Source organism: Stylophora pistillata, chromosome 3 (genome assembly GCF_964205215.1).
Source record: "Stylophora pistillata chromosome 3, jaStyPist1.2, whole genome shotgun sequence".
In the NCBI taxonomy this organism is placed as follows: Eukaryota; Metazoa; Cnidaria; class Anthozoa; order Scleractinia; family Pocilloporidae; genus Stylophora; species Stylophora pistillata.
This window is the reverse complement of record NC_142521.1, coordinates 31,890,204-31,991,210: the sequence shown is the minus strand read 5'-3', so window position 1 is coordinate 31,991,210 and position 101,007 is coordinate 31,890,204. Positions and strand designations below refer to the sequence as shown.

The 101,007-nt window shown below is 38.2% G+C and overlaps 4 protein-coding genes across 11 annotated transcripts in view; all 4 read left to right on the top strand.

The window, feature by feature from the left end:
* The first annotated feature begins 3,553 nt into the window (after positions 1-3,553).
* Positions 3,554-70,320, top strand: LOC111329602 (uncharacterized). Of its 3 annotated transcripts, XM_088754286.1 has the most exons (21): positions 3,554-4,391; positions 12,891-13,625; positions 25,260-25,445; positions 25,934-26,011; positions 29,671-29,748; positions 30,298-30,390; positions 30,838-30,888; positions 31,438-31,530; positions 34,940-35,063; positions 40,614-40,978; positions 42,806-43,020; positions 43,943-44,235; positions 50,353-50,703; positions 53,696-53,846; positions 54,100-54,124; positions 55,132-55,194; positions 60,168-60,263; positions 60,915-60,977; positions 66,165-66,260; positions 67,567-67,662; positions 68,043-70,320. In XM_088754286.1, exons 2-21 carry the CDS (start codon positions 12,905-12,907, stop codon positions 68,324-68,326), a joined length of 3,522 nt encoding a protein of 1,173 aa, XP_088610412.1. In that variant the 5' UTR covers positions 3,554-4,391; positions 12,891-12,904; the 3' UTR covers positions 68,327-70,320. The 3 variants fall into 3 exon arrangements, with proteins under 3 accessions (XP_088610412.1, XP_088610413.1, XP_088610414.1); XM_088754287.1 differs by lacking the exon at positions 30,838-30,888 and having other exon boundaries at positions 3,555-4,391; positions 60,915-60,978; positions 66,154-66,260; XM_088754288.1 differs by lacking the exons at positions 29,671-29,748; positions 30,298-30,390; positions 30,838-30,888 and having other exon boundaries at positions 3,557-4,391; positions 60,915-60,978; positions 66,154-66,260.
* Positions 70,321-78,609: 8,289 nt separating this feature from the next.
* Positions 78,610-90,749, top strand: LOC148735656 (death domain-containing ATP nucleosidase-like). 4 transcript variants are annotated; one of them, XM_088754297.1, is made up of 6 exons: positions 78,613-78,750; positions 84,313-84,463; positions 85,685-86,375; positions 87,829-88,119; positions 88,644-88,694; positions 89,440-90,749. In XM_088754297.1, exons 3-6 carry the CDS (start codon positions 85,697-85,699, stop codon positions 89,721-89,723), a joined length of 1,305 nt encoding a protein of 434 aa, XP_088610423.1. In that variant the 5' UTR covers positions 78,613-78,750; positions 84,313-84,463; positions 85,685-85,696; the 3' UTR covers positions 89,724-90,749. The 4 variants fall into 4 exon arrangements, with proteins under 4 accessions (XP_088610424.1, XP_088610422.1, XP_088610425.1 ...); XM_088754298.1 differs by lacking the exon at positions 84,313-84,463 and having other exon boundaries at positions 78,610-78,750; positions 87,934-88,119; XM_088754296.1 differs by lacking the exon at positions 84,313-84,463 and having other exon boundaries at positions 78,610-78,750.
* A 1,205-nt stretch (positions 90,750-91,954) lies between these two features.
* LOC148735655 (cleavage and polyadenylation specificity factor subunit 3-like) lies at positions 91,955-98,057 on the top strand. 3 transcript variants are annotated; one of them, XM_088754307.1, is made up of 6 exons: positions 91,955-92,030; positions 92,422-92,485; positions 93,463-93,560; positions 94,552-94,597; positions 95,216-95,268; positions 95,684-98,057. In XM_088754307.1, exons 2-6 carry the CDS (start codon positions 92,483-92,485, stop codon positions 95,787-95,789), a joined length of 306 nt encoding a protein of 101 aa, XP_088610433.1. In that variant the 5' UTR covers positions 91,955-92,030; positions 92,422-92,482; the 3' UTR covers positions 95,790-98,057. The 3 variants fall into 3 exon arrangements, with proteins under 3 accessions (XP_088610433.1, XP_088610434.1, XP_088610435.1); XM_088754309.1 differs by lacking the exon at positions 91,955-92,030 and adding an exon at positions 93,769-93,899 and having other exon boundaries at positions 92,444-92,485; XM_088754308.1 differs by lacking the exon at positions 91,955-92,030 and having other exon boundaries at positions 92,436-92,485; positions 93,463-93,899.
* Positions 98,058-100,658: 2,601 nt separating this feature from the next.
* LOC148735653 (death domain-containing ATP nucleosidase-like) overlaps positions 100,659-101,007 on the top strand; it is a 24,786-nt gene continuing 24,437 nt past the window's right edge. The window contains exon 1 of the mRNA XM_088754303.1: positions 100,659-101,007. This exon is cut by the window's right edge and continues 50 nt beyond it. The gene's annotated coding sequence lies outside the window, so the exon portion shown is untranslated.

Below are 101,007 nucleotides of genomic sequence, written 5' to 3'. Positions count from 1 at the left end.
AAAAAAATAAAAGCAAACACTACATGAAAAGCAAAGAGAAAGGGAGAGGCATGAGGCAAATATCACTCGCATTCGCCTGTCACTCGCCCTCTCCCCCCCCCCCCCCTCAGTAAGGTTTCTTTCCTTTAAAGATAATACCTTCTTGACTTAATTATTTTTAAAATGTATGGAACGCCATAACTGTCTTATGATATTTTGTTTTCTTATCCGTGGTTCTTTTCTTATCATCTTCGGTGCTTGTATCATGATATTCGGTGCTCTGGTTGCTATAATCGGTGCCACTCACCTTATACTCGCCTCTTTATCCAAGGTGCTCGGTACTTTCCGCATTATACCTGGTGTGAAAGCCATTATGCTCACTGCTAACCGCTTTATACTCGGTGCTTGGATCAATTTTAGCGGTGCAGCTTTCTTGATATACGGTGGCTAGTTTGTCATGTTCTGTGCTTTTTCCATAGTCAGTTTGCCCCTGATTTGAGGTCAGTTTAGCATCTGGTTTGCTGCGAACATCTTGCTACTCGGTGCAAACAACTTGCTACTCGGTGCTCAGCGATTCGGTTCATAGAGCATTATATTCGGTGCCTTTGCAACATGGTATTCGCTGAGCCAGTATATCTGGTCATCTAAACTACTCCAAAGCACATGCTCACATCGTATTCGTAAGACTGGTCCCCAGAGCCCACCGTTGAAATTGATCACGTGGTCACCGAGCGGCTACGGTCAGTGAACATGTACGATACATGACGTACAGACCGATAACGCGTCAAGAGCAATTTCTTCCCGCATTCGTATAAACCGTAACCTTACAGCTCATTTTTATCTATTAAATTTATGGATCAAATACCTCGAGAACTGAATTTGGGAACTCTAGTTGACAGATATAATGATGACAAAGTGGAAGTTGACACCGTAATTTCAGCTTCAGACAGCGAGTTAGCTGGACTTGGTGTTTGTACCATCGGCGAACGTATATGCCTTCGCAGTCTTTACAAGGCAAGGAAGCAGGCACCCGTGCCCTTCTGCCACATCCTAATATAGGGGCGAAGAGGTGAATATTTAAAGCGCAACAAAAAAATTATCGAAAAATCTGTCTCGAATGATTGTTTTGTTGTATTTGAGGTACCAGGATGAGGAGCACTCGATGAAATCTCTATTTCCAAATTGTTTCAGACACACGCTCTTTTGATCACTCCTCTAACCCATGTTGAAATGCACCTTACCTATTTTCATTCAAAGTTTTCCCTCCCGTGAAGTGGCAAATCTCATTGTACAGTAGTACAGCACTGGATTGGTAGACTGACAGCCCGAGTTCGAGGCCCAGCAGCCGCGAGTACCTAACTGAAATTTTCTCTTATCCCCCCTTTTTTTTCTACTTTTCCGTTCTCCTGCTTATACTTTACAGCTATTACCTAATTTTCTTTCTCCGAAGAAACTACTGTTGAACTTCCATGTATCAGCCTTTGGGCGAGAATCGATGTTTGCTTTGAGATTTCATCTGTTTTGTGTATCGATCGATCATCTACTTTGCTGCTTTTGAAAAATATCTGTTTTCTGTTGCTTTCAAGTTGTCTCCTTATTTTCTTTGTGAAAATACCCTGTACACTACTTACTTATCTGATTTAAAGTACCGTAATCTGCTTTATATATTACTGACCTGATTTGCATATTAAAAAAAAAATTGCGAGCACCCACAGAACCTGTGCCTAAGTTTGATTTTGGGTTAAGTCTAAAAGCAACTCGCTATTCCAATACCACACCCCTTACCCTCGACTCTAGAAACCCTCTAACTCCGTTTGCCATGCTTATTTCCTGCCTAGGCCTGCACTGAATATAGCTACAGTTGCTTTTAGACTTTCCACTTTGGCCCCTAACATCTGTCTTGTATCACTCGATTCTTTAAATGATACACAGGGATTACTGACTTTCAGGCCTCATGACATCATATTAGCAATTTCTGAGATAGGAAAGCCTTCTTCCAAATAACATTCAAGCACTGACTTTGGAACATCAAAAGCAGGAAGTCCGAGAGCACTTGGAAAGTTCATTGGTTATTCCGCACCAAACGTTACACAGGCTATTCTTAAAGTCATTATGTCGCACCGATTTTGTAGGCCAAGTTCCTTGAGTTCATGCAAGGGCAGTTTACAAACAATGTCAGGCGATATTTTTTATTCTTCAAACCGATCTAACAAACCGTCCATTTTCAATTTTCTCAACACCGAAGACATAGTTAACATAGTCGACATTTTGTGATTGTTGTATATACGTCATGTTCACTGACCGCAGATATCACCAATTCTCGTCCCAGAGCCGCTCGCTGACCACATGATCAATCGAAACGGTGGGCTCTGGGGACCAGTCTCACGAATACGATGCGAGCATGTGCTTTGGAGTAGTTTAGGTGACCAGATATACTGGCTCAGCGAATACCATGTTGCGAATGCACCGAATATAATGCTCTATGAACCGAATCGCTGAGCACCGAGCAGCAAGTTGTTTGCTCTGAGTAGCCAGATGTTCGCACCAAACCAGATGCTACACTGACCACAAATCAAGTGCAAACTGACTATGAATGAATGAATGAATGAATAACTTTATTAACGTGTCAATCGTACTAGTTTTTACAAGTAAAACTAATTGGTGACACCTATTACTTAGACTAAACTAATAATTATAATAAAAATAAGAAGAAAAACTATATACAAACAATATAAAATTGATAAAATTAAGTTTTACATAACTCACAATTTTCACAATTATTTTTCGATATAACATTTGATAGGTCAAGGACTCTGACTTGATTTTTAAATGCAGTTAGAGAGTCAGCCATTTTGATTGATTTGTGGAGCTTCGACCAAATATAAGGTCCTATGTACCTTACGCTATGTCTTCCGAATGTAACCGTGTTGTATCTTGGTAAGGAGAAATCGTCTGCATTCCTAAGATTGTACCTACTTATGCCGCAACTAAAAAGTTCAGAAATATATGGTGGGACTAAATTAGTTTTAACTTTATACATAAATATAGCCATGTCCTGGAGTCTGCAATTTCATAACGTTGGAAGTCTTGCTTTATATAGAAGTGCTTCATAAGTGCTAGCCCTGTTACAGTAAATAGCCCTCATTGCACGCTCCTGCAGCCTTTCAAGCTTTCTCTCGTCTGACGAGCGACAATGGTGCCATGCTATATGAAAATATGTAACTTGGGGTAAAATAAAAGCTTTAAAATAAAAGCTTTTTCCATTTAAAATGGAAAAAGCACAGAGCATAACAAACTAGCCACCGAATATAAAGAAAGCTGCACCGCTAAAACTGATCCAAGCACCGAGTATAAAGCGGTTAGCAGTGAGTATAATGGCTTTCACACCGGGTATGATGTGGAAAGTACCGAGTACCTTGGATAAAGAGGTGAGTATAAGGTGACTGGCACCGATTATAGCAACCAGAGCACTGAATATCATGATACATGCACCGAAGATGATAAGAAAAGCACCACGGATAAGAAAACAAAATATCATAAGACAGTTATGGCGTTCCATAAAAATATATCGCAATTTGTCAGGTAGGTCGTCTTTCTATTTGTTTACTACCTCAGTCATAAATTCGATCCCTCTCGACAAGAGGATTCCTGTGTGACGTCACATTTTAATTATGTTTCGACATCTGTTCACTCGAAACACTTCCGGTCTTTTGGACCTTTTAAAAACTATTTTTTTTTTTTTTTTTATGGTTTATGAGAGGTTTTCAAATTTTCTCTGTCCCGCTTTTATCATTTTTAACGCAGTCCTGAAACACTAAATCTCAAGGTTCCTTCATGAAGTGCATTGACACTTCTTAAAAGTAATACTGCAGCCTCCCTGATTGGTTTCAAAAACCGTTCAGCATTCATAACTAGGCAAAAATATCCCGACGAGGCCAACAAGGATTTATGGTATATGCAAGAATATAGCGCTCAAATTAAAAGCTTTTTCTGGCCTCGTTGTCATGCTATTGCGAAAAACTTATGTAAAACTATAAAGCGTTACCTCCGGCTAAACTCCATCACGTTATCTATGAACGGAACTTCATTCCCTAAATGCAAAAGAATAATTGTGATACGCAATAAATTGGAAATGAACATATATTTATCCATCGATAAAGCTTTAATGCTTTGGAGAATGTAACTTGAAGCCGCCATGAATCAATTTTGGAATGACCTAAGGTATACATGATAACGCTAATCTGATAAATTATTCACATATACACTTGCAAGTCTGAAACGAAGCTTTCTGAGAAGTGAGCAACTTCACGAGTAATTTCCTTCGATACGCGAACTACGTACAGAGTATTTTCCTAGTATGTCCAACGATCTTGGTTGAGTACGGACATTTTCCTTGTAAAGAGAAAGTGAAGGTAAGTAGAGAAAGGGATATATTTTTATCGTAGACAAAACGGAAGACGCAAGCGCCAGATCTTACCCCTTTGATGTAATTCGTACCGAGACAAAGGGGGTTCATCAATTTCTGAGTAAGAAATATATCATAGATAAGCATCCAAGAGGGAAAACCGTTGTTTAGAACCTCTCAATCCAATTTTCTTAAATTAAAACACATGAATGACTTAAACAATGGTGGATGCTGTGAGCATGGAATCATGCATTTACCCGTTTGACTTGGTTTCCCATCATTCGTATTACTCCTCGATAATCCATGTACTCGATCGATTCCTTTCTGACCGGGTTAAAATGACGAATAATTTTCAAGTTTTAATTCGACTAAGATATCCAGATCAGCATCTTTAGAAAAGTCTGTAGCTAAAGCGGTGATAATTGACGCATGACCAAACGCAAACAAAATACATTAAGACGTCTTTAGCAAAACATAACTGAAACTGCCCGGTAAAGTTATTCTGAATTTTAAAGCGAGAGAATAAAATCTTCTTTACGAGGCAGAATTATATCGATGCACCACCTAACCGTGCTTCAATTGTAAGGATCTCAAAAGATCCTGTCTGATATTTCCAATTTCGACTTTTGTTCATGTTTTTTGAAGACTGAAAGTTACGTGCAGTATTTTTAGTATAAGCGAAAGCGCCAAGCATTACTCGTTCGATGTGATTTGCACTTAAGCAAAGGGATTTTTGTTGATTCCCGAGTCACAACTATGTCTTAGATGGACACCCAAGAGCGTACGCCGTTGATTTCATGGCTTAATTACAAACATTCATTCCCATTTTTTTAAATGTACGCTACACATAGATGATTTGAACAATAGGCGATATTATTTTAAGCCGTGGAAATTGACTATCAGTGGTGATTCGATCATAAGAACCAAGAAAGATCATAAATATGATCTCTGGTTAACGCTCTGAATTTTTTCTGGTAATTTACGCAGGTTTATCTATTTATTTTGTCTCTGCGAGTTGACGCCAAACCTATTGTTTTCGAACAGTTCTAACTTGTCTTCGGTTCTCACCATACAGAGATAAATTTATCTTACGATTTACTCTGGTAATACCTGCTTTAACCATAGGGCTTTCAGTTATCGTTATAAATGTAACTTTTTAAAGCTGTCGTAATTATGGTCTCTTTTCCTGAGAGGGTTTTGAGGCATCTCTGTATTTGTTTATATTTCATGCAGCATGTAGGGGGTGCATATTACATGTAATGCAAATTTCGTTGACTTCAAATTTCAGTTGGAGAAATTTTGTCATTTCGTGGAGCAGTGTGCAGTCGAGTGGCTAGCATTTATTGTCGATTTATATCATCACTTCATCTTTATCATTTTGCAAGTCAACTAACTTTCCTGTGTGGTTGTGTAGTCTTGATGTAGATCCGAGCGTTGTGATTGGTTCTTACTTGGTACGTATTTTGCCTGAAGAGTGTTTCCACGGACACTGTCATAAGTGGCCCTATTCAAAAAATCTGCAGGTGAATTTTCTTAACAAGAAAAATTGCATATATTTAAGAACTTATAGATACTTTTCTCGTCAAGTTAGATGTAGAAGTCGAACTTTTCTCGAGTTAAATGTAGAACTCGATAAGGTGAGCCAGTGGTTATTTGCTAACAAATTATCTTTGAATATTGAAAAAACTAGCTTTGTAGTATTCCATTCTCCACAACGAAGAATAGCTCATAAGTTGAACCTTAGTATCTCCAATATGTCTGTTAAATCTGATAGTCAAGTTAAATACTTAGGACTCATTTTTTATTCTAATTTGAACTTGAAACCATTTCTACACGAATTGAGCAAGAAGATTTCAATAGGTATTGGAGTATTATCTAAAATTAGATCTTATGTAAACAGAAACATATTACTCCAATTATATTATTCACTTATTTACCCCTTCCTCACCTACGGTTTATCAACTTGGGGCAATACTTATAGTTCTACCCTCAGACCTTTGATAATTCTTCAAAAGAGAGCAATACGTACTATAACTTTCTCGGTACCAGATGAACACTCTGAGCCTCTATTTAAGGAATTAGAGATACTTTTAAAAGTTTACTGATCTTGTTACCCTCCACGATGCACTCCTTATGTATCACTATCACCATAACCTTCTTCCATCTTCCTTTGAAAATGCTTTTCAAACAGTAGCATCCATGCATTCATACAATACCAGGCTCGCTTCTAAATCAACCTATTACATTAATACCATGTAAACAAACTATGGTAAATTCAACTTTCGCTTTGCAGCTGTAAAGGTTTGGAATCACCTTGATGAAAGCATTAAACACCTCCCCCTTAAAACGTTTAAAAACAAAGTCAAGTTTAACATCTTACAATCTTGCTGTTTATGAGTCATCTGGTACATATTTACTCATTTATTCTCTTATTTATTTATTTATTCTTTATTTTTTTCTATTTTTTTTAACTATTAACTCCTTTGCTCTGGCTTTAGTGCCAACCTACCTCTTATACTTAAACATTACTTAGTTTTACTCAGCTCGATTAGCATTTTAGTTATTCTGAGTAAATGTTACTTATCCTGTATTACTAGATTACGTTATGAACTAAGTTTAAATCTTATTCTTGGTGATAAAACTTGTTGTTATCAAAAAGTGTCTCCTTTTTTAGGAGAAATAAAGATATATATCCCATTCGATAGAAAATTTTGAATTTGCAACGCTTTTGAAAATAATATGTTTAAATAATACTCGGGAATTCGTGGCAGGAGGGATCGAACGAAGCGAGGTTCGTAGTCAAACGACCGATAATTAGTATGAAATTCTAAACTATCAAAATAGTATAGTTAACTGCGTTTTATAAGACAAACAGTTTAGTCCAAGAAAAAAGAATCAAGATGGAATTTGAATTTGTTACCTCTCAACTCCCAAAGGAAAGAGAATTTTAGAAGCGGTGCACCTACGTGTACCGTCATATGATGAATCAATACATAACAGTAGAGATTGCTCAGCTAACAGCTTTACTCCTTACTGCCTTATATACCTGCATTACAGTAGTTTTGAGCGAGTGATCAAACCAACTATAACAAGCTCTGTGCATACATGTCTTGTAGAATGATCCATCAATACCTAAAAGTATGGATTATAAATCCTGAGTGAAAGGTCTTTTCCTAATTGGTATATACCTTCATCACAGTAGTGTAGAGCAAGGGAAAATTATCATTACATGCACTGCACCCCCATGTAATGTAAAATAATCAACCAATGCCTTACACTAAGAATTCCTGTGCTAAAATCTTTGCTCCTTACTTGTAAGTAACTTTATCTAATGAGGGTGACACATGACAGTACTAATTAACTGATGACACAGTAGTCCTCAAATAAAACAAAACAAAAATATATATAATTATATAATAAACAGAAATCCAAATATATAAAATTAATAGGTCCATTTAAAAATGTAGAAAATGTCAAATGAAAAAAGGTATGTCCACAATAGTTGAATAAGAAAATTTAAGAATTATCATTCAATCTTTATATAATCTATAAGCCACTATTGATGAAGGATGCCAAGACATAAAAGTCATATGAACAGCAAATACCAAGTATGTTCAAACATATTAGATATCTATAATCAAATCATTTGGAAAACATTAAATCAACTTTCTGTTTACTTAGGATGTCCTTTTTTAGTGATGCTTTGAAACTATGCACATCTTTAGATTCTACAGGTGTATTTTTTAGGTAAGGAATTCCGTCCCCTAATTGAATGCATAGTAAAATGAATTACAGCCATCCTCAGTAATATTCTTATAATATCAGGCACCTTAGATTTAAATTGCTAAATCTAGTGTTCCTATTATGAATATCTGAGTTTGTTTTCAAAATATCGTTCAAGTATTTAGTAGTGTTCTTCTGTATTCTCTTATAAACCAGTGTGTATCATTTGTTGATGTATGAGTCTTGGCAGAATGGGATCCAAATTAGTAATTATCAAACTGGCATATACCTTCATCACAGTAGTGCAGATTTAACATCTAGAAGCACTGCATCTACTGCGCATGTACTGTAAATTGATCACTTTGAGTTGAAATTAATCAGCAAAAATGACTTCACTCCTAACTGGCATATCCCTTGCTCACAGTAGTGTAGAGCAAGGGAAGAAAGTAATCATTACATGTACTGCATCTTCATGAACGGTAGATGATCAAACAATACCAAACATTGAGGATTTTACAACAAAAAGTTCCATTCCAAATTTATACATCTTCTTCACGACAGTGAAGAGCAAGGGAAAAAAGTTAATCATTACAAGTTGTGCACCTACAAGCACTGTAAAATAATCAATCAATGCGTTACAGTACGAATTCCTTAGTTAAAAGCTTTACTCCTAACTAGAAAATATTTTCAGATCACAGTAGTGCAAAGCAAGAAAAAAATTATACAACTAGAACCACTGTACTTTAAATCAAGCAAATCTGAGCCTAACAATAAAGATTAATTAGCAAAAACACTTGACCACAGGGTAGAGCAAGAGAAAAAACTAATTCTTAGAAGAGGGCAGCCATATGTACTGTAAAATAATCAATCAGTATCTTACGTTATTATATGACTGTGTCTCACAAAGACTGGGAAATACCGAATTCACAAATTTGATTGGCTGAAATCAATATTGAAAGCGGTCTAGATTTTCCCATCTAGACCAACATCTAGACCGCTCTAGAAAAAAAGGTACAAAGAATATAAAAAATTGGCATACAAGACACAGCCATATAATAAACATCTTATTAACCGAGCTGGGTCGGTCTGTATGGGAGAATCTTGACCTCGGTCACTGGTACAGACCTCACTGCATTTGGTCCATACTGGCGACCTCTGTCAAGATTCTCCCATACAGACTTCCTGCTCGGTTAACAAGAACTAAGTAAGGATTCCTCAGCTACAAAGCTTCCCTCCTTATTGGCATATTATTCCTTCATCACAGTAGTGTGGGACAAGGGAAAAACAACCAGTAGATGCAGTGCACCTACACCAATCAATCATATAGAGATTCCTTAGCTAAAACTGCTAACTTGAGCATTATATCTTCATCTCCATGGCTTAATGGACAAATACAACCATAAGAAGCATTGCACCTTCATTTGCTGTTTACAATGATCACCTACTGCTTAAGTAGGGATTTCTCGTCACAAAAAACTTGACTCTTAACTGGTAAATACCTACATCACAGTATTGTTGAGCATGGCAAAAATTAATTGTTAGGATATTTTCACCTACATTTTATGTAAAATGATCAATCAGTGTCGATTCCTCAGCTAAAAGCTTCACTCCTAACTGGCATATACCTTGATCAGGGTAGTTAGCCCAAGAAAAAAAACTTTTCATTAGAAGCATGGAACCTACGTGTACTATAGAATCATTAATCAATGCTGATGATTTCTTAGCAGAAAGCCATACTCCTAACTAGCATACAACACGATAACAGTAGTGTAAAGCAAGGGAAAACATTGATCACAGTAGAAGCATGGCACAAGCCTGTACTGGAAAATGATCAATCTGAGCCCAGCAGCAAGGATACCTCAGAAAAAAAAAGCTTCATTTATGAAAGTTGTATAGAGTAAGGGGAAAAATTAATCACTAGAAGCACTTCACCAACATGTACTGTAAATAATCACTCAATGCTTAACAGTAAGGATTTCTCAGCAAAATGTTTCACTCACTTACTGGCCTATGCCTTGATCACAGTAGTGTAGAGCAAGGGAAAGAATCACTAGGAGCATAATGCATACATATGCATGTACTGAAACATGGTTTGTAAATCTGAGCCTAACAGTAAGGATTCATCAGAAAAATGCTTCACTCACTTACTGGCCTATGCCTTGATCACAGTAGTGTAGAGCAAGGGAAAGAATCACTAGGAGCATAATGCATACATATGCATGTACTGAAACATGATTTGTAAATCTGAGCCTAACAGTAAGGATTCATCAGAAAAAGAAGTTTTACTCCCACCTGACATATATCTTTAGCTGACCACAATAGTGTAGAGCAAAGGAAAAAATTAATCATTGGATACACTGCACCTAGATGTACTGTAAATGATCAATCAATGCCCACAGATTCATCTGAGCAAAAAGGCCCGGGGCTTCACTACTAATAAGTATCTACCCTGGTCACAGTCAAGTGTAGAGCAGGGGAAAACTGAATCATCAGAGGCCCTGTCCCCAGTCGTGTGCTTTGAATTGCACAGCAAAAAGGTTCACTCCTAACTGGCAAATACCTTGATCACGATAGTGTAAAGCAGGGTAAAGAAGAAATTGCATTTGAATTAAATCGATCAATGACTAAAAGTAACCAGCAATGTTTAAAAGTAAGAATATCTCAACAAAATACTTCACTCCAAGCTGGCAAATACCTCGATCACTTAAAGTATAAGCATGAATTCTTTATTGCATACTTGCTAAATAAGATCAGAAATGTTTAGGTTGTGGCTTACCAATAACATCGAAGCTGAATCGACTGTCCCCGCCAGGAAGCCAGAGGCGCAAATTATGAACACAAGGGAATTGAATGTCCACACAATGACCCTCTTTTGTAGAAAATTAAGTCGCTAAGACTGTTGAAAAGCACTCAAATTCCTTTTCTACATTTTCCGTTCGTCCGTTAGTTCGTTAGTTTAAACCTCCCACCCAAACATTCTAACATGCGCACTGATAGAATGAGCTCTCAAAGATATCTGGGACTAAACAATGTTGGTAACCAGGTTTTTTCAACTGGAGGAAAAAAATTACATGGAGCAAATGCACTTCCCTTGATTTCGTCCAATGATGTTCTTTCACAAGATTCTTAGTTAATCTTGATTTCTTCGAAATCCGTAAAGCAGAAAGAACTTTAATACCGCTGCTGTCAAGAAAAACATCCACCAAAAGCAAACTGACGAATTTCATAAGTAACACGTAGGCTGTCGACTCAAATACAAATTACTTGATATTCTCCCCGTGCATGGTTTCCAATCTAAATCCGCAAGACTCTAACCGTGTTTTAACCTCCTATTTTGTGAAAGATCTGGCGGGCTTCTCCATGTTAAGGTGATCGGTACCAGTTCCGCTTTTTGTTTTAATCCTGGCAGTGTAAACTCGCTTACAGAAAATCGACCGCCGCCCAGTTAGCCCAATGGATAGTGCGCTGGACTGTTGTGCGGGAGGTCGAGGGTTCGAGCCCCGGCCGGACCAACACTCAAGGTCTTAAAATAATTGAGAAGAGTTTTCTACCTTCCTATAACATCAAGAAATGGTTAGATATTATAGTGTTCTCGGATAGGGACGAATAAATGGAGGTCCCGTCTCCTGCAGGGTTGGGGTCAATTTCCCACACACAAGATTACTGTGTGATGGATGTCCTCCCCTGGGGTGGGATGGTGGGATGTACAGACCCCCATTTTAACCAGCTTCAAGCTGAATTGGGCTGGCCTGTCTAAATGTCGTAAATACGTACATACATACATACATATAATCAGCTTTAACTGAGGAAATCTTGCTTCGATCATACCACAACTGAACAAAAGGCAGGGTGGCAACCTTGACTTTATTCATTTTCATTGGACAACCTTTCGAGGCCAACTGTCTTTTCAATTTCTAGAAGTTTGTTTATATAAAAGTACCATTCATTACGGCAAAGCTCTACAGAATTCTACATATTTTACTTGAGTTCGAAAAACGGTCCATTGAAAGTGGCTGCGACAACCCAAAATCTGGAAATGTCTCTCCCATTTTGCGAAGTTATTACACAACTTTCCATTAAAATGTTTCTTGCAATGTTGATATCCTTTTTTCAGCTGGATTCTTGTTGTTAGTTATGTAACCCTATCTAAATGTAATGAAACAGGAGCTTTAAAACCACCAATGGAACATAAAATCAAAACAAAACTCTAATTGGTTCAAATTTGTATAGATAATCGCATGGGGACGAGTAAAATTAAGGATTAATATCACGCGTGTTTTCGGAAGTTGCTGAAATTTCCCGAGTCGCGCAGCGACGAGGGCAATTCTGCAACTTCCGAAAACACAAGTGATATTAATACTTAATTTTACGAGGAACCATGTGATTACTTGTTTATAATATAAGGGGCAAAATGTTTTCTTACTGATCTCGCCCAAAACGGGACGCCCTTGTTACAAAACAAACAGAAATTTCTTTACCTTGGCAGCCGTTGCTAAGCGATTTTCAGCCAATCATTTTCAAGTAATTTTGCCCGGGCAATTACAAAAATTAAGAAAAAATGCCCTCTGTCTTGACCAATCACAATTCAGTAATTTTTCCCCTTATATGATAAATGGCATGATCGTTCGCAAGCCCGGCAATCAGCTGTCGAGTTATTTGGATCCAGACAGCCTAAGGCTGATTAGTGTTCATTCTGGGTATTGAATATCAATCTCTCTGGGTATTGAATATCGATCTCTCTGGGTATTGAATATCAATCTCATTTATTATATAATTATTCCAGGGAACTTGCAAAACATGGCAGCAGCTATCACCGTTGAAAGTGAGAATCAAACAATAAGCAAAAGAGAACCACCAGAGGTACATGTTAAAGTGCTAGAACTTGAAAATCTCCCAAGCTTGTCAAAACCTTGGAAAGACATCAGAAACCAATATCAACCGGTCGATGTTCTGCTGCTGACAGTGAAGGACTGTGAGTTCCTAAGCTGTCTTTCCTATCTTAACGAAGGTTTTGTGAAGAGTAATCCCCCAACTCTTGGCACTGTTTACTTTGGAAATATCGGTGACGACGAGGTAGTGAAGGTTGCAGTGATGAAATGCGACATGGGTTCTAGCACTCCCGGAGGTTCCCTGGTTGTTGTCCCGAAAGCAGTCCGCAGCTTAAGGCCCAAAGCTGTGTTTAATGTGGGTTTTTGTGCTAGTTTGAACGAGGAGAAAGCAAAGCTAGGTGATGTGGTCGTGTGTTCAAAGTTAATAACCTACGCCTTCATAACACGTACCGGAAATAGGATCAAGGAGCGACGCGTTAAGGTTCCTTTAAAAAGGGATCTGGCGAATCTTGTCAAAAATATTGGAGATGGATGGAAACCACCTTTAAAAAACTCAACTGGTCAAAAGGTGGAACTACGCAAAGATGGTGTATTTTTGAGTGATCCTGAGGTGGTAAATAACAGAAAACGACGTGCTGAACTGATCAAACGATACCCAGAAGCCACAGCAATTGAAATGGAAGGGGAAGGTAATAAACGGTAGAACTACGTATTTAAGATTATTCATATCTGAACCGGGTCCTGTTTGGCCATGTGTCTTTCTGTCCGTCTGCCTGTAATGTCTGTTGGTCTGTTTTTCTATCTGTTACACTGTGAGGATACATTTGACTGCTGAATTAAGTTTAGGTTTACCATCATTCAATTTCCACTTTGTAAATTCATTTGACTACAATACAATACAATGTTATTTGTATAGCGCTAAAATCCACTAATAATACTATTGTCCAAAGCGCTTGTAAAACAAAATAATAGTATAATGATAAATAAAAAATAATATATTGATATAAAATACTGATTGAAATGATTCAAATTCTATCCTAACTATTCTCAATATAATATATATTAAAAATAATATATTGATATAAAACACTAACATGATTAAAAATGTGTCCTAACTATTGTTAATTTTTAACAATTATTCCACTCGCGCTTGTTGGATATGAGATGATAGATAGCCAACGAGGCGCGTAGCGCCGAGTTGGCCATAATCATCTCATATCCAACAAGCGCGAGTGGAATAATTGTTTTATTAAAAACGTTGAATTAAATTATTAATTTTATTAAGTTTTTAGCTCCTTTTTAATTTTAAGCTGACGCGTACGCTTACCATATTTCTAGATAAAAAGTCTTGAATTACGTTATCCAATGATCCAGTTTTTAATAAATAAATAAATAAACAAATATATATATATACATATAATTATAACAAGCTGGTTCGAGAGTTCAGAGGTAGTTCATCGTTTTATTACGACAGCTCTGTTTCGTACGGTCGAAAATGACCACACTGATCAGGTAATTTCAACGATTGACCGTTAACTTACAATGACTGGCTATAAAAGCTGGAATACGGTTGCTTGAAAGGTTAGCTTGAAAGGTTTGTTATTGTCCTTCAGTGTCCCTATGTGTTTTAGATAATTCAGTTTCGTGTCTCTTGTTTTGGGGTCGGAAGGAAGCTGTGTGGTTTCTGTACCGTTCTTTAAAGTTTGTCACGAGTCCCACGTATGAATCTGTTGACGTTTCAGTTGTGATTGTTGCTTGGTAGATTACGTTTGATGTGAGGCATTTTTGAAGGACAATAACAAACCTTTCAAGCCAACGTGGAAAATCATCAAACAATGCAAACCGTACAACAACATTACTAAGAAAAGTAATTTATGTCTTTTTGAAAAATTCACGATCATATGTAAAAAGAACTTTGCAGTCTAAAGAAGCGAAATCAGCTAGCAAGTTCATGCCCCCATAGAAACAGATACCTCCTTAAAAACTTCATAATAAAGTAACAATCTCCAAAATTATACATACCAGCCACATGACTTATATGGAAAAGTAGCGTTGTTTTTATATCTCCTAGCAACCGTATTTCAGCTTTTATAGCCAGTCATTGTAAGTTAACGGTCAATCGTTGAAATTACCTGATCAGTGTGGTCATTTTCGACCATACGAAACAGAGCTGTCGTAATAAAACGATGAACTACCTCTGAAGTCTCGAACCAGTTTGTTATAATTATCAATACTCTTCTAAGAGTTGAGCGCTCTTCGAATTACATTCAAATCAAGTTCAAGAATATATATATATATATATATATATAAAGTGTGACTTGATTTTCGTAGAACAGTGCTCAATACATAGAAGAAGAGCGAAGTATATATTGTGGGAGGAAAAAGACAAGTAAACTACAAGTTCATCCCTACAAGCCTGTTTCGTGGTCGTCCATTCATCATCAGGGGATTAGATCCTCATCACCTTAGTTGTGATTTGAGCACTCGCGCATGGCAACGTGTCTGCATTTGGTCCCACAAGTGTAGCGCCCAGGCAATGGTCTGGGCGTGCACTGTGCCTGCACTGCACTGATGAGACCCACATAGGTCGAAACAGTGTGCACTGTCTGCAGTTAGATAGCTCTCGCTTGGCTTTGCCTTTTGGCTACCTTGCGATTGAGCACTCTACACTGGGGTTGCCATGCACTTAGCCTTCGGGCGAAGCTCATCACCTTAATTGTGATTTGAGCACTCGCGCATGGCAACGTGTCTGCACTTGGTCCCACAAGTGTAGCGCCCAGGCAATGGTTTATTCCAGAGCTTGGCCCAGTGCCTGCACTGCACTGATGAGACCCACATAGGTCGAAACAGTGTGCACTGTCTGCAGTTAGATAGCTCTCGCTTGGCTTTGCCTTTTGGCTACCTTGCGATTGAGCGCTGTACACTGGGGTTGCCATGCACTTAGCCTTCGGGCGAAGCTCATCACCTTAGTTGTGATTTGAGCACTCGCGCATGGCAACGTGTCTGCACTTGGTCCCACAAGTGTAGCGCCCAGGCAATGGTTTATTCCAGAGCTTGGCCCAGTGCCTGCACTGCACTGATAAGACCCACATAGGTCGAAACAGTGTGCACTGTCTGCAGTTATATATATATATATTATATAACTGCAGACAGTTTTTTTTAAGTTTTGAAAAGGATTTATTTTCAATAATTCCCTAATTACAGAATAAAAGTGCAGACAGCACATGGGCTTGGCCCTAACTAAATACTAGTACGCAAAAGTACCGAAGATAAAGTTTATATAGCTAAAGGGAGTCGTATTTAAACTAGAATAATTCTTAGCTGCAAGTAAAGATAATTCTAAGTTGAACTAATAAAGAAAGCCGTAAATTTCTAAGAATAATGATATAAATAAAGATAGTCTTATATTAATACAACTCCTAAGATAGTTCTAAGCTACAAATAAATGTAATTCAAATAAGGCAAACATTCATCTAACTAAGGAAAGATATAACTAGGGATAATTTCAAGAAACCTAAAAGGACCTAACCTACTATTAAACAATCAATCTATTTATTAAATTGGTTAATAAATCAACTATTAATTATTTACACGAGAAATTTGATAGTAGTATTGCCTACTTGACACAGTGCTGGAGCTTCCCACAAACTTTTCAAGTCAGATAAACTGAGACGAAAGTGGTCACAGAGAATTCTCTTATTGATATCATTGAGAATATAACGGATTATACCCTCATGATTTTCCTTTGCATTGCGAAAAGTAGCATTATTACGAAACTTCCAAATGCCATACAAGATCGTTTTGATCAGAAAACGGGCCGGTCGCGCATTTTTTGGGCTGGCTAGAGCCCTCTGAAAAAAGAAAACAGAAGTACAAGAGGGGAAGAAATTACCAAGGAGAGAAGAGATCACAGCAGAAAAATACCACCACACTTGTTTAGCACGGGAACAATTAAGAAAACAGTGATCAATTGTTTCTTTTCGAGGGCAGTAGGCATATTTATCAGAATCAATATAGCCCGAATGTTTTAGGGAATCGCGGACTTTAATGACCCGAAGGACAATTAACCACAACACATCATTCGTGTAGTTTTCAGAAAAGTCATCTCGAACGAATTTCCAGAGATTGTCAAGTTTGAAATCGATAGGAAGAAAGGGGAATCAATAACTGTGAAGAATCGGGGAAGCAGAATTCTCTCTTAACAGGGCCTGATAGCATTTCTTAGAGGTAAAATCAAAGTCTTGCCACTCTTTGCGGGACAGAATCCCGCGAAGAGTGGTAAGCGCCGAAAAAAATTTCTCGTAATATGGTGTGGAGTCATGTGAACTCGGAGTGGAATGGTCGCGAAGAGAATGCCACTCCGGCCGAAAAGAAGAAAGCCTGAATTCTAGTAAGTATTTGGCTAGGTAAAAGGACTTTGATTCGGGGTTAGAGAGATTAGACACGAGAGAGGCAAGCTTTAAGGAATCACCTTTGATTTGTAAATTGAAAATTCCGAGGCCACCTTTGTTCAAAGGCTAGTGGCAGGTCATTCAACTTACCGTCTCAATACGAGAGCCCCAAACAAAAGGCCAAATTAGCGAATTTACTTTACAAATAACTCATCGAGGAACGCCGCACAGAACCGAAGACAGATAGAGTAGTTTACTGATTTCTAAGACATTGACTAAAGAGATTTGCCAACGAGCGAGAGTGAACGAGATTTGCAGAGATTGAGATGTTTTTCCAACTTCTCAAGTTCTAGTTGCCAATTATCCACTTCAGTATCATTGCCGAAAAAAAACTCCTAAGATTTTCATTTTGGTCAACCACCTGAGGCCATATGGTTGATCGCTCCGTGTACGCCACGCACCCAACCACATGGCCTCCGTTTTGGCGACATTAAGGCGCGCTCCAGAACCATAAATATTAATGGTATCAAAGAGAGATGCCAACGAACGAGTAGACTTAACAATACAGGTCGTATCATCAGCATAAACCCCAACTTTATATCTTATTCCGCGTGCACCGGGTAAGAGAAAGCCTTGTATGGCGGGATTGTTTCGAATTTTACAGGCGAGAGTTTCAACATATAAAATATACAACAAAGGGGACAGGGAATCCCCCTGTCTCACTCCGCGAGACAAAGGTATCGCTTCAGTTAACCATTCATTAACGATGACTTGCATCTTAGCATCATCATATAGTGCGCTAACCCAGTGGCAAAATAATGAACCAAAACCAAAACGGTTTAAGAGATTTAATAAAAAGGTGCGATTAACCCGATCGAAGGCTTTCTCTTGATCGAGGCTGAGTAAATTGCCGGTTTCGTTAGTGCGCTCAATATAGGCTAAAATATCCCGCAATAGGTGTAGGTTTGACGTAATTTTCCGACCGGACACAGAACAGGTTTGATCAGGATCAACGATAAACTGTAAAACTTTAGAATGGCGAGAGAACGAGACTTGGAACATATCTTATAATCGACATTTAGTAAGGAGATTGGTGTCCAATTTATTAAGATCTTTGCGATCCCCTTTCTTGAAATGACTCGAGTATTACTGGTTTTCATAGACTCGCACATCTCTCCAGCTTGGGAGCATGCATTGAATACCTGGCACAGATATGGACCCAAACGGTCCCAGAACTTCGTGTAAAGCTCGACCGAAAGGCCATCAGGGCCGGGAGCTTTGTTTGTGCTCATTTTATTCAGAGCAACAGTAATTTCCTCGAGCGTCAAGTCACCTTCGCAAGAGGATGCCTGATCGGACGTGAGTTGACGAGACAAAGAAAATAAAAGATCGGATTGCATCGCGACATCTACCGGCTCTTCGGAAAAGAGTCGAGAGTAAAAATCTACGTGCGCTTTCGCAATTTCCTCCTGAGAGAAGACCTCATTGCCGTCTGAATCGTACACTGAAGAGATGTGTGATCTAGACCTTTGCGCCTTACTTCGCTGTAAATTAAAGAGATATCGGTTGGGGCGTTCGCCCTCTTCTAACCATTTGGCACGACTACGAATCATAATTCCTTCTGCCTTTTTGGTACGGAGAGCTTTCAGGCGACTTTCCGCATTGGATATAGAATCGGAGACGGTTGTGTCACCATTAACTAGAAGTTGCCGAAGTCGAATTAATTTATAGGTTAAGAAAACTTTATCTCTATGTAACCGTTTCCGTTTCTTACGTGAAAAGGAGATCTCTTCTTCCTTTACGGATCGTTTTAGAAATTTCCACCAATCCTGGATGCAAACGAAAGCATGTAAGAAACGTATGTCATGATCGATTAAATTGTCTATAGCAATGCAGAAATCTTTGTCTTTCAAAAGGGAGTTGTTAAAATTCCATACACCAGGACCACGTTTCATGCTACTGGGAAAGTCAAAAACAAGGGAGACAAAGTCATGATCAGAAAATGAACAAGGAAAGATTTCACACTTCGTCTCAGGGGAGAGCAAATTCTTAGAGACGAGAAATTTATCGAGTCTGCTCGCAATTGTTGAGGTGGAATTGAACCACGTAAATTGCCTTTGATTAGGGTGTTATTTACGCCATACATCGATGAGAGTGAAAACACTTTTCAATGACTCATAATCTTTATGAATAGATGTTGCCCCCAAATTTGTCTAGAGCGTTATCATAACAGTTAAAATCCTCGCCAACGATAGTCGCCGAGGATGGAATAAAAAAGTCACGTAGAGAGTCGAAAAGAACTTTTCGTTCAGATGGATTGGTGGGAGTGTAAATATTTACCAAGCTCAGATCAACATCGTTGATCCTGATCAAGATACTGACGATAAGACCGTGCGAGTCTTTCTTCCAAGATATGACTTCATCTGAAATTCTAGGAGAAATAAAAGTTGCTACTCCGCCTTGTCGGCCGATGGCAGGGGACCAGAAACTACGTCCCGGCCATCGATGAGACACGGTCTTGATCAGAGACTCAGAACTAATAAACGTCTCTTGTACAAAGAAAAATCACAAGACGTCTTTTCAATTGAATCAAATAACTAGTTGTGGGTGAGGGGATCCCCAATCCCCTCATATTGATAGACGATAAAAAATTCGCAAAAGCTGATGTGGTCGTGTACAAACAATAAAACTAAATCACTAACTAAATACAATAAAACTAAATTCCTAACTAAATACAATAAAACTAAATTCCTAACTAATTACAAGAAGACTAGTGTAAGATTTCTACATATTTACAACAATAAAAATTCTACATACTACATCATTATAATATACGGGGCTTAAAAATACACTTGAGTGACTTTTTAAAAGCGTCAACGTCTTGAATTGATCTCATTTGATTCTCCAGAGCATTCCACCGAATAATTGACTTGCATGATTTCTTGATCATATCGGTGTTAGGTCTAGGTAACTTAAATGTCATTTTCTACCTGAGGTCGTAACTACTTACATACTTTTCAAAGCGACGGTTCATAGGACATGGTAGAAGATGATAATAAGCCTGGTGCGCTAAGATTAGTAATCGTTTCTCATACATAATCTCTAAGGTATTCCATTTTACTGTGGCAAGAACCTCCTTGCTTGGAGTACACCAATCCAAGTTAAATATTATTTTCGCCGCTCTAACATGTATAGATTCTAAGGTTGAGAAAAACACTCGACCACAAGAGCCCCAAACTAACATACCATATGTCACAGACGGCAGAATAATCTTAAAATAGAAATTAATTCTTGCCTGTTTAGGCAGGAAATACAAGGATTTACGTAAATTCAACTTCTTCGTATATGACTTCGCTAATTCCGATAGATGATGATCCCATTTAAGAGCATTATCTATCTGAACACCTAGGCATCTTGTAGAAACAACCTCCTCGATAACATAATCACTCAACTTAATAGCTTGTTTTGGCCCGGTCAATTGTCTGCGTCCACCAAGCAACATATATTCCGTCTTGGTGGGATGTGGAGTGAGACAGTTCTCGCAATACCATGTATATAGCCTTGCTAGTACTTCATTCAACTTGGAAGCCACCAGATCATAGGTCGGAGCCGAAACATAGACGGTGGTATCGTCTGCGTACATGTGAAGTTGTGGGTCACCATCTATTCCCTCAGTGATATTGGGCAGATCATTACAGAAGATGGAAAACAGGGTAGGGCCCAGCACCGACCCTTGAGGTACACCAAAAGTAACTGGCATAGCTTGAGATTGACACCCATTAATCGTCGTTACTTGCGTTCTTCCAGAGAGGTAACCCTTATCCAACACCATAAGTCCCCAGCTACACCAAGACTCCGAAGTTTTCGGAGCAGAATGGAGTGGGGAATCGCGTCAAACGCCTTACGAAAGTCTACAAAAACCACGCCTACAACATGTTTCTTGTCGATCGCTTGTCTCCAGTCATCCGTTATCTTCACTAACAACAGCTAGGTGGAATGACTTATTTTATACGCCCACTGGTGAGGGTTCCCAAGTCCTTGTTCAGTGACATGCATGGTAATAGTTGACGCCACCATAGACTCCATCAGTTTTCCTGGTGCACTTAATAGCGAAATAGGCCTGTAATTTTGCTTAACAGTTTCATCGTCACTTTTATAGAGAGCTGAGATGTTTGCAGCCTTCCAAGGAGCCGGTACACTGTTTCAGGTGGCGCTTATTTGAAAAACAGACAACAAAGATGGAATAATTAAGTCAGCAGCAAACTTTAAAAGTTTTGGAGCAACTCTGTCGGGCCCAGAGGCTTTATCGGCTCTCAACTTAGCCATAGAACCAACAGTAACCTCGTGCGATTAATTTATGTTCATAACAGAAGGCGCGAAGGTAGATACATGAACGTTATTTTGGGTCAAGTTGGCATTCCGCAATTCGTTGGCCAGTTTTTCGCCTATAGTTGAGAAATGTTCATTAAGTATGTTCGCTTTGTCCAGATCGGAGGTGACAACTTTTCCATCCGCATTCCTGACCCCTAAAATCGGGGTAATCGATTTGCCGTTTGTCTCATTTTTTACCAGTCTCCAGTAGGATTTACAATCCTTCACTTCATTGAACAATTCCAAGTAGTATCTGCTCTTAGAGAGCCTCACTTCCCTTGTCACTCTATTCCGCAACTCCCGATACTCAGCCCACAGATTTGGATCACCCAGACGTTATGCCATTTTAAACATTTTGAAACGTTTATTCATCAAGTGCCGTATTTGCGGTGTTATCCAAGGTACCGAGACGTTCCTAATTTTAACTTCCCTGTAAGGCGCATGCACCTGACAGATATCTTTGAATATGTGTGACCACGCCTAATAGCAATCGCCTGGATCGTTAAACACTGAACATACTGACCACGAGGCACTCGATAACCTTCAGAAAAGCAGCTTGATCAAATCTTTTGAAGGTGCGGGCTCTGACTATCTTTGGAGGCGGCCTTTTTACTTTGGACCATATTGTAGCAGGAACCAGCTTATGATCTGAGATTCCCAACTCAGTTTTTTTAATAGTTCCTTTGATAATCTCCGGCTTGCTGGTAATAACCAAGTCAATCAGTGTTTGTGTGTCACTTGTAACTCTTGTAACTCTTGTTGGCTGGTTCCTATCGTTCATTACGCTATAGCTAAATTGCTGGAGTATATCTTGTAATCTTTTACCGGCGTATGATGTAACACCCTCGTAGCTACGAAAATGGTCTGAATTAAAATCACCGACAAGTACCACATTCCTGTGCCTAAGCCACACTTTCTCCAGACAATCGCAAAATCGTTTGTAGAACTGGAAGTCAGTATGAGGTCGATAACAATTTCCTAGTATCAACGCAGACGAATATACATAATTTTGCTCCAGATTAATTCAACATCAGGAGGCTCTAGGGATTTGAGCCTTGAATAACAAATATGGCACGCAATGTAAGTCAAACAGCCACCTCCATCCTGTCCCGTATTTCTGTCCCTTCTAACAATCTTATAGTTATCCACATGTAATTGCTTGTTCGATATTCTCGCGTTTAAAAAGATTTCGGTAATTGTTAAAATGTCGAAACGACACACTAAGTAATAGCTTGATTTCATCCATCTTATTCCTCAAGCTTCGAACATTCAATTGTGCTATACTCAAATTATTTGAATTAATTTCTTTCGAAACTATCAGCCTTTATTCAAATTATTTGAGCCACCGTTGATTTCACTCGCAAAGTTCAGTAAAAAATCTTCAGCTTCCGTAGATATGCCTTGCGATCCAGGATTTAGCTCTACATCACCAGAAAGTAAAAGTATCTGTGTAGTAGCCACAGAGTTTGCATAGTACAAAACTATTTCTGAACTGCAGGAACCCTTGGAGTTTACAAAAACCGCCAGAAGTCGCCGGCTTGAAGTTGTGGTCACCGGCAGAAGTCCGGAGACAAATAACGCCCTCAATTGCAGTATTTAGTGCTTGTGGTACAATCAAGGTAGTGTACTGATGAAGAGGATACTTAGCTGCATTATGGATGACATTTAGATGCGTTAAAACGAAGCCTAAAAGTAGAAAACCTCTTTGAACCTTGGAGCTAAAGCAAAGCGTGGCCGCCATTATGCTAATCATAATCATTCACAAAGGCAACGCAGATTTCGGAGCGGTTTTTACAACGAAGCGACGCTGCGCCGCTTCGATCTTGAAAGTGAATCGTCACGTATCGGATTTACTTTGATTGTTTTTAGTTTGTATTTTCTCCTTTTTTCTTTCCTGGGGTAGGTAGAGGTTTCTTTGAGTTTCTATTTCTTCCTTTTTTCTTTCTTGGGGTAGGTAGAGGTTTCTTTGAGTTTCTATTTCTTCCTTTTTTCTTTCCTGGGGTAGGTAGAGGTTTCTTTGAGTTTCTATCTTTTCCTTTTTTCTTTCCTGGGGTAGGTAGAGGTTTCTTTGAGTTTGTATTTTTTCCTTTTTTCTTTCCTGGGGTAGGTACAGGTTTCATTGCGAGATGGAGAGAGGTCGGAGGATATTCCTTTGAGGTCGTGTGTAGTTTCCATATCGTTTTCAGGAGTGTCTAAAGAAGAGATGGGTGTTGAGGTTGGAACAGGTATCGCAGAGCGAGATTTTCTGGCGACAAGAGTCGGAGTAGTTGATTTTCTGGAACAGGCGAGAGATGGTTCGGCGAGACGGGTAGTTGTACGACGAGATGGCGGTTTAGCGGGTTTAGTTGAGGTCATAAGGCCTTGAGGGTCCAGGATCGGCGAATCAGAGGAAATAGGTGGTGTTGGCGACAATTCTGAAGAGGCAGGCAAAGAATCGGTAGAGTGGTCGAACGTAAAGTTTTCGTCAGTAGCTGGAGGGTCGCCGGTGGATGGTAGATTTTCAGGCGTAAGATTTTCCTCGGTGGATGGAAGATTTTCTGGCGTAAGAATTTCGTCAATGGATTTTCTGGGCGGAAGAGCGGAAGCGAGTGGAAGATTTTCATCAATTGATTGTTGGTCATCAGACGTGTCGATGTTTACGTCTGCCAATTCATCCGTTGCGGTGCCATGGACCGCTGGGGAGACCCATGAGTATTGGCAATTCACACCATAGTGGCCCTCTTGCTTGCAAATACAACAAAGACTTGGGCGTGGGTATTCCCGCGCTTCGTGTCCGGTAACATCACAGTTGAAGCATATCTTATTAGGGCATGCATTAGCAAAATGTCATCCAATAGTCAATATCCTGAAAACAACTTCCCACTAAGACTTTACTTGTTCAGGATCAGCAGAACAGCCAGTTTCAAACGAGATAGAAACTTGGGTATCAGCAGCGTATAAATGATATACATGATTGTGCCTTCTGATGATATCTACAATACGAGATGTGTACGTAAGATATAACAACGGTCCAAGCACAGACCCCTGTGGCACACCACGTATCAACAACTGTTGAGAAGAACAACCATTCTAAACTTGAACAAACTGCTTACGTCAAGACAGATAAGATGTCAACCAATCAAGGGTTGTTTCTTTTATGCCAAAACGCTTCTCATTGAACCTGAACACCATGAACGAAACATATCTAAGAGATGGAATAATAGCTACTGTTAAACAACAACAGCACCAACGAACCAGGATTACAACTCCTGGAGCTCTTCAATTCTTCCTTGCTTGCTTTCCAACTTTTATGACAAGTGTTTGTATCCAGCTTTCACTGTCTCTCTGTGTGTCTTGCTGTTTGTGTGTCTCTCTGGGTGCGCTTGTTTATCTCTGTGTTCCGCGAGTCTCTGTGTCTAACTGTCTGCCTGGAGTGTCTCCTTTTCTAACTTATTTACAGTCAATCGCAATTTTATTAGTTGTAACTCACCTGCAATATTCATATCTTTGCTAAACTTAAAATGCAAAATTTCAAAGTTGTCTTTAGCGTCTCTTTAACACGAAACCGTGTTTGTCTTTTAGGTCTTTTCGTAGCTGCCCATGACCTCAACATCGAATGGATCGTTATCAAGGGCGTTTCAAACCTCGCCGATGGTAAAAAATCTGAAACTGATCATTGGAGACCATTTGCCAGTCTTATGGCAGCCTCTCTTGTTGCGCACACTTTAAAAGATGCTTATGTTTTCGAGTCCTGGCCTCACTTCGAAGGTAAGGGCACAGTGTGTGTGGCAATTAGATGAAACAGTAACTACTTTTATTAAAGAAATTCTATGTCCAAACGCAATGGATATAGATATTTGCTGCATAAAAACGCTTTTTATGATGTAACATTTTTAGCTATAACACCAGCAAATGTTGCGTAATGTGATTCACAATGGCAACCGATTCTCATACCAAAACTAACCGTCCTGCAAACAAAGAGCAAAGGAACAGATTAACAGCAAAACAAAACAAAGTAAAATAAACTAGTAAAAGGCTTGACGATAATTCTAGACAATTGCCGCTTGCAAGGTCGTCTAGGTAAGGTTCATTGAGTTCAATGAGGAAGCACCTGCCAACCTGTACACTGTAGGTAGAAGAGTGGTTTCGGTCATTTGTAGTGAATGATTTTCAGCCTCTCAACTTGGAAATTATATCCAGTGAAACGGAATTGCCACATTTTACTGAAGGTATGATTTTTCATAAATTTTTTACAGATGATTCGGATACTGAAGGGAGACGGATGCCACCTTCTCCTTCTTGCACAAATCCTAAAAGAATCAAAGTGGCAGCAGGTGATAATGTTTAGTTTTTAAGTGTATGTCTGAGGAAATGTCTGCTTGAAAGTTTTGTTCAGTAACAAGGAAAAAATTAGTTTCAAATTTACGTGGCCCCTTGTCAACGAATATTATGACATAAAGCCACTAATTTTAATAAAATATGACGTTCTTTACTTATCTTGTAATTATATTATATTATATTAGTTTCTATTTTCATATTGTATTATACTAGTTTTTATATTGTAATTATTTCTGAGTGAGGGCCACAAGTTTATTAGCTATGCTATTATGTGTTACCCTCGTAAAATAAAGTCTTTATTATTATTAATGTATGAAGCGCGATACCCTCTTGCAAATTTCGCACGTTGCTACATCCTTCTACAACACACTTAGTCGGCATATTTTCGGACAATTATCGACTACAACCATCCCAAACAAGTGAAAATGTGTGAAATGCAGACTTCCTTGTTCTCGATTTGACGTCACATTACCCACTAGAGCCATTCCTCTTTAAACTCGGTCGTGGGGCAAGATGGCGGCCGATTATCCGTATTTTGACTGGGAACAGAAAATTGAAGATTTGAGCAAATAAAAAAATTTTTGCGCAGAAATACTCAAAAAAATAAGCTTACTTCGTTAAGCGAAAAAATTGTTTTGGGTCTAGGTGCACTTTAAGGCCATAGTCGTACTGTGGCGTTTGCGGTATGCAAACTGGTCAAAGCTAATGAAGTTAATTGACTTTAATCGATCTGCATTGGCTTCCCATTAGGCATCGTATTGTTTTTAAGACTCTTCTTTTAGGTTATAAATCTCTTAATGGTAAGGCCTCGTCTTATTTGTCTGATCTTTTAATTTATCGTAGGAGCTCTTATTCTTTGCGATCTGTTAGTAATGGCAACCTTGTAGAGCCACCTTCAAAAATGCGAACTTATGGAGATCGCTCGTTTGCAGTATGTGCTCCCAGATTGTGGAACTCTTTGCCTCTTTCAATACGTAGGAGTTCTTCGGTTGACATCTTTAAAAGAATTTTGAAAATTTATCTTTTTAAAATGTTTGTTAGTGAATGTTAGTAAATGTAGTTTGTTTATAATTTATTTTATTCGTTGTAAAGCGCCATGGGCAATTTATTGCAGTTGTGCGCTGTAGAAATACTCTTTATTATGATCATTATGATGATGATGATGATGATGACGATGATTATTATTATTGTTATTATTATTATCATATACTGAGATAATTCTTGTTTGTATACAAGACGCTCAAAAACCCTCATTATTACATTAGTCAGCGAAATAGGCCGCAACTGTGTGCAACTTTTGGGCTCTTTAGGCAAGGGAGTTATGTCGGCCAACTTCCAAAGATCAGGCCCAATGTGGTTTTCCAAAGAACAGTTGAAGATATGGATAACAACAGCTTCGCTTTCTGCATGTAAACCCGGTAACAACAGGGGCGAGGTCGTAAGCAAACTCTTTCCAAAGCCAGTACGGGATTCAATCTAGACCAGAGGCAGTTCATTTTAATTTCAATAGACTCCTGGTAACACAGGAGACTGTTAAAACAGGAATCTCGCTTGATTACGGGATAGCGACAGTGTCAATGGGTTTAAAAAGGGGATCAGTGTTGATAGAACAAAAAAAATTATTGATCTCACACGGAGAAATAATTGAGGTTACTTGCGAGTTGGTGGACTTCGGGCCTGTTAGGGAATTGGCTGTTGACCACCAAGACTTGGATCCCGCACTATCTTTCTCAAAATTTCCTTAGCCGCCCGAACTTGATTATCTCTGATTAACTTGTTAATTTTCTCTTGAAGAGTTTGGATCTCAATCGAAACAGAATTTCCTGATATGTTACTTCGCTGAATCAATTTTCGTCGTTGGTCCAATAGGTGTTGATTAAAGGAGAAAAGAACGGGGGTCCTTATTAGACACACGCACTGATATACCGGAAAACACGCATCATACAGACATAACTTTATTTCCGTTCGAATTTCAGAGTAGCATGGTAGTGCTAGTTTCTTCGTACAAACACCCACTCATCCCACCCAGGGGAGGACATCCACCACACAGTTATCTCGTGCGTGGGAAATTAACGTCTCCTACCCCTAGCTAACCCTGCAGGAGACGGGCCTACGGTTTATTCGTCCTCATCCGAGACGACCAGAATATATATCCATTTCTTGATATTATAGAGTGGTAGCAAATTATCCTCAATTATCTTAAGACCACGAGTATTGGTCCGGCCAGGGCTCGAACCCTCGACCTCCCGCACAACACAATCTGGCGCTCTAACCAACAGAACTAACCGGGAGACGGTTATGGACTTAACATGAACTTAATGTTGATGCAAAAAAGATTAAGTCTTCTATTGACATCTTCGCATTGATAAGCATTGTACCGGTTATGACACTTTAAGAGTTTGTCCATATCCCGTTTATGATGATCACGAACATCTCTAAACATCGCAGTTTTCCTTTCAGCCTTAAAGTGCTACTGAAACGTAATTTTCATATCCGAGATTTTTGCAATATAATAGAGTTTGAACGTTATTTGCAAACGCTGTGTACTTTTTTTGGGCCAACGCATAGCGGAAAGTACATTTTTAACAATTCGAAGTTGACCGGCTGAGATCAAAATTGGCGGCCATCTTGGCGCGGCCAAAACAGCCCTGTGACGTCACTGGTTGTGTACTTCTGTGAAAGAAGGGTAAAAGCATGGAGTGTGGCTTGCATGTTGGGAAGCCGAAAAAGAGGATATCGGGCAAAATGCCATCCTCGTCTTCTTCATCGGCGGCCATATCAGCATCTTGGCTATCTGCGAGAGGTTCGCCTGGATAGGGAGCAAAATTCCCGAATGATACCGACAACGAATCTCTACCAGTCTATTTAGTTAATCGGCAACTGACGAGATCCACAAGATTAGGATCGAAACTGCGGTCTTGCCTGACCATCTACAGAAAATGTCGAAAGACATTATAACGGCAGATGGGCTACTAAACGCGCCGGACCAAAGCAATGCCATTCAGAGAATGAAGAAAACATGGAAGCCTCATACGACACCGCCACTGAAGATGATCTACTCGGCAAGTCTGAGGATAACGAACAAATCCCTCTGTACAAAATGCCCAGCAGAACATGCCCAGAATCCCTACAATATAGGGCGAGGGCCAAAATAAGAGCAGACGAGGACTTAAAAAATGAGAAAAAGCAAATCCTTAACAACGCGGAGCAAGAAACAGTAAAGGCGATCATGTGCTTCTATGAACGTGAAATCGGTCGTTTTAATACCGAAATAAAGAAAAGAAAACGAGCCAAAACGGCTGGAACACTGAACGCTAAGAACTGTAGTACGATCGAATCAGCGCGCGTGGCGCAAGCTGAAAGCAATCAAGACAACTTAACGATCGAGACAGTAAAAAAAAATGGCTGTACATCTACGAAGGCGAACGATTCGAAAAAGACGCAATCCCTGATGTGCGTACTCAGTGCCACACAAAAAGCAAATTCTCATGAAAAACTGGCATTTAATAGAAACACAACCACTACTGAGCGAACTATACAAGGATGAAGGATGAAGGATGAAGTAGGAGGAAGGAGGAAGGAAGGATGGAGGGAGGAAGGAGGAAGGACGGTGGATAGTTTATCTAATCTGTTTACATCTATCTATGTCTTTCAGGTTATAAATCCACACCGTATGGATTACTCGGTGATCGTACTATGGCAAGAACGGTACTGAGCAGCAGCAGCAGCGGTGGTAATGCGTCCACCATTACTGAAAATATTTTACCATTTCACCTGCTAATTCCGTGAAAGATAACTCTGAAGAGAAAGAAAAATTCTAGTTTCCCTTATTAAACATGATTCTTGAACTCAAATTGAATTTCGTAATATTTTAGAGTACTCCATGAATTATCATCATGAACAAACTTTCCTGTTCAGCAAGTTATTCGTTTTCGCTTAATTCAATTTTTCGTCATGTTTTTCCGCTTTATTCATTTTCATTTAATCAATTCTTCCTTTCATCGATTTTCCCTTCATTCAGTTTTCTTTCATTTTCATAGCAGGTAGCACAAGCCGACCTGGGGGTAGAAAAGTTGTTTCATCAATTTTTGATGCATACAAGATGCACTTTTCTTCTTTTCAGATGATCAAACCCATACTTCTCTGCCTTGTAGAATTTTATTTGATTAGCTTCAAGGAGAACTGAAAGTGGCCTCTTTTAGCTCCTCGATTTGTTACTCATTCAGTGAAAAACTGATTCCAATATGTTTGCCTAAAGGAGTTTTTTTGTCAATGTTTACAGATGATTCGGATGAAGAGATTGATACTCTAGGGAGTCGGTGGTCATCAATTCCCTTTCTCGGCCCAGGCCCTAAAAAACGCAAAGAGGCAGCAGGTGATATTGTTTAACGTTAAAGTACAATGTCAAAGAAAATTCCTGTTCAAGAGGTTTGCTAAGTAGCAAGGAAAATATCAAAGTCGAAACATACTGAAAACTTTTGTGTTCGTGGCCTAATTACCGAATATCTTGAATAAAAACCACAAGTTGTACCAAAATATGACGGAAAAATGAGGGAAGGAGTGAAAATGGAAGGACCAGAAGGAAGAGGGAGATCTGAGGAAAGGAGAAGAGTTTCGAGCGCAAAGAGAGAGGGGTGGAAGAGAGAGAGATAGAGAGTTGTTAGGGGGGTAAGAATGACCAGGAAATTGGATCATAAAGAAAGTATGGAAAAAAAGAAAGAACGGAAAGAAGGGAAAGAAGGGAGAAAAAGGAGGAAAGACGGTTGTCTACTAGACGGTAGATAATTGATCTAATCTATTTACATCTATTTACGTCGTTCAGGTTATACATTCACACCGTCTCGATATCTTACTACTCTGAGAGAACTGATTGGTAATGTGTTAACCATTACTGATAATATTTTACCACTTCACCAACTAATTCCGTGAATGATAAATGTAAGGAGAAAGAGAAATTTCTAGTTTAACTCATTAAACATAATTCTTGAACTCAAGTTGCATTTCATGGTACGTTATCTGACTGTTGGAGCGCTCTGTTAATTGTCTGCATAAACAAACCTTCCTGCTCAGTAAGTCAAATCGCGTTCGCCTACTTCATTTTCCCTTCATGTATTTTGCTTTATACAATTTCGTTTAATCGATTTTCCTTTCATTGATTTTCCTTTCACTCAGTTTTCTTTCGTTTATATTGTAATAAAACGAGCGCACTTGTTGGTACAAAGGTCTTTGCATTCATTTTTAATGCTTTAAAGATGCAGTTTTCTTCTTTTTCTTTGCTACCTTGTAGAGTTATTTTAGTTTCAATGAGAATTGAAAGAGGCTTCTTTAGCCTCTTTATTTGTTACTCTCATCCAGTGAAATACGAATTCTAATATGTTTGCTTAAAAGATTGTCATGATAAGTTTTTTTTCTATGTTTACAGATGATCCGGATGAAGAGAGTTCTACTCCAAAGAAAAGGCGATCATTGTTTTCCCCTTCTGACCCAGGCCCTGAAAAAAGCAAAGCGAAAGCAGGTGATAGTGTTTAACTTTTAAGTACAATGTCTAAGAAAATTCCTGCTAAGAATTATTCTACAGGAAAAATAAATTATAAAAGGTACTAAAAACTTCGGTTTTCGTTGCTGTATCACCGAATATCTTGAACAACAGCAACCAGGTTTAACGAAATATGACGGAATAGGTAGGGAAGGAGTAAGTATGGAAAATCAAAGGAAGAGGGAGACGAAGAAGGAGTCTAATTACATTTAATTCTATCTTAGTAGTTTAAAATCAATTTTAAAATGTGCCGGAAAGTTTTTGTTCTTACCTGCATTACCGAGTATTGCAAATAAAAACCATTGATTTTACCCAAATTTACGTGAAAGAAATAAAATTTCTCGAACCCAATCAGTGGAGCGACTCTATTAATGTTCCTGAAAATGATGCAGAAAGTGAAAGAAGGAAGGAGTGAGGATGAAGGAAAGAGATTGAGGAGGTAGAGAGAGGGGAAGGGAGAGAGATGAAAAGAGAAATTGAATTGAAGAGTAGAGAGTAATGGACGGAGGGAGAAAGGCAGAACGGGAGGTAGGAATTTCAAGGTGAGAAGGACGAGCCGCTAATTGAATTGAAGGGATGAATGAAGTAAGAAAAATTGAAAAGAAGAAATATGGAGGGAAGGAGGAAGGAAGGAGGGAAGGAAGAATGAAGATGACTAGACAGTTCTTAATAAAGGGGTGATTATTTTTTTTTAGTGTTATTTGATACCGAGTCGTTGGCCTTGAGGATTGTAAGGCGTGGGAAAGGAGACCTTGGTAGTAGATGGGTAACGAGCTCCCTAATAATACCAAAAAACATGAAAAAAAACGTCGTTTTGTGCCATAATTGACCACCTAAAAAATCAAAAACTCCCTCAAAAATATTACCAACATTGATCTCGGGAAATAAATATGAATTACATTTTACTTGAAAGACTATTCTAAGTTTTATTTGAGTGGTCCTGCCTTAGGTGATAGTTTAGTACAGATTAAGCACACTTTAAACAAAGTCGTTAGAACTCAATAAAGGGTGACCTCGACCGTTTGATAGAGGTGACCGCTTAATAGAGGTGAAAGCTGAGTAATTGAGCGATAACGAATTCCGGTACTTTGAAAAAACCACTGCCTAATGAAGAGTGACTGCTTAAGACGGTGTCGCATAATACAGGTTCGACTGTCACTGTAATGCTACGATAGTATTGTCTACCGGAAGTTGTGTTAGCGGAAGTTTTCGGACATTGCAAACATGCAAAGGATCATGGATAGTTGTGTGGGCCATGCTTTCTGGTTGTTTTGGCGGCTGAATATAGTGTAGTTTCGTTTCATAGTTAAATCTGGTTTATTACACGGCCATCCGGGTGACATCGTTACATTGGCTACGAGGATTCAATTCGTTGTGTGAGGTAATGGATATTTTTGGAAGTCATTTGTGCGAAAAGTCTTGGCATTTTCTCAAAAGATGGTGGACAGTGGAACCAGTTCGAGTACAATTTCAAGTTCACAAGCTTCGCCAGCTGCGACGTTTGTTCCTCTTCTTGATGTGGCCAGCCTTACTACCCTCAATCCAAAGGAAGATCCGAACACACTTGCAGTTCGCTGGAAGTTGTGGAAACTTTCGTTTCATCTGTATTTGGTGGCAAAAGGTATTACGAAGGATGAACAGAAACTGCATTGCTGTTGCATAGTGGAGGATTGAATTTACAGGAGCTTTATTACACGTTATTGACCGGTGCGGATATCAAGCCGTTCGCTGAGAGTATGGAGTTGTTGGATAACTATTTCGCACCACAGTTGAATGTTCCATTCGAAAGGCATCAGTTTAGGCAAATGAAGCAAGCGTCAGGAGAGTCAGTGGATCAGCTTGTTTGTCGGTTGAGGCAGAAAGTGATCTCCTGCGAGTTTGAAAATGTCAATGAGGCAATAAGAGAACAGCTTATTGAGAAATGCAGGGATCCCAGCCTTCGCCGTAAGTTTCTTGAGAAAGCAAAGGCTACTCTGAGGGATTTACAAGATTTGGCTCGTATGCAAGAAGCACTGAACATGCAGGTCAAGGCTATGGATCTGTCATCCAGTCAGGTAAATGCTGTTTCCGGCATACCTTACAGCAAAGGAAAAGGAAAAAGGACAGCACAGGGTAGAGGCAGAGGAAGTAAGCCCGGTAAACCATCTAGTGGTTCTCAGGAGACAAAAGAGAGAGGCTGTTTTCGCTGTAAGTACACTGACATATGCCACGTGACCCGAATTGTCCTGCCCGTAGCAAGAAGTGAAATGCATGCGGTGAGATTGGACATTTTGAAGTCTGTTGCAAAACAAAGGAACGCAAACCTTTCGCAAGAGGTGACGAGCGAGGGAATAATACACGGGAGAGAGCTTACCAACTATCAGAGGATTCAGCCACTGGCCAGAAAGATTATTATGCATTTGCAGTTGGAGTCGGTCAGCCTACAAGTGGTAGTGAAGTAGATTTAAAGATGGGAGGAGTGATATTACCCGCAGTACTTATTGACTCTGGCACGTCATCATGAGAAGACACACATGGCTTGCACTGTAAGTATCCCAGAGAGCTTCATACAATTCCTTACAATTTTATTATGAGGAATTGTATGGAGCTTTTTTAGCGTTAGTCGTGGCGCGGCAGGTGACTGTTAGGTCTAAAGAGGGTGTGGAATATAGGCGGAACAGTGCATTGGTTTTAAGCGGTACAACCCACCAGGGGAATTACCGGAAGCCACAGAGGCCATTTCTCAAGACGCTTCCAATACCCTTCCACTGGAGGAGAATATAGCGACATCAAGGCCAAGGCGGACTGTCAGAATGCTGGAGAAGTACAAGGACTATGTACTTTATGAACTGAACTCTGTTGATACGTTGGACTTATGTTGAAGTCTGTTAGATTCAGTTTCATGTTACTAAGTTTTATTGAACAGTTTTCATGCTGATAGATTTATTTATTTATTTATTTATTTTGCTGTTATCTCTTTGTCTCTAAAGAAAGGAAGGGATGTAATGTTTTGATAGTATTATTTACCGGAATTTGTGTTAGTGGAAGTTATGTGGGCCATGCTTTCCGGTTGTCATGGCGGCTGAATATAGTGTACTTTCTTTTCATAGTTAAATCTGGTTTATTACACGGCCATCCGGGTGACATCGTTACAGTAACAGGTTATTGGGGTAAAATACATTTACGTACATTTAGATGGCTGACTTATTGGGCTAAACTCCTAGATAGTGCACAGTGTAGTGGGTGTCGGTCATAGGTATCCAAAATATAACTCACCTTTACCCACAACCTTTCGCCAATCGCCAGGGTCTCCTTCTACTAACCCAAGCTTTGGTTAAGGTTGACGGAACGATTAGATAACCAGTTAACACCGATATCCTATATCATTGCTTATATCCATGACCTTAAGTGAATACTAGTCAAAGGCCTAGGGCTGCAGTATCGAGTACCTTGAAAACTGAAACACCAAATAGTGGGTCACAGACTAAATTCTTGGACTGGATGAAGAATCTCCCTTATGCAGAGTCAGAAAGGTAAGTTTCTATTGACCCAGATCAATTACATTTTTTTAGTTTAAAGAAGAAGACTAAATTATCTTGCTCGTTTTGCAAGAGGCAAGGTTTGAATTCATTTGGCATCTCCAGCCCTTTTTAAATTGCAATTTCATTTTCTTACACCTTTAGAAGTGCAATTGTGGGAGGTAGATCGGGCGAGTATCGGAAGTATTCCACATGACTTATACACATATTTTTCTTCAAAAATCAGGTGATACACTAGATATATACAATTCACGTTGCCACTGCAAATTTCCCTTTCGTAAACAGTCTTTGCCATTTAAAACGGTTGATGCCATTTCTCAGAACGGTCGGTGCTGTCGGAAAGTTCGATGCCAGGAAGGTAACCGATACTTCCAACTCTCCGACGACATGCGTGACAATCAGAGCGTGACAGTAAAGCGCTCTCGTAGATTCCGCGTGACTAGCTTTCTCATAAACCATCGCGATTTTATCAAATCAAAATGGCAGACAAACTTGACAATAGTTTCCTTAAAGATCAAATAACTTCAGCTATAAAAGAAGTCGATTCAAGGTGTAAACCATTTGAATCGCCTGAAATTACAGAGGAGATTTTTCTGGCTTTCCCACCATATGACTCGTTGGATCTCTGAATACGAAGTACTAAACAGCATTTCAGTCAAATTAAAGACAAGGAAGACACCACCAAGCGACGGGCTATGTGTTGCAAACTAATTATAGATGCCAACACAACACTCGCGACTGGAGTCCAAGTAAAGATCCACAGCAGAAATTAATTACACTTGAATCCATCTGCTAGATCTAGCGAAGAACACTAATTATCCCTTTCAGACAATAGTCAAAGCAGACAATAAGGGATTTTGTTCTGTGGACAAAAAGTGGGAACACAATCATTCACCTGAAACTCTTGAAGCTTTCGATTTCCACGAACTTTCTCCTGAGTGCACAGAAGGGGTTTTGAAGCTTTTTAAAAGTGGGTATATATTAGTAACCGCCAGGCAACAGTGCTTAAAAGAACTCAGAAAGGATGTCAGGATGAATGGAATTTCACAGGAAAAGGCCAATCGGGCAGTTATGCCAAGGAGAAGGGTCTTCAGTTACCTTAACACGCAATTTGGCAAGGAAGGTATGGTAGACAAGCGGTAATGATGTATGAAAGACCTTCCACTTGAACAACACAAGAAAGACAACCCTGAAACTACTACTACTTGTCACCAGACATATGAAGGTGATGATATGGCTCCTATAATTGCTGGTAATGCCACTCATGAACCACATACACAAGGAAGTACAGCAGTCTGGTGAGTTGACATTTGTTGATGCTATTTCTAATACTGAAGAGCACACTCTTAAGGTGTTTGTAATGTGCACACACAGTGTATCTGGAGCACTACCACTTGGTATCTTAATCATTAGTGATGAGCAGGAGCATACACTTAAACATGGCTTTATAATGTTTCAGTCCTGTTAACCAGAATTTGTGTTCAATGATTGTGGAAGGGTACAAGGCCCCCACGTCATTCTTACAGACAATTGTAAAGAGGAAAGAAATGTTCTGAAGTCTGTTTGGCCAACATTTATTTTACTTCTTTTTACATCTTCCACATGCTTTAGCAACTTGGCAGTGGCTTCACAAGGATAAAAAGGGTATCAGCCAAGCAGATAGACCCTATTTTCTCAACCTTTTCAAGAAGTCTTTATATATGCTAATCATGAGACAAATCAAGATTTTGAGAACTGCTACAGTGAACTTTTGAATGATGACCATTGCAAGAGATAAGAAGCTTTTACTCTATGCTTTAGGACAGAACTCCCTGTTAGAGGGAATCACACCAACAATTTTTCTGATCAGGCTCAGTTTTGGTTCTCAAGGATCTGATTCTACAGCACACCAAAGAGTACAATGTTGTTAGAATAATAGACAAGCTAACAATTGATCTAGAAGATCATTATAAGAATAAGCTTGCTGATGGGAGTTATGATGATGTATACAGACATCAGTTCATGGGGAAAGGAAAGGATGGAAACAGGTTTTAAAGTCCCAGACAAAAAAAGAGATCTGGATGCCAATCTCTCTACTGTTGAGAACTTTGGCAATAATGAAATCAAAGTTGGAAGCTTTTCAGGGAGTCAAAGGTCAATGGTGTTTTTATTTCCTAGCCATCACAGTAACAAATTGCTATGATGGGATGAGAGGGCGTACATGTGTGAGCAGTAATTTTCCAATCTTCTCTGATTTCTAATTATCTTGATATGTGAGACAGTGTAGAGGGGGAAGGGGGGACAGGCTTTTCAGGCTCCTCTCTTCTGGCAAGGAAAATACAACATGGAAACATCACATGCATTACAAATGGAAAAATTCCTAACTACATGGGAACATTTGTCACAAAGAGGCCCCCCTCTGCTCCACCCCCCCCCCCCCCTGTATTATCCGGGCTGTGTCCTTGCAGTTCATCCAGGCCTTTATGTTGCATTTCAAGGGTGTTGATTTGGCATAAGGAAGACCTAAATGCAAATAGGATATTGAACAATTTCAGAGGGGTAAGGTACCTTTGGTAAATTCCCTCCATGGCGGGGTATTGATTTTTTTTTCTTGTAATGAAAAAATTGTTACAGAATAGAGAATGCCTATGCAAGCTCATACTCTGCTGTTAGAAATATTCCCTTTAATATCCTAATGGGTCAACCAGGTTAAAGGCCATGTGACCTTCTTGCCATGGTTTTCTGTTTTCTATCTCTTGATTAAAAAGCATTACATTTGTAATGGAATGTTTGATTGGATGTCCCGTTGGTTCATACTTATTTATAGAGTGGACATGACACTTGGAAGATGTAGCTACACGGTTGGCAAAGACAGGAGCCCATGCAAACACCAGTATGTACTGCGGTTGACAAATGTTGTGCACTGCATCAATTTCATCCCAGTCACTAATACACATGAAAGGCAGAAATTGACCAGGATTGCAAAAGGCAAAACACTTCCTGTTGCTTGATATAAGTCATTATGCTCAAGTGATGCTAGGCAAAAAGATGCTTCACAAATTGATGGTTCCAGTGGTCTTGTTATTGAGGTATTAACTAGTCTGGAAACGTCACAACAAGGGTCAAACTGCTCAACTGTTTAACAAATACAGAGCACTGACAATCAGAATGATTCCATTGCAAATGCTGAAGAATTGTTAAGAAACTCTTGTGAAAAAAACATTCAAAAGCTCTAAAGCTCAAGAGACCTGAGTTTGGCCAAAGAAGTAATCAAGTCCTCAAAAAGGGTTACATCCTTAACCTCTGCTAGAGCTATGCAACCTTATTTGGCAAGTGGTCTTTTTACTTTTGGGTCCTGTGAGGTAAAGAAAACAGGAAATGGAAAAATGATTCGAGTCAAGCCTAACAGAAAACTGCCTCTGACTTGGAAGAACAAGGTTAAAAAAGATTCAGGTTTTGACATTGTAGATAAGTTTTGATTTATTCTGACCTGTTAAAATCTAACACAAAATCAATATTGTCATTATTTAAAGTTTGGTTTGAACAGCAACATGATATGCCTGAACTTATGGACCTTTCCACGGGTTCAGATAATTTGTATGATGCCATTCTGTATGGTACTCTAGCCAATCTCAAATACTTAGAATTTTATTACAGTTTTGTTCAAGTGAAACCTTGTGGGTATGAATGTTTGTTTGGTGCTATCCTGATTGTAGAATAAACAATTTTCAGCCATTGACTCGCATGGGTCTAAGGATTAACTAAATATCTATAACCAACTAATTATGCAATGTGTGATTCCAACCACCTAACCCCTTCCATGAGGGGATATGGTTATTTTATGGTATCGCATAATGACCAAAATTGATTTCAGAAATTGAAATTGAAAGTTGAAAAAATAATTATGTCTTAAACATTGATCAAAAAGCAATTTCAAATTATCTCCGGTCAAAATCACTTTGTGTAGGATAGGTTATAACACGACTTTTCTATGTCTTGTAAGATTTCGTATCTCTGCAAAAGTATTTTGGCAATGATCACATCTATAGCTGTCTTTGTGTTTCTTGTCTTTATGCCTTTTTAGCTTTTGCTCATGGCCAAACGTTTCACTGCATTCCTCCCAAATGCATTCATGACAACATTTCTGGTGATATTTGGAGTCTTTCTCCCTCGTGAACTGGGCGCTGCACTTCAGACATTTTTTTTTTATCTCTGCTACTCCCATATCAAGGTCTTTTCTCGAGCTCTGTGCTTTATCTTTCCAATCCTATGGCGATACAAAGTTACCTTTTACAGAGTTAGCCGCATAACTCGTATGGCAATTATTTTTGTAATGAAACCCATTGAAATGGTGCAGGGTAATACACAAACATTCGCATTTATCGAAGTTCATATCCAACCTTTCGTCTGTCGGTCGGCAATTTCTTCCACAAATTTCCAACCACTTTGGAAACCTTCCCGATTCCTTACCCCTTCCCAAGTTGTTCCTTAACATCTGGCAGTAGAACGATACAAAGAACAACGAAACATTATTGTATGACTGCTCGAACAAGCGCTTTATCCTAGCTGAAAATGCTCGAATATTTCGAGAAATGCAAAACAAACTCACCATAACTGACTGGAAAAAGGAGTTCCTTTCGTTTCGTATCAGCACTAGAAAAATGGGCTGGGTCTGATTCAGCTGGCTCAACTCTTACGCACGTGGATTGTTCCGCCATCTTGTAGACAACTCTGACACAGAAGACACCCCGGAAGTGACGTGCTAGTGTTAGACAATCATGTACGAGCTTTTCACGAAGGCTGTCGTCCGTTCGGCTATTTTGCGATATGGCATCGACCGTTTTAAATGACAACGACCGTTTACGAAAGGGAAATTTGTGTCGCCGCCCTCAAGCCAGCCTGGCTGCCTTAAATACATGACGCCTAACGTCAAGGGTAACACCTCAATGCGGCCCATAAATTTACCTAGTTGAAGATGGGCAGTCGATAGCCCAGACTCTAGAGCCCAAGGATGGAAAAAGTATGCTTTAGTCTTGTCAGTCAATTTTGGTTTGCTTTTCACTCAAAAAGGGCTCTGAAGAGCTAGTCTTTCTTACCGGCCCTTTTGCTAAGCAATGGGCTTGGAAGGGCCGGTTATAATTGACTCTACGAACACCAATTCTGACACCAGCCACCATCGCTTCATCATCACACAAGTTCCAAAATGAATAAGCTGAAGAATTTCAACTTTATCGTGCGATGTAGACGAATTCCACAAAAGTGGACAGTTAAACGACGATGCCCAAAGGTCCTGCCAATGCAATTAAATAACACAATATGTGAAAGCTCAGAACCAGAGAGACAAGAACAGGAATAGATCTACAGATGTTCTCTTTTTTTATTCACCCTACATCGAAAACGTCGAAACGATTGTCGCTAAATTATTTGTCCCCTTAATTGAAAAATACAGTCCAAAATAGAGCTAACTCCATAAGATTTTTAAGAAGAACAGCATTAAAATGAGCCACAGCTGTACTACTATTACTACTACCAAATGCAAAATATCAGTGTCCTTTTTTTTGTTAGATGCAAGATAGGCGATCAAGGAACAACGTGGAGTCTTAAGGACATTGAGGCCGGGGCTTGTCTAACATTTACCCGAGATGCTGTGTCAACACCTCTATTGTTTGAATGTAGATTATATATACCGACAGTAAGCTTTCCACCTTTGAACAAGGATGAGAAGCTGGTTAGCAGTGTAATAGAGCTTACTTGCGATGAACAGCCCGGCATCCATTTCAGTGGGGAAGGTAAAGGAGAGGTAGTGATCGCCTTTTCTCACAGTGCCCCCAAACTTGAAGGATATGAAGTCGTAATTAGAGAGGTAGTCAGTACTGAAAACAGCTATGAATGCAAAGATCTGGAGACAAGAAACATTTGGCAAATGTCTGGTAAGCGAATTTCTGAGATTACAAATACCTTTACGCCCTCCTCTCTTCCCGCCTTCCTTTATAACCTTCAAACATAGCTGTGGTCACACTACAGGCTTTTACCCGGGGAAAATCGTTTTACCTAGGAAAAATTTCCCTAGCTAAATGTACCTCAGGTTTCATTTTCCCTAGGTTAAAAGGTCACACTGGAGACCATTGGACTTTGGGAGGTTTAACGTCCCAAAGGATTAAATTTCAGGTCGCGTGTTCAAAATTTTGGCGCAAAAACGGAAAACATGCTCGAGAAACGAACGGAACAAAGAGAGGTTTTTATTCTTGTTTCATTGCTGTTCATTACTTCATTTCAAAGAGCAACTGAAGACGAGCAAGAGTAATTTTACGGCAGCGTCTGATTTCTCGAAGGATTCAAAGACGACGAAGAGCCGCATTTAGTCAATTCTTGACTATTTTTGCGTGGATATTTATGAGAACAAACTAAACCTGGAGTGAATCAGAAAAAAATAAGGAATTCAGAAGCTATTTATACTCACATGAATTCTCTAAATCGCGACATCGTGGATTTTCGCGCGCACGCGGCAAAATCTTCAACAGAAGTCACGTTCTCAAGCGCTTCCAAAATTAGTTTCACAACACGATAATTCCGGATCTGTTACCAGCGCGATCGCCAACGAGCGTCCGTTGGTCGGCTACTCTGGGATTTGATTGTTCCCTTTCTCTGCTTTAAGGTAGTTGTCAAGGGAAATCCACAGGACATTCTCAGAGAAAAATCGGTCACACTTGCAAATTTGAGTTTCCCAAGGGAAACTGTCAAGTCAAGTTTTCCTAGGACAAAACCCTGTAGTGTGACCACAGCTAATCTCTTATCAATCTACCCTGCGCACTTTAACTACCCATCCACCATTGAGCTACATACACTTGCCCATGTACCCACTTATTTAATCGACCGTACGTACCAAGCAAAACAACCACCTAACGGCCGCCATGCTTACCTAACTGCCTACCTTTGAACTTGCCTATAAATCGAAGCAGCGACATCTCCACCCAGTGATACTATCGCCTGCTTCCAACTCAATTTACCTAATTTAACCAATGCCAAACTTTCAATTTACTTTTGAGAGCTTACTTTTGAAATAATCTGAAATAGTTGTTACTTGATATGATATGATAGTTAATCTATATAATAAATTAAAGTACCTTAAGATAAAAAAAGATAAGATAAGATAATGACTTTATTTTAAGAGGGTAGCACGTAACAGTTTAAGTACAACTGATGACCCTGTGGCCCTCTATCCCCACCCATCCCACCCCAGGGGAGGACATCCATCACACAGTAATCTCGTGTGTGGGAAATTAACGTCTCCTGCCCCTAACCATACAGGAGACGGGACCTCCATTTATTCGTCCCTATCCGAGAAGACTAGAATATCTAACCATTTCTTGATGTTATAGAAAGGTAGAAAATTCTTCACAGTTATTCAAAGACCTTGAGTGTTGGTCCGGCCGGGGCTCGAACCCTCGACCTCCCGCACAGCAGTCCAGCGCTCTATCCATTGAGCTAACCGGGAGTACTAGATGTTTGAGAAGTTGTCCCGGATGTAGTTACTCTTCCCTTAAGCTTAAGATCACCAATGTTCGTTTAATTTTTTGTCCTCAAATCGTAGATAGTTATAAACATATCTGTTAGGACCTTTAGGGGTCTCCATGGCACATTAGATCTAGACAAGCAGTGTGTAATTTCCCCATCGACATGAAAATTGTTTGTTCTACGCAAACCTCTCCTGTGACAAAGCCTGTTCGCAATTCGAGAATTAATTTTTCTTCCTACAGACGACTTTGCGAAACTAAGGGTTCCCTATGCTGAGGCTAACGTTACCCATTGTGGCATCTATGCTGTCATTTACCGCCTGAAGTCTTACATATACTCGACTCGTGTGTCAGGAAATGAGGAAATCACTTATAGCATTCTGGAGTATCCAGAAGTAAGTGTGAGAATCCCAGCAAAAAATGTCCAGAGAAGAAGTAAATTGGAGTTAACTTTAAAGGTAAATATGTACAGTTTTTCAGATCTGTTTAATGATTTTTGATAATGATCAATGGTTAGAACTGTTCGCCATAATGGGTTTTCGTTATAAAAAGCATCTTTTTCTTCCATGCATCTTACTATTCTCTAACTGGCGGACACTTTTTGATTTTAATGTGTTAATTGTAATATTGGCTTTTGTTTATGCAAATTTTTTGAGGAACTACAACATGAGCAATATCCTTTAAGGTCTAATATTCGAACCACGAAAAGAAGAGTTTTCAAAACTCCAAAATAGAGTAAAACTATACAGGTAATGAAAGATCAAGTCCGACAACTCACGCTCTTCAACGATGTAAAATTTGTATAGCGTTCGTCATCGCTCTTGATCATGACTTGTCATCCACTCCCATCAGATTAATTACAATAACAATAACTTACTAGGAAAATGTTAACACAGAATTTAATAATAAATATTTGCTCAGCAATTTAGACAATGGACAGCTTCTTATTTTCCTTTCTTTTTTTTTTAAAGACATTCTCAACGCAATCGGTTAAAAACACGTGAAGCCCGTTATGCTCATTGAAAAATAATTAAAAGCGATAATCTGATCTGGGCTCATTGCGAAACCATTGGAAATCTGAGCAAGCTTTGTTTGAAAAGGAGGTTACTGCTGTTCTCCCGGGTAAATTTTTACGATTGGACTGTTCAAGCGGATTTAGAGATGGAAAGACGGACGAATGTCGAATTCCATGATGAACAAACAATACGAAGTAACAATTAATTTTTCGCGTGGTATCTCGTTCTAACGTTGTGTTAACACCTACGGATGACTAAACCTCCACTATCCATCCCCTCCTCCCCCAACCCTTCTAAAAAGAAATTGAATGATGTTACTGTTGTAATTAATAAGAACCTTTCTGTTATGTTTACGGATCTTTAGGTCCAAGAAATCTATTCTAAGGGGTTTGACTGTTGCGAAGAGTTTGCTGGACCTGTTCTTCACATCACGTGCCCCCAAATCACTCACCTTTTAAAGCCAGCTACTATAACCCTTCCTGTCATGCTAAAAAGAGACAAAGATGAATTGACGAGATTCTCCGTTACTGATGTAAGGGTCTTTGAATGTCCGTCTGATGACAAAAGAGCAGGTTGGGATGAGATAACGAAGCAACTTCCAAACCCAGCTGTCTTGATGAATGGTGTGGTGACATTTCAAGTAAAGCATTTTAGTCGGTATGTAAAAGGACCCTCAACGTCATTCCGCTCTTTCTCTGCAGACCATAAGAGGATGAGAATCTTAACAGTTTAATACATAGATTCAGCCATTCCCTTTTTTTAGAAAATCCTTAGCACTTGCTGTGGAGGAGTTTATTCAAGGGATTTAGGGACCAGTCCGGGAACAGAGCGGGGATTTACGGGACCTAGGAACGATGTTCTCATAATTTGTAAAGCAATCAATATGCATGCTAGTCAGCGGTATTTTCAAGCAGTTGAGGAGTGAAAACCTTCGTTGATGTTCCTGATGTTTTGAACAGATCTTCTTGAATAGGGTATGTTTCTTCTTCAGACGTAGAGTATGATGTCACTATCAGTTGCAAGAATATTCTATTGAGTGGCTGATAATTTAGGTTTGTGAAATTAAGGAAATTTGAAAGAAACGACAATAAGCGACTTCCAGTTAAGATATCATCGGTCAATTGAAGGGTATAATTTCACGTGAGAACAGTGAGTCAGTGCAACAGTACTGAAGAATCGTACGGGCTTCTTTTATATCTTCTCTTGATATCGCCAGATATGACTGCTTGCTTCAACGATTTTTCTCTAACATGTCAACTTCCTCTGATAAGCGTAGAAAATTAGAAAAACAAGTCACTTTTAACTAGTGTTTGAACATGTGATTCTTTAACTTCTCTTTCGACAAGTCGCGTTCCATGGTTGTCCTCTGACTGGAAACGCCCGGTGTACTTTTCAGATTTTTCTGTTATTTAATTCAGTAACCTCTGGTGTAACTGCATGTAATGCCAGTGTCTTTAGGCCAATTGTTCATTATCTTAAGAAATACGAAATTTTTCTGGCATCTGTTTCTTGTGCTGAAAAAGATTGACTTAAACGAAGACAAGCTAGAATCAGAATATCATATTTCAAACTTGATCAGAGATAAAGGGAGACTAAGGATTCAACATTGCACATGTTTGTAGAAACAGAAAGATATCTGGATTTCATTTGTACATTACAGTAATCATTTCCAAGCTTGAATCAAGTTTTCTCTTTAGTTTTGAAATTTCGGAATAGTCACCAAATTTGATAATCCAGACCAAAACATAACTGTACCAATCGCTGCTCAGATTCACGTCCACGGGACATGTTATAGAGACAACAACAACATATTCAACATGCCGTCCGAAGACCAAACCACACTGAGTTCTAAGAAACCGATTGTTTTCGACTGGAACTTGTAATTGTAGCTCAAAATTTTGCAAATGGAAAGGTAAAAATTTGGACCGTAATTAGATTTTTCACAGTGCCATTTCCTCCAGCTGACGAGTTCGCAATGAATGTACATGTGACTAACAATGAAAAGATAACGGGACATTCTACAAAGACGTTTTTAACCACCCTTAATTTCTTGCAAAAGAAAATTATGAATAATGATTCTCAGTCTCAATAGTTTTTTCTTTCCTATTATTTTGCTTTCTTGGCGGACGACGAAGTTCCCAGGTTTTCAGCGCTTGTCTCGGTATGTTCTCGGTATGTTGTCTCGGTATGTTCCAACCTTGTATCTGTACGAAAAAAAAGTGTACTTCCAGTGATAATGCTACTTTACTAGTGAGCCCTCCAAATAACAAACGGCTCTAGCCCATTGACGAAAGGGCGATGAAATCGTAGCGCATCTCCAGTGCAAAACCGTGTAACTGGGAGGGTGGCTTTGAGTAAAAGTTTCTCGAAACACGTAAGAAGTTGGAAAATTCATACAGCTACGCACCTCCACGGCCATATCCACTCTTTTCTCTTCCATTTCTAATTTGACTCGGGAAAGCCTTCTTTCCACTTGTTCGAGATATTCCTCACAGCACTCAAACGCCAAGCCTAAAGGCAGATTATGAAAGCGGCAAATTGAAGCCAGTACTCTAGGCCAGAAGTACGTAAGTCAGGAGTAAATAGAGAGATTTAGCACGGTGTTTACGTGAAACGGCAAACGTCAGCTTGCCCTTTCACATAAAATAGCGTGAGCCTTGCTGCTTTAGCTCCGAATTATTGTGTTAGTGTCCTTTTTTCGGGAACTAACTTCTACCCTGCGAGAGAAAAAGAGGAGAAAGTCTTACCTACACGGAAAATGCGAAACAGGTTACTTTCACCAAGAAATGGCAAAGCACAACCGACAAGCGCTGAATTATTTATATAAATGATATTTCGGCAAACATTGCATCAACCGTGAAAATCTACGCTGATGATACTAAAATCTATCGCAAGATCATGGAGCCTGATAAGGATATACCAGCCTTACAGCTGGACTTGAACAAATTAAGCGATTGGGCTAACAAATGGCAATTGCGCTTTAATCCTGAAAAATGTGAAGTTATGCGTGTAACGCACAGTAGAGACAGATCCAAGCCTAGTTATTCCCTTGGTACGCAACTAAAATCTGTCGACAGCGCCAAGGACCTAGGGGTCACAATAAACTACGATCTATCTTGGGGTAAACACGTTTCCTACATAGTAAACAAGGCGAACAAAGTGTTGGGTATAATTAGGCGATCACTTGGAAACGATAATCGCTATGCGTTTTCCTGCCTCTTTAAGTCGTTAGTAAGACCTATACTCGAATACGCTGTCCCCGTCTGGAGCCCCTACCAAAAAAAGGATATCGAATCCTTGGAAAAAGTCCAAAGAAGGGCATCTCGGTTGGCATTAAAGCAAAAACGCGGAGAAATGAGCTATGAAGACCGCTGCCGCCTACTGAATTGGCAAACTTTGGAGAAACGAAGAGAGTTTTTATCTCTGATCCAGTGCTACAACATAGTTCTGGAAATAGATAGTCTTCATTTTTCGGACTTTTTTGAACTTACTAAATGTCATCGAACTAGAGCCAATCACGATTATAAGCTCTACGTAAAAATAGCTATCGTAAATTGCTACAAATTTTCTTTTTTTGTACGGATCGTTAATATGTGGAATAATTTGCCTAAAGATATTGTACACGCAGGATCATTGACTTTATTTCGTAACAGACTAAAGATTTACATGAATATTGATTGAGATTATGGTAAACAGTTTTTAATTATCTGTATATAATGTTTTGATCTTTTTATTCGGGGAATCTTTTATATAGGGTTAACCTCTAGAATATCCCCTTTCGAGAGATACTTTTACAATTTTTATTTTCCTTTCTCTTGAATAAAGTATTGTATTGTATTGTATTGTATTGCAAAAGTGAAAAAAAAAATGGCAGGAAAACTAAGTCACACTTGCCGTTCACGTTTCACGTTAACGCGGTGCTAAATCTCTCTAATGTACAGGCAGAATGGTACCGTTGAACCAGCTATTGAACCTATTACCAACACAGCAAAGCAAAGAAACAACATATCTCCTCCACTTGCAAACGTGCTTGGTCATACTCCTACTAATTTTTATCGAGGAACACCAACAGAGAATGAAAACATTCTAAAGCTAGAAAATGTCCTTGCCTCCGAGCGAGATAATGTCTTGCAGAGGTAAACCAAGAGCAAGACTTTGTTTCGATGAAAGAAGCCTAATTAAGGGGAAAATGATATAAATACTCACATAAAAGTACTATTTCAATCAAGGCCATTTCATGAATTGTTAACACTCATTGCCATAGTCAGAGCGGTTACAGTTTCAGGTAATAAAAGCAATGCTGGAAATGTCGACCTATGCAGAAGGAAGTGTACAGTAACTGAACATAAACTTCATGATCATGATCTTCTAAAGTAAAATTTCCTGTTCATATCGTATATGAGTTCATTAACACACTTAATTGAAGACAAAGGAGATTTTTTTTAAAGAGGAAATTCCATTAAAATCATCAAGCTTAAATTATTTGAAGCACAGCCTTGTCATCCTCATCAGAGACAAGTTGAATTTTCTTATCTGCTCTCTGGAGACTCTCTAAAGTAGTAGCAGTCTATGTCCTCCTCCTGAAATCCATCTTGCTCAGTTGCATACAATAGTGCTACTTGAACGTCAGGTCTTGGCTTTCCTTCCTCGAAGTTTTCGAGTAGCACTGAAATCTTCTCTGTTTTTCTCCATTACAAAGGTACAAAAGCTGTCCTGAACTATGTCACTGAGGGAAAGGTGCTAGGTGGGGGCTCCCTGTGAAATATTCGTAATGAGATATTTAGGATCTGAAAAAATAAAACAAAATAAGAGATCTAGACAATCAAAACAAAAGCAAAATTTCCAGCGCTTTGGTCGGTTTATAGCATTTGAGAATTAGCGACTTGGTCACAAAATAAAATAAAATTTATCATTCTCTCTGACAAACTTCACTCATATTTATGTCATAAAAGCAGTAAACCACACTTTCTATCTGTTTACTGGCTGATAAAACACTTGGGATGATGGGAGAACGCTAGAAGTTTGTAAACCACTAGGCTGTGCCTCGTGGTTTACTTTCCTCGTGTTCTCTTAACATCCCGCGTGGTTTATCAGCGGGTAAACCGATAGAAAGTGTGGTTTATTATTTAAACAACATTTTGGTTAGCTTCGAGACAGAAGTATATATAACATGGTTGCTACAGCCGTAGGTTTACGGATTTCCATTCACTAACGTAGCGTCAGTAATTGCCACAATATTTCCAAAACTTGGATTTGTCTTTTCACTAATACCTTGTTGATTCTAAGCTCCAGAAGTTGAGAATCCGTGCTATTTTTCCTCAACTTCTAGTCGCATGAATTTGTGTTTTAATCTGTATGAGTAAATGATGAGAAACCCGGCCGGAAAAAATAAGTTTTTTTCGTCTGGATTTCTAAATGTCATGGCTGTTTCAGTTTCTTTTAAAACAGATATGGACTTTAAGAATAAAAAGGTCAAAATAGATACTTAAGCTGAGTAGCGTCTGGTTCCAAAGTGTACTCTGAAGAAGATTGCGGACAGCCGAATTAGGAGATTGAAAGCGGATGGCCTTCATTGTCTTTATGGTCAGCAAGGAGCTATTACAAACAGAAATAGTGTTTCGGAAAATACAGGCCGGAATGAATTACTCCATTTCCTCTGATCGTCTCTTACAAAAAGAGAAAATCTCTTTAAGACATCGTTGTAAGAGCAAAAATTTAATTTGAAGGCAATTGTAGCTTCTAGAATTTGCATTTATTTTTATTGTCAAGCAACCGGGAAACAGCTCTATATTTTTTTCCTTCTACTGTACTACTAGTTTTGTTTCTGTTCAATTCAGTTCGCGTTTTTGCGTGAGGTTATGTAACAATTGCGTTAGGTATCGGTCGACGGGAGTAACTAATACACAAAAGCTGTCACGATCGAAACCTTACCCATCTATCCTACGAATTTCAAGGTTGATTCGAAACCAGGACCAGGTTGTTCGAAAGGGGTGAACGTTATTCTAGGATTAAAAGTTAACCTTGGCTTTAATTTCTCTTGTAGAAGAACATGTGCAAGAGCTAAGGCTGTGTTGGGGTTTATCTCAACATGCCTTGAAACTAACTGGAAAAAAATTACAAAAGAAAAATCCCTTTGCAAAGATATTTGAATTAAATATTTACAATAATCCCGGGTTAGGCTAATCGTGTTTTGAACAATCCAGCCCAGACTCTTAGCCAATTTTTTGTCCTTTGTAGGGCCATTTTGTTTATACTATTCTCTCTAAAAGTCTGAATTTTTTTTCGCTTTCGCGCCTTGCTTTTCAATCAATTCAATTTCAATTTCTGCGCTCAATTTTAACTTTCTCTACTAAATTTCAAGTTTCTGCACTGCTTGGGATTAATCGACGTGCTCTCGGCCAATGAGCATGCTGAAAAATTTGGCATGTGTATTAGTAGGTCTGAAATCAAATGCGTGATTTCAAAATGGGACGAGCGCGCAGCACTTTACAAAAGAAACAAAAACTGGCGGGACAATTTCTTGTTTATCACATCAGCAATGTTTTTTCTTCCTATTAGTGAACATATGAGATGTTCCTTCCAGCAATACTGTGTTTTCAGTTGCTTCTTGTTATTTGTTAGCTCAACCGAAAAGTTTTCTGTAGTGATTACTTTCGTTTTCCATCGCCATTAGAATTAATAGTGCAGTATTGTGTCACTGGCAGCAGTTTGGAAATTTCAGATGGTAAAAAGTATTTGCTCATGAATATAAACTATTTCGACTTGTCTTTACAGGTTTACGGTGTGGTTGACAAAGATACCCGAGGTACGGTTGACAAAGATACCTCAGGCCTTAGGAAGTCTTGTTCTCCGCATCAACCGCCTCACTAGGTACCCCCCTGTAGAGGCTGGGTTCTTTGCATGTTTGTGCAACTTCGCTGAGGTGTCTGCTAGCGAAGCTCTAGCCCTGTTAAGACTTTTTTGTTATCCAGTTCATTTAGAAGGCAGAGTTAAAAGAGAAGCATGCGCTTCTCCTGGTATCTACCATTATGGTAGTGGAGATTCTCTGGAAACACTTTATCATGGTGATGAGTTACGTGCGGACGCTCGGAGTGGATGCACAATGAACAAGATTTTGAAACTCAGGTAAAACTACCTTCCTCGTACGCCAAAGTAACGCAGCTTTTGCCAAAACAAATCCGCTGTTTTTAAGATTTGAAATGGTTTAGTTTTTTTTTTAGTTTTTTTTTTTTTTTTTAAGAGAAACCGACCTCTTGCACATGTGCACTTAGCGAAAGGCTTCATTTAAGTGCTCCCACACTTGTTCTTTCAAGAACTACATCATTGCTGACGTACTACATCATTGCTGACATACTACATCATTGCTGACATACTTCTCCCTGATCTTCAGTGGATTGATAACATTTTTTTCATGCTGCAAAATATGTTTCGATAGTTTACATGAGCACCCTTTCAAAGTTTTTATCGTAAGGTAGTAAGTTAAGGCCAAAAATATAACCTTGCTGAGGCTTTGTTTTAGCCTTCAATTATCTAAACGCTATGTCTGAGTCTTAGAAAAGTTGCTCTACGTAATTTTCCGCAATATCACCTCCGTTCTCACTTTGGCATTCATCAGCTTGTGTACTTCCACGTCCATCTTCAACTGTTAAAGTGTACCTAAACCCAAAATTTTTTTTTCGCCTAACGAAATAAGCTTAGTTTTTGAAGTATTTCTGTGCAAAATTTTTTTAATTTGCTCAAATCTTTAATTTTCTGTGCCCAGTCAAAATACGGAAAATCGGCCGCCATCTTGCACCACGATCGAGTTTAAAGATGAATGGCACTAGCGGGTAATGTGACGTCAAATCGAGAACACGAAAGTCTGCATTCCACACATTTTCACTTGCTTGGGAAGGTTGTCGTCGATATTGTCCGAAATATGCCGACTAAGTGTGTTGTATGAGGAATGTATGAAGCGCGATACCCTCTTGCAAATTTCGCACCTTGCTACATCCTTCTACAACACTCTTAATCGGCATATTTTCGGGCAATATCGACTACAGCCTTCCCAAACAAGTGAAAATGTGTGAAATGCAGACTTCCGTGTTCTCGATTTGACGTCACAATACCCGCTAGAGCCATTCCTCTTTAAACTCGGTCGTGGGGCAAGATGGCGGCCGATTTTCCGTATTTTGACTGAGCACAGAAAATTGAAGATTTGAGCAAACAAAAAATTTTGCACAGAAATACTCCAAAAAATACGCTTATTTCGCTAAGCGAAAAAAAATATTTTGGGTTTTGGTGCACTTTAAATATTCATATCGCCTACAAAATTTACAGTCGCACAGAGCGATTCTTCGAGGGCTTCCGCATTAAGTGATTCATCTCCCTTCTCACAAGTCAGTAGAAAAACAAACCATCCCGAAAAATCTTAGAGGTTCAAGCTGTGCATAAACTGCGGAAGAAAGCGGAATCACGTAAACTTGACGTATCTCCGAAAGTGTATAAGCATCTTTCGAGACAGTGACTTCGTTGAGTTTTTAAGTGAGGACTTTATCCGTTACTTTGCTGTTTGCGCTGTTGTTATTTTGATTTGTATTATGAAATGAGTTCTACAATTAAATACTATTGAATTACACAACACTTACCCGGACGATCAGACTACAATTTCAAATGTTACCCCCGGGTTCAAACCATATCTACTGTATGACGAAAAACTATTAAGCATTTCGTTATACAGTGTATAGCAGTAGACTCTGTTACTCTCAATTGTTTTTGACCCAATCAATTCGATTTTTGTGCACTTTGCGTCAGCATCGGCAAGTTTCTCTACTAGGTCGTCCTCTTTCAACATTGAGAACCAAAAACCGAAGAAGAAAAAGCGGAGGAAATCTTCAGGAAAAGAGGTTCTTTTCCTGAAGATTTCCCTCGTTATTATTCCACCTTGACTAGTTGCACTTCAACTAGTCAATTTTTCCAAATATACTCACAGGCAGCCCGAGCGTACTGTGCGTGATTTTGGGGTCTAAAGATCATTAACAGGAATGCCGAATATATTTTAAGATTGAGTTTTAAGCGTAGGCGTGTGCCGTAAAAAGAAAAAACTATTTTTTAAAAATAGAAATTTTTGAAAGGATAATAAAAGCGGGTAATATAACGTGTTAAGAACGAGTTTTTTCAAAACCACGTGCGAGGTTGACCAAAAACTGAGTACCCTTTAGTCTTCGAGCCTTTTCTCCAGAAGTGCCCAGAAAATTGTAATCGTAACACACCCACTACATAAAAGGAGGCTTCGTCAATCTTCAATGAAACCTCCTACGGTACCTTTCGCATAATGCAGGTTGTGACCAAGTCCACATTCACCTTTTCTGATGATTTTACATAGGAAAAGATAACTTGTGATTTGCGGCTAAGGAGTTCAGTGTTCACTCGTCCGTGATCACTCCAGGGTTACTTCGTTTTGTAGTATTTTAGCTTTTAGGTTTCGAACGAATTCAACATAAAAGAAACCGTTTAAGCGTTAATTAAGACCAAAGCACCTAGAGCTTCCTTGCTCGAAAAACGAGGCTTAAAAAAAGGGAAAAATGAAACCGATGAATTTGAATATATGAAAATCATGTATGTGTACTGCAGTTTCAAGAAATGTATGAAAGCGATCCTCGTAGTAATGAACCTCACCAATGTCTGTACTACATAAGTAGGAGTCATTACTTCGAAGATCGCTTTCACACATTTTGGAAAAATAAAAGTTAGAATCGTTCAGTACGATCATTATGTTGCTCCGCTTTCCATCTTGCAGTATGACATGTTTTGCACGTTCCAGTGTCCTAACATGGTAAATCGCGCAAGTTGTGGACTACTTAATGTTGGTTTTCAATCCGGTTTCTCATTGATTGAAATAGTTTCCAAAACCAATTTGTAGTATACATTTTTGGTTAACGAGAAGAGGAGTAGAGTGTAACATTCGAATCAAACTATCATATGCAGTGTGTTTTGGAGTTCTGTTCTCCTTCTGAACACCAAAATGTCAGCGATAATTTTCTCTCTTTATAAAGTCAAGGAGTTCTCAATCTTTGGGTGTTGTTACTTGATGAAAGAAAAGATAGTCGGCTCTCTATTGATTTCCTTTCTAACCTAGGTTTCGTTCTGATGACAAGTTTGAAACTAGCACAATGGTAGAACTTCCGCGTGAATGTACACCCCATATAGAATTAAAATTCTTCTTACATCTCCAAGAAGAACAACCTCAACGAGAGCTGTGTGGATTTCCAATTGCAACGCCTCATCAAGTAAGACTTTTTTTAAATCTCTTTTGTTTTAAATGTTTCTATCATGATAGCCTTTGAAGCTGGAGGTTTTAATCATGAGGGCTGGCCATGTGCGTTCAAAGGATGAGCGGCAAAGCCGCTTGAAGCTTGAGACGGGACATGCGTTAGTCCATTGCTCCTTATTAGCCTCATAGCATGGGATTAGACTTTTGATAAACTTAGTCAATTGTTTGAATTCGTTATGGTTAAATGCATTTACATTTCCACTTTCTAGAGCCGAACCGAAGATATTCATCCTGGTAAGTCAAGCCAAGTTTTAAAAATTTGTACGTTACTACGTTTCCGTAGGTAACAAAGTACTCATTTCAACGCTATCAATTTTCTCTTTGTTTTTCTATGTCCCCTTTCATTCTGTTGTGGAAAAGTTATGAACATGAAGAGGGAGATATAGCTTCCGAAAATTCTAGTTTTCAATGAAACGTGGCTCTAGAATTTGCAAAAATGCATAAAAATTCCCCCTTTGGATTATTTAAATACTTACACGCAAAGCGAAAAATACGATACCTTTCTTGTTGGTTGCTCTAACCTTTGTGAAATCTGAAATAAGTAGCTCTTTGCAGGTTTCAGGATCGAAGGCGTGAGAGATCTACAAATGTCATCGGTTATTCGATCGGCCAAGATTGATTTTAAGCTAAAGTGGGAGAGGAAGTGGGGAAAAGGCGAGCATTGCCCCACCCCCTCCCCTCCCCTTCCTTTTGGCTGTCGCTTTTTCCCTCGGTAGGAATTTCTTTCTCACCCCAACCTTCCGCTGCCTTAAAAATCAAAGATTTTCGCTACAATTTTTACTGGGATAAATACTGTATGCATTTAGATGTCAATAAGTATATCTCTACCTCGGGTTCGCTTTTCCTCCAACCTACTCTCCTCCCCCACCCTTCCTTCCCCCGACCATGACAACTATAAGATGGGAAAGGATGGATGACAAAAATCGTGTCTAACAAATCACAAAGAAACACTTTTAGGGTTTTATGCACTTGTTGGCTGATTTATTCAATAGCTTTTCAGTCTTAAAAAGGGAATTCATTCTTATCAAAGGTAAAACTTTTGCCACCTTGTTGGTGCTAGTCATTTGACACTCTAAATGTAGATGATCGCATGAGTACACAGAGAGCGTGATGAAACGTTTTGTGCAAAGTCTAATCGAGTCTCGGGAAGCAAATGAGAGAATTGTCGCTGTAATGGGGGGCGGGGAACATTAATTCAGACTGATCGTCGCAGAAAAAATATATCCTTATGGTGTTTTCAGATGCATCAAATCGAATGGGACGGTTGTTGACTACGGATCATACGAGAGCAAACGTGACCAGAGGTAAATAATCTTTGTAAAGTGTCAAAAGTCTGAATTTGCATGCAGATACTTTTGATTAGTCCCTGAAATAAATTAAAGGACTGATAAATCCTAAATGTTAACCATGGGAAAAGTGAAGAATTACACAGTCACTTTTAATAAGTAACAATGAGAGGAATTACATCTATTTTAAAGCGTAGGTCTGAAAAATGAGAACACATGCAGACTCTTGTGTTTTCTTGCTTAAGTCATTTTGGCGGAAGTTTTGCTTCCTAAGCCTGGTCCTTATCTCACAAAAACCATAGCCCTCTCAAGTGCCGCATATATTTCTTAAAAAAAAAAAACTCATAAAGATAGTTTCCCCTCTCTTGTACCAGTTATACTTTTAGCTCTAAAATCATTGCTGCCCGGTTTATATTAACCAGCACCATTTCCCGATAGAGACTCACATTTCTGACAATCAGCCTATGGGAGGGGTATGTTTAGGCTCTACAAAAGGTTTGAAGATTTGAAGATACACGATCCCTCATTAACAGCAAAGCTATGACAGCGTCACGACAATTAAGAGCCACTGACCGTAAATATCGAGAATCCACCGAAAATTCGTCTTTTTTTTTAAGGACCCTTTTCATGAACCTTTTTCGAAAATTATATCAAAAAGTTCCATCGCGCTTTTTTTTCTCCGAAAAATCGTCAAGTTTAAAATACGCCCGAATGGAAGTTGTCCACCCCCCATGAACAAATGAAAAATTATGCAACTTCGGCAACTTCGTACGCTACAACGCCGAGCGTCTGTTCTGCTCACTTTTCAGATCTAAGCTCGAGTATAGAGAAGCACTTGGTCTGTTCCTCACCTCCGTTCAGCATAGGTAATAATCGGGGTTTATTAAGCCCTTTAAGCTCCCTTCAGAGAGTATATGCGTTCACTTTGGAAAGAATGATCTTTTGTTCTCGAAATCGTCTTGTTCACGACGTGTAAAATAGTACGAAAGTTGTGATTGTCCTAATCGTGCCGTCATAGCTCTGCTACAAATAAGGGATTATATCTTCAAGTATCTTCAAGCAATGGTTTTATCTCTCAGAAATTATTAATTTCTTGCTATGTTGTTACGCTTAAGCCAGAACAGTGACCCGTTGAAATAGAGTACTTCGCGTTTCTTTCACGGAGGTAAAATAGAGGTCAACTTCAGTGGCCTATGAAGAGGTTTGCCATATATACCTAAAAATCATAATATACATCGACTTAAAGATTTATTCCTTTATTTCAATTCCTCCAATTCTCTATCCTGGCCCGCCATAAGCGGCACGTCCAGGTTTAAAAGAGTTTGGGCTATTTTGTCAAGATTGCAATGCGAACCCCTGAACAGCTGTCACGACCCATTTAAAGCCCTTTAAAAAGATCTTGTATGATATTTTTACAAACCAAAATATATGTCATCTTAAAGCTTTATCCTTTTAGTTTAATTCCTCAAAGTTTCTTTCTTGGCTCGCCATAAACGGCGCGTCCAGCTTTCAAAGAGTTCGGGCTAAAAAATAACAAAAAATGTACATGACCTCTTGCGTGACAGCCGTTCAACGGATCGCATTACATTTTTGTCGTTTTAGCCCGAACTCTTTTCAAGCTGGACGCGCCGCCTATGGCGGGCCGAGAAAGAAACTTTGAGGATTTAAACTAAAGGGATAAAGCTTAAAGAAGATATATATTTTGATTTGTAAATATATCATACAAGACCTTTTTCGAGGCCTTTAAATGGGTCGTGACAGCTGTTCAGGGGTTCGCATTGCAATTTTGACAAAATAGCCCAAACTCTTTTAAACCTGGACGTGCCGCTGGAGGAATTGAAATACAAGGATAAAGCTTTAAGATGATGTACATTATGATTTGTAAGAAGACCTGTTCGTTCGCTACTGAAATTTACCTTTATTTCAACGGGTCGCTATTCAAACTTAAACGTAACAACAGAACAAGAAATTTATATTTTCTGAGAGATGAATGACTATCCGGCTAGCACACAAAATTTAAAAGCGGGGTTACATCGCGTTGTAGCGTGCGAAGTTGCCGAAGTTGCATAATTTTTCAAAAGGGACCTTACGCAGTCAAGACGGCAACGCCACGGAAGACGTCGATTAAAAAATTAATTTCTACTTTTAGTTAGAATTTCGAAAATAGGGACCTTACGCAGTAGGACGGCAACGCCACGGAAGACGCCGATTAAAAAATTAATTTCTACTTTTAGTTAGAATTTCGATAATGACTGCATGTGTTTACCATCTCATAGGGCACCAGACCTTAACCTCAACATAACGCATAAAAGTAGCGTTGAGGGCTAAATGGAAATTAAAATAATTTGCCGTCGCGGTTTCGGTTCGCAGACAACGCAAATTTTGGTGATTTCACGTTGTTGTTTTGCAAAGGGCGGCAAAGAAATGAAAAAAGTTTTAAAACGCACGTGCTGGGCTATTGTTCTTCCAATTAGATCTTTTGTTCTTTCACGTTCCCGTTGCCGTCGCCGTCGTGGTTTGCTTAAGGTCCCTATTGGTTTACGGGAGGGGACAACGCCCATTCAGGCGTATTTTGAACTTTTCGATTTTTCGGAGAGAAAAAAGCGCGATAGAACTTTTTGACTTAATTTTCCGAAAAAAGGTTCCTTAAAAGGTTCCTTTAGAAAAAATAAAATGAATTACGAAATTTTGCAACTGTCGGCGGATTCTCGATATTAGGGACCTTACGCAATCAGGACGGCAACGCCAAGGAAGACTTCGATTAAAAAATTAATTTCTACTCTTAGTTAGAATTTCAAAAATGGTTGCAGGAGCTTACTGTCTTATACGGCGCCACAGCTCAACTTCAGCATGACGTATAAAAGTCGCGTTTAGTTCCAAATGGAAATTAAAATAATTTGTCGTCGCGGTTTCGGTTCGCAGACGACGCAAATTTTGGCGATTTCACGTTGTTGTTTTGCATAGGAAGGCTTAGAAATGTACAAAGTTTAAAAACGCACGTGCTGAGCTATTGTTCTGCCAATTAGATCTCTTGTTTTTCCACGTCCTCGTTGCCGTCGCCGTCGTGGTTGCGTAAGATTCCTATTTACGGTCAATGGCTCTTAAACTTTTTTAGTTTCATCACAGGGAACCCATACAATCTATTTGTGTAGCCGATTGTTGTTATAGTGAATGTACCAGATTTACCGTGTGCCTCACCTATAGCGATATATTGTTGATTATTGTATATAAATCGATTACAAATAAACGTTTAATTACCTTACCTGTGGTGTATTGTCGTCATTTTGCCTCAAAAGTGATTTTTTGAGCGATTTTGAATAAGTTTAAGTAAGAGTCAACGACGAACTCAAACTTATTCAAAATCGCTCAAAGAATCAGTTTTGAGGCAAAAGGACGACTATACACCACAGGTTAGGTAATTCAACGTTTATTTAACATTGATTTAGATACATAGTCAGCAATATATCGCTATAGGTGAGACAAACGGTAAATCTGGTACATTTATCATAAAATAACAATGGGTTGCACAAACAGATTGTATGGGACGCGTGTGGTTTTACACGTCGAGAATAAAAGATTACGTCTATTCCTATGTAATTGCGGCTAAATCTGGTACTCCTACAAACAACTACGCAAATAAGGTGACAAATGGGGAGATTTAACACATTGCCTTAGAAACGAGCCAAGTTTCTGAAAGAATTTAGACTAGTGGACCTTACTGCCGAAAATTATGACCAGGTCAGATCTCTTCACGGTTCCTATACAATACAATACTTTATTATTAATTCTCCCCAAGGGGCTTTTCAGAATTAATTTACAATGTGTAGATGTGATATAAATAAGAGTAATGATATAGAATATAATAACTTTCATGTACTTGATATAGAAATAACTTAAAATTACTACTACTAAAATAATAATCATAACAACTTACACTACCACTATCACTTAACAGATTATTCTTTGAAATCGAGGTGAATGGTGGATAAATATTTACCGAGCCGTCAAGCGGCGAGGTAAATATTCCCGAAAGCCACTATTAACCGAGAATGAAAAGAATGATTGTTTTAGTATATACACACGAAGTGATCTCGACAAAATTAAAAGGAAGCCATTTAAAGGCAATTTCTGCTTCTGCGAAACGCGAGTTTACGCCCGCCATTTTGTTTTTCACATTGCTCAGAGGTGTACATTGTTGATTAGCCCGAGATAGCGAACCAATCAGATTGCTTGAAACGCCAAGATCACTGAGTGTGTATATACTAATATAAAATATACTATAGCTATATGTTGAGATAACGGCTGATAGTTTCGAAAGAAACTGTTTGGGGCTGCGTCGGTGGGAGTAACGAAATAATTTGGATATATCAACAAAGTTGAAATGGTAAATTAGCCACCGTAATGATTACAAAAGCTGACGTTTCGAGCGTTAGCCCTTCATCGGAGCGAATGATTTCGGAGCGATTCGCTCCGACGAAGGGCTAACGCTCGAAACGTCAGCTTTTGTAATCATTACGGTGGCTAATTTACCATTTCAACTTTGTTGATATATCCAAATTATTATGTTGAGATAACGGTATCCGATTTCTTCGCTAATTCTGCATTTGCATGCTTTTTAAACGATCTTAGTGATCGAGCAGTTCTAGTGTTGTTACTTAGGGAGGAAGAGATGGAAGGTGGAGGGGGAAGAAAGGAAGGGAAGAAAGAGAAGATAGAATAAAGAGAGTGCAAGGGATGGAGGGAAAGAGAGAGAGAGAGAGAGATCTAGAGAGATTGAGGAAGGTAATAAGGGAGGAGGAAAGACGAAAGAAAACGATAAAGGTGTGGAGGGAGGAAAGCGTGAAAAGAGGATTGAAGGACTGAGTGGTGGGAGCGAGGGAGGAATTAAAGGGAGAAAGATAGAAATTAAGGAAGATGAAGGAAAGAACGGAGAGAGGGGAAGAAAAATGGCAGTGAGCAGAGAGTAAATCTAATCCTCTCACTTTCCTTAGGAGAATCTTACGCAAAGGATGCGCGGCCCGGACCTTCAACTCGAGGAGAAGGGCGATCCAAACGACCCGGTAAAAGGGCGCTGACTACTTCTGAAGGTAAATTACTTAAATAAACTGTGAATTCTTTTGACGTTAAATTTAAAAGAAAAGGGAAGTTTACTGGTTCACTGATTAAACCTCTTTTGAAAAAAATGAATCAGAACTCTGTCAAGGTTTTGATTGATTTTCCTCTACAAGACGTAGCTCAAGGTTGTTGTCGTCTTGTCGGGCCATTTTATAATGAGGTCAGGGAGCATTCATTGTGTTTCGCATCTATCTCCACCTCGGGCGCGCTGTTCCTCCAACCTACCCTCCTCCCACACCCTTCCTTCCCCAATCATGACAACTGTAAGATGGGAAAGGATGGATGACAAAAATCGTGTCCAACAAAATCCGCACAAAGAATCACTTTGAGCGTCTCGTTCACTTGTTAGCTGATTCATCCAATAGCTTTTCAGTCCCAAAAAAGGGAATTAATTCTTATCAAAGGTAAAACTTTTGGCACCTTGTTGGTGCTAGTCATTTGACACTCTAGATGTAGATGATCGCATGAGTACACAGAGAGCGTGATTAATTACTTTGTGCTAAGTCTAATCGAGTCTCGGAAAGCAAATGAGAGAATTGTCACTGTAACGGCAAAATAGGGGGCGGGGAACATTATTTCAGAGTGATCGTCACAGAAATAATATATCCTTATCGTGTTTTCAGATGTATCAAATCGTATGAGACGGTCGTCGACTACTGATTATACGAAAGCAAAGGTGACCAGAGGTAACTATTCTTTGCGTGTTCAAGGTCTGAATTTGCATGTAGATACTTTCGAGTAGTCCCTGAAAGAAACTAGGGGATTGATAAATCCTAAATTTCAATTATGGGAAAGGTGAAGAATTATATTGTCGTTTCAAATTTGTGACAATGAGAAGTCTTGGTTTGTAACCCAGAAAAACTATATCACTCTTAAGGGGCAGATATTTGTTAAAGCAGGTCGTAAAGATAACGTTCCCTCTCTTGTGCCAGTTATACTCTCAGCTCTAAAACCATTGCTTGAAGATACTTGAAGATTTAATCCCTTATTTGTAGCAGAGCTATGACGGCACGATTTAAATCTAGGCAAGTTGGTGAAATGAGTGAGACGCAATTAGTATCTACGCAGTGAATCATATAATATACTGGTAGCCGTAAATGTTTCAAAATTTGTGGAATGTATTAGTTTGTAGGTTGAGAATTTTATTGAAAAAAAAATTGATATTTCAAACAAGTCTATTGCAAATAACAGAACATACGGTGTATTGCGCTGTATCATGATCAGGGCATTCGACTAACTTATTAAACCATTCCGTCACTAATTACATATGTTCATTCGAACTGTACGGCCGGATTGAGGCCTAAGTGAGGCAGGAATTTTTTTAGCTTAATCACATCAGGTAATTATGTCTGGCTCGTGTCAAGTTCGTTTCCTGGATTCGTATTTCAGTTGACTAGAGCAATAATTTATCTCATGGAACAGGGTGGGGTTAAGTTACTAATCAATGTTATAGCATTCAAAGCCAGAGAAATGCAAATCAATCGTGGGGTTACGGTCTGAAGGATATGTTTGGGTAACGTTCTTACCACTCTTTAATGGTCCGTCCGCTCAATCGATTCCCTTTCAACCATGCCGAAAAGAGCCGAATATTTTGATGATTGCATTTGCAGCAATTAAGATACTGATCCGGCTACTTTGGGCGAATTAAAGTCTTCAGCTAATGGTGCAATAGTCGACGCTAGACCAGACGCAAACATATACACGAAAACGTTAATTTTAAGCATAACACAACAGCTGCAACTGTTCGGTAAAGTTAATCTGAAATTTACAACAACCTTAGGGGACAGCGGGATCAGATCGATACACAGGCTGTCCGTCCTTCGCTTGGAAAAAAAAATCTCGAAAAATCTTGTCAGCTATCCCCACTTTAAGATGTGTTTTGAGAAGAGGAAGCTATGTATTTTCTGCGCAAAGGAAAGCGCCTAGCATAACTTGTGATTTGCACTGAAGCAAAAGAATTTTGGTCAATTCCTGAGTGATAGCTATGTTGTAGATGGACATGCAAAGCGAGATTGCCGTTGATTTTCATGGCTAACAACCGCTTAGTACCATTTCTTTCAAATTTATCAAGGAATGATTTTAACGCTAGGCATAAAAAGTTTAGAGAGGGAGAATTGATTTATGAGTTGTGCTTTGACTACAGGAAAGATCAAATGTGCCAAATTTTCATTTTTCTTCGATGTTTCTTGAAATCTTATGAACGCAATGAATTTGTTTTCCGTAGACCTGTATACAAGTTTATCTCCTTTGTCTCTCTGTGTTGAATGATTTCAAAGTTATGAGGCAGACATCGAAATTTTTCTTTCCAAACAGTCTTAACTTATTCGCGCATCGGTTCACAGAAGACAAATGAGTTCACTCTTGCGATTTTGGTGACACTTGCTTTGCCTTGTTCTTAAGAATGTAGCTTTCATAGCATTTGTAGCTGCGGTCTTCTCTAAGAGATTTTAAGGGTATCTCAGTAATTGAAAGTAGAGTATAGTGGAAACGTAATTGCTGCGGCAAATTTCAGAGGACTTCCAACTTCAATTGACAAAAATTAGAACTCATTTCGTGGAGCAGTGCAGAGAGGAGTTGCTTAATAACTTTTATCATAACAATAATTAGCAATTATCATTCCTTCATCTTTATCATTTTGTGAGTCAACCAAACATCCAACTTTATACACCCTTCCCATTAACTGTCTCTTGCAATAAAATGTGTCTTTTTTTTGGCTGTAATTATTCATGTAGTCTCGGCCTTCTGAATGTAAAGGAATAGGAGCATAAATAACCAGTGGAACCTGACGAAGGAGATCGATTGAACACCACTCGCATTGTTACTGTGTGATGATCAGAAACGAGGGTTTCAAAACAGCTACTCAAACTTTAACTTGTTCTCGAGAAATTCGTGAGATTCATTTTTACTTGTCATAAACCTGCCATCATTGGCAAAAACATTCTCTGACAGTTAACTTTAAAGCCATTTTTTTCGTTCCATTTTTACCACTTTCACCCTTCTTCATCCAAGATTACAAAAAAAAAAACAAAAAATTACCAGAGTTACAAATTTTCAAAAGCCATTTTTATAAACGTTAATTAAGTTAAGTACATTTTGATTTATATCTGTGGTTTCAGTAGTTTTAAATTCTCATCAGTAATAATGAAAAAGATGTGAAAAAAATTTTTAAGGTAACTTCAAAATAATTACGCGATCCTATACTTGAATATTTCTCAAGGGATCAGGTTCGGGAATTAATCGATTAAACTATCAGTTACTTGATTTCATAGAGTGTGCTTACTAAAAAGACGAGTTAATAGAGATTTAGCTAATAATGGATCATCTTATACAGTGTTTCCAAAATACTTACAGCATTCAATGAATGGTTAAATGCTAAAAATAAGAATTATAAAATGAGTGCATGTAAAGATGTGTGTGTGTGTACGTACGTACGTACGTACGTACATACTTACATAGAATCATTGCACCTAAATCTACTGTAAATGATCAATCAATGCCTAACAGTAGGAATTCCACAGCTAAGAGCTTTACTCCTTACTAGCATATACCTTGATCAGGGTAGTTTAGCACAAGAGACAAAACTAGTCATTAGAAGCATTGAACCTACATGTACTGAGTTTCCTCAGCAAAAAGCTACACTCTTAACTGGCATATAACTTGATCGTAGTAGTGCAGAGCAAGGGAAAACATTGATTAATAGAAGCATTGTATTAATCCAGAATTAGAAAATGATCAATCAGAGTCCAGCAGTAAGGACACCTCAGAAGAAAAAGCTTCACTCTAAACTGGCAATTACTTTGATCACATTTGTGTAGAGCAAAGGAAAATTAATGATTAGAAGCATTGTCAGCTAGATGTACTGTACAATGATCAGACAGGGACTAACAGTAAGGATTTCTCAGCTGAAAGCTTCACTCTTAACTGCCATTTACCTTGATCACATTGGTACTGAGCAAAGGAAAAAATTAATCATATGAAGCACTGCACATCAATTTTACTGTAAAGCGATCAATCAATGACCAACGCTTTATCTGTTGTCATGTTAACTACAGCTGGATAGTTTTACGACCTTCATGTACATCAAGCATCCTGACTAAATAACTTGAGAAAAGTATATGGTACAATCAAAACTTTATATCGCTTGTGTAAGAACTCCGCAGCCTCTTTGGATGATAGGTTACATATAGATTACTTCATGGTTGGGGAGCGCGTACGATTTTTATTCACGAGTTGTTAAGAATAAGAAACAAACGAGCGAGTCTTCGAGCGAGTGCGTTTGTGATTCTTCACGACAAGTGAATAAAAACCGTACAAGCGAACTAACTATGAAGTAGTTTTTTTATTATATTTAATTGTACTGAGATGTTACAAGCGTTTGTAATTTTAACTTGAATCACAGTCAACTGACCGCAAAAGACAAAGAAGTCGCGAACTCGATATCGCTATTATTTAAACCCAATAAATGTTGTCCAGGCGCCTAAAATAATGCATTCGGATATGCTTATAAAGGCGAAAGGACTGTACTTTTAAAAACAATTCATCTAAAGAAAAAAGATCGCAAACCCCATTCGAAAGAAATTTGGGCTTACGTTTTACAACTGAAGGGTTTCTGAAAATATTAGCTCACATAAGTTTTCAAACTAATATAGTGTTTTCTTCTCTGAATTGGAGTCGAGTACTTTTAGTCTTTTGCACCTCTCTGTGAACTTTCTCTCAGTTTCTGGGGTGGTCAAGGTCGGTGGTTGATTAAGGCTGGTGATAAAGATGTTGAATTGACCACCATGAATAACAGGACCGGTAAAGAGCGACATTGCTAGCTAGCCACGTTGATAATCTGTAGCCCAATTAGCTGAATGAACTGGGGTCGAAAAACATTCAGAAGCTTGAGATAAATTTGATTTTTCGTTTTTTTGGTCCTCGATACTTGTTCCACTGAATGAATATCTGCAAGCCTTGAAACCATTATTCTGGACGGCAGGAAACGTTGCAAACATTCACTCTCAATTACTTCGCATGGCCGCCCCGAAAGGCGGGAAAAAAATCGATACGCCTTTTCTTACTTGTGAAATCAATCATATCAGGCTTCTGATTGGTCATACGATATTTTTCACTGGTGAAAAAATTCGCATGACCGATGAGATTGCTTCTCGTCAAAGAGAGACGATTTAATTCGGTGAGTTTGCACCAAGTAAATCTCAGTACTTATATAATAAAGTATAGCCCGCCGTGTTAGGGGGTGGTTATAGGCTATCATCCAGAAACAATAATATGCCACTCACGAGCTGTTCGCTCCTTTAGTTTTATTGAAGTTATTTTTTCATGCTGCGAGCCTTTACTAAAAGAGAAGTTGCTTTCTTTTCTCAACGGTAATTCAGTCGTAGAGACACAGAAAAGCACTCCTTCTGTAATTCGTTTTAACTTTTCTTTGATTCATCACTCTTTTCACTTATTATCTGCTCAATTAGCTAGTTAGCTCATAATAATAATAATAATAATAATAATAATGATAATAATAATTTTAATAATAATGCCCTGCAAACAAAGAGGGAAGAAACAGATTAACAGCAAAACGAAACAGAGCAAAAGAAACTAGTAAATGGCTTACGACCATTCCGAACAATCGCCGCTGGCAAGGTCCTCAAAGTAAGGTTCATTGAGAAAACGATTAGGAAACACGAGCCAACTTGTAGGTACAAAGGTGGTTTCAGTCATTTTTACTGCATAAAAGGTGACAGTAAAAGTCATACTTTGTTACACTTTGAATTTTTTAAGTTTCAAGGATGGCTGAAAGTGGCATTTTGAATTGCATCCAATGAAATAAGAATTTCAGCTTGTTTTACTGGAGGTATGATTTTTTTCTGGGATGTCTGCAGATAGCTCGGATAATGAAGGTAGTTCTCTAAAGAGATCATGGCTGCAATCTGGTCCTGGTCGTGGTCCAGATCCTAAAAGAGGGAAACGGCCACAAGGTGATGGTGTTTATCTTTTAAGTGTAATGTCTAAGAAAAAAATGAGTTTCAAAATTACGTGGCCTGTATTAACGATTGTCATGTCTTAAAACCGCCAATTTTACCGTAATATGACGTTCAAAATTTAATATTCCTTAATCTCAGTCACTTGAGGACCCCATAGGTATAACTGCAAATGATATGGGAAGGGATGGAGGAGGGAGGGAGCAGGAAGGAAGAAAAGGAAGGAGGAACAGAGAGAAGACGGGAGGAAGAGTTCATGACTTCTTTGTTCAAGACGATTTTCAGGCCATGAGCGACAACCTCGTTCTCAGGGTCTTTTCCCCCACCCGCAACTAGGGGAAAAGGCCCTGGGAACCAGTTCGCATGTGCGAATATAAAGATCAGAGTTCGTAAATAACGTGGAAAGTTTTCTAGGAACTGCATCCAAATTAGCTCTTCTGAAAAATTAGAGCACAGATGCTTGCATGTTCCTGGTTGAGTCAAGTTGGCGGAGGTTTTGCTTCTTAAGCTTGGTCCGTATCTCCACATATACTTTCAGCTCTAAAATCTTTGCTGGACTCAAATAATTAGCACTATTTCTTGGCTGAGACTGAGATTTTTGATATTCAGCATATGGGAGGGGTGTAGTTGAGCTCTACAAAAGATTCAGAGACTTGAAGATACACAATCCCTTATTTATAGCGGAGCTATGACAGAACAGGAACAGCTACAAATTCCGCAGTATGACACGCCGTGAACCGAAGACGATATCGAGAACAAAGGATTAAAAATATTTCTATGTAATTGCGGCTAAATCTGGTAAATTAGGTGATAAATGGGAAGATTTAGGACCTCGCCTGGGTTGTGAGCTGAGTTGCTTAAAGAGTTTATGTTCTTGGACCTTGTTACCGAAAATTATGGCTAAATATTATCCTCTTCACTTGAAAAAACCTTTTAAGGTTTATTCAAGTGAAGGTGATAATATTTAGCCATAATTTCTTAGAAGAAATAAGATTCACAATTATAGTCACCAAGTGAATCCCATAACGGTTCCTGAACATGAGACAGATAGCGAGAGGGAAAGGGTCAGGGAGGAAGATGGGAAAGGAGGAAGGGGGAGAGGGAGGGAAGTAGAGAAAAAGGGGAAAAGGAGTAGAAGGGAAGGAGAGTGAAAAAATACAGGGGACTAAAGCTATGGACGAGTGGGAGAAGAGAGGGGGACGAAGGAGGGAAGGGAGTAGAGAAGGGATGAGAAGAAAAGAAACAAAGAAACGAGAAATGAAAGGTGGGCACAGAGCTAATCTAATCCACTCGCGTCTTTTAGGAGAGTTTTACGCAGAGGATGCACAGCCCGGAACTTCAAATCAAGGAGGAAGGCGATCCACACGACCGAGAGACACGGCGCCGACTACCTCTAGAGGTATTTTCCCTAAATAATAATAATAATAATAATAATAAAGACTTTATTTTACGACGGTAACACATAATAGCATAGCTAATAAACTTGTGGCCCTCACTCAGAAATAATTACAATATAAAAACTAGTATAATACAATATGAAAATAGAAACTAATATAATATAATATAATTACAAGATAAGTAAAGAAACTAATAAAATGTATGAATATATACAATATAACTAGTAAGAATGAAAAAAAAAAAAAAAAAAAAAAAAAAAAAGGAAACTATACACAAAAATGACTTAAAAATTGTTGCTGCGAAAAATAACCTAAATAACCTCTTTGAAGCATCCTTTTTCTAATTTTTGCCCTCTCCATCCATTTAAATCCATCGATTTAGTTATGGCAGGTAGACCATCAGAGGACGAGTTAGAAGAGCTGTCTCAGGAGCTTGGAGAAAAATGGGAGGAATTAGCAGGACGCCTGGGATACAACCAAGCCGCAAGAAGTAACTTCTATGCAAATAATAGGAGCAGCAACAAGTTGGCTAGGAGTGCTTACAGTATGTTATTGGCTTGGAAACAAAGGGAAGGCTCAAAGGCGACCTACGAAGTTTTGTACAATGCCTTATGTCACAAATTAGTCCAATGTAACCTTCTAGCGCAAAAGTTTTGTTGCGAATAAGATTGTAAAAAAATCCCTCCCCCTAGTCTTCAATTATAAATATTGAGTCATTTCTACATTGATTCATGCCTGTCTGAGTTCCATAAACCATATATACTAATGAGCAGTCGCGCTCAGTAAGTCATTTATTTTTCTTGTGCTCAAAGAAAGAGAAAGATTGGCTTTAGAGAACAGACTGAAAAACTGCTGGCTGAGGAACATTTCGCTTGGAGCTCATTCAAGTGATTCGTAACATCTTAATTTATTGACCCCTTACACACTGAAATTAGAATGCGTATTCTTCTCACTAGTCTTTATACATTTCCTAATCTGCTGACAAGGAGAACTGCGGGTTTGAAAATTAAGAGCTTCTTTACTTTGTGATCGTTTCCTTCAGTCGTAGAGTTAATTTTTTATTTAGGGGTTATACTATAAGGAGAAATTAGATGGTAGATGCTTTTTGGATTAAAGGTTTAATAGTTTTTTTTGAGGTTTAAGTATGAGGTAACAGCGGGATCTGCGTAGACCTAAACTTTCCTTGTCTCAGTGTGGGGATATGCATAAAATGGGCCTACGAGAAAAGTTTGTCATCGCTAGATGTGCATGGCAGGTCAATGAAGAGCAAAGACGTATTAGTGCGTTAAGGTAATCCGATAAATTATTCATACATTTGCAATATTTTGTTACAAAGGTGTGTCAGTTCTGGGAATTTATACCATTGTTTCATTACACAGTTAGAAAAACCTTTCAGCTTTGTTCTTTGATGTCGCAGTCTTGTTCACAAGAATTAGCACTGTCGGCAACAAATCGTCTTATTATAAAAAAAATTGAAGGCGAGAAGAAAAAGAGATATATTTTGAATGTAGACAGCACCAAGCTTTATTTTTTTTCGATGTGCTATTCAACGAGACAACCCTTTTTAGTTTATTGATTATGATAGTAAGAACTATGTCATAACTGGAAATCTCAGATCGCAAGCACTTGACTTTTATCCTTACAAACTCTGAACCCCTTAGCTAAAATTTTCTTTCCGACGCGACTCAAAAGCAACGAATTTGTGATTCCGATTTTAGAAGGCTCGAATCGAATTCAGATGACCCGAATTAATGAGCCCACGCCGAGAACCGTGCTACTGACACTTTACCCCGCGCAAACGCCGAATACATTAAAAATTCAAGCAAACGAATTCACTAAAACTTCAAGCACGGTAAATACCTAAAAGTGTTCGGTTGAGTTTAGCCTGAGAAAAGTAGCCGTCCTTTCGCGCCCTTCGTTTCCCCGCGTTTTTTTCGCGGGGCAACGAAGGGAGCAAATGGACGGCTGCTTTTCTCAGGCTAGGTTGAGTTATACCGAACTTCAAAGAAGCCAATATCCTTAAGGAAACAGCATCAGTTAGATATGCATGTTTTAGCGGCCCTACTTCGATCGTATTTCAAATCTTCCGCTTTCATTGATGTTCTGCGATCTCAGATTTCGGAAAATTTGGCTGTTGGATCTGTAGCCAATTCGATCTATCTAATCTTAAATTTGTTTCGGTGTTGAATGATTTGCTTTAATATGTTTTCGAATTGTTTCAATCGGCCTTTGGGAAGAGCGTTGATCGTTTACGATTTGCGAGAGAAAAATTTGAAGGACACAGCAGCTGGAAGACAAAATAGCGTAGGATACAGGTCCCATGCTGCTGCCACAGCTGAGTGGAATCTGTCCCCTTGCCCTATTTTCACACCATAAATAGCTTCATCTTCACAAGATCAGTATACATTGAATATCGTCCCTCATTTTAACAAAAAAATTAGATTTTAGCTTAGCCAAGTTGGTGAAATGAGTGACAGGTAATTAGTAGTTTGACGCAGTGAAAAATATATTATTAAAAACTGGATCATTGGGTAATGCAATTCAAGACTTTTCATTGGCTTAGCCATTATGGTATATGAGCCAATATACCATAATCTAATATCTGTACATTGTAACATTCGGTTTCTTCTTACAAAATAAACCCGAGAAGATTTGTCTAATATGTTGGGGGCGTTTTTCTTAATAAAACAATTATTTCACTTGCGCTTGTTGGATATGAGATGATTATAGCCAACTCGGCGCTACGCGCCTCGTTGGCTATCTATCATCTCATATCAAACACGCGCTCGTGGAATAATTGTTAAATGTATTGGTAGCCATAAATGTGTCAAAATTTGGGGAACGTATTTTTACGTTTAGCTCTTTTTGACATAACATTTCACATTTCAAACTAGTATAATTTAAATATCAGTACATGGGGTGTATTGTAGTTATCATCATCTAAGCATTCGATTAATTTATTCCGTCATTATTTACATGTGTTGTACTCCGGACTCAGGCCGTGGTAAGGTGGGAGTTTATTTTCAGTTTAATCTCGTCAGCGCAATTATGTCGGGCTCGTGTCAGGCTCGTTTTCTGGATTCATATTTCAGTTGACTCGAGTTATTGTAGGTTATCTCAGGGAGCAAGGTGGGGGTTAAGTTACTAATCAACGTTAAGGCGTTCAAAGCGAGGAGAATGTAAATCAATAGCGTCGTTACCGTCTGTAGGATAGGCGATTTCAGGGTTTGGGCTCAGAAGACCAAACAAAAAGTAACCGAAATGTGAATGAAATTAAGAAAAACTTGAATAGGAAAAGATCTGAAAGGGATTAAAATGCTGCATGGTACTACAGAAAAAACGATTTGTTACGGAAAGAAGAGTAAGAATAAAACAGGGGGGTTAAGTGGGGCGAGTACTACCGTTCGCTTGCCTCTTTCTCCAAACGTCCTCCAATTTATTCCTCTCTTTGTGGTAACTTTTCTTTCCATTTAAAGGCAATACTCTCTTTGTGACTAAGTTATTTAAAAATATAACGGAATTTATTAGTCAGGTCTTCTTATTTGTTATTTGTCTCAGCCATTATTTCCCGAGTAAGCTTACAGCCTCACGTCAGAATAAAGTTAGCTACGCTTGGTCAAGTAATCTGATAAATTATTCATACATTCGTAAGTCTGTAACGAAGCTTTCTCAGAAGTGGGGAACGATTCACCAAACTCGCAGCGTACGAAGTGTTATCTTGTGGTTCCCCTGTTTGTTCACAAGAGTCAAGTGCGGACATTTTCATTGCTAAAAGAAGCTAGGTGAAGGTGAGAAGAAAAAGAGATATATTTTGACTTTAGACAGAACACAGAGTTATCAAGCGTCATTCTTAAGATGTGATTCGTGCCGAGACAAACGAAATTTTATCAACTTCTGAGAAAAAGCTGTTCTTTAGTTTTTTTTCCGTAAAAGTGAACTGCTAACTATGAAAATCTTGAGTTAAATATACCATATGAACAGTCCACTTCAGGCGGCGTGAATTTTTTAATAATTATTATTTTTATTTCTTGAATTTCTATTCCTAGTTTACTTATGTATTTAATCATTCTTTTAATTTTATTTTCTTGAAACTTTTTTTTTTAGACTCCGCACTCCGCACTCCGCACTCCGCACTCCGCACTCCGCACTCCGCACTCCGCACTCCGCACTCCGCACTCCGCACTCCGCACTCCGCACTCCGCACTCCGCACTCCGCACTCCGCACTCCGCACTCCGCACTCCGCACTCCGCACTCCGCACTCCGCACTCCGCACTCCGCACTCCGCACTCCGCACTCCGCACTCCGCACTCCGCACTCCGCACTCCGCACTCCGCACTCCGCACTCCGCACTCCGCACTCCGCACTCCGCACTCCGCACTCCGCACTCCGCACTCCGCACTCCGCACTCCGCACTCCGCACTCCGCACTCCGCACTCCTCGTTTTCGGAACAGCCTGAAAATTTTTTTCTTTACGAACATTGTTAACTCATTCACGCTTCGGTTCACACAAGACGAATGAGTTAACTCTTGTGATTTGGTTTCCCTTGCAATTGTTTTGTCTTCAGGACTCCGAATTGTTTTTACCAATGTAGCTTTTATAGCTATCATAACTAAAGTCTTTTACTCCGGGGGGACTTTTCAGGATATCTCAGCATTTGATCACATTTCATGCAGCGGACTGGAAACGTTATTGCTGAAAATGTCAGCTGACTTTGAATTTCAGTTGACCAGAATTTTAATTCATTTCATTGAGTAGTATGAGATAAATTGCTTTTAAACTGTTATGATAACATTCATTAGCAATGGGTTTTATTCCTTCAGCTTTATCATATTGCGAGTCAACCAAACACCTCACTTTATACACCCTTCCTATGAGTCCTTTTTTGGCTGGAACCCTTTAATTATTCATATTCCCTCATCCGATGAAAAAGAATAGGAGCTTAAATCACCAGTGGAACCAGGCAAAGGAGACCGATTGAACAGTTCGTACTCGCACTGTTACTGTGTGATGATAAGGAAACTGAAGGTTTCAGAACACCTACTCATAGTTTAACTTGTTCTCGAGCGATGCATGCGATTCATTCTCAATTGTCATAAATACGTCATCAATGGCATAAACATTCTCTCCAAGTTAGATTTAAAGTCACTGTTTGAATTCTTGAAGTAAATTTTGATTCTCAGTTGTGGGTTCAGAAGTTTTAAAATTCTCAGTAATAATGACGAAAATATAAACAATTTTCTCAGAGTAACTTCAAAATAATTCAGCTATCGTATACTTGAACTTTTCTATAAAGGATCAGGTTGAAGAGTTGATCGATTAATTTATCAGTTACTTGACTTCATAAAGTATGCGTCACTGAAAGATGAGTTAATAGTGATTTGGTTACCAACAGATCATCTTATAGAGAGTTGGAAAAATAGTTACAGCATGCAATGAAACGGTTAATTAACGTTAAAAACAAGGATAATAAATGTTTTTATTACAATCACCTCTTACATATGCGTAAGATTGAGATAGTTAAATACAAACCTCGTGTCAGCAAATAGAAAGAGTAGAAAGGAAAAATGAAGTAAAGTGTGCTCAATTCTCCTGTTATTACTATTTAAGTAAAGTGGAAAAATAATAACATTTGCATCTATATATTTGGTTACGAAAAGAAGTGTTTCTTTCATTTCAAGTTTCTCAGTTCAATTGTGAATTCAAAATGAAATGAGATAGTTATTTATTTCAGATAATAATGGTAAAAACCGTTATGTTTATTTAAGGACTTATTTACAACAATACATATCAAAAGATTGTAACCAACGAAAACCTTCGCAACCGTTGTAAAATCAAATTGGTAAGCGATGAAAGGAAGAGTTTAAGAAGTTAGCTCCAAGACTAACTTTCAATAGTTGTATTATCTACAACTAAGATTTAGTTGGTCTAAAACAATTCAAGGAAGTGCTTACAATTGACAATTTAGCTTAGGTAAGCGTTTGTATATTGGATTTGAGTAAAACATTGATGTACAATTTCCACTTTAATTATTTCTTGGCTAAGTGCGTTGAAACCTGTGATCACCTTTCAATTAAATTTGAGGAACTTTACAATTTTATGAAGCTTTTCAAGAGGAAATTGTAACGCATGTCACAGACGGTATAAAAAATATTTTCATAGGTTTAGACTATCAAAACGCAAAATAAGTACTTGAATATAATTGAAAAATACCTTCAATAATTCTTATCGTCATAAATTCCCAATAGAAAGATTTATGAAAGAAAATTACATTAAATTGTGAATTTTAGGAAAGTCATTAATTATAAACTTTCGTATCTGTTAGAGAAAATACCCTCCGTACATAATAAAAGCTTTTACCTTTTTGAAATCGCTATGAAACATATAAGTAGTGACAACTGCATAATAAGAAAGCTATAATTTGGTATTGTGAGTTATGGTAAATTATTTTAGTAAAATGTTTTAGCAACTTTTAAAGGATAGGTCATACCAACTGATTATCAAAGTCATTAATCACACCTTTTTCTCCTTGAAACAAAAATCCAGAGTGCATTTTGTTTAACTAAAGCATGAAAGTCTATGATGCAAGATGAATGTATTTCTGGCAGTCTTTTATTTTTTGAATAAACTCCTGTGATGTAATGTCCAGTTTTTTACACCAATCTAGAATTTTTTCAAAATTGATATCTGGTATCCAAGTAACGGCATTCCTTCGAATGGTGATTTTGCTTCAAACAGGTTCTATTGTTAGCTCTTTCCTTTTAAGTTTTTTTTTGTTGTTGTTGTTTCCATGAAAAGGGAAATGGAGGAGGAGTATAATAAGGTTAAATATGAGTCAGTTTTCATCGACAGATCTTGGCGCTGCACCATCAGAATCATCGGTTTGTGGAGGCAAACCAAACCTTGGTGCACCCTTTCCTATCAATGCTTTCATGATTAAACCTATAGATGCTAAACGTGCAAGCATAAAAGCCGCCTATCTGTTGTACTTTACGAAATCTTATCAAAACCTTAAAAATAATCATGAATTTTATTAGGGAATTTTTTTGACGACTTATAACTTCCTTAGAAATTTCCTGCCTTCAGTTAACTTTGATGATAATTCTAAGGAGATTGCTTTACATATACTTAACTTACGAAGTTGTGAGGCAGAAATCAAAATTTTTGTTTCCGAACAGTCTTAACTAATTCGCACATCGGTTCAAATAAGACAAATGAGTTAACTCTCGCGATTTGGTGACGCTTGCTTTGACTCCCGGGTTTTTAATTATTCTTAAGAATGTAGCTTTCGATACAATGAATATATGAAGTTCATATATTTCGAACTGCGGTATTAAATACGTATGATGCACGATCCTTCGCAGTAGATAGCGCTATTTATGCAATAGCAAAAATCAGACCTGAAAAAAATCAGGCCTGTACGGGATTCGAACCACTGACCTCTGCGACTAGTGCAGCGCTCTACCAATTGAGCTAACAAGCCAACTGGGAGCAGGCCGTTAAGTTGATTCGTAATAAACCCGTGATGATAAATTAGATACAATGAATGTATGAAGTTCATATATTTTGAACTGCAGTATTAAATACGCATGATGCACGATCCTTCGTAGTAGATAGCGCTATTTATGCAATAGCGAAAATCAGACCTGAAAAAAATCAGGCCCGTACAATACACAAACTACATACGAAGTATAATCGTGTGTCATCACGGTATTGTTCACAAGAGTCAAAGTACGGACATTTTCATTGTAAAGAGAAAGTGAAGGTGCGAAGAGAAAGTAATGTATTTTCATGGATTGTGGGCGTTACGAAAGACGGAAGCGCCAACCGTTGTTTCTCAGATGTGATTTGTACCGAGGGAGGGTTTCATCAGTTTTTGATTAACTATATCATATATAAAGATGAAAAAGTTAAATCCGTTGATTTAAACCACTCAATATTATTTGCTTAAAATTTGAACATCAGTAAATACTGGGAGAGCTAAGTCATGCGTTTAACCGTTTGACTTGGTCTTCAGTCATTCTTATTACTCCTCAATAATTCGGCCATCTACTCGATCGATTGCCTTCGACCGAGTGAAAGTGACGAACATTTTTAATAATTACAGTCAAAAGATACTGATCCGGATATTTTAGGCGAGTTAAGTTTTAGAAGCCAGGATCGGATCGATATACAAGCTATCCGCACACTGACTGTACGAATCTCAATTGATCTTGTCGAATAGTTCCAAAATTTGATTTCGGTTTTTGTTGTCACGAAATAGTTGTGAACAATCAAGTAGACGACAACAAGTTTCAAATCAATCCTGTATTTAGGGAGTAAACATCTAACAAGAGCAATAACTTGGCGAGCAGCAATGAAAACGTACTGCGACCATGCATGTGTTTCACGCGTGTGTTACACGAGACAAGTGGAGAATTGTAACCGCTGACCGCGTTCGCAACGATCACATAACAATGAACAATAAACAACAGTTTACACGAGAAAGTGTCAAAATTATCAGTTTCTACTCTAGAGTCTCTTCGACACTTGTTCATGTTTCGTGAAGAGACAGTAATGTATTCTTAGTATAAGCGGAAGCGCCAAGTGACTCATTCGATGTGATTTGCACCGAAACAAAGGATTTTACTCCATTCTTGAATCATAATATATCGTAGATGGCCATCCAAGAGCGAAAGCCGTCGATTTCATGGCTTACAACCATTCATTTCAATTTTTTTATGTACGCATGTGGGAACTGATTTATCAGTTGTGCTTCAGTGATTGTAAGAATCTTGAAAGATCAAATATATGATCTCTGACTAATGTTATGAATTTTTTTTTTAGTCATGTAAGCATATTTTATCCATCTAATCGGTGTTTCTGAAAAGAAAGATTATGAAATTGTGAGTTTCACTCCTAAATCATACGAAGCATTGCACCCACCTGAACTGAAAATTGTAAATCAATGATCAAAGCGAAGATTCCTCAACTAACAGCTTCACTCCTAACTGACTATGCTTTGATCGCACTAGTGCAGAGAGAGAGAGAGAGAGATTAACTAATAGAAGCATTGCGCCTACATGTCCTGTAGAATGATCGATCAATGCCTTACAGTAAGAATTACTCACAGTAGTGCAGAGAAAGAGAAAAAACTGTATTAGAAGCATTGCACCTACATGTCCTGTAGAATGATCGATCGATGCCTTTCAGTAAGAATTACTCACAGTAGTGCAGAGAAAGAGAAAAAACTATATCAGAAGCATTGCACCTACATGTCCTGTAGAATGATCAATCAGTGCCTTTCAGTAGGAATTACTCACAGTAGTGCAGAGAAAGAGAAAAAGCTAGATCATAAACATTGCACCTACATGTCCTGTAGAATGATCAATCAATGCCTTTCAGTAAGAATTACTCACAGTAGTGCAGAGAAAGAGAAAAAACTATATCAGAAGCATTGCACCTACATGTCCTGTAGAATGATCAATCAATGCCTTACAGTAAGAATTACTCACAGTAGTGCAGAGAAAGAGAAAAAGCTATATCAGAAACATTGCACCTACATGTCCTGTAGAATGATCAATCAATGCCTTACAGCAAGAATTACTCAGCAAAAAACATCTCTCAAAACTGGCATATACCTTAATCACAGTAGTGAACAACACTGAAGGGAAAAACTAATTACCAGAAGCATTGCACATGCACGTAATGTAAGATGATCTTTCTGAGCCGAACAGTAACGATTCACGAGCAAAAGACGCTTCACTCTTAACTTGAATATATCTCGATCATATTAGTGTAGAACAAAGGAAAATATTACCATCAGGTGTCCCCGCTTCGACTGTATTTCAAATGTTCCGCTTTCAATGATGTCTCGTGATCTCTAATTTCGGTAAATTTGGTTGTTGAATCTGTAGCCAAGTTGATGTATCTACTCTCTCTTTCGGTGTTGTATGATTTACTTCAAAATATTTTTTCGAAATGTTTCAATCGACCTTTGTGAAGAGTTTGATCGTTTACGATTGGCGGGAGAAACATTTGAAGCACGCCGCAGCTAGAAAAAGGTCACGAAATCGAGCAATCTTTGACAATAACGTTGAAACAGCTTGGGATGTAAGTCCTATGCTGCTATCACACACGAGAAATAGCTTTATCGTTACGAGATAGTACATTGAATTTCATTTTTCTTGAGACTTAATTTACTTTAGCAACAAAATTAGATTTAAAGCTAACCAAGTTAATGAAATGAGTGAAATGCAACTGACTAGTAGTGACGCACTGAATAGTTATAATAGTGATATATATAATGTACTGGTCGCCATAAGTGTGTCCAAATTTGTGGATTGTATGCGCTGGTTTAGCATTTTATCGACATAAAAAATGGAAAGTTTAAATTTCAAACAAGTCTATTTCAAATATCAGTACATTGGGTGTATTGTAGGATATCATAATCAGCACGTTCGATTAATTTACAAACAAACCTTTCCGTTATTTTTTACAGGTGTTCATTTGAGCTGAACGGCGGGATTCCGCCTGATGTAAGGCGGGATCTTTTTCGCAGTTTAATCACGACAGGGTAATCATGTCTTTAGTAGAATTTTGATTCATCTCACTGAGTAACGTGAGGTTTAGTTGCTGATCAATGTTTTTGCGTTCAACGCGTAGATAATGCATATCAATCGCCTCGTCACGGTCTGTAGGATGTGTGTCTTCAATTAAAAAAAAATTATTGAAAAGAAAAAATCTTGAATAGGGAAAGCTCCGAAAGTGGAGTAAAAAACCTCTGCATAGTACCACACAAAAAACGATTGGTTACGAAAACGGAATTTATCAGTCAGGTCTTCCTATTTGTTTCTTGTCTTAGCCATTAACTCCCGAGTGAGGTTACAGCCTGAATTCAGATTGAAGTTAGCTATGCTTGGTCAGGCAACCTAATAAATTATTCACGCATTTGCAAGTCTGTAATGAAGCTTTCTGAGAAGTGGGAAACTTTACGAGTAGTTCGATACACAATTTACCATACTCGCAGCGTACAAAGCGCTATCGTTTGGCTCCAACGTTTTATTCGCAAGAGTCAACTACGGACATTTTCATTGCAAAGAGAAAGTGAAGGTGAGAAGGGAAAGTGATATATTTGGACTGCCAAGCGTCATTCTTTACACGTGATTTGTGCCGAGCTGGGAGTTTATCGATTTCTGAGAAAAACTGTGTTAATGATAGACATATAAGAGCCATTGATGAAGAAATTTTAAACCAATTATTTTATTCACATGACGCGTAAATGATGAAAACAGTAGAGAAATTACGCGAATCATTTTCAAAATTGCATTTACCCGTTTGACTTGGTCTTCAGTCGCTCTTATCACTCCTCGATCGATAGTCCGTTCAATCGATTCCCTTTCGACCTAGTAAAAGTGCTGAATATTTTCAGTTGGTGATTGTATTTGCAGCATTACCGAAAATTTTAGACGAATTAAGTCTTAAGCTAGTGCAGCGATAGTCGACGCTTGACCAGACGCTGAAACTGTTCGCTTAAGTTAATCTGAATTTTAAAGCAACGATAGGGGACAGGATCGGGTCGATATGTAGCTATCCGTTCTTCGCTAGAAGAATCTCAAAAAATCTTGTCAACTATGTCCGCTTTAGAATATGGTTTGTGAAGAAGAAGCAGCGTGTTTTTTTGTTTTTTTGTTTTTTTTTTGCCAAGAGAGAGGCTCCAAGCATGACTTGTTCGATCTGATGCGATTTGCACTGAAGCAAACAGAATTAAAACAATTGCTGTGTGATAGCTATGTTGTAGATGGACATGCAAGAGCGTGATTGGCGTTGACTTTCATAGCCTACAGCCACTCAGTTCCATTTCTTTCAAGTTTATCACGACACCTGAAGGATTTTAAGGCTAGGCGATGGAATCTTAGACAAGGAGAATTGATTCATAACTTGTGCTTTGAGTGTAGGAAAGATCGCATATGTCCAAATTTTCATTTTTCGTCCATGTTTCTTGAGATCTTATCAACGCAATGAATTTCTTTATTAGACCTGTATGCAATTTTACTTATCTCCTTGGTCTCTCTACTTGAACGATTGCGAAGTTGTGAGGCAGACATCAAAATTTTTGTTTTCGAATCTTCACTGATTCGCGCTTCGGTTCACTCAATACAAACGAGTGAACTCTAGCGATTTGTTTACGCTTGCTTTCACGGTCTCCAGGCCTTTGAATTATTTTTATGAATTTAGCTTTAATGGCAGTCGTAGCTATGGTCCTTTTCTCAGATGGATTTTATAGACATCGTAGTATTTGATCGTATTTCATGCACCACAGTGGAAACGAAGTTCCTGCAAATTCCAGCTGACTTCGAATTTCAATTGACCAAAACTTGAACTCATTTTTAAAGATGAATTACTTTTTAACTGTTTTCATAACATTCATTATCAATTGCTATCATCCCTTTATCTTTATCATTTTGCGAGTCAACCAAACATCCCACTTTATACACCCTTCCCATTAACTGTCTCTTGCAGTGATAGATTGATTGGTATCCTTTTTTGGCTTGAACCTTGTGATTATTCATGTAGCTTCATCCTCTGAATTTACAAGAATAGGAACTTAAATCACCAGTAGAACCTGACAAAGGAGATCGATTCAACACCACTCGCACTGTTACTGTGTGGTGATAAGAAAATGAGGATTTCAGAACAATTACTTATAGTTTAACTTGTTGTCAAGTAATTCATGGATTCATTCTCAATTGTCATAAATATGTCGTCAATATATAGCACAAACGTTCTCTCAAAGTTAGTTTTTAACGTCACTTTTTGAATCCTTTAAATAAAATTTGATTTTTAGCTGTGGTTTCAGTAGTTTTAAAATTCTCAGTAATGATGACGAAAATATAAACAATAATCTCAAAGTTACTTCAAAATAATTCAGCTATCGTATACTTGAATTTTTCTCAAAAGAATTTGTTTGGAGAATTGATCGATTAAATTATGAGTTACTTGATTCCATAAAGTATGCACCACTGAAAGGTGAGTTTATAGTGAATTAGTTACCAACGGATCATCTTAAACAGAGTGGCCAAAATAGTTACAGCATGCAGTGAAAGGGCTAATCAACGTGAAAAATAAGGATGATAAATGTTTTTATTACAATTACCTTTTGCATATGCATAAGGTTGAGACAGTTAAATATCAACCTCGTGTCAGTAAATACAAAGAATATGAAGGAAAAATGAAGTATTATGACCTCAATTCTCCTGTTATTATCATTCAAGTAAGTAAAGTGGAAAAAAATAACATTTGCATCAATATATTCGGTTACAAAAAGAAGTGTTTCTTTCATTGCAGATCTCTGAGTTCAGTTGTGAAAATGAAATGAGCCAGTTAGTTATTTCAGATAATAATGGTAAAAACCATAATGTTTATACAAGGACTGAATTACAATTGTACATATCAAAAGATCTAAATCAACAGTAAAAAACTTTCGCAACCGTTGTAAAACCAAATCGGTAAGCGATGAAAAGAAGAGTTTTAGAAGTTAGCTGCAAGACTGACTTTCAATAGTATATCATCTACAACGAAGATTAAGTTGGTCGAAAACAATTCAAGGAAATGCTCACAATTGACCATTTAACTTATATAGGTGCTTGTATATTGGATTTCAGTGAAACATTGATGTACAACTTCCACTGTAATTATTTCTTGGCTAAGTGTGTTGAAGCCTGTGATCATCTATAAATTGAATTTGATAAACTATACAAATTTTATGAAGATATTCAAGAGGAAATTGTAACGCCTGTCACTGACAGCATAACAGAATTTATCATAGATTTAGACTCTATCAAAACGCAAAATAAGTATTTGAGAATAATTGGAAAATATCCTAACAAATTCTTATCGCCATAAATTCCTAACAGAAAGATTTTATGAAAGAAAATGACATGTAAATTAAGAATTTTAGGAAAGTCATTAATTATAAACTTTTACACCAATCTATCAATGGAATATTTTCAAAAGTAACATCAGGTCTCCGTGTAATGGCATTCCTTCGAATTGTGATTTTGCTCCAATCAGGTCTGTTGTCAGCCCTCTCCTTTTTTAATTTTTTTCCTTTTATTTTCAAGAAACGAGAAATGGAAGAGGAGTATAAGAGGGTGAAACATGAGTCTTTCCAGCGCTAAATGTTGGTGCTGCACCATCAGAATTATCGGTTTGTGGTGGTAAACCAAACCTTAGTGCACCCTTTCCTGTCAATGCTTTCACGATTAAAGAAATACCTATAGGTGCTAAACGTGCACCGAGAAATACGCCTTACTGTGATTTAGTTGGTTTATTTTTTTTAACTTGCTGCTACTTAATAGTACATCAACAATGTATTTTTTTTTTTTTTGCTGTAAGCATATTTTATGTTTTATCAACTGGTGTTTTTTTTCTTTGAGGGATTAAAAGCTGACTATCTGTTGCACGAAATATTTCATCACTACCTAGATATCCTAATTCACCCAAAGCACCTTGCACCAAATAAGGAAGAAACTTTCCGGCTACCTTTGTGGCAAAAGAGAGAGCTTTTGCTCCCAAACTTACCAAAACAGAACACAAACATCCTCTCTCTTGAATTACACTTCTTATTTGTAATTTTGAAATCTTAATGTTAAAACCTGTTTTACTTTTTGTGCTTTTAGAAGTTTAATTATTTATTTGTTGTTTATTAAGCAAAACCTGATGATTACCAACAAAATTCTCATGAGATAACCTTAAAGTAATGAGACTCTTTTTCTCATGTGCACTTTGAATTAAGTTTTCTCCATTCATTTTCCTTTGAATTTACGTTATATGGATGATACATTATTCTCATATATAATAAGATTATACAATTTTCATATTCAAACAATGACCAATTTATTATCAATTTTCTCAATCTTACAAGTTATTCATGTAGAATCACGGAATGAATCCTGTAATCACCTTTACATGCTGCGTGCACTCTACAAAGAAATACTTTTTGGCTTTGGATCTCTTGTAAGGTTATCTGCCTGATATGTAAGGTTGAATCAAATTAGATTTGGTGTAAATACTATAATATTTATTTAAATTCAACTGCCTACCTGTAATATGATAATCATTTCTTATCACACCTACCATAAATCATTGATTATACGTGCCTTGTGCTTAGCATCAAATTCTGTCTTTGCATAAAACATACCATTTCCATATTCCATACCACAACCACTAAAGTAGAATTATCTCCGCCTGCATTCAAGTTAAAGGTGTGCATTGCATATGGGTTTTGATCTGTATCATTTGTTTTTTCTCTGTGACGATCGGATATAAGAAATTATTAAAAACTGGATCATTCGATAATGCAATTCAAGACTTTTCATTGGCTTAGCCATTATGATATATGGGCCAATATACCATAATCTACAAATATGGTATGCGTACGCGTCAGCTTAAAATTAAAAGGGAACTAAAAAATTTGATAAAATTTAATAATTTCATTTAACTTTTTTAATAAAACAATTATTCCACTTGTGCTTGTTGGATATATATATCTTATTAACCAAGCGCCAGGGCCGTACTGGGAGAATATCGGCCCGAGGTCTTGACAGTACGGACCGAGCGCAGCGAGGTCCGCACTAAAAAGACCGAGGGCAGATATTCTTCCAGTACGGTCCCGAGCAAGCTTGGTTAATAAGAGATTTATTAAACGACTGAAGTTCAAAGGGACACAAGTGCGGTATCATTCGGGACCATTCGGGACAGTGCCCGGTCCAATACTTAGAGAATATTGGACCGGCAATAGAGCACTTTGATTGGTTGATTTTAGTTATTGGCCCTCTGAATGCCCGAGTCGTGTTATAAGAGATGATTATAGCCAACTAGGCACTACGCGCCTCGTTGGCTATTTATCATCTCATATCCAACGCGCGCCCGTGGAATAATTGTTAAATATCTTTTACATCATCTATACTTGCTGGAATCTTAAAGAAACCGGACATGGAGCAAAGTACGGTTTGGTTATTGCTCAATGTTATTGAGTTCAACGCGAGGAGAAGGCATATTAATCATGTCTCTACAGGTCTGTAGGATATGCAATTCCAGGGTTAAAACACAAAAGACCAAAAAATTTGTTCGGAGGCAGTGCCCCAAGCTGTGGGGCTATGGCGAGTGAAAAAAATATTCGGCGACCAGCAGATTTTTTTGTTGAAATTAATTGAAAGGAAAAGAACACTGGGAAAAATGTATTGATCCTTTGTCGAATGATCAAACGAACAAACGCCACTATCTCCTGTCTTTCTCTTTTTCTCTCTCGCCCTTTCGTAACTCTCGGATACGCATAAACCTAAATGGAGCACCAATTTCGTTTGAGATCAACTTTCTTTTACATTACATGCAGTATCTGAGTCTAAACTTCAACTTCGCATTAAGAAGTATGGTGACTAAATATCAGGTGACTCGAGATGTCATTTACAATACGGAGTGTTTTAATACCAATACTTCAGCTCACTAGTCAAATGAAGAGATTTTTTGAGTTAATTAATCGACCGAAATTGCTTTAAACATGATTATTTATTGGATCTCAGCAATTTTGTAGTAAACCATTTCTGCTTCCTGACATCAGAGGGGATCATACTATGAGGAGAAATTAGATACTTGATACTGTTTGGATTATAGGTTAGAATCGTTTGTTGCGAGATTAAAAAGACGAGATTAAAAGGCGAGGTAAAATGTAGATCTGCGTGGATTTGGATTTTCCTTATCTCAGTGTGATGGATATGGTTCATGAGAGGTCAATAAAAAACAAAGATGTATTTTCAAGCTGAACGTAAGTTCTTTATGGTAGATACAAGGTTTGCCTCATTGAAAGTTCCCCCCAACGAGTTCACCCATAATACTAAGACGACTTCTTCCCATCTATTCAATGCTTTTTTCATGAGTTTTCCTGTAAGTTGTCAGTAAGCACGCTATGTAGGACCTTAGTTTCTCTTGAATATTTGCAGTCATGCTCTTTTACAGCTCATCCTATACATATCCCGGCGTTCCTTAGGACTCATTTATAAGCAACAATGGAGCCTTTCTGACTAGTCTTTACGGCTGGTCCGCTGGGTGCAAATACCCTGACCAGATTAACAAGGAAACAATATTGCTCATTATAATCGCATAAATTACTAAGCCCTCTGGCCTCGTTTTCGTGCTCTTTGACCATGCAGTCCCTGAAGCCTCTGACTTGATTCTCAGCCATACGGATTACCCCGCGATTGTTCTTCTCACCATTTCGACTCTTTCTTGACTCAGAAGAAACGAATTTGTGATTCCTACTGCAGAAGGTTAGTTACGAATTGGGATGACTCGAGTCTACCGAGTTTACGGTAGGTACGAGTATAACTTTTTGGCATGTTCCCACCAATGGCGTAGCTCCGCTTTCTGCATATAAACCCACATACAACTCACAATCCCTCCAATCGCTCTTACGAAGGGCTAACGCTCGAAACGTCAGCTTTTTTATTCGTTACGGTGGCCACTTTACAATTTCAACTTAGTTGATTTGACCAGATTACCCCACCGACGCAGCACCACTCAGTTTCTTTAGAAACTTTTAGCCTTTATTCATTTAAAACATGTTGTCGAATTGTTTCAATCGGCCGGCCTTTGGGAAGAGCTTTCATCGTTTACGATCAGCATCCAACTCCTATGCTACAACTACAGTTAAGTGGAATCTGTTCATCGGCCTTATCCTCACAAATAAAAAGAGCTTTTTCGAGAGATGAGTATATGCTAAATTTAGTTTAACTTGAATCTTTCATTTCATTAACAAAAGTAGACTTAAACTTGACCACATGAGTGGGTATATTTTTAAACGGCGATAGTTTGACACTGAGTGAAGAATATTATGAACTGATTGCAATAATTATATAAGTGAGTCGAGTTTTGTGGAATGTATTCGTAGATTTAGCATTTTATCATATGAGAAAGGTACTGAGCATACGGGTTGGTGAAACTAACTCATTTTCAGGTCGCCTGAAGAGATTTTTGTGTTTATTCTTAGGCCCTATGAAACATGGCAAACCGGGAGCCCCCGAAAGTTACAGTTCGAGTGCTAGAGAAAAATGAACTCACTGGGATGGAAAAGCGTTGGGAAGATATCGAGAAAGAATTCTTGCCTGTTGATATTATTCTCCTGACAGTGAAGGACGAGGAGCGCTTAAGTTGCCTCACGTTCCTCAGCCGGATCGCAATGGGTTATAACAGCTCGGTTGGTGATGTGTACTTCGGGTATATTGAAGGGTCAGTTCCTCTAAAGATCGCAGTAATTCAGTGCTCGATGGGTTCCAGTAATCCTGATGGTTCCCTGATTAAAGTCAAAGATGCAGTCCCAGTCTTAAGGCCCAAAGCGGTGTTCTGTGTTGGTTACTGTGGTGGATTAAACACGAAGAAGGCCAAGCTCGGGGATGTAATTATATCCTCAAAGTTGATAACCTATGCTTTCAACAAACAAGGAAACAACGGGATCATAGATCGATCCCATATAGTTGATCCAAGTAGGAATATAGCTACTCTTATCCCGAATATTGGAGACGGTTGGAAAGCTCCTTTGGTAAACGCAGAAGATCTGAACGTGACGGTACGTAATGATGGCGTGTTTCTCAGTGGTCCTGAGGTTGTTGATAATAAAGAACGTCGGGATCAATTGATGAAGCGATTTCCCGATGCAACTGCCATCGAAATGGAAGGCGAAGGTATTGTTTGAATCACTCCATAACTTGATCAAGAGCTCTAATAGATCCCATAGAAACAATTACAGAAGGAAAATGTACTTAAGAGGGCATCCATGCAAAAATCAAACAAAAATAGAATTTTTGTGAAAAGGCCCAAATTGAAATTGTCTTTATTTTTGCACACAAGTAGCTCAAATAATAAGCTAAGAAACACTGTGTGTTTTTCCTCCCTCAAACCTTTTCTTTTCAGTATTTTCAAGAAAAAGGAACGTTTTGCTTTTACCCCCCTGGAATTGATGGATCGGGTCATAAAAGGTCGCTCGATCCGCGTTTCAAGTATTTTGCATCTAGGGAATCTAACCGAAGTTTGCTCTTTCACAGACTCTTCCACTTCTGTAAAATATAAGTTCTGTAGCAATTGTTGTTTAGTAACTTTAAGTCACACGAAAAAACCTGCAAAAAGATGCTGGTGAAAATAACCTCTCTTAACCATTTGTCATTTGTCTGAATTCCATCAAACTCTGTATGTAAATTTCCGAAGGAACAGGATTCAAAATTACTTAAAATTTAGCGTGGGCGAATGTGCTCTTGAAGTAGGAATCTCTTCAAAATAACGCACTGAAGAAATAAAATCACGCAATATGTTAATTGCGTGACCAAAACCTAAGGAGCATTTCTGTCTTCGAAATAACTTCGGATTGAATGGGAAAACTTATTTAAAGTTGAGTAACATAAGATTGCATTTTACCGTTCAATTTCCTTTTTTTTTTTTTTTTTGCAGAGATATTTTTTCATTGTTCTGTCTAGTACGTAGTACGAATATGCACAAGAACGAGTGATCATGAAGAGCAGACGATTAGAGCTTAGCTGGTCCCTCGCATACGCATCTTGGGCTTTTCCTCCTTGTTTAACTTGTCATATGTCTTTACCTGTCCCTTTCAATTAGCAATGGACCAAGGGGTGGTTCGGTCGACATAACTTACGTAAAAAAGAAATAATAAGCTTAAATATCCATTAGCTCTAATTTTGCCCTTATGTTTTCCTTAGTGTGGTTTTTTTTTTAATTTAGGAAAAAATACTCAGCGTTTCTTGTCTGATTAAGGCAAAAATAGGGACAATTTCAATTTATGAGCCTTGCCTCAAATATTACATTTTTGTCTGATTTTTGCACGGAAGTCCTATTAAGATAGTTACAACGCTTTAAATTTTTTCTCTTAGCCAAAGGCGCTGTATACCAGCAGCCGTTCCTTTTTAGCGGTTTTTTTTTTTTTTTTTTTGCATTTCTGTTGTTCGGGAAGCAAGTCAACCCCTCTCTCTCTTCAATCGTTGTCTCTGCTTTATACTGAATCAAAAGCCGTTTTCCGTTGGCTTCGTATTCGTATGCGTTATCTTTGCTTGCTGAAAACGACAGGATACATAGAATATATGTGAACGTTAAAAGGAGGAAAGACGAATTAATCATTTTCCTTTTAAGGATTTGTATGTAGAATACTGAGTATAAGAAAAAGAACGATATTTCACCGCCTTCTTTGTCTGCGATACATAAAGTTCGTGGCAGAAAATGGTCCATTCTTGGTAGGTCTATTTCCCGCCGCCCGTAACCTTGGCATCGAATGGATAGTCATCAAAGGAGTGTCAGACTACGCTGATGGTAACAAATCTGGCACTGACTCTTGGAGACTATTTGCCAGTGTAATGGCAGCCTCGCTTGTTGCACACTTTTTATGTCGAGGACATTTGTTTAAGGACTGGCCTCACTATCGCAGTAAGTGACTATATTTATGATGTATGATCGACTGATTCCGCAAGACCTGCAAAAAGCGATGCTGCGCTGCGTTTATATTAGTTAATTTTTAAACAGTTGATTGTCCAGATATATGCATTAAACATATGTCTATGAACTAGTAGTATTTTTGTTCTGAGACTGAGGAACCAGTTCGGTTCTGAGGGCTAAAATTGTGTTTTAATTTCCTGTGCGCCGTTCCCCTTTCTCCACCTATCATGACAATGGTACCATGAGGATGACGGATAACAAAAATATTTCCCAATAATCAGAAAGAAACAGTCATCCAGTAGTCTATCAATCCTTAAAACAACAATAACTTAGATAATATCAAAAGGTAAACTTTGGGCACCTTTTGGCGTTAGTAATTCTGCAATCTAGAACAGCCAGATGAGCATAAATAGAGTGCGGCAAAACATTTTGTGCTAAGTCTATTAAGTCTCGCGAAGATTTTGAAAGACTTTTTACTGTAAGGGCATGATATAACTTTCTTTTCATGTTCTTAGATCTAAAGAGACGGTTGTCGTCCACTCATTCGGGAGCAGAGGACACCCGAGGTAATTATTGTTTCCAAAGTGAACGCATACACTCTTGAATACTCTCTGAAGGGAGCTTAAAGTGCTTAATAAACCCAGATTATTACCTATGCTGCATGGAGGTGAGGAACAGACCAAGTGCTTCTCTATACTCGAGCTTAGATCTGAAAAGTGCAGAACAGACGCTCGAGCAGAACAGTGCAGTGATAAGAGGATAAAGGTTGAGCTGCATAAAAAGGGTTGAGGACTTAAAGATACACAATCTGTCTTTAGTAGCAAAGCCGTGCAGCAGCAGGACAAATACAACTATCGTATTATTTTAAAGGCTGTGAACAAGACAATATCGAGAACAAAATATTACAATTAGGACTCTGTAGAGGTACTGATCAATTTTCCTCCCTTAGTCATTTCGTTGCAATAGCATCGCATTTGAGAAAAAAAAAACTAATCATGGTAACATGAGACGAGAGATTGTTTGCTAGAAAACGTAATTTGTGATTTCCTTGTTGGAGATGGTTGTCGGGTTGTACGCCAATGATCAGATCCTAATGAGTTTGGAAAGCTTTCTAAGTAGCTTCTTTTGGGAAAAGTCATTTACCCTCTACTGCAAACGTCTCCTCGCCTAAGCCTGACATTCCGTAAGGCCAACCATTCGATATCGCATCATACCAAAAACATAAATCACCTTTCCCTACATTTGTTCACCTTATTGCTAGATCGTTAAAGCTTCCTTTTTAACTTTTTCCTTTCCCATTATTAACCTCAGCTAAGGTTAAGGCTGGAAAACCAACAGACGAAGAGTTAGAGGAGCTGTCTCAGAAAATTGGAGTAAAATGGGAGTCATTGGGGAGACGCCTAGGATTCGACGACGCCGCAATAACTTGCTTTTGTCACGACAATAGGAGGCTGCAAAAGAAGGCTCACAGTATGTTAAAAGATTGGAAACTAAACAAAGGCGAGGGTGCCACTTACACAGTTTTGTACGATGCTCTGTGTCACAAATTGGTAGGATGTAAACTTCTAGCGGAAAACTTTTGTTGTGATTTGTAGAAAATGCCGTTCCTTATTTAGTCACTTCATTGATCCTCTCTTGATTATAAAGATGAGTCATTTCTATATTATTTCATATGTATGTCTGAAAACTGCATAGAGTGTCTGTATTGACGGGCATTCGCACTTAGTAAGTCTTTCATTTTACTTGCACTTAAGGATATGGAAAATTTAGCTTTGGAGAACAGATCACGGTTCGCTCTTATTTTTTCAGTGAAGAACCGTTGCGAAAGAACATCAAATATGGTAACACGCGAGACATCTTAATTAACCCTTTACACTTTGATATTAGAAAGCATTTTTTACTTTACTATTCTCTCGGTCTATTCACTCCTTACTTTTCTCTTAAGCGACACTGTAAGGAGAAATTAGATACTGGACAATTTAGGTTGAGGGGTTCACCGTTTATGGCGAACTCAGAATATGAAGTAACAGTTTGATCTTGCATAGAGTTAGATTTTCCTTGTATCAGCCGTGTGATGGATATAAATACAGTCGAATCCCAATAACTCGAACCCTTGTAATGTCAAACCTTGCGCTAAATCCAACCAAACTCAGCCGATATCCACTGGATTTCCGTCGTACATTTACTTAATTTTATCCTCGATGACTCGAACCCCCGGCTATTTCAAATCAGTCTTCCCTTCCCTTCCCTTCCCTTCAGGTCATTCTAGTAACAAACGGTGTACTGCAGTACAATGCATTTACGTTACGTTGCAATTTCTGATGTAATTTATTGATCCATTTGAATTCCACTTCTCTACAATTAAATTTGAAAAACGGTAAACACCGTTTTTCTATTTTTCTGGGTCCTTTGTTTCACTCCCGATAACTCGAATAAGTCGATACGTCAAAACTTTTTCAATTTCCCTTGAGGGTTCGAGTTATCGGAATTCAAATGCCTGCCTATAACACTTAGTGGCCTTGGGATAAAGTTTGCATGAGCTGAGCTGTCACTTTGTCATTGTCAAATGTGGAAGGTCAATAAAGATCAATTATAAATGAGGAATGATTCCTCAGCCTGAATTTCCATGACTTTTTATGATTTCTGGAGGTTTCGCCTCATTGCAATTTCGCCCCCAACAAGTTCACTCTTATTATGACCAGCTCTCCCAGTCAAATTAAAGAAGTTCACCGCAATGCTTTTCTAATGTTTGGGGTTTCCCAAATATAAAACCGGTTTCTTCTCAACTAAAGCCATATCATAGTTCTTTAAGCGTGTCAATCAATCCAATCAATCAATCCTTATTTAAATTATTAAATCCTTATTAAATTATTAAATCCTTATTAAATCGTTATGTATTTATTTATACACGTGATACCTAGGAGTACAGAAGTTCTCGTTAAAACTTGTACGTGTATGTACAATTAGAAAGAAAACATAATTTCTGTAAGAATACAAATAATAAGTAGAACTATTAAATAACTAAAAACAGGATCGAAGATCGTAGACAAGAGCTATCATCAAAAATTTACAATATCAACAATATTAACAATAACAATATTTACAATCACTACCGCTAAGCCATGTGGGCTTTAAAAGAACGCTTGAATGAAACATACAGAAATGCTTGAATACAGAAAACATACAGAAATCAGTGTCACCTTCATGCTGCAACGCACAAGTTCGCGATTGACTCAGCAAAATGACCTGCCGGATTTTAATCATCAATATTCAAGCTACGTTTTTTTTTACAAGTTGAAGTCGATCTTCGGAAAAGCTAACTTGGTTAAAGCTAAACTCAAACAAAAAATATTTTCACTATGTAGATTCAACCAACCGCTGGATCTGCATTAGTAACAACCACATATCGGTCTGAAGTTTCAGTCTTACAACAAACGTTTCTCAAAATAAAAAGTTGAGATTTGTTTTTCATTGTATTTACAATTTTGCCACTTGCTTGTTCATCAAACTCGTACTTTTTTTGATGAGTTCCCCATTGAGTCATCAGTAAACGCGCTATGCGTGCCTATCATGTCTAACTGTCGGAAGGAATAAGGGGGGTATTAATTGTGGTGCTGCGTCAGGTGGGAAGGGGAGGGGTTACAAGGTAATCTAGTTTTAACGACTGAGTTGGAAGTATAAATTACCCTCGTTTCGAGTATCAAGAAGGGGTATCGCTCGAAACGTCACCCTCAAAAACTCTCAGTTAATCTTCTGATACATTACGTGTGTTTTACACCACCTTATCTTTGCACTGATCGCGGACGCAAGTTGTCAGTTTTAAAATGGCGGCGACAGTGAAGAGAAAAACCGGAATCGATTGTGCCGCCAGAAGAAAGTGATTTGCTCAGAATAACTCCACTGTAAGTTGCTCGTTACCATACATCTCAAGGTAGCCGTGTAAAGAAGTCCATAGTCTAGTGTTTGATTGGTTCCGATCTGTTGTTGGTTGTTGTTGAAGCCTGCATAAGAGCATGCGGATGCACGTGTGCTAACCACTAAAACTATTTAGTAACCCATCGCGATCGATTTCAGGCGTCCTTCCCCTTAGTTAACTTAGAAACTTCTTTTTAACCGATGCTGTCAGATGTGCTAGCGGACCTGCCGCTGCAAATGAACAGTCGATTAACGCAGCAAAATATAATTTTTACACTCATCATCATTGTTATGATTTTCTGGGAAGCATCTGGCTACTTTCTCAAATTGTTTGGGAATGGATCTGACATTAAACTCTTTACCGGTATGTTTGCTTAGGGGAGCTGGACAAGAAGTAGGTCGGTCATGTCACATCCTGGAATTCAAAGGAAAGAAAGTGATGGTAAGTAATTACAACGTACTCAACCCTTTCACCAGCAGGATTTAAAGGCTACATGTAATTCTTCTGACTGTTTTGCGTTCATTTCTGTCTTGACTGTTTGAGACCCAGTAGCCTAATGAGTGAGCACTGGACTCCAGGTCAAGAAGTCTCAGTTGGAGACCTGGTCTGGTCATTGCATTGTGTTCTTGGGAAAAAAACACTTTACTCTCCCAGTGCTTGTTTCTATCCCAAGCCCAGTCATTCGAAGGCCGATATGCACAAACTCAGGGTTAAATTTGAATCCATATTTCTTTATTTCTCTATTCAAGAGTCTTCTTGTGATAATTTTCCCTATTTTTTTTAAAACATCCAATCATCAAATTGTAAACAAAAAGAATAAAATGTACTGAATTTTTTTTAAAGGTCTCAGATCTGAAATAAAATATCCCTGCCACTAACCCTGGGTTATCTCAACCAAGCTTTGAGCAATCCAGCCTAGGAATTTGACTGGGTAGCAGCAAATTGTCAGGGAACCCTAATAAAATGCAAGGAAGGGAGGGCTAATGTTTCAAAGGACTAGTATCCCATCTGTGGGGGAGGGGGAAATATGCTCCTGCTAAATGGGCTGTTTGGCTTAAATTTTTCTGTCTCAACTGGTCCTGACAAGGTGTCATTGCATTAGTAAGTATTGCTTTGTTGAGAATTTTCCCACTCCTTGTTGCCTTTAGGTATGTAATAGCTCCTATTTCTGGTGTATGACAGTCTGTAATTTGAAATCATTCTGAGTCCTCAAGATTATTGATCAATTCTCTTGTGAACATTGAGGGTCATGCAGGCACAAATAGAACAAAATTTTAAAGAGAGGAATCCTTTGAAAAGATGAACAAATAATGTTCATTGAGACATGTATTTCTGCATAAGGAATACAATAACAGATTACACACAGCTGTACTAATCACTCCCTCTTTTAACTCTTTTTAACATTTCCCACTTTTTAGCTGGACTGTGGAATTCATCCCGGAATGTCAGGAATGGAGTCTCTACCTTTTCTTGATGAAATTGATACAGCAGAAATTGATCTTCTCCTTGTCAGTCAGTGAGTGGTGTATTGAAAAAAATATTATTTGTCTTAACGGAAGTCTACTCATCTTTATCAAATCACAGTTAACCACCAACAAACCATTGCACAGTCTAATGGTCACCTGACCTAAGGATCAAAGAGTACTTGAAACCCTTAAATGAGTGATTGAACAGAACAGGGCCAAGTTCTACAAAGGGGGGATACATGTTATTCTATCCAACAGATAAGATGCTATCCAGTGGTGAAAAGTACTAGGCTATCAAATGGAAAGAGATTTATCTAGTGGATGGTGTTATCCAACCTTAGATCAAGATGAGGCCAGGGTCTGGAAAGGTTTTTTCCTCTGTTAGATGGGTGAGGGGAACTACATGTACACATGTACATTGCATATATAGAGATGTGTGTAAATAATTCAATACAAGCTGTTAATAGAGCCTACAAGCACATGATGAAGAAAACATTTGTGTGTACTTTACAAGGTTAATCCACCTCCTATCAATGGTATTTGATAAGATAGTTACTGTAAAAATCAATCTTTTATTCCTTTTTTGAGCAAATGAGAAGGGGTGTGAGCTTAAAGGAGGGTTTAGGAAGAGGAGAACTTGATGAAACAGTTAAGCATCAATCAGGGCTGTGGTTTAGCAGCAACCATTGGCCCATGGCACCTTACTTTTGCTCTTGGACGACTCAGAAGTCTTAGTTTTTTTTTTTTATAAAAAGCATGTGCTGGGCACCCTGGATTTCAGAGTTTCAGGGCACTGGGCTCCCTTCAATTTTTCTTAGAGCACAGTCTTGTCAATCTTTTATTCTTTAATTGAGCATTAAGGGAGGGGCAGGGAGTAGAACTTGAAAGCCAGAAAAAAACTTATGGTTTAAAATAACATGAGTTGTACAAGTGTATGTATCAAGGAGTAGGGGTTATGTGTAATTTAAATTATCTAGTTAAAGTATTAAAATCACTTTCAAACCTATGTGCAAAAGAAATTTTTCTGTTGTCTATTTCCAGCTTTCATCTAGATCATTGTGGATCACTACCATGGTTTTTGGAAAAGGTAAAAATAGCCACCATAATGTTCTGATGCATGTACATTGAGATGGAATCTGCTGTTCATTTAATTGTATATTTAAAACTTACAATGTCAATATCTTGAAAAAACCTATTCAAGTTCATAAAGGCTGATAGTTTCGAAAGATACTGTTTGGGGCTGCATCAGTGGGAGTAACGAAATAATTTGGATATATCAACGAAGTTGAAATGGTAAATTGGCCACCGTAACCGCTACAAAAGCTGACGTTTCGAGCGTTAGCCCTTCGTCGGAGCGAAGAGTTCAGTAGAGTTAGTTTAATTCTCTGTCTTGTTTCACCTCCACAGCAATGTTCAGTGCTCTTTTAGGAAATCTGTTTCCCCTTCATACCCTGACATCAGTATGCATATTCTCCATACTCTTCTCTATACATTTCTCATGGTGCCAACAAGAAGAATTTGTTTAACAGTCACAACTGTTTTTAGATGGCGATCATTTCGAATCTCATGACCCTGGTGTGTAATTCATGTCTAACACGGTAAGGAGAAATTAGGTGGTAGCTACTCTCAGGGATTGTTGGGTTAGGTCTTAAGATTAGATTCCATTTTATTTTATCACTCGAGGATTTTTTCATTATTTTTTTAGACAATATTCAAAGGAAGAGTCTTCATGACACATGTAACCAAAGCAATATACAGGTAAAATGCATTATTTAGATGATACAGATGAAGATTACTTATTAGGATATACCACACAGGTGGCTGGTGTGGAAGTGATTAGTATTTTGCACCTCTGAGCAGCCTAAGAGACAAATTTACACCTTAGGAGTTTAATTTCAGACCATTTTTCAGTATATTTGACAGAAATAAAGCTTGAAACTAAAACGTTTTGGTATGTGTTTTTGTTAACTCTCAGAGCCTGACGAGGTTAAAGGCTTCAGTGAGTAAACCATGAAAATCAGTAATAATAGTTAAGTTTGGCAAAAGTTAGTCAGTTGATTATTTTAATTACAACTAATCTTTCAAAGGGTATTTATCTATTCAACCTTGCAATGTAGAAGAAAACAGAAAGAACACATTTACATGGTGATTAAATTATTTTTCTTTCTTTCAGACTAATAGCTGTTCCTGTGGAGAATATATTGAGGAAATTTCTGATAGTGAATGTCTCATCAGGATGTTTCTTGTGTATGCTACCGAATCCTTATGAAAAAGACTGAGTAGCAATTTTTTTTTTTATGTATGAGTAACATGTAAATACGTGTTTTAACGCTGCATGTGCACTAGAAAAAAATTACAAGGAGCTCTCAATAGTTCTCAATAGAGATTCAGGGCACCCAGCACAACTCCTACATGAAAAACTTAGGTTTATGTGGTGACCCAAAGGCAAGTGTTAGTTGTCTGAGGTACCTAGGGTGCACCCTTACGGCACAGCCCTGATGTTTAAACCACTTTCTTTGAAATTTTAAATAGCCACTCTTAAGCAATAGGGGAGTCATTTTATGCAATTTAGAGCTCTTGAAATTGAATATCTCTGTGCTTTACAAGGCACAGAAATCTTGTTCTTTTGCTAAGCCTAAATGTTCTTGTTAATTTTGGGCTGTTTTCGTACAGTTTTTCACTCTGTGGAAAGTATATAGTGCTATATAAATATTTGTTTTACCCAAAGTGATTGATATAAATTGTTACATAGTAAATAAATAAGATGTATTTACAGTGTGTGTTAGGGCAATGAGTGACTTCTTCAAACTTAATCACCTGCAGTATAGCAAGTACACGTAGCAGTATGTAAAAGCTGTTACCATTTTTCAAAGTTTTGTATTGTTACATAGTAAATAAATAGGATGTATTTACTATGTATGTTAGATCCAAAAGGTACACTCTACATTGCATAGGAAATACGTAGCAGTATGTAAAAGCTATGTTACCATTTTTCAAAGTTTTGTATTGTTACATAGTAAATAAATAGGCTGTATTTACTATGTATGTTACATCCAAAAGTTACACTCTACATTGCTTAGGAAATACATAGCAGTATGTAAAAGCTATGTTACCATTTTTCAAAGTTTTGTATTGTTACACAGTAAATAAATAGGATGTATTCACTATGTATGTTAGATCCAAAAGTTACACTCTACATTGCATAGGAAATACATAGCAGTATGTAAAAGCTATGTTACAATATTTCAGAGATTTTTATTGTTATATAGTAAATAAGTAGGATGTATATACTATGTATGTCAAGATAAAAAATCAGCCCATGTAACACATAGGTAATAAATAGCTATTTAAAAAGTATGTGAAGTTCGAAAATAGATTTTACGTCGACATTTAAAACCCATCAATTTTTTCAATAGATTCTTCATAGTATCAACATAACCTTTACATGCCCTACAATATGTGGTTTGCATGCAAAATAGTATTTACATAGGCAGTCTCAAGCATTGCATAGGTAAAACATAGCTAAACATATTAAAAACATACTATTAGCTTAGGCTTTAAATATGTCTGATTCTACAAGGGTCGATTCTCTTTTGACAGTTAAAGCGACGAATTTTTTTTTTCATTTTTTCTTTTTAATTATTTTATTCACAACCTTACAAATTACAAATACAGTCACTTACGTAACTTACAGTACAATACGACTACTCACATTATTTACAGTGTGACAACGGTTTACGCTACTTACAAAACAGTTCAAAGCTTACACTACTATTGTTAGATTCTACTATTACTACAAAGTGCCACTGTTACTAGTTTTACAGTATTATAATACACTATACTATAAAATACTAACACAGATATTACTACTTCTAGTATTGCAATTAGCTTAACCAGTTACTTATTTATTAGCCACTTTTTATTAAATTTATCTAAAGTATTATTCTTCATACACACATATTTTTTTTTCTGTTTTAAACTTATTTTTAACCTTTAACTTGAAGCCAGTTATATTGGGCAATATTTGAGTTCTTCTGCAATCCCATAAATATATCTTAGCTCTCAGTAATAAGTAATTAAGTAAAGGGCATTTCGTGATTATAATACCTACAATAACATCTTTCAAGGTAAGGTGTACAAATTATTTTGAAAGACTGTAAAAATAAGATTCAAAATCTCTCCAAAAACTTTTTGTTTTTATGCAATCAAAAAGAAGATGGCTCAAGGTTTCTGATTCAGACTTGCAAAAGGAGCATTTATCTTCTGTGATGAATCCTATCTTAAATAGCTTGGTGTTAGTGAATAATATGGAATTTAGGACCTTGTACTGGAAGGCTCTCACGTAAGGTTCAAAGCTCACTGTGTGAGGCAAGATAAACACTTATTTTTAATTGTTCTTCGTTTAAGTTGAAATCACGTTTTAAAACTTGTGCATTGTTTGGAGATTTTTCCTTTGTGCTTAGGAGCAGAGTGTAATAATGTTTTGATGTCTTTTCCAAAACATCAAAGACCTTGTTGTTGATCATTAAAGAGTGGGAGATTTCCAACACGGGGTTAGTGTTTGTTTTTAAGTGGGACTGTATAGCATGTCGAAGACCCGCCCAAACCAAGAAGTTTGTTTTGTTGATATTATTGAAAATAACATTCTATGAGTCTGTATTATTTAATTCAAATAAGAGATCGTTTACGTAAATAATGCCGGATTCGAAAAAATTTTTATAAAAGACGGACTTGTTATTGATACGAATTACTTTATTGTTCCAAATTATATTTTGCCAGTCTTTTTCTGTATCAAATTCAATTCAGAATTCGGACCACCATTGAAGAAGTTCGGGATAGAATTGTGAGCGAATAGGGATGTCTTTTACATCGTAATTACAAATTCCCATTTGTTTAATGTACGCAAGACATAGATAACTTGATTGGTAAGCGATTAAATTTTAAGTCGTGAGAATTGATTTATCAAATATATTATCTCTGACTAATGTTATGAGTTTCTTTGCTGGTCATGTAAGCAGTTTTATCAATCTATCCGGTGTCTCTGTGTTGAAAGATTATGAAATTGTGAGGTAGACATCAAAAATTTAGTTTTCGAATAGTCTTAATCGGTATTCGGTTCTCACTATACAACTGAGGTATATTAATCTTGCGATTTGCTTCGATAACACCTACTTTGACCCTTGGGCTTTGAGTTGTCTGAGTAACTATTCATAGTTGTTGCAGTTATAATTTCTTTTTCTCAGAGGATTTTAAGGCATCCTAGTATTTTCGCATATTCGTGAAGCATGTAGGGAGGGATTCCCAGCAAAAAGCAACACTCCCAACCGCCATACACCTTGATCACACTAGTGTAGAGCAAGGGCTATATTAATGACTAGAAGTATTGTACATGCCTGTACTACAGAATAATCAGTCAATGCCTAACGGTAAGGATTCATCAGCTAGAGGCTTCACTCCTTACTGACATATGTCTTAATTATAGTAGTGTAGAGCGATGGAAAAGATTAATCAATAGAAGCATGGCACATACATGTGCTATAAAAGGATCAATCTAAGCCAAACATTAACGATTCATCAGGAAAAATCTTCACTCCTGATTAGCATACATCTTGATCAAAGTTGTGTAGAACAACGAAACAAAATTGATCACTAGAAGCATTGCACCTACATATATTGTACAATGATCCGCCAATACCTAACAATTAGGATTCCCTAGCTAAAGGCTTTACTCCTAACTGGCTTTTACCTTGATCACAGTAGTGTAGAGTAAGAGAAAAAAATATCATTAGATGCACTGCATCTACATCTACTGTAAAACAATGAATCAATACCTAACAGTAGGGAATCCTCCGCTAAAAGCTTCACTTCTAAATGGTATATACCTTCATCACAGAAGTATAACAAAGGGGAATAACTAGTCATTCGAAGCATTGCACACCTACCTGTACTAAAAATTATGAATCAGTGCCTAAAGCAAGGATTCCTCAGCTAAAATCCTCTCTCCCAACTGGCTATACTTTGATCACACTAGTGCAGAGAGAGAGATTAACTAATTATTACAAGCATTGAACCTACATGTCCTGCAGAATGATCAATCAATGCCTTACAGTAAGAATTACTCAACAAAAAACATCACTCAGAACTGGCATATACCTTAATCATAGTACAGATGCTGAACAGCACTTAACTGGAAAAACTAATTACCAGAAGCATTGCACACCCATGTAATTTAAAATGATCTTTCTGAGCTTAACAGTACCAATTCACTAACAAAAGAAGCTTCACTCTCTAAGCTTGAATATATCTCGATCATATTAGTGTAGAGAAAAGGAAAGTATTACTGTCAGGTGTCCCTGCTTCGATTGTATTTTAAATGTTCCGCTTTCATCGATGTCTCGTGATCTCTGATTTCGATCAATTTAGCTGTTTGATCCGTGGCCAAGTTGATGTATCTACTCTTTTTTGCGGCGTTTTATGATTTACTCTAAAGTGTGTTTTCGAATTGTTTCAATCGACCTTTGTGAAGATTTTTGATCGTTTACGATTTGCGAGAGAAACATTTGAAGCACACCGCAGCTGGAAAAGGTCACGAAATTGAGCAATCTTTGACAAGAACGTTAAAAATAGTAATAATATAATGCACTGATTGCTATAAATGTGTCCAGTTTTGTGGAATATATTCGTAGGTTTACCATTTTATCGACATAAAAAACGGAAAGTTCTAATTTCAAACAAGTCTATTTCAAACAATAGTACATTGGGTGTATTGTGATGATCAGCGCATCGGATTAATTTGTAAATAAACCATTCCTTCATTATTTACTTGTTGGTTTGAGCCAGAAGGCCGAATTTAGGCCAAAGTAAGGCGGGATTTTGTCGTTCCGTGTAATCACGTCAGGGTCATTGTGTCTTCAGCCAGAATTTATTCATCTCAAGAACCAAGGTAGGGTTAAGTTATTTATGAAAGTTGTTGTGTTTAACGCGAGGAGAATGCATACAAATCGTCTCGTTACGGTCTGTGGTATATACAATTTCAGGGTTTGGGATTTGCATAGTGCCACATAAAAACGATTGGTTACGAAAACGGAGGGTGGGAAGCTTAAGGGGGTGGAGTGGGGCGAGGACTACCTTCACTTGCCTCTTCCTCCACCCGTCCCCCAATCCATTCCTCGACTACTAGTAAGTTTTCTTTCCATTTGAAGGCAAAAGTCTCTTTGTGACTAAGCTATTCAAAGATATAACGGAATATATTAGTCAGGTCTTTCTACTTGTCTATTATCTCAGCCATCAACGATCATTAACTACATGCCGTGTGAGGCTACAGCCTCAAGTCAAGATGAAGTTAGCTTTGCTTAGTCAAGCAATCTGATAAATTATTCATACATTTGCAAGCCTGTAACGAAGCTTTCTCAGAAGTGGGAAATTTTTACGAGTAGTTCGATACACGATTCATCGTACTCGCAGCGTACGAAGTATTATCCTGTAGCTCCACCGTTT

Coding starts and splice junctions, on each gene's coding strand:
- LOC111329602 (XM_088754286.1), top strand. CDS start 12,905: ATGGCAGCAGCTATCACCGTTGAAAGTGAGAATCAAACAATAAGCAAA. Junction 25,446..25,933: donor GTCCTGGCCTCACTTCGAAG/GTAAGGGCACAG, acceptor AATTTTTTACAG/ATGATTCGGATACTGAAGGG. Junction 66,261..67,566: donor AAGAGGGAAACGGCCACAAG/GTGATGGTGTTT, acceptor CGCGTCTTTTAG/GAGAGTTTTACGCAGAGGAT.
- LOC148735656 (XM_088754296.1), top strand. CDS start 85,697: ATGGCAAACCGGGAGCCCCCGAAAGTTACAGTTCGAGTGCTAGAGAAA. Junction 86,376..87,828: donor CATCGAAATGGAAGGCGAAG/GTATTGTTTGAA, acceptor TTTCCTTTTAAG/GATTTGTATGTAGAATACTG. Junction 88,695..89,439: donor GGGAGCAGAGGACACCCGAG/GTAATTATTGTT, acceptor TATTAACCTCAG/CTAAGGTTAAGGCTGGAAAA.
- LOC148735655 (XM_088754307.1), top strand. Junction 93,561..94,551: donor GATCTTCTCCTTGTCAGTCA/GTGAGTGGTGTA, acceptor GTCTATTTCCAG/CTTTCATCTAGATCATTGTG. Junction 95,269..95,683: donor GTAACCAAAGCAATATACAG/GTAAAATGCATT, acceptor TCTTTCTTTCAG/ACTAATAGCTGTTCCTGTGG.